This window comes from Lonchura striata, chromosome 9 (assembly GCF_046129695.1).
Source record: "Lonchura striata isolate bLonStr1 chromosome 9, bLonStr1.mat, whole genome shotgun sequence".
Taxonomy (NCBI): domain Eukaryota; kingdom Metazoa; phylum Chordata; class Aves; order Passeriformes; family Estrildidae; genus Lonchura; species Lonchura striata.
Window position 1 is genome coordinate 874,905 of NC_134611.1, and position 125,946 is coordinate 1,000,850.

A 125,946-nucleotide genomic window follows, 5' to 3' on the forward strand; every position below is an offset into this window, starting at 1 on the left:
TGCGAGGCTGGAGCTCCTCTTTGGAGCCCAGAGCTTAAGTCCATCTGCTCAAACAATATTTGCTTTCTTCCCACTGCAGTTTTCTGTGCCTCCAAGCCTTACTATTGAATGAGGAGGCAGCCATGAAAAGGAAGAGAAGAAAGGAAAAGAGGGAAAAGAACAAGAAATGTGGCACGTTTTTATTATTGAATTTCTAGGTTTTGTTATGCTTCCAGGTGCAGCTGTCTCACTGTGCTGGATAATTTTTCTGTAAGTTGGGCAAGGAATACAACCTTGGAAAAAAGAAAACCTGAGAGGTTTGAATAATCCCATCCTACCAATGACTAGTCCCTCAAACCTGATCATCAAATCAGTGTCACAGAATGGTTTGGGCAGGAAGTGACCTCAAAGATCATCTAATTCCTGACATAGTCAAGGACACCTTCTACCAGACCAGGTTGCTCCAAGCCTTGTCCATCCTGGCCCTGAACATTTCCAGGAATGGGGTAGCCACTGGGCAACTCATGCCAGTGTCCCACCACCCTTGGGGTGAAGAACTCCATCCCAAAATCCAGTATGAATCTGCCATCTTTTAGTTTCAACCGATTCCTACTTCTCCCATAACTAATGCCTCTCTAGTTTACAATATCAGGACCTGAAACATTTCCCCATCCCATCAGTGACAAATATTTCCTGTTTGCAGAGCAAACTTCCATCCCTGAGGTAAAGAAGCACATCTTAACACAAAGGCTGGGAAACATTTGTCAGCAATGTCTCTTTTAAATAGAGACCAGTACATTGCAGCAAATGCCACAGCCATCTTGCTGAAAAACAAAATAAAAAATGACACTAATATGTAATAATCAAACAATGCTCATAGAAATGAATTGTGAGCCGGTCTTTACTTGGGTTGGGTATTGCCCAGTTGGATCAATGGATGGATGTTCTTCAGAGATGCAGCAAGCTACAGGGAGGTCCTGGTCTTTGAACAAGGCTATGACACTTCTGTAACAACAAAACATCACAGAAATAATAAAATTTTAACAAGAGCTCCAGTTTTCTGGTCAGAACCAGTAAAAATCCAGAGCATCAATGGTCCAATTTCCACCACCACCTTGCATCAGCCTGCCTCTCTTCCCACTGTAAAATCAGTCACTGGTGTTAGGAAGAGACAGACAAAGCTTCTGAAAATTCCCTCCGTCAGACTTATTTCAGACTGCCGTAAAATGCTTCTTCAACTCTGGTATCAGTCGAAACATCCCTTCTTCAGAAATGGCTTTGTTCTCCAATCAAGCCATGCCTGCCAGCCACTGGAGACATGGGAGCAAAGTGGTCTTAGGTCATGCCTGCTAAAATTTTGGCTCAGAGCAGATCCCTTACTCCACCACGAGGCCCCATCAATGTCGGCTAACGCACCATGCCCGAGTTCCTGATCTCATTTGCTGGTGCTGGGGCCAGGATTTCACACACTGCATTTGAGCTACCACTGAGTTCAAAGGCCATTCCTCTCAGCGTCAGACCAAAGTCCTGCTAAAGAAGCCACCAGCGGCACTAAGGAAACTCAGAAATCTCAGCCTTTGCAAAACCAGTGGAGGAATCTTCCCTTAGTGACAACCCCTTCGCATCTTCTGTTTTGGAAAGTATGAAAATGTTTCCATATATTTTTTCCAAAACGCAGCCCTCAAGAGTCTCATGATGCTCTGATGCTGAGAAATCCCTCTGCTTGCCCCAGGAAAAGAAAAAAAAAAAATAAAAAAGGATGGCCCGTGGAGCGTCTGAAAGATGGCAACATCCTCAAGCATCTCTAAGCCTTGTTATCCCTGTTTTGATCCCAGGTTCCCAGGGCTTTGTGCCAGGTTGTTGGGGGTCTGGCATCTCTGGGGGTTTTGTCTGGATTCTAGGGCAACTCTCCCGAGTATCTGTGAGCTTCCTGTCCCACAGCAGGACTGAGAGCAGCCCAGGGGCCCCAAGGCCTGGAAAACACAGCAGGAGCCTGGGCTGGGCTCCCACAGGCTCTGCCTGGGCTCACCAAAACAGAACCGCTCTGGAGGGTGTCAGCAGTGACGGAGGATGACTCCCTGACAGCAAGGAAAGATTTCCATTACCCACATCCCAGACAGTCCCTGCCTGGAGTCAACTCTGTGTGCTGGCAGAGATGAAAAAGTCTTCTGGGCAGCCCAGCAGCTACGCCACAAGAACCTGAAGCTCAGGACCCTCCCTCAGGGCTTCTGCTGGGCAGACCAGGACCTTTCCAGGCATTCTGGCCAAGTCCTGGGGTCAGCTGTTGTTGTTGTGGCTCCCTCCCTACAACCCTGCAGGCATGCTGATCCTGGGAAGTGAGTCACACCTTACAGAGAGCCTGAGGAACCCTCCGGAGGTGCCGGGCTGCTTGCCCAGAAGGAAGGAGATGCTGCCAACACCAAATTTTTCCTGCGCAGGGGCTGTGCTGGGGCAGTGCTCATGCCATGCTGACCCCAGAGAGCAGAGGGTGCTCAGCCCACACTGGAGCAGCCTTTTCCCTCGCTGGTTTTTCGCCAGCTCCCCGCCAGCCCGTGCTCACACATGAAGAGCAGGGCCCAGGGCGGGTCCCCATCACCAGAAGGGCCAGACTCCCAGTTTGAGCTCATCACACGTGGGCCTCAGGCTCCCCCAACAACCAGGCATGCATGTGGGCAGCAGCCACCCTGTCGAGGAGGGAGTTTGCTTCCCCAAACCCATAGAGATCCAATAACCAAAAGTGATGGGCCAGGAACTCCTCCAGGCATCTCGGGTGGGTTTCTAATGCAACACTCAGGCAGAATTTTTGTTCCAGGTTTTGCTTTGAATTGCTTTCTTAGACACACAGACATCCAAGCCTGGGCCTCCAGCTTCCTGGTTTGTGCAAGAACTGTTTTCCTGTAAAGCCCCAAAGTCCATGTCGCAGCTCTTCTGCACTGTACGTGGGCTCTGTGCGATGCCTGGTAGAAAGAAATGGCACAGAAACTGTTGATGGGTCATCTGTGGAAGGCCTGTGCCCCAGCCAAGACAGATAAAAATAAAAGAAATTAAAATAGTTTTGTTTTTTTTTTTTTTGTGTGTGTGTGTGTGTGTGTGTGTGTGTGTATGTGTGTGTGTGTTTTAGGAAGGGAACATTTATATTTTTAAACTAGGAGTAATTGTATTCTGTATCTGAAATGGCATCTGAAAGTGATTTAGTGGAACAATGTGGTTTCTGATTGGTGCTTGAACTAGTTCCAAAACATTTTTTATAATAAGCATCATAAAGATCCCAATTATCTGATCTTTTTCCCTAACATGGTCAGAGAGGATGTTTCCAAAGAAATGGCTTTTGGGTTGTTTTTTTTTTTTTTTTTTAATTTGTGACACTGATCCTGCAAACATTTACACACAGTCTTAATCCTGTGGGTAGTCCCAGAGAAATGAACCAAGGCAGCTCTCAGCAGCAAAGCTAATCACAAAGTAAACTACTAATGTTCAGATTTGCTAATCAAGGCAATCCTTAGCCTTTCAGGGAAAGGTCTGCTTGTTATTCTGAGTGCTGTTCAGGATGCATTTACGATCCAATAAAGGAGGCCCCAGCATTACCAAAATAATTACTTACTCAAACAAGCCTGTAAAACTCAAGGACTGCCCCAAATAAAAGGAGGCTTCCCCCCCTTCAGTTTAATAACATAAATCTAGTGAAATGCATCTTGCTGCCATAAAATCAGTTCTACATGCCTTAGAAACCGTTGATTTATTAAGTGGGCAGGGAGGTCAGATCTTGCATGGGACTTGGAGAGCTGAACAGATGGAGAGAAGTTTTAAATCTTAAAGTTTTGTCCACCCACAGAAATGGAGAGCAGTTCATATCTTACCTTGTAACTTAACTTTCCAAAATAAGATGCATAAAAGCAATGCTGGAGGTTAAATGGAGCCATTTTGATGACTACCCAGTAAAGGGGATAAATAACGACCCAAAACCCCAGTCTGCCTTCTCAGAAACACCTCTTCCACTTTTCCCCTTGCAAAAAAAAAAGCTCTACTTTCCTCAACTCCCTGGTTTTGGCTAGGTCCTTCCTGCCACACACCACAGCAGGGGAGGCACAGGCCATCCTGGACATCAGGTTTCTGTTCTCCTTTCAAACATCACCTCAGGTTTCCTCTGTTTTGAGAAACTTGGATTTTAACGTGCTGCAGAGGACAGTTGGGTGCCACCCTAACACCACATGTGATAACTAAGCTGCAGAGGTTCTTGTGTCAAAAGAGGCTGGGTGTGATATCACCCTCAGGGTCGTCTTTCTCCACCCAGTTCTCATCTGGTAGAAGGAAATTCTCCTCTGTGTAACAAAAGAGAAAAATCCAAGCAGAAAGCAAGTGGAACTGCTAGGCAGTGGTCCTCATCCAGACTAGCTATAATTTGGGGAGGTGTGAGGGATTAAGCAGCCTGTTCAGCCTCACACAGCAGGGCAGCAGAGCTCCAGCGGCAGCGTTGCATTTGTAGTCAGGAGGAATAGGAAAACAGCTTTAAAAAATGCCTGCTGACTGCTTGTGGGTAAGAGCTGATAGAGACCATAAACCACTCCTCACAATGCTGTTCCATGCTCTTTGCAGGCTCTCACTGAAGCTGGCTGTGGTTTTGCAGTACTTCATCCCACACCCACCTCACCTATAAAGTGTTGTCAGGAGGTGCTCAACCTGTGCAGCCCCCAGCACTATGCAGGGTAATCAACCTGAGTGTTTGGGTGGACCTGGAAGTGTCACCCAACTGCGGCAGCCACCTCGCTGTCGGGTGCCCGTGGTCGCTTGGATCATGTTCTGATGATGTGTGAACACAGAGGTGGCCAAAAATAAATAACAGAAGACGCCTTACTCCTCTGAGCACTGAGGCTCTCGTGCCAAGAAATATTCTCCCTTCTTGCTGCCTCTTTTTGTGGTGGTTTTCCTGAGGCTGAAAACGCTCTTCCACTGCAGAAGATGCAAAAAAATTCCTGCTGACCTCAGCACTGAGTTTCATCTTTTTGAAGCTTTGTTGTGCCTCTAAGATAATTTATGAGGTGTCAGGATTTTCCGACCACAAATGTCTTGGACGAAAACCGTTTTTACACTACAGATGCCATGAAAAAGAAGCAATTTCAGTCTGTTTTTTCTACAGCACTGTCTGTGTCCACAATGAAACATTGGTTCAGATCTCCTGGAGATTATTTGTGTAAGAGTTGTCCGGGCCAGAGCTCCACTGAGACTCAGGCTGGGTCTGATTCCCCACCTTTGCCTCATTGCCCTGATCCTCTCTGTTGGGAGGGGAACTCCCATTTCCTGGTGCTGTGCCACGAAAACACAAGCTTGCCAAGCTATTCTCTGTATGTGTGTTTGTGTGTGTGTATGCATTTAGCAAGCCAGAAGCACCAGAAGTAAAAAAATCCATTAGCAAACCACATTTTTCAACATCCACCAGGATCCCCAGATTTCTCATCTGTGCACTTCTCTTTAGGTTTTTGAGGGGAAAGAGGAAACCAAGAAAAAAAACACACGAGCCCAGCTTAGCTGCCTCTAATCCAGTGTGCACCTCAGTCTCCATGAAAGTGTTCTTGGGACGACAGCAGTATTTCCCTTGGCTGGGATGCCCAGCCTCCTGGCTCCTCTCGAGCTGCAGAGCTGTAGACATTCCTCTGAGTAGTTTGCAACCCTGCCTGCCAGGAAAACCCAATGTCTCCATGGAGAAATCTCAGCGGAGGAGTTTGATACTCAGTCAGGGATGGAAAAGAAGGGAGTTTATGCCTCCCTGAGACTAATCCCTTCCCAAAAAAAAAAAAAAAAAAAAAAAAAAAAAATTAAAGCAAGGCGGGGGGAAAAGAGAAAAGGGATCATATTCCTACAGACATGGGCCCAGACATGCCAGTAGTGTTGGTGTGTGGTGTATTGCTTTGTGGCAGGATAGGCCCAAGTCTTGGGGACTCGGGCCAAGTATCTGTTTAGGTCAGTGGGAGTCTATCAGCTTTGGATCAGGCCTACATTTGGATCTGGAGCTGAACTTCCAAAAGTCTGGGCACGCTTGCATCTTCTGGTGAGGGGGAGCTTGGTTTGGCCTGGTTTTGAGATAGGAACCAGCTGCAAATGTGGGCCTCCAAACATGTTCTAGGAAAGAGGTTATAAAAGAGCTCCTTCTTGCTCAATGCATTTATTCCCCATGGGCCAGATTCTGACATCTTCATTTACACTGAGCAGAACCTCACTCCAAGAGCAGTTATAAGACTTAAATGGAGCTATTCAAGGAGTCAGCAAGTACCCATTGTCAGCAATGGCAGCACCATCTAAGGCTCACAGCTTTTTGCTCCATAGACATAAATGAGCCTTTTCTCCTGTTAGCACACTCTGCTACAGACAAAGCACGTCAGGTTCCCTTCCTCCTGGCACCTCTCCAGCAAAATGTTGATTGAAGATTCTTCCTTAGTGCTAGAGTGATAAGAAGCAAAAAGTATAGGAGCCCAGCTTATAGTTTCAACATCTACAAAAATCTCCTGTGATAAAAGGAAGCTGTGATGAGAAGGTCAGAGTTCCTTCCTGAGCATTGCTCTAAACACCTTTTGTCTGCTTTTCCTCCTAGCTTTGAATTGGGCACTTAAACTACTGAGCAGCTGAATGAATCCCACATTTAGACAATCAGGTGTACCTGATTCACACTGCTTGGGAGTTGTGCTCCTAACTTATATTCAGTCTTTTGAAAATCTCACTCACAGCACCCACTACCTGCACTTTTCATCTCCTCTCTTCCAGCACAGCGACCGGCTCAGAAATCCATGTTTTCCTTACTGAAAACGAGTGGAAGAAACTTCACCCTTACAATAGTCAGGTTTCCTCACCATTAGCAATAGTTAGCATGGTTTTTAACTCATTCTGTATAAAACTCCTTTTTCCCTGCCATTTTATCTTGGACTTATTCCACAGAGTGCTCTCAGATATTACAAGCAGGTATCCAAGAGTCTGCTGCTTTTCCAGCAGGCACTTCAGGACTTTATGTGGGTAGCAAATCCTCTGAATGTCTGCTCTCCCTCAGAAAACTGATCTGACATCATAACAAGAATAAGTGTTAGACTGTTGTTTGTCAAGAAAGATCTTCTGCGAGACTTTAAGAAGAGGACAACCACTGTTCTTTTGGGTTCTACTCCTAATGGGCTGATGAGCAGAGAGTTGCCAGTCCATGAAAACAGTTGCTGGTCTGTGAATTAGATGGTCTAAAAGGGAACAGTTGAGTTCTGGAAAACTGCTGTGCTGGCAGCAAAACTGGAATTATTGGTCATTTATAGGTTGGGAGGGAATGTAGTGGCAGGACAGGGAAGTTGGTGGAATAGTTTGCATACATTTCACATGCAAGAATGAATTTTATAGGAGCAAAAAATCTTCAGGGGATGGATCCTGCTTAACACATGAAACCTGTGCCCACTTTAGGGGATATAGAAGAATGGAATTCTGGTGTTAAGTCCTGTCCTGATGCTCCCAGAGCCCAAAGGCTTTACAATGCAAGTTCTGAGTGGGATGGAGACTGATGCAAGCACAAAGAGTACTGGAGCACTTTGTGGAGAGGGTGAGCAGGTTAAGCTGTGTTGTAAGATGCAGCTAATGAAAGACCATTGTTGCCCCAAGGAGAACGGAAGGGAATTGTATTATTTATGCATTACAATTGCAGCCACTAAGGCATAAACAAAGCAACTTGCACAAAACCAGACAAAGGAGGTTGCTGCAGAGTCAGCAGTTTCAACTCAGGTTTCCTGTGTCCCAAACTAGGACTTTAATCATCTTCCTTCTCTGTGAGAGAGAAATGAGTATCAGAGAATGCAGTGAGTCTTCGCATTTTTCTAGCCCAAGACAGCACTGTGTCCATTGTTGGGACTAGCCCCATAGGACGAATTATTTCTATTCAGTTTCTGTGTGTCACAGCCAGATAATGCACTGGGTGGTATTTCCCTCTCTTCCCCCAATCTTTCTCTTTTATGACCACATGACTTCACCCCCTCGTGTGAGTGACAGTACCCATTAGACTAGACTCTGATGCAAAACAGCTGTGTGCAGAGAAGAGGAGGAAGGGAGTGGGGAACAGCAATTTAGAAAACAATTAAGAACATCAATTCCAATTCATTTGCTTGGCCAGGATAAGTAATTTCTAAGAGGTAACTTGATCTGTAGCGGATAGAGATTAAAGGCCCACTCCATTATCTCTAGTTTACAGTCTGGAAGAATTTGTTTTAACTGGTTACCAAGGAGGCTGCATGGAAAAAAAAAAAGCCTAAAAATGTCTAAAAAACTCTCCTGATTTTCTTTTAAAGAGCTCGTGTGGATTTATTAACTCTGTGGAAATATGGCTGCTTTGAATGGCAAGAGGAATGGTTCAGCTTTTGGGGACAGAATCCCTACCTGCACGAGCTTGCAGGTATCAAAACCAATTATGCCAGTTTTAAACAGCAGTTAAGATTTTGGTGTTGAGATAGACCAGAAGCATGAGACATGGGGCACAGAAGCAGATGCACCATTCTGCAGAGGAAGCAGAGGATCTGGAGGATAACAGTGAGCTGATCATCAAGCAGCCTGGCTCTGACACTGCTGCACTGTGTGCTGTGAAAGGTGATTCCCTGCACTGCCTTACCACCAGAAAAAGAGGTAATCAGCTGTGAGCAAAAGGGGGGTGATATACTTGGACACCTCTCAGAGGTGCTGTGGGACTCCATGAGTAAATGTCCCTTTGAACACTGAGGTTGATCTTGCCAAAGCAAGGGCTTCTGACCCAAGAACACAAAGTGCTCTGTATTCATTCCTGTATATGGGATGGCACAAAAAAGGGAGTGTGTGATGGCAGAGCCACTGATTCTCTGCCATGGAAATCTGGACCTCTCCCTTTCCACCCTCCTCAGTCCTTAGCACTTTTTCCACAATCCTATGTCTGGTTTTGCCCCGTCTCCTGTGGACCTTGAGCCTTCATGCTTGTTGTGTAAAATGCAGTGTTGTAAAGAAGCCAAGATGCCCTGCAACTCCAGACCATCAAAATGCTGATCAAGACCATTGGAGTTACCTTTTGGGAAGCCTTGGTACTGGTGCTGGTATTTTTTTCCACAAACCCAGAAATTACAGCCCTTGTGCTTTCAGGAACATAGAGGCCACAACATGTCTCTGGATCTCGTGTGAGGAGCTCATGGGTGGGGTAAAAGCACACGTGGAAAATACCAACCATGAGCAGGCTCAAAGTTCAGAGCTGGCCTTGGATCTGCATTTCCCTGGCTGGAAGCAGACTTTTACCTCTCCGGTGCAACTTTGTCTTAGGGACAAATGGCCTTGCTGCCATCATGAGAGGGCCAGCCTGCACTTTATACAGCTGCATCCCTGTTAGCTACCTAAGGCTCTGGGGTGATGTAACCACCTCAGTGCAAATGAGAGCTGAAGAATGTGATGTGACACATTTTCCCAGACCACCAAATAAACTAAAAAGTAGGCTCCCAGCCCAGAAAGGTTACCCTCCCAAATAAACATGTCCCAGCCTCCCTTCCTCACACACACTTACCTCCTTCCACCCCAGGAAGCTGAGCTCCTCACAGACTCCATTACAGACCCAGAATGAGCAGGTTCTTCCAGCCAGTTTGCATCTCCCATACAGTAATTGCTTTGGTATGGGCATCTGAGAACAAGACACAACTGTATATACAAGAAATGTTCCCTCTGCATAAACTTCTCAGTAGACTTACTTTTGTCTTGTTGCCAGGAAATATATTTGGAGCCTCTTGCTAACCTCACATTTCTTTGATTAGAGGGGCATGGCCAGTTTGTTCCAATAGTTACAGGGGAAAAAAGGAATGAGAAACTAGAAAGCCCTCTTGAAGCACATCAGCTTTGCACCAGCACATGAGAGCACCCCATTAAACCACCCTTCTTGTGACAGCTGTGCTTCCAAGGGTTGGAAAGGAGTGGGGAAACCCAAACTTGCTTCTCTAGAACAGGGAATGCTGAAAGAGGAGCCATGCCACTCATGCCTCAGGTTTTAGCTTTTCTATTTTTCAGATTCTGTGCTGCTTTAGTCTGTGGGTCTGGGCTTTGTATTAGGGGATGCTGAACTCTCTGCACAGAGCAGGGAGACAAAGCAATTCCTTCTCTAGCTGGGGACCAAGAACAAATGAACCAAATTTCAGGCCCAAGAGCATAAACAATGTGGACTGAAGAGAGAAAAACAAAAGAAGTTGGGATTTCATGGGCTGGAGCTGTAATTGGACAATTAGCTCCAATATGCAAATGGAGCAGAACTGATCAAAGTGAGAGACCCCATGACCGGTTGTGCATTTTGTGACCATTTGGGTTCATCTTGGGTGCAGCCCTGGCTGGGCTCTGGTGCTGCCCAAGATGGATACATGGAGGCCTTTTAATGAATCCCTACTTTATTCTTTAGCTATGTCCAGCCTCTGTTCTAGGTCAGCCTTCACAAGGCATCACCATGACCAACAGGAACAAGTGATGGGGGAAATCAGCAAATGGTCAAAACTGTTTGGTTGGGTGGGGCAGGAATATCAGAAAGTAAAACTATACCCAGCCAAATTGAAGTGTGGCCAGGAAACATGAGTTAACACCTTCCATCTGCCAAACAAAGAACACTACTAGGTCTGTGTGACAGTGAATAGCCAGGGACACGGCCTTGGCCTCACAAACTGTGTAAAAACCCCACATGGTGGGACATGTACATTCTTGTGCCCAGTTCAGATCAGAATTATTTTGAAGCATGAGACAGGCACTTGGCTTCTCTCATCCCAGCTCTGCGTGCACAACTCGCCTCCCTCCCGAGGCTCAGCAACAGTTTGTGAAGTGCCTGGTTCTCTTAAGAGGCAAGGTGACCAAGACAGTGCAAAGTACTCTATTTTTGTCCTGGAGAAGCCATCCTCCTCAGAGTCACACTCATTAAGACAGCAGCCGCTGTAACCTGAACTCCTTTGATGGAACTGGGGAGATTGCCAAAGGGAGGATTAGCTGATGGATGTCTTGAGCTGCAAGGGTGTCTCATATGGATTTGTGCAGGATTTTCACCTCAGCTGTCCTGGCTGGAGCTCCTGTCCTACCTTACCAAGACAGTCTCCTTGCTTCTGTGCCTCTCACAGCAGCGAGGCTGTGGCCAAGGGCTGGTTGTGTGCCCTCATTTCTATTCCTTTGGAAAAGAAACCTGTGTCAAAGAAAACCCAGCCCGAGCCTGTGAAAAAACTACCTCCTTACGTAAGGAAGGAACAGCTTTGTCTGGAGACAGGATTGAGGAATTCCCAACTTGGCTGCTCAGTCATCTGATGCTCTGGGCCATCATTTTCCCTTCCACAAAAGGGATTCCTTTTGCTTCTCTCAGCACTGCACCTTTGAGACCTATGTAAGAAATCACTGCAAACTTTGTGCTTTAAGGCCCAGCCTTAAGTAAAGACATTTAGAAGGCACAGTTCCAAAACATATTCCTAGACTATGTGATAGGCAGGAGGTTTCTCACTATTCTTCAGGTAAAAGGAGCAGCACAGTCCTGTTTTTCACATCTGTGACACTGCCTCTCTATCTTATCTTGATCTTTGTTTTCTGCTGGCAGCTGCCCCAGAGCTGCTTTATTCCACAGGATTGCAAACTTGTCCATGGGTGGTTATCCACACTTTTGTCACCCAGTGGAGCAAGGTATAACTGCTTGTAATGTTATTATTAAAATAACATTTTAATTTATTGGGTTGTTTTTAGCAGAAATGCGAGTTGCTTGTTTTCCAGCAGAAGAAAAACAACACCAAACAAAAAGGTTTTTTTGAGAGCAGGGGCTCTGTTTGCCATGTTCATTTCAGGGAAAGTTATTTGGGAGGATGGAGGAAGTAGTTAAATCCTTGTTTACCATATTGGAACCCCAAATCCCTTTCATTTATACAAATAAGAGAGAAGATGGCTCAGTGGCATGAGCACATGGCTGTGACTAAGGAGAGCTGGGTTTGTTACCTGCCCTAACTCATACAGATCTCTTCTCTCTCTCCCTGTTTCTCTCTCTTCCCTCAAGATGACATTCAACCCATCTTGCATTTGATCCCAGCTGAAGACCAAACCACTGATCAGCAGTGAAAGACAGGACATTCCCAATGTCAGTTTTATCCAACAGCACTGAAAAGCCTTGCAGAGGAGCTGGCCTTGCTCCCCTGACTGAGGCAGCTGTAATAACCCATTGGACTAAACAGCTGAATTAACACAAGAAGAATGTACTCTGCTTTCTGGGCTTCCCATACATGCAATGAAGCTAATTAGTCTTTCCCTACCTGACAGTGGGATGGAAAAGGTCCTAATTATTATAACCTGCTCTAATGCTGAAATGCTAAAGGCCATAGAAGCCTGACTGTAAAGGGATCTGTCTACCTGAGAAGGCAATGGTGGAAAGTAAATCCACCATGGTTCCTAAATCCTTTCTGTCTGGTACATGCACCTGTTCTGGCTGTTGTAGGACTGATTTGGATCTCCTTGGTGCTCCATGCAGTCTTCTGTGAGCTGGTGTTTCTCTCCTTGCTGTCTGAGAGATTGCAGTCTGTTGGGGGAAGCAGGATGAAGCTGCCAGTGCTGAAAAGCCCAAAAGAAGAGGAATTAGCTCCTGATCTCTGCTGCCTTAGGGCCAAGGCCAGGCTTGCTCTGCCCGTGGAAATCAGAATTGCTTCATGTTACAAACATAAGGTGTTATCAGACCCTGAGGAGAACAGAGCAACAAGGACTGAACCCTACCTGGGCAGTGAAGTGGTGTAGGGTGAGAAAGCTCTCATTGCCCTGGCAGGCAGACATTTAGGGGTGAAACACAGGCAGGGAGCACGTCAGGAAGCAGAGGGACTCTACAGACACCATCCAACAGGAGTCTCCTTGCCCTTGGTGAGCAGTCAGGTCTGCCTCAAATCAAGGCAAATATGGTTCCTCTGGGAACTCTAATGTTTTACTGGATCACTTAGTTTCTCTTGATGAGTGCTGCTTCAGAGTCTCAGTTGCCTGGATCCCAGTGGGGATTTTGTTGATGGGGGTTTATTGACTTCTTGTTACCTTGAAGTTCCTGCAGTGGCAGGAGTAAGAGGTAACTCCTGGAGCCTGTTTATTTTACAGGTCGTATTTTTAAGAGTTTGCCAATGGTACCCCAATTTTAGGAGAAGTCACTTGTTTATTTAGCAGTGCACTCACACACTGATCCATAAATAAAACTAGAGTGTTATTTAATAAGTCTCAACAGAAGGTCAGCCCTGATTCATTGGTAAACTAATCAATCCAGAGTGCAAAAAGCACCTCTCAGGAAACTCATCATGTCTATCTGAGGGAGATACCAGCCAAATTTTACTGTGATTTGCACTTCACTGGCTTTTCAGGAGTTTCTGTGCCCCTACCTTCTGAAAGGAAAATGCCAAAAGGTCCAAGATGGAGCCATTTCCAGCAACCTTTACTTCAGACCTCTGGAGAGACTTTCAGAATTCTAAGATTTTTACAGCTGTGGCTGCAGATCCAAGTTTGCATCTGTGGGAGAAAGAACAGACTTGAATGCGGGGTCCATGAATTTCCATAGAGTGGGGCTGAAATTCACCCACCTCTTTCAGGCACCAAAGAATTACTTGACTGGATCTAAGACAGTTCCCATGGCTTCTTCTACAGTTGTGTGTATGGGATAACCTTGGGATAAATATTAGAGGAAGGAAACAGCTTTCTGGGAGGAGCTGAACTCTCCCCAGTGACAATTGTGGGAAGTCTTGACATTGCCTTTACCCCAGACGAGTTTCTCTCAGATGTCCAAATCAGGTAAGAAGCAGCTGGTGTGCCCTGTGGACATGTACAGCCATGGAGAAGGCAGCCATAAGGTGCCTAGGTCAGTTCAGCTGATGCTGTGTCCCACATTACAAAATTCTCACATGACTGAGAGGCTTAAAACACAAGCAGAATTAATTCAAAGAGGCTGGCACAGATCTGAGTGGGTTTTACAAGCCAGACATGTCAGATGTCACCCAGGGGATTTGCCATGGGACCCTGGGATGGGGCCAGGTTGAGCAGATGACATCCTGCTGATCCAGGAACAGTTCCCTTGGCAAACATGGAATTAATTGGGTGGCTGGGGATCCAGATCACACAGCAGGCCCTGTTCCACTGCAGCAGATGCCTCATGAAAAGCTGGCAAGCCACACATATTGCCAGGACCACAGGTCACCTTGGCCAGCACAAACTGTATTTATTCTACACAGAGGTGTGTGCAAAGGTGAAACTGTTAGCATGGGTGTGCTAACACAGAGGGGAATAACCCAGACAAAGATTCTGAACCTAGATCTGTGATTTTTGACTTGATGAGGGAGAGAGGAACACCAGGCACAATGTACCTACAATCAGTTCAAGTCACTGTGAATAGGCACGGTTGAATGGAGATACTTCTGAAAACCCCAGTCCCAGAAGCCTGAAGACACCACAACAGGTTGAAATGTTTGGAAAGTCAACATTTCTTTGAAGAGGGATACAGGGAAGAGAGACTTTTTACCACTTTTGTGGTTTTATTTTTGCTGCAGGCATACACTGGGTTCCTGTTTCAAGGCTTTGAAAGGAACAGAAGCTGTTGATATTCCTGAACATAATGTTCAGCCTGAGTCCTCTCTTTGGAGAACATTCCAGGTTGGGTTAAGCAGGCTAACCACAACTGGGCTGTTTCAATCTGTTCCAAGCACAGCCAAAATCAGTTTATGTCTGCCTGCTAAACATTCTGTAGTTCCTCTGGTGGCCTGGTTTGTAGAGGTGCTACTCACTCACAGCTACTGCTTAGGTGAAGCTGTAATGCTGCCCAGGTCACCCTTCTGGGCCTCAGTTTCCTTATCCCAAACACATTAAACCTTGTTCTTCATGGCCTAGGGGTGTATGGTGTCATGCAAATATTGTTATTTATGGTGATGGGAATGTGAGCTTTGTTTGGTACAGTGGTCTGGGGGTGCCTACTTGCCATTTGGAAAAGACAGGATTTAACCTGCATGCTTGAAATGCAGAGTGTTGTTATTGCTGTCAGACAAACAGAAATACCTCCTCTCAAAATCAAAGATAATCTGTTTTACTTCAGTGAGATGTGGTGATATCCACATAAAACAAATAATTTCTGGCAAGTGGAGGCAGGATTTTCTTTGGCAAGTTGGAAGAAGCATCAAAGGAAGAGAAGGATGGGATGCAGCACAACTGGTTTTAATCACATATGAGAGTGAAGCTCCCCTGGACAGGCCCACTCTCTGATATGCCATTGTAAACACCCTGGGGAGCCTGCAAAAAACAAGGGAATGGCACCAATGTCCTCAAGGCTCTTGGTGAACTAACTGGCAGAGCTTTTTCCAGCTGGCATTAGGCAGTGCTGAAGTGTCCCTTGAATGCAGTGTGCTGGTTCCATGACTGATTTTCAGAGGATGTTTGGTTATCCAAACCCTGCCTTCTTTTTGGCAGCCACAGCTCCTCAGAACACACCACACTCCTGTTTGACATCACAATGAAGATTCTGAGCTGGTTGTAACAAGGATGGACAGTCACTGCACAGCCACTGGAGAGAGGGGGAGGCTCTGATTTCAGCCCAGTGCTGCTCTGAGCTGGTCAAGGTGCTCTGCAGGTGTCAGCTGCCTCTTCTTGCCTCTCAAAGAGCCTCCAGTGGCTGCTTCTAGACCAGCCTGAGCTGAGCTGCCTGAGAGGATAGGATAGGTCTGGACAAAGAGAGCTTGGGGAAAGGCTTCCTGACAGGGATGTACCTCTTGAAACCAGTTTCCTCTGGAAATTGCTGACTTCTTTCACTAAGTTTAGGGACAGGGAATGTGCTGATTTTATTAGTGTGTTCTGTAGGAAACTGATGTTTCACTTCAACTATTTCAATACCATTTAATGTATTATACTGTCATCTCACCTGTCAGTTCAAACTAGCTTATATGAACATCCAAACAAGAAAGTCAAGCTAAAACCACCTGATATCATTTCAGTACTTCTGAAACAAAGCATTTCAGCACAACCATTCAGCTGCATGTTCCAAAACGATGGCTCTCTCTTCCAGTTAGGAAGGACAGGACACTTGCAATGTCTGAATTGTCTTTGGAACATGAACAGCTTGAGCTGTGATGGTTGCTGGATCTGCATGGCTAGGATTGATGCTCAGAATACTGCAAAAGTTGTTTTTCTACATTTTGTGGAGTTGCAGTGGTGTTTGGAGGCTACAACCAGGACTTGAGGCTCACATTCATACAACAAAGGTAATATTTGGCCTTCAGTCCCACAGAATAGAAGCTAGATCTCATATGGGGACACCAAATGACACCAGAACTTCGGTGGTGGCTTGGCAGAAATTGACTGTGCTTTGGCTACGCCTTTGCTTGGTGTGCTTGCCTGGGAAAAAGATCTGCTTGAAGGACAAGTTGGGTATTTCCCTATCCATTCACCTGTCAGTGGTAAATGAGGATTTGAGCTTGAAGGACCTTCAGTGTTCTGTGAGCCTTGTCTCAGACAGGATCCTGATCTTGCATTAAATCTCTGGTAACATCGAGATCGGGAACAAGTCTTAGATGAGTACAAAACAAATGGGATTCAAACCCCCAAGGAGCTAAAGACTTCTTTAAATGATTGGTTTAAGTAACATGGAAGTTGAGGCAGAGACATTCAATTGACTATCCAGTCCTTGAACACCAAAGAAGAACTAATACACAGATGATTTCTAAGTAAAATGTACTGTTTTAAATTTGTAATTATTTATTATTATTATATACTATTGGTAAAATGCAGACAGCCCTGAATTTCTAAGCCAAGAATGGCCCTTACCCAAATTAAGGGACATGTAAGGGTGGCCTGTATTAGATGACTGGGAGTTCTGGAATTAAAATATGCCTCAGAAAGGGAGGAAACCAAAATATTTTTCAGTCTGCAGCCTTCTCATGCATTTAAGCTCCTGAAGGACTTGTGTTTCTTTACTCTTGAGATTCATTATGTCACCAGAAAAGCTTTGCTATTTTACTCTGGAAGCAACATAGCCATGAAACATTAATTTTCAGGAATGTGGAAACCATGAAATACATGTTTTTCTACTAAATTAAGATTTTAGTTTTCTCTCTTCTCACATAGTTAAGGGAAACAATTTTCATTATATATTTATGTATATGCATTCTAGAAATTCTAATAGGAAAATACACAAAACACAGGAAGAACATTTTTACATTGAAAAATGTATTTCACTGGTAACCACACCACCCATTTATATTCCATTTTTCATCCTGAACCACTTTGTTTTCTCAATCCACCTTGGAACTACGTCTCTCATGACTGAACTGCACCAACTCTGGTGTGTGCATGACCAGCTGATGTATTGTGCCCTGTAAGATTTAGCAGCTTTTTAGGTTTGTTTAAAATTCTTTATTTCCCCGTTTCCACAATGCTATTCTCTCACCACTGCAGTGACAACACCTCTCAGACCTGCTTGGCACAGACACCAAGAATCTCCAGCAGCGCCCAAGTATTCTGCACCATGGCAGATGTCTCTGGCTGGAAGAAAAAAATGGTGAAGGGCAGATTAATTTGTAATCCATGTAAAGGAAAATATGTAAATATTTCCTTATTTTTGCTATAGGACTGATGCCTCTTTTGTGATAAAAACGTTACTTACTCAGTTTCCATCCAACACCAGATGATCAAAATGGAAGAATTAGTCAAAACATTCCAGAAGCCTCTGTGTTGTGGGAACCATAGGTTTCCAGGCTATAAGAAACACCAGAATATTCACCAAATCACCAGTGTGGTTTTCCTTAATGCTACAATTAGCCATGGAACATTAACAGAAGAGTTCCTGGATAAGAACTGATGGCAGAAAGCCTTCTGCCATAAACTGGTAATTCTCAACATGTGCAAACATATTGCCAGAGAAGATGAGTTATGCAATTAAAATCAAAATTGGAGATTTGTTATCAAAGGACAGCAATGTGTACTAAAATCCAGCTGAGAGGCTCCCTTATTTTGTTATCTCCAGGCTTCTTTTTAGTTAATCTAACACAGCTGACAAAATTTGATACAGATAATTGTGCCTTCTGTCATGTGAGGGATGTTTTATAGAACTCCTTTCCCCTAGCACAGAGAGATTTGTCATAGTACAACTCTTTACAGAGTCTGAAAAGCTTTGCCAGGATTGCATTTCAGGGGAGCAAGATGTGATAAAAATTCTGACAGCCAGAACATTTCTAATGCTATAATTAATTTCTAAAATTTTCAACAAGCCTTAGTAACATTTTAAGTGCAAATTATGTTAAAAGTTCCATTTAAAAGAAGCATTTAATTTTGTCTGGATAAAAAAAAAAATAATCAGTTTGGAAAACTGTGGTTGTATAGCTTTCCCTCATAACAAATTTCAAAATTCCCCCCTCCCATCTTTAGAATGAAGCAGAATTCCAAATTCCAAATTTGTTTGCAAAATCTTCTGTCATCCCACAGCACTTTCTGTGCCTCTGCAAAGAAGACAAGCAGCTTAATGTATGATTTCTGTGAGTCTTAAGGAGATGGGCTGCATGTCAGTATTTTCAAATCCAGGCTTACACAGCTGCTCTTTGAATATAAATCATAGCTTTGGGGTTACACTAACACTCTCTGCAGTTTAGCACAGTTGTTAATTAATACAATACTGTATTAGTTCTTCTTACAGCCTTACTATTAACGTTCCGTGAAATCCCATTAGCTCTGCATATGGTGCCAGGCTTGTTCTGAATGTGGGAAAGAAAGAAATGTACAGTGGTATGAATAATAAAGAGAGGCTTTTAAGTGGTTTCCACTGTGAACATTTGGGGAAAAGAAATAGCAGAATGCAATATGTGGGGCAAGCTTTTCACAAAATTTCAATGCAAACATGCAGCTATTTGTCAGCCAAGTTTTCCTCTGAGTGTGAAATCCCATAGGCACCACTATTGTTCTACAGCAAAAATGTCAGGAAGAGGAAGCAGCTCCTAAAAATGGAAAATTAACCAGGTTGTTTTATTGTCCAAATTGACAGAAATGCAAAAAAACAAACAAACAAACAAAAAAAAAAAAAAAAACAAACAGAACCTAAAAAACAACCCCCCCACAAAAACCCAAAACCCCCCCAAAACCCTAAATAACCCCCAACAGCAGCAACAACAAAAACCCCCAAAACCCCCAAAACTGCATAGCTGATGCCAACAAAAAGATCCCATTTCCCTTGTATTCTTGGTTTAAATATTTTAAAGTACAGGTAGAGAGGACGGACAAAATTTGGGTGAAGTTTTCCAGAAGTTACATGAATTTCCTGCTTCAGTGATCTGACAGATCCTCCTTAAATTCCAAGAAGACTTAAGTGACATAGTAAAAACCAGGCTTGTTAACACCTCATACAGAACACCCCAAAATTATTAACTACTACAGAAACTTCAGACCTAATAATTTTCTATTGGATGAGTTTTGTACAGTATTGACTCCTTAATGGAATAGAGATCTGACAAGGAGGTTTGGAAAGCTTTTAAATATGGCAAGAACAATTGAGCAGATAGGATTTAGGAGCAGACTATTCCTGAGAGAAGCTTTGTGGTTGTCTCCTGACCCCTTAGAAGCTGCTGCCCTGGAGCAGTGCATGGGTAGGAGGATGCCAGGAGGTGCTTTTCTCCTTCCCAGTCCCCTGGCTCATCCATAGCCCAGTCCCTGCAGTCTCACTGGGCAGTCAGGAGTGGCCAGGGTCCTTCTGCATGGCCAGCATCCACACAGGGACACACTGCTCAGGGAAGCCCTCCTGCCTCTCCTCCCTCAGGATGGTGAGTCCGCTCATCTCGATGAGGCTGTGCAGGATGTTCAGGTCTCGGATCACGCTGCTGTCCAGGCAGTCCAGGGTGCAGCCCTCCCTGGCCACATTGTCCTTCAGAATGATGACACCGTTATCCTTCAAGCCACCCTGGCAGCGGATGAGAAACTCCAGGAGATCTTTGTCTGTCAGATATCCTACAGGTGAAAATATGGTGTCTTAGGTTGGAAATGGGGGTGTGCATTCTATTCTTATCTGTCAGATGTGGGGGAGTCATCAGCTGTTAATTGGGCAGTTTTCTTTATCTCTTCCACAGCCCATCCTCCCTGCAGGAGATCTCTGCTGTTCATGGGCCAGTGAGTGTCCATGCATGGCTGAGAAAATTCCATCATCCCATGGGGAGATGCTCTGCCCAGGGAGGAGCCAAGCATTCCTACCTGGATCCAATCTGACCTGGGAACAGCACAGCAGCCTCTGCCCCCTGCATTCCCAGAGGAGCAGCTTTCTCCCCCCTGCATTCCCAGAGGAGCAGCTTTCTTCCCCCTGCATTCCCAGAGGAGCAGCTTTCTCCCCCCTGCATTCCCAGAGGAGCAGCTTTCTCCCCCCTGCATTCCCAGAGGAGCAGCTTTCTCCCCCCTGCATTCCCAGAGGAGCAGCTTCCTTCCCCCTGCATTCCCAGAGGAGCAGCTTTCTCCCCCCTGCATTCCCAGAGGAGCAGCTTCCTTCCCCCTGCATTCCCAGAGGAGCAGCTTTCTCCCCACTGCATTCCCTGAGGAGCAGCTTTCTTCCCCCTGCATTCCCAGAGGAGCCCAGGCCCATCTCCCCCAGCCCTGGAGCTTCAGAGGAAAACTCCCCCCTTTTGATCCTGCTCCAGCAGAAGCACAGCTGGCACTGGAGGAGGGCTGAGCCACCCTGGGATGGGACTGAGCCACCTCCCTGACACACAGGGGACAGGGCTTGTTCTGGCTCTGGCAGTGGGGTTTTGTATTACTGCATTGTTTATTTTATTATTATTTTATTATATTTTCTTCCCTGAAAAAGAACTGTTATTCCTGCTCCCAAGGGCCTGAGAGCCCCTTAATTTCAAAATTATAATAATTCAGAGGGAGGGGGTTTGCATTTTCCATTTCAGGGGAGGCTCCTGCCTTTCTTAACAGACACCTGTCTCTTCAAACCAAGACAGATGGAAAATAGATCAGTTAACCATTCAGACATGTTGGAAGGGTGCCTTGATCTGAGTCTCCATAGCCTGTTTATTGCAGAAAATTATTAATCAAGTCCTGCCAGATTTAACTAGGAAACCTTGGACAAATAAACGAGATCAAATACAAACTCCAATCAATATTTGGGATCCATAGTGGTAGCAGCAACAGATGTGGACAGAAGCCACTGAGGAGAGTGGAGAAAATAGCAGGTGCTGAAGGGTTCTTTAATCTGGTGGTTTAAGTTATAATAAGAATCAGTGGCAGGAGGCTGGAGCCAAGCAAATTCATATAGGGAATAAGTGACAACTGTTTAACAGTGTAAGCACTTACCCATTGGAAACTACCAACAGAAGTGGGGTTTACCACCTCTTGAAGTCCTCAAACCAAGTGTGGTTGAATCTTTCAAGATATGTTTTAATTGAACACCAACTACTGGCTTAGCACGGGGGTGAAGGAATGAAAAGAACAGCTTGGGATATAGAGTAGGTCAAACTAGATAATCCCAGTCCTCTCTGCCTTCTACTGCTAAAAATCTCTGTACTGTATCCTTCTATCAAAAGAGGTCTGGACCAAAGATCCAGCAAAGAATGCAATGCTAATTCCACAACCCCAATTAAACTCCTCATGTTACTCCACACCCGGTGGGATTTTTGCAGATATGTATATATTATAAAATAGTGCTTTTTTCCAATGTTATCGAGATTCTGTTTCTTATCCTTCCTTCTCAAAGATCAGGAGTTCTGTTGAGAACAATGGTGTAGAGCTCAGAGAAGACCAAAATGAGAATTCTCATGTGAAATATCTAACATGAATAAACAAGGACAGATGATCAGAAACAGAACGAAAAACTTGGAAAAAATAATCACCTGTATTTTCTAGTAAAACTATTTTTTTTCTTGATGGAAGACTTAAACTTTTATAAATGGAAGTTGTCATTTCAAAACCACATTTTGACACAGCATGTCAAGTTTCTTTAACCACTCCTAACAAAAAAACCTTCAGAAAAAAACACCAAAAATTAAAATAAAAAAGCCCCAAAACCTAAAGCTGAATACCTTTTAAGTTGAAGGAAAATGGTAATTTCTAGATGAAATATAAGCTTGCCCTTTTACTTTTTTTACAAAATGACTGCTGGGGTTCACATGTTTATGCATGCATAAAACAAAACTTAAGATTTCATTGGCAAGACTCATTGAAGCTTTTGAACATCTATTTTTGAACTTATTTTTCTCATTACTTGGCTTTTAGTGTAGTTTCCTAAGAAAATGAGATCTTCAAGGTACTGCTTTCTAGCAGACAGTCCTGCCCTTGCTCCATCAAATGAATTTGTTGGCATATGTCAGCCAAATTCAAGATAGGGGTAGTAGTTTGATTAATGATTAAGATGACTCCATATTTCCTTGACATTGATGGAGAAAGAAGATTCAACTGTGTGTCTATGCTAAGAATATGATATGCTCCCTTAGTTAGGAGCCACATATCTGACCAGCACAGCCTTAGATAGGTCTAAGCTCAATCCTCCTCATTTTGACTTGGATTTGCTCAAAAGGTGAGGCAGGAGCTACATTTACTGCAATGACTCATTATTAAAGAAAAGCAAAAATACAAAGGAAAATTATGCTGGTCTAAAGCAATTTGTTCAGACCTCCTCTTATGCCTTAATTAATAATTAATTAATTAATAATTCCTTTTGGTGTCTGAAACTGCACCCTGGACACTTTGGTTCACAGATTAAGAGAAAACCTTCATTCCACTGCACAGATTTTTTTTTTTTTTTTTTTTTTTGTAAGGTACATAGCCCTCATTATCTGTTTGTTTTAAATGCTACAGGGCATTTACTGGGGCGGCTGCAGGAGAAGAAGCAGATGTTTCTTATAGGAGGGGCTACTGTGGAACATAGCTAAGGGAACTTATGCCTGATAAACATCAGTGCTCGTAATAAGACCTGATCTGATTTTACAGATATTGGTGATTTCACTATATGGTGATTTTCACTATGGCTTTTTTCCTGATTGTTTCCTGAAATACCTCAAAGCCTGGATAATCAGGAGATTCAGAAACCACTGTTCACAAGTGTGGTCAGCCCTGTGCATCTCTCTCCACCTAAGAAAAAGCACTCCTGCTCCAGAAAATTCGTAAGTGGGGCCTCACCCTCAGCTGCACCTTTGCATGCAGGCTGCTCTCCAGGAACTGGCACATTTCTCCAACTGAAAAAAACAACTTGATTCATACCCACTGTGCATGTGGCCTGGGGGAACTCTCAGAAGTCTCTCATGATGTTTTAGGAAGTCGTCTCAAAGATCTGAGAACCTCCTTGGAGCACAGGCAGACTGTTCTGTGAGATGTCAGGCTAGAAAGATCATGCAGAACTAACCTGAAACCCACTGAATCCAGATGACATCGTATCTTCGTGGGGCTGGTGTGAATTCCTGAAGGCTTTTGCAGTAATACATCTCTACTCTGTCCTCCTTGCCCTGCAGGTAGTTTGGGACCTCAGCCAGGAAATTCTCCATCATATCCACCAGCTCCACACTCTTGAAAACAGGCAGCAGGACATGCTTGCTGATCCGACCTATCCCAGAGCCACAGTCCAGGGCACGGCTGGTGCCAGCCTTCCCCACCCCCTGTGGGATAAAAGAAAATTATTGGAAATCTGAAAAATACTACCTGAAAAAAATCACAGCAACCATGTGTCTTAGGTTCAGATAGGGTATTCTATTTGTCATCTGTCAGAGATGGAGCAGTTATTTTCTGTTCATTGGGCACTTTTCTTTATCTCTTCCATAACTCATCCTCCCTGCAGGAGATCTCTGCTGTTCATGGCCACTGAGTGTCCCTGCATGGCTTAGAAAATTCCATCATCCATGGGGAGATGCTCTGCCCAGGGAGGAGCCAAGCATTCCTACCTGGATCCAATCTGACCTGGGAACAGCACAGCAGCCTCTGCCCCCTGCATTCCCAGAGGAGCAGCTTTCTTCCCCTGCATTCCCAGAGGAGCAGCTTCCTTCCCCCTGCATTCCCAGAGGAGCAGCTTTCTTCCCCCTGCATTCCCAGAGGAGCCCAGGCCCATCTCCCCCAGCCCTGGAGCTCCAGAGGAAAACTCCCCCCTTGTGCAGATCCTGCTCCAGCAGAAGCACAGCTGGCACTGCAGGAGGGCTGAGCCACCCTGGGATGGGACTGCTGCCACCTCCCTGACCCACAGGGTGACAGGGCCTGTTCTGACCCTGGCAGTGGTTTGTTTTCTTTTTTTGTAATATTGCATTTGTATTTTTAGCTTCCCTAATAAAGAACTGTTATTCCTGCTCCCATATATTTGCCTGAGAGCCCCTTAATTTCAAAATTATAATTTAGCGGGAGGAAGTTTACATTTTCAATTTCAAGAGAGGCTTCTGCCTTCTTCAGCAGGCACCTGTCTCTTCAAACCAAGACACCGTGTTAACCACTATGTGTCCAGACAGCCTGGTGTCTTCTATCCTTATCTTTGCAGGGCTGTTGGGGGATTGATAAGAATTAGCAGAGATTTGGGTGCTGCTGTCTGAGCTGAGCTGGGCTCTCACATACCTGGGCTGCTGCTGCTGGGGCTTCTCACTGCATTTAGTGCTGTACAGTAAGTTTTTGCTTGGCGTAAGAGACAGAGTCTTTCACAAGCTCTTGGCTTTCTCAGAAGATCCACTACTCTTTGTAAAGTCCTTGCAACTTCAAATGTTCATACCTCACAGGCAACTACGTGGCTAGATAAGTCTCATTCTGTGCCCTGGAAAGGCTAATAAAAAAGGAAGCATACACCAAATTCTGTATGCAAGCAGTAACTTCTGCAGCACAGAACTCCTGACGTGCCCATGGGCATTTCTACAGATACACAGAATTCCTGGGATCAAAGTACAGTCCTCAAAACAAATTTTGTTTTAACTAAGACCTTGGAGTGGTAGGTAACTTACATCTCAAGAAGTTTGGGCTGGAGCATATACAGAATTTCTCTTTTAGGCATAGAGACACAAAGGATGATTGACTAGGTTTTGCTTAACTGTTCCTTTTTTCTTCATAAATGTCATCTTTGGACAGAGATCAGACATGAAAAAATGTGGCACAAAGGCTGTGACTATGATAAAATAATGAAGCGCTGTAAAAGAAGCTTTATAATGAAAGCTGTATTTTACCCCTAAAGCTTCCATTCTAGCTATAAAACAGCTCTTAAGAGCCTGCTGCTGTTCTGTAAAACAGAAATTCTGAGCCGACACATGCACTGACTGTGGGATAGGAGCTCCCCTGGCCAAAGTTATCTGTTAAACAAATATATTAAAAGCAAATGTAAACACCTTTTCCCTGTCCTCTGGAACTGAGTGTTGAAGTAAAAGCCGTGGGCCAAAGTCCCTGCTGCAACTTCACTGCACTCAAAGCAATAAGCTCAGGAAGAGTCTTGCTCTTCCTGCTTATTGGGAGACCCCCCCCTTTGTAATGAACCCAGCATAAATCATGTAACTCACACTTTTTTGGCCTGGCTTCAGTGGGTAATTCAGTAGATTATTAAGGTCAAAGGACAGCACTGTCAATGACATGACTATGAATAGCCCAGGCGAGCATCTGATTACATGGAGTAATTGTAGAAAGAGCACACAGCCCTCAAGGGCTCTCACCAGTCTCTAGGGCTGCTGCTCCCAATTTGTATACCCAGGAAGATTAATCTCCTGATGTGTGCATAAGTCCACAGACCTTCAACCCTACTGGGCTCTGGAGACTACCTGTTTGTAGTTAGCCAGAAAATGGGAGCCATTCTTCATCCACAGGCTGCACCAAGAACATATCCCACAGCTCTTTTATTCCAAACGAAATTTATGAGTGCCCGACTTAGATTTAGAGAACAATTTTGGGGCGTATATGTGTCCTAAAGGACAGTGATTCTGAGTAATGGGAAGCAAGTAGTCAGAGGAGCAGTCAGTCTCAAATTTTAAAGCCTGTTCTGGCTTACAGTTCCTGGTGCTACTTCAGGTCTTGGAAGGTCCTGCACTTGGGTTTTACTGAGGACCAGACTAAGAGGTAACAAGGAGTTCAGGAAAGGAGAAGGAACTGTGTCTTGAATCTTTACAAGGTGGATTTCCATATTGTTGGTTGGCAGATACATACAGGTCTACACTGATGGGATTAATTAAAAATCTTTGAGAAAGCTGCTGAGAAAACTGGGATGATTTACCAAAACCACCAACAGAATTCAACAAAAAGCCAGGTGATTCCTTCAATATTTATGTTTCACAAAGCATTTGTGTTTCACAGAATCTACAGTCATAGCAGGCACTCAAAATAGGGAATTCATCATTTAAAACAGGGAATTAATCTCCCATGACATGTCACAGCAAGGACTTCTGATGACACATCTCCATGTGCCGTGGAGAAGAAGGAAAGGGAACAGTCATGGGAGATGAAGTTCGATCCCACACTTTGCTGAAAAGGAGTGAGAGCTTCCAGCAGTCAGTTGAGAAGCCCTGTGAAACACCACGGCTCCATTTGTAATGAAAATGTTGACATAATTCCATGTTCAGCTAATATATTTTCAGTTTGGAAGTGCTTAGGGCTTTGACAGAGTATTAACATTTTCCTTGGAAGGCAAACATTTTCCCAAAAGTCTAATTGAGTTGAAAATCAGACTCCTTATTTTAAAAAATGGTATAAGTGAAAACTGTAAACCAGAACAGGCTTCAGAATTTGAGACTGACTGCTTCTCTGACGACTTGCTTCCCATTACTCAGAATCACTGTCCTTTAGGATACATATACACCCCAAAATTGTTCTCTAAAGCTAAATCAGGCACTCATAAATTTTGTTTGGAATAAAAGAGCTGTGGGATATGTTCCCAGTGCTACTTCAGGTCTTGGAAGAATAGAAAGGCAGTGGAGTTATGTACGACAAAAAAAGGAATCAGAATTCAAGAAATAGATAAAAAATCCCAGTGGTTTTCCTTCTAAATAAATAAATAAAGATCATGTTTTCAACAACATCTCTTCTATCACCCTGATCAAACTGGAGAAAAATCACTTTTCAAGAAGTTTTCACTCAGCAAGTAACCAATCCTGCAGGTGAGCTGGGGGCAAGAAAGGGAGAAAGCGTTGAGGGCAGAGAGGGAGCCATAAAGTCAATATAATCTCCATCAGTAATATTTTACACACCTACAGCTCACAACCGACGTTGAATTAATGCTTCCTTTGTTTTCTTTATTTTCTTTTTTATTCACTACCTCCGGATTAGGCACTTGGAAACACAGTGCCTGTGTGGACATGGAGGCATTAGCAGGCTGCCATAAATATGCAGGGCTGTAGCTGTGCTGATAACCCTGTACCTGAGACAGCCTGGAGCTTGTCTGCAGAGCCCTGCTGGCTCAAGCCGTGTTGCTCTTGGTTTGAGTTCTGCCCACACACACATAAAACCTCTTAGCTCCAGCACAGTGGCACTTTCAACCCCGCTCGACTCGCCCGCGAAGCTAAAATGTAAGTGAAGCCCTCAGTCTGTTCCTGTAATTCCTTCCATGTGCCCAGGCAAGATGAATTCTTTTCTCCAAAGAAATCTGTAGCTCAGTTTACAGTGGTGCTAAGGATCATGCTAAGAAATGCCATACCTGAAGGTATGCAACATCAGTCATGGAAGGGAAATGTCACTGTGTGGCATTTCCACGCCAGCCAAACTAACTCAAGAGGGGTAATTTGAGTGGAACCGGGCAAGTATTTGTTTAGGGAGCACTGGTTTTGCCAGAATGTAGAGTTTTAAATGAATGAAACTCTCTGTGAAACTGATATTTCAAATCTAGAGAATAGTTTTTAGCCAAAAAAACATGGGAAAGAATGTTGAAAATGTCAAAGTACTTTTTTTTCCCCCCATAACTTTCAAGGAATAAAGAAACCAAACTTGTCAACTTTCATTTCTAAAGAGCATTTTTAATTTTGCAATTGACTTGAGCTCTTGAAAAAAAAAAGTTTTTCAGAAAGTGAAATAATAAAAAAATTGTTCAGCTCATCTGAAACAAATTTTCTTATTTTCCAATTTTGTTAAACTTATCTTTTAAAAAAAGAAAGTATATTAGGGTGAAGCAGATTTTTTTTTCTATCATGATCACCTTATGGTTTTAAAAAAAATATTCATAGATCCATAAACTTGGTAAGAGAGTTCATTAGTTTTATTATCAAGTCACTGCTATAGAAATATCTGTATCTGGTTGAGCAGGATTCAAATTTCAGTAGTAAGAAAGAAAAATAAACCATAAGGAACATAATCAATTGGCTACATCTCAACAGACAACGGACTTTAACAAACAAATCAGAATAAGCAAAAGGTGCAGGCTCCTTTCTGTTTATTTTTAGTTTTTTTCTTGTTTGATCTTGGCCATTCAGAATATCCTTTCTATCCCTGGCTAATTATAGGAGTAGGAATTTTGCTCTGGAGTATTTTGTATCTGTCATCACAGCTGATGCATTGGGTATGATTCCCCTTTGGCATGTGAAACTCTGTCACAGACTGTACTTTCCTTTTCAGGTCTTGGAGAGGAGAAGGTGTAACAGTGTGATACAAACCTGCTGCAGGAAACTGCATCTCTGTGATGTCTAGGAAGGGTGAAATCTTCCCCTGAGCACACACTTCTGCACCCCCTGAATTCCACAAATGTCCTTAAAACAAGACTTACATAAAATGCAAGGGATGTACTTGGACTGCATTTCATTTTCCTTCTGAAAATGCCATTTCAGAAGCGTCATGCAGAAATGTTACCATCAGCTTCAGCTCCTCACTGAACCTCCTTTTTATTTTCTCATTTTGTGTTTATTGACAGCATGATACCATATAGGGAGGCTCTGGGAAGCCTTTTTTTGCCTTGGCATTAGTACAAATGATTGTTGATACAGAAATATGCAGCTATTCACTTGTGTTTTGCTTGCTCACAGCCCCAAAAATCTCCCTCTATCAGGTATAGCAAACTTTGCCACCACTTGCCCTTCACTGGTCCGCATGATTACTATCTGCTGTCAAGCCACACTCATTTTCCATCCCAATACATTTAAATTGTGCCCTTTTTTTTCCATCTACAACATCTAATTAACCTATTGAGCTTTCTTCCCACAGTGGATCATTAAGGCTAAAAAAAAGTCATCTGGCTATCCCAAATTTGTACATTTGAGCAGAAAATTAAAGACCCATGGTAGCATTATATAGAACTAGTCATTTTGTCAGCAGGAGAACTTAACAAATTTGTTTGTGGATTCTTTAACATCTAATACTGTTGTTGAGCTGATTTAATGGGCTCCTTCCCTAGGAAAAAGGAAGGGCAGCCAGAAAACCATAAGGCCACACTTCTAAAGGTTTTCAGATTTCTAAAGACAGTTTTAGAACTCAACAGGATTTTCAGAAACCTAACAACCAAAGTGATACTGCTCTTAATATCCCACTTGGCATCTCCTTGCAATTCAGGCCAAAGCAGACCTTTCAAGATGTTTACAGACCTTTAGCAATCTGCCTGAAAAGGTGCTCAGTGACACTGGAATGTTTAAGGAAAAATATTTTGCCTAATGTGTAGCCTCTTCCATATGCTTCTAGTGTGTGGGAGATGGTGGGTTTTGTTGCAGCCTTCTTAGAAATATCTATGAATAGGCAAACCTGAAACTGGACATTTAGTCTCAGCTATTTTCCCAACTGGACTACAAGAATTTGCCCAGACAAATCTGCCACAGAAGCCGACAAGGATTTTATCATGAAAGGTTCCCGTCCTACACTCAGAATTAATCCCTCACTCAAACCCAGCTAAAAGAACTCCTCATTGCAGCTTGGGAGCATTAGAAAAGGATGTAAAACAGGTAAATAATGAAGTAAGACCAGGCAAAATGTGAATTCATGCTGATGAATGACCTGGCAGAACACATGACTAGACCCAACGACAGTGCTGACTTGTGACTGCAAATCAAAAGTGATGCACAGTGCCACTTAAATCAGGTGTGCCTGGGCACCGTGCACATCATTTTTGACACATCACCACTGCTGCTTGAAGAAGATGAGATTAAATTACTCACCCCAACAAACTTCCTGAGAAACTCCCGGGAGGATTCAACGTCTGTGTTGGAGAGCTCGATGTAGTCTCCCATCATTCCCTCCTCTGTGGCGGGCACCTCCCGGTAGAAGTGCTTGGCCCTGGCATAGAACTGCATCTCCCCATTGATGACTTGGCTTGTCAGAGCGTAAAGTTTCACTGAAAGCAGATAAATCACCATTTTATTGTTAGTAACAGATATTTCTGCCTTAGCTAATTGCTTCATGTGGTAGTGAAGTAGCAGGCCAAAGGCCTACAAACTGAATCCTGACTCGAGCAGACAGAAGCCATGAGGAAGCTGATGGCTCTTCTTGAGAACACAGCTCTGCAGCAGTGAAAAGCAACTTGGTTTTTCTGAGAAGGAGCTCTAAAACTGTGGAAAACAATCTGCTTTCCCTGAGAAGGAACTCTAGGTCTGTGATAAACACTAGCCACCTGTATAAACTGATTTTTACACCATTGGATAGAAAAAATGAAAACTATCTCTGACAAACAACCTTTCCTGCACCTACACACCAGGAGTTTGAGTGACCAATCAACACAGGATAACAACTTATTACTGACCAATTGGGGATAGACATGGGATGTTCTTAAAAAACCCTATAAAAGTGTTTATTAAAATAAACCGGGTTGGATCCTTTCTTTTTGCACCATAAAACGTGTCCTTCAACCCTCTTTATCGTGTGCCACATTGACACTCCAGAGGCACGATCATGAATGTTGGACTATGCCCTTTTCTAACCCAGAGATGGGGCAACTGAGAGGTGTTTTAAACTTTTATTCCTTTTCAATCTCATGAAAAGGGTGAGACAATACAGATGTTATAATTCACACCATCACAAGCAGAAGCCAACTATTTCCAACTTACAATACACTATAAGAGTTTCTTGGCCTATCAGCTTTTTGCCACACCATGCTGTAAATGCCTTAAAGCCAAGCATCTAAAATTACCCCTCATGGGTCCTACTACAGTGCATCTTTCATAGTTCTAATTCCCTAAAGCATTTAGTCTTATTTGCAAAACCATCCTTTGAAACTTGTTTCTAGCTCCATTTCTCTCTCAACAATGTCTGTCCTGTTCCATGGCATTTCTAAGTCATCATTTCTTATCTCAATGTTTGCATACAGATGCATACTATGTGAGCCTTCTGCCAGGTTTTGAGAATTTTCTATAAATCCATTTTCCACAGATGAAGACTGTAAACTTAAGTTGGGCTTTCAAAACACCAAATCTATTTCTAAAGCAACGGTGGAAGGAAAGGTGTTGGATTGGATCCTACAAGACCTTGCAGGGATCCAGCCCTCCTCATGAAAACTCGGTACTTTCCAGGTTCAGAAGTAATTTCAATCATCACACTGTGTTTTCATGTCAGTGAAAAATCACCTCAGGCTTGAAGTGAACACACATGCCAAGGACATCAAGTGGTCTGATTTTTCCTGGAAAAGCTGTGGGCAGCATTTAGTACTCTGCAGGATCATCATTTCTGCTATCACTGACCTAACTGTTGTGCAGATTTCCAGATATGCTTTCCAGCTATTGACAGCTGCATGGAGAGCACACCAGGAAGAGTGTGGATGAATGAGGCACTTGCTCTGGTTTATTTTTAGTGATACTGTATGGTCTGTGGCAGTGCAAGTAAGCTGAACCACGGAGCAGATGGTAGTCTCAGGCCTAAATGAGTACACAGGGGGACACAATTTAGAAGAGACAGTCCTAAATTTTCATCTGGCAAAGGTCAAGGAGCAAGGTAGTCAGTGGGTGATATACTGAAAGGTTCCTGTGTGCCAGAGACTTGGATGCTTCTTTTCATGGCTTAGCTACATTGCTGGTAACATACAGCAATCAGTGTTTTGAAGCTGTTTCATTTAAACCTGTGAGTTTTGCTGGATAAAGGGCTATTTTGCCCTGTTCTTTAAGAACGGAGGTCTATCCTCCACAGCCTGGGTTTTTCTGTACTCGATGTGCATCAGCATATCAAAAGTATGGATTCAAAGCTCAAAAGCTTGGATTGAGGCAGGCTATAAATTTTGCTTGCAAATCATCACCTCTGACTGTCTTGTGTGTGCACACAACTGCCCAGGCATTCTCCTGTGTGTGTGACAGACCCTCCACCAAAAACACAATTCCAAACACTGAAAGCCAAGCAACAAGGAGGGACAGTCACATTGGGAAAAAGCCTTTGTAATCGCCACCTTGCCATGTGAGACCAGCTCTGCTGCAGCTTCCCAGCACACGCAGGGAACTGGAAATGCTTCAGCAGCAAACACCTTCTAAGCTCATGACAAGAGAGGGAGGGAGAGCCTCCTGCCAGCTGCACACAAGGACCAGGCAGTAGTTTTTGTCCCCACATCTTCAAACTTCCGTGGGAGCACTGCCAGCTGCTGCTGGGAAGGAGCTGAATAGGCTTGTGCAGGCCGGGGGACAGGAATTATGCCCTCCACACAGAGGAGGAGAGTAAGGCCAGAGGCCCTGAATATAAGCCTGGAATGTATTTAATTGAGGGCAAGCAAACTCAGCGGGGAATGATAAGTGTGTGCCTGCCCATCCTCAGCAGGAGAGTGACACTTTGGAGGCAAATGAGGGGGGGACAAAGGAAGTAGGATGGGGAATAATTACCACCAAGGACCCCTCGGAACAGAATAGTGCTATTGGGTTACATATTAGCAGCATGCCCAGCATATCCCTCATCCAACAAAAGCAGCATTACCAGCCCTTCTTGTCATCACCTGCTTAAGTCAACTGCTGAACGGATACTATTAAAGCTTTAATCCATTACACATTTATGTTATGCCTGAGAAATTTATACCACAAGAAGCACTGAGCCCAGCAAGGGTCAAACCTGGGAGTTTTACACACTCCACTGATTATATTCACATACTCAGAAGAAACCATTCAGCTGATAATTAATACGAAGGGGGCAGCAGCCAATCCCCATTACAACTTGGCCAGGGTGGCTCCCAGAGCCTGGGAAAAAGACTCCATCGGTGCCTGGGATTTTTCCAGTAAGGATCTCTGTCCTTATCCAGAAGTGGCACCATCTTGTCTTCTCTGTGTCTGCTTTTGCTCTGTTTCAGAGGTCAGCCTGTCTGCGGAACAGAACTGAATCCCTGTATGTTAGCTTTGCAAGATCTTCCATATAAGAATCCAGTGATGATTCCAGGGGTTGTTTCATGGACCTGTCAAAGGACAATGATTTATCCCATTTTGCTAGATTGAAAGGAAGGACATTTACAGGCTGTCTGCACATCAGGACAGCATGAATAACAAATATTCAGAGTCCATCTACTCAAAACATGAGCCTGACCTGAGGCAGCACATGGGGACGATATGGTGTTCAGGATATCAGATCTGGAGTGTCTGCTCTCACATTTCTCACTCAGAACCAATATCAGGCTTGCAAAATTCTTGCCAGGACTTGCATGCACACACCAGCTGACTGCAGCTCCTCCCGGGCCATCTGGGGCCCCAGAGCCCTGCCCTACGTGCAGGCATTCAAAATGAGCTCTGGGTGAGCATCCACAGGGGCTTCTCCATGCATTAAACAGTGCAAAGATGTTTTTATGCATGTCTCCCACCTTGGGGCATGCAAGGACATGGGCCAATGCAGAGAGGGATACTGCACCCAAAGTTTTCTCCTGTGGACCCACAGCCTCACTTGTACAGTGTGAGATCTGTAGAGGTGATTTCCACCTCTTGCTCCTTCAGTGCTGCTCCTCCCTCTCAGGAATTTGCAGCACTGCCAACTCTCCCAATGCACAACCCAGTTTTCCAGACACAGCCAATCAACCTCACCTCTGATCTGCCTCGCAGCTGTGCCTGGCATGCAGGCTCCAGCAGCAGCAGCACCACAGGGAGGAGGAGGTTTGCCAACCTGCAGGAATCTACCCCAAAAAAGAAGTGCCACAAGTCCTTGGTGGCTGTCAAGTGTTGCAGCCTCCCCCTCATCACAGGACCTGCCTAGCCAGAGGCATCTTCCTTTCCATGCCCCGTGTGGGACTGCCTCATGCATCAGGAAATTAAATACTTGTGAGGCCTGCTATGGGTACACAGCCTGCCTTCAATGAATTCCATAAAGTAGGGCATGAGCAGGATAGAATGAGGCAGGCTGCAAGTTCCTCAGACATCACAGGGCAGGCAGCTGGCTAACATATGAGGGTTTCAGTGTTAAAGCAGGTAACTTGTAAGATTTAAAGTCAGAAATGTGTTTCCAGTAAAGAATAAACTTTTTCATGGCACACTTGTCCCTCAGCTGAATCTGCTGGCAAGTCCCCAAGCAAAGATGGTTGAAGTAAGCCCACTGCTCAGGCAGGCTGAGGGCACGAAGTGGCTCCCTAAAGGTCACTCCAGTCATGAGACATCAATAATTTGCTGTCACTGCCAACACAGTCTGGATGCAGAGTGATGATCTACGGCTGAATGCTAAGCAATGTGGACTAGATAGGCACTATCCACCTGAGCCTGTTGCCCTGCAAAGTTCAAAACATTATCTCTCCTATTTTCTTATGAATCAGTTAAAAATGTTGTTTTCCAGTGCATTTGGTCTAAATCTCTAAAGAAAACCACTTAACACATAAAAACCAGTGCAATCCCAACCTGCAGTATGCTGACTTACAGTTCTTGACTTCAGGCTTTCCTCAACTAAATTTCCCTGGCAGAAGTAAATGTTGCAAGTAATTTTTTCTGAAATTTTTATTTGTGAACATTATTTTGTGGCTCCAATTGCTTTCTTCAAGATACTGAACTAATTCCAGTTTGGCTAAGTGCTCCCTTTTAAATACAACATCTGCTTTGTGCATCAGTTGAAAAAGAGTTATCTGTGTGCATGGTAGAATCTACCTCTCTGCTGTGGTCTGAGTACCATGTAAATTCTGGTTTATAGAGGATGAACATCATCCCACCCCCAAAGCAGATTTTACTTTTAGCCACGTGCCTCGCATACAGGAATATTTGTCCCCAGGGGTGGATCTTCTCAGTTTTCCACTGCAGATCTCAGCCCACTGGCACCGAGTCCCACAGCCCGTGTAAACATGTGCATAATTTCCAGCATCTGAGTAGCTCCAATAAAGTCCACTGGGCTTAAGGGCTCTCACACACATTTAAGTACATTGTTGGATCAGGGCCTGAAATTACTCATGTCTTTTATTTATAAATGTTAGCCTGGTCTGTAAAAGTGACATGTTTCTCTTAACAGGCTGTGATACCAGATATGCTCAGCTCCTAAGTAAACATGACTAGAAGAGCTCCACCACAGGATAGTCCAAATTGAAAGAGACCTAAGAAAGTCTCTGATCCAAACTGCTGCTCAAAGCAGGGCCAGACATGACGCCAGATGAGGTTCAGCAGGGTTTAGACAGTTAGGTTTAGAAAGCTTCCAGTGATGGAGAATTGTACAACTTCCCTGAGCAACCTGTTCCAATGCCTGACTGTCCTCATATAAAAAGATTTTTTTTCCTTATAGCCAGTCTGGACTACTTTTGATTCATGGCCACCAGCCCTTGTCTTCATGCTGAACCCAACTGTGCAGATCTTAGCTCCATCTTATTCATTACCTTCCTGTAGGCACTAGCAGAATGATATTTGGTCTCTCTTTTGGCTGAACATGCCCCATTCCCTTTGTCTGTCTTCACAGGGCATATGCTCCAGTTCCCTCACCACAATGAGGGTCTTCAACTCATTCCATGTCATTCCCTGCTCTGACAGCCTAAGGCCCTACACGTAGGGTCTAAAGACTGCTGGAGAAAAGGGGATCATCACTTCCTTCAATCAAATAGCCATGCTTTTGTTAATTCATCCTGGGATTCTGTTGGCTGCCTTTGCTTCCAGGACATTCAGCTGCTGCCTACCAAAACTCCAACAGGAGGGCACTCCATGGCCAGATGCTGAGCAGTCTGTGGTGTTGCTGCCCAGGGCTTTTCTCATCCAGGTATACAAAGTGGTGTTTGGGTTGGAATTTCAGTGGTTTGAATGGCACTAGGTTGCTACGGTCTCTGTTCTCCAGCCTGTTTAGGTGCCTCTGGATGGCAGTCCCAACTTAGAGCTTGGGGGCAGGTCCTGGCAGTTGGCTGCAATCTCTGGATGTGAGGATAAAACAGTTCTTCACCTCCTCCAAGTTACTGATGAAGATAGCAGGGGGGTGTCCCTTCCACCCCAAACCATTCCATGGTTCTAAACAGGACAGGTCCCAGGACAGACGCTTGTAGGATTCCACTGAGCTCAAGATTTGACTACAACTCTCTGAGCCAATCACCTGAACACTTTTTACCCTCTTGACTGTCCCCCTATCCAGACCCTGCCATCGTAGCAGGATGTGAATTTCCCTGGATATGTATTCACAGCACATGAACCATTCCACCTGTCCTCATGCCCACTTTTACTTCATGACAATAACCAGGGAGTAAGAGACATGCTGCATATTCACCTGAAGGCTAGGCTCACAGTGTGTCTTCCATGGAGTCAAAGTAATATGGATAGGCTGGCAATAGGCTTGTAAGATCATTAGCTAAGTTTTAATGAATCAGATCATGAAAAGCTTGGCAGAGGGGACCTTTGGTCTGATAGGAACATTTTACAAAGCCTGTTGGCCAGGAATGGAAATTCAATAAAATTCAGTCAAGAAATAAGTATAGTTTTATGAGTGAAGCAATTAGGCCTGGAAACAGCTGAGTGGTGCCTGATGGGTTCTCAGCCATTTGAAACATTTAAAACAAGGTATTTCTGTGTTCATAAATAAATTCTGTGTTCTGTGACCCAGACAAGTTACAAGCACAATGCTGGAATTTTTATACTCAATTCTAAGTTAGATACTCATAGTGGTACCTTCTAACCTTAAAATGATGCAGTGCTAATTACACTAACAGTTAACACTGTAGGAAATTCTACTCCGTTTCTAATAAGTTGTGTTTATTTTCAAAACAAATGAAAGAATAACATTTTCATTGACTTTATGAGATTCCATCGACCTGTAATTTATTTCCCTTCCTTTCCATTGTTCACAGCTACCTACCACTAGGGATAGGAGTATTTATTTTCCATGTTTCCTTTTAAATAGTTGCAGATATTGCTACATTAAAAATACTAATATAATAAATATATTATATACATATATATTTATTAATCAATAGAATATATTATATATAATAATAATACTAAATTGCACATTAAAAATACTAAGATAACATGGAAATGTTTTTTCTTATTACAGGATTAATGAATTCTACCCTCTTGAGCAGGGTTATCACTGGCATCTGTACAGTTCACACAAATAGGTAAGATAGTCTTTTTGCCTAAATGGATCATTCAATTAGAAAGGATCCCCCAAGAATTCACTTAAACAGATTGCACAGGCTCATCCATCCCATCTTAAAATTCCTACAGGTCTGACACTGAGTGTAGGCTGAACAATTCTGTTTAAAACAGAACATGCTAACATAATACTGACTCAAGTAAAATCTACTTTTTAGCTTTATTCTCACAGGGACATTTTGTTTCTTATTCAGGGTCAAATTTGCATTTGAAATGAACATTCATTTTCTACATCTTAAAAAAAAAAAAACAAACAAACAAACAAAAAAAACACCACCAAACTCTCTTAGCATTCTGTACCAGAGACTGTCATTGAAATTTGTCTATAAACAAGTTTTTGGAAGCATTTTCCTCCCAGAGAGGAAACAGTAGGTTAGACAATCTACTACAGGGATCTGCATAACAAAGACTCTTGAAAAAAAAATTTTAATCACCACCTTTGAAGCACTTGTCCAAATCAATATAAACACCAGAGCTAAGGACATCCAGAATGACAACAAAACAGGTATTAGGCAAAAGAAAGAACCACCTGCCAGCTCTGCTAGTTTTGCTTTTGTTCTTCCAAGCTCCAAACAGGTCAAAGCATGTTTTACTCAAATGATGGCAAAAATAGGAATGGTCAGCCAGAAACCAAACTTCTCGTTCACTCTTGCAAGTCTTTCCCTTGCCCTCCTCTAAAAATCTGTGGACTATTTAGGTGAAACAACAGGCTACTGCTTTAGAGGGAATTGGGAGACAGAGTTCCAAACTCTTTAGTGAGCACTGCAGTCTCTTGAGTTGGGTTTCTCAAAACTACCCCTCCTCCTCCTCACTGCCAGTAACCATCTCCACCATCTGACACGATCCATCTTTGCAGAGCACACACAGACACTCTTGCCCATGGCTACTCACCCAGGGGAAGCTTTTCCAGCAGATAAAGGTAGCACTTGAAGAAGTCATTCTGGATCGCCTTGTGCAAGACAAAGGACATGCTGTGCCGACAGAGCTCTTCATCCGTCTTGTGCCAGCGCGACTTAAAGGCCAAATGTGCTGCTTTATAGGCCATGATGAAGATTTTTCTGGGAGAATGGACAGCTGCTGTGGCTGGTGTTCTCTAGAGGACCTGTTCTTCCACGGGGGCAGAGGCAGAGTCATCTAAATTGTGGCAATGTGCTGTCATTCTATACCGGGGTGTGTGGCAGGGAATGGAGGCGGGTGAGAGGGGAGTGAGAAATGCTGGCTCTTGGCACTGGCTCACAGTTATCCCTGGAGTGTTGCCCTCTGAAACAAGCAGGTGCTGGAAAGTGGAGGAGAGAAAAAAAAAAAGTCCACCAGGAAATTGCTTAGCCAGGATTGAAGTGTATCAATTAAAGCCACTCAAAAAGGAGTGGCTTTAATTCAATTGTACTTTTCTTAATCTATTCAGCTTTCACTCCAAAAGAACTCGGATATTATCCAGAATCTCCCTCTTACATCTTGCACGGTGATTTTGTTTCTGTCTCTCCCTCACTATTGGTTCTTCAGTGCAGGGCACTCAAGAGGAAGGCCAGAGGACAGATCATGGATGTACCTCTACACAAACTGTGAGTCCTAATAGACTGTGATCCTAACAAGCAAAGGTTTCCTCTTTTCAAGGTGTCTGCAGTATCAATAGGCTGCACTACAGAAAGACACTCAGGAAATTGGATGTTTCCAATACAAATGGGCTGCATGCCCAGCAGCACTGCAACCTCCTGACAAATATCTGACCAAGTTTTTAAGAACAGCACAAAGGTGACCCAGCCTTCACCAAGGAAAATAAACTTTATTCAGAAAAATATACTTGATTTTCTTTTAAGTGGGATCAGTTCCCTAGTCCAGCTCACAGCTGACATGTGGGAATTTGTCACGTGCCACAGTCTGGGGGCTGGAACAGCCACCTGGGATGGCAGTGGCTGTATCCATAAATCTCCCTGCTTCATCCTGTCAGAGGGGTGTGATGCAGGGTGTTGGAACCCTGGCTGCTGAGAATTTCAGACTTTCTGTGCTGACAGGCACTGACCCCAAGAGAACACCACATTTCAACTGAGGCTGTGGAGAAGGCTTCCAAAATGGAATGATAGAACTGGGATTATCGATGGGTGTGGAGTTTGAATAGATGTGTGTGATATCACAGGGTGGAAAACGTAGAGTTGAAGGTTCTAGAATATAGTAATATATATAAAGCAAGATGGAGGTTTTAGGGCAGAGGGTGGTCCTTCTCTTCACCTTCTTCTCCATGGGTTTGTGTGGTTTTGTGTAATTGGATAAAAAAGTGCACATTGTGGGCATGGGTGGTCAGTTATTGGGTTAAAAGTGAAAATAATTAGTCTCATTTCTTAATTGGGCAGTTTATCCTTAAAAGGCCTTGTAGAGAGAGAGAGAGATGGGGCTCCATTTTTATTTTGTTAGAGTGAAGTGCTGTAGAACTCGGGGTTTGTGAGACTGTGACAGAGATAAGAACTGATAAACATCTGAGTCCCAACAAGAAATACCATCTCACACATTTAATCCCAACCCTGGCAAAAAGAAGCAAAGAATCCACACCAGGGGGTGCCACAACAGCCAATAATCATGGATTCACTCAGCAAAGTGAGATTTCCTCTTACCAGACAACATAAATCCCATAAGAATTGTTGAGCACAGTGGCACCCACACTTGTCTTTCCATGGTACAGTTCTCACCCAATACAAATGTGTCAGAAATAACAGTTCTGAGAAAAACAGGGTTAGTTTTTCACAGTGAATGTTGATTATAACTCTTATAGATAAACTCGTGGTGGGTTTGACTCACAGTAGTCCTGCCTACACAGAAAATCTCTAGAAGGCTGCATAAACAGTAGTATTATTTTACCTGCATGTGATCAAAGCCATGTTGCAGCTCTGTAATCTATGAGTTGCTGTGGACACAGCCTTGCTCCTCAGATCCTAGTGCAGCTAAGCAAGTGAATCTCAAGAGCCTTTTAAAGCACTTTCAAAGCACTTCCTACTGCTGTCAAAGCTTAGATCAAACAGATGTGTGCCCAGAACTGCGTGATAAAGAGCACATAAATAGCAGGCTTGGGTTTGTTGGTTTGGGTTGTTGTTTTTTTTGGGTTTTTTTGGGTTGGTTGGTGGGTGGGGTTTTTTGGTTTGGTTTGGTTTAGTTTGGTTTGGTTTATTTTAGTCTCATTTTGTTTTCCCCACAAAGTGCATGCTTCATTTTCTATTTGTAAACAACAGCATATTAATATTTTCTGCTAAGAACTCACAAGTGGTTCACGCTGTCTCCTAAACTGACATTCTGAACAGGAGTAGTATCAGTCTATGCAGAAGCTGTGAACAATTCAAGCACTACTGCAGATCCCACATCTGCATTAACAAGAAGTGTGGGGTTTGAGTATGGGCATGATGACACCTATACTACCTGTGGTGTGACTGCTGAAATGTGAGCAAAGCCACATCTCAACCGTAGTTTCCTTTTCTAGATGGCCACTTGACTCTTTCTGAAGTTGAAGCCAGCTACCCAGCCTTTTTCTTGGTGGCAGGGACTCCGGAGAATCCAGAGCTCTGGATAAAGTGAAGTAAACTAAACTAAACTAAACTAAACTAAACTAAACTAAACTAAACTAACAGTTACACCTCCACAATGCCTGCCAGTCATTGGCTTGAGCAGCTTTTGGTCTAAAATAGGAATGTGCTTGTATTTATGTGGGTAACCAAACAGTTCTTCTGTGTACCTTTCTCTTCCCATGAGATCAGGCAGTCCTGTGACAAGAGGTTTACCAGAAATTAAAATGAGGGATCAGCTAGAGAGGCTCCTTGTTAAAACACCCACAGCTCATCTCTACCTAAGTAACCCAATTAAAACCCGGTATCAGATGGTTTATGATGAGTTGCTGCAATATCCAAGGCAGATCTGCTTTTTGGAGCATCAGGATATTTAAGGAGGGGTTGGGCTTGCTTTTATATTAGTAGGTAACTATCTGTCCCTGCAGATTTGAGCCATACATGTACTTCTGAAATATATCAGCTGCACAGAAGACAGAAATAAAAACATGCACAAGCTCCACGCATCACATAGCTCACAAAGGGCCACTGTTACCTTTAAATGACTGTGTTCTGCTTACAAAACGCCTGGTATGCAATCTAATATCCACACAGACAAGCCATCAGGACTGCTGTAAGACTTCTCTTTATATTAGAAAGGCCTCTACAGTCATTCCTCTCCCTCACACTCATGCTTGGCATATGCTGTCAGGAATAGATGTGCTTAAAGCAAATTATTTTTGTTTTATGACAATAGGTTTTTAAAAGTTCCTGAGAACCACGGGATGATGTCAACACAAGAGACATGGGCAGAGAGCATATGTGCAGTTCTGAGGGCAGTGAAGAACAGCTGCAGGCTGGGTGGCAGCTGGTAACCTTTACCTGCTGCCTGGATTGTTCTGGGGTGGCTTGTTCAGAGCAGCAGTGAACGCCCCTGTCAGGCTGGAAAACAGCAATATGACAGTGGATGCACAAATTGTCTGACTCACTGAGGTCCAGAACTCTTACTCACAATCCTGAACGCCACTCATGAGTCCCATCAGACTTAGCAGTTTTCAAAATTGTTACAGTGGAAATATTTTAGTTTTGAGTTGACTGTGGAATTGACAAAAAGGAAAAAAAAAGTACTTTGGGTTGATGAGAAGCTAAAATACTGCCCTTTTCTCACACACACAAAAATTTCTGTGTTGGGCCAAACAAAATGTTTTTGTTTTTTTGCAGGGCTATTTCCCTTCTAATTTTTTATTTGTTTATTTGTAATCAGATCCAGGTAGATTTGGTTTCAGTCTATCATTTACAAGTGCAAATAAGAATAATGTCTCCAGCAGACTGGTCAGTCTTGCAAAATCACTCTGTGTCAAGGAATTGCAGAGCAAAGCTTGGGCAAAGACCCAGCCTTGGGAGGATAGAACTTCTGATGTCTCAGGAGAAACTCTTGCTTTGAACCACATTTCCAAAGCAGAGTTCACTGCTTGTAGGTCAGGATGACTCACGGCCTTCAGGGCATATCCTGCACAATTCCCATGTGCTTTCATGGGTACAGTCACAGCAGCAATCTGTTATCGTTTATACAATTGGAATTTAGCAATCTGGAATTTCATCTAAAGCAACAAAACAGGCATCTGAGCCCTATGGGTAAATATATTTTAAATTAATGTAACTGAAATTGGCCAGGGCTCTATTCCTATGGAGGGAACACACACTTCTTTCCCTCTAATCCTTCTAGCCCTGGTGCCAACACTAAATTACATTATAAAGGGAGAGAGTGAAGCCATTCTTGAGTAGGAGAGGCAGCTTGAAGATTGTGTCCCGAGCACATGAGAGTCCCAGCAGGACCCTGATTTGGAGATCCACAAACAGTATGCTAACAAAAACAGGAATATTTGGGGAGGACTTCTGAGCTTTGGCTGTGAGGATTTGATTTGGTTCTGGTTTGGGGCGCTCAGTAGTGCTGAGAATGAAGGGAAGGAAGGGCAGTGTTCCTGATGAAACTGCAGCAGGGGCTGCTCTGTTGTTCTTGATAAGAAGCATGACAGCTGTGCCCACAACATCTGGTTCTCATTGAACCCTAGTGAGAGTTCCTTGCTGAGTCTCTTCCACCTCAGATGTGGTGGTTTAATTGATGGAGCCTGAGAAGGTTTTAGGTCCTGCATGGAATGCTGCCTTTCACTGTGATATGTGACACCAGATACAGTAAGGGCTGGGCTGCTCAGAGCCATCTTTTAAAAGCATTTCTTCTCAATATTGAATTTTGAGTCTATTGCCCTCTGTTGGCTCAAGCACAGGGTAAAGCTCATTTTTGAGGTGAAAGCTAACAAAAATCTCCTTCTGGCTGAGTGGGGAGACTTGTGGGGAAAATGCAGGATCAAGTCTGCTGTAGCCTTGTGCATGTGAGTGTGCACAGTTCCTGTGCCCCCACAGCTCTGTTTAAGAATGCAGGCACAGCTCTAACAGAGGAGGAAGGGGCTCTGGAAACTGCCTGGCTCAGCCATTGAAGACTGCACACAAGAAGAAAGTTTTCAGGAATGATCAGAGGGGATCATGATTTGGTGGTGAGCAGGGATAAAGAGGATGTTGCACACTCATGAAACAGCACAAAAAGCAATGCAGAAACCCCTCAGGGAGAACTGGGCAAGTGGGAGGTAAGTTAGCCTCAATGTCTTTCAGCTCTGGCAGAAATGCTTTGGTGAAAAGTCTCTCAAGGATTTATTTTCAATTCCAAAGCAAAAGAAAGATGGCAACCCACACCATCAAAGCTCCTTCTGTACACAACACTGCCAGAAAAAACATGCCTTCCCACTTCCTCTCAGCTGGATCCTTCCTACCTAAGGCATGAGACGGACCCATCTGCTCAGACCACAGAGCTACTGCCCAGTTATCCTGTATCTGACAGCCACTGGCAGCAGATTTAGGGAACAGCCTAAATCCATTAGGTTGGAAATGTGCTTTAGCTAGCTCTTAGCACTTAGCACAGAGCCAGACCAGGTATTTTCCTGAACTCTTAGAAGGCCCAGGCATGAAGCCCCACCCAGTGTGGGAAAACCAGGGCACATGCTGGTGATGTGATGTGGAAGGGGTGATGTCAGGAGGGGACAGTCTTTGTGTGGAGTGTGACCATCCTGACAAAAAAGCAACTCCACCCTGAGAAAGAAGAGAGTGCAATGGCTAACAACAGAGTTGTAGAAAGAAGTGCTGTGTGCAAACTACTGATGAGAGAGTCCATTTAACCTTTTCAATCTGCATCTCTTTTTGCAGAGGCAGAGTTGTAAAGATCCAGACTTTCAGATCTGCAGCTCTGTGGATCCCTTCCTGCTGTTGGCTCGGATGGCAAACATCAAACTGGCTTTCCTGATACAGAGACACATTTCACAGCAGTGCTGGTGAACATAATTTCAGTCAGAAATGTTAGAACTAAACTGGAAAACAGACTGTTCTGTGAGCCAGAGAGCAACATGAGAGCTTCTTTTAAATGTGTGTCTTTCTGCTTCTATCTGAAATAAGCCCCATAGCTCCTCTCACTTGCCATCTGTTGGGAAAGACCCACCCTGGACTAGAAAGTGCCTGTGCTGCAGCCAGGCTGGAGCTGCTTTGGGACAGCTTGGCCAGCAGTTCCTCCGTGCTGTCTGTGTGTCTGGAGAGTGTGCACGGAAGGACTGACCTCTCACTGCTGCCAAAGAGCTGAACTCTGCTTAACTCTCCCTCAGCACAGTCCCCACCATAGCTCGCTCCCTCATCTGCACAGCAGCCAGAGCACACAAGCCTCTAGAACTTAATCTGAAACTTAATTAACTTGCAGATTCCATGCACAAGTTTCAGTGGTGATTGCACTTGGCCAACATGTCACAAGGGCATTAAGAGGGAGGGAGAAGAAACCTGATGAATGCACGCATAGGTAAAGCAAGATAAAACTAATTTCCGCAGGAAGTCAAAGAAAAACGAGCTGAAAGGAAAAAAAAGGAAAGATTATTGTAGAGAACAAATATGACAAGTGACCTTGAAAGACCTCTGGCACCTTTAGCTCCTGAGAAGGAACAGTCTGGCAGAAGCCTGTGAGTGTGTTTGTGTGTGCACAGCAGGGAGATGAGGGGGGTCAGGAGTTGTAAGCAGCATTTTTGTGGATCAGTTAAAAGTATCAGGAGTATAACATCCCTTGCATTTCAGATACATTTCGGTATCTGTGACATTGCTGGCTTGATTAGCCTTCATCCTTAACCAGGCTCTGAGTTGTGTGGAGTTTCTCAGTACCAGGAACTCACCAGTTAAATTCTGTGCATGCCTTGAAACATTAAATTTACCATTTCTGAAACACTAAGTGATAAATATCTAGAGGAAAGAAAACTAGATTAAACTCAACTCCTGGACAGCATAAACACACAGGAAGATGGAGCACAGAGACTAGAAACCCATCTCTGTGTGAAATACTGCTCTTACACAGAGGAGTGGCTCAAAATTTGCAAAAACCACCTCTGTTCAGCATCGACATAGAAACCTACATAATCAGGACTGAAAATTGTTTACTTTGCATTGATACTTTCTAGATAAACTCTCAGACTAGAAAAATTCAAAAGCCAAATGTATATGTGCTGTCCTTTGGAACCAAAAAATGATCAAGATGTGAAAGGTTTGCGATGGTTAAGTGTTTCCTCCAGAGGCTGGGGATTAACAGCCTGGGCAAGTAGCAGAGGAGGGAAATAAAAAGAAAAAGTAAAATAAAAGAAGAAACTCTTAGGTGACCTGACAAGGGAAACTTAAATCTTATTTTTAAGAGGTTAGGTTGTACTAAAGCTTGAAAAATTAAATCCACAGCTGTCTCCAGAGGACTATATCTCACTGAGAAAGCTTCAAGTAAGTTTATCATGTATCCAACACCTAGACATTGGACCTCAGGGACCACTAGGATAATATTTCCTCTGGATTAGCAAGAAAGCTAGCATGTGACATTTGTATGAGACTAACTTTTTGTTTAAGGAGTTTTCTTATAAAATGATAAATGAAGAATGAGCACACTGGGAAGGAAAGTTCTTGCAGTTTGTAAATCCAATACATCCCCACTATTTATTTAAAAATGTACTATTATCTCCTAAATTAGACATTGTGATTTGATGTTTTTATGTCTGTCATCCTCCCAGTGAGGATCAATGTGTTCTTTACGAGCAATATTTTTAATCTCATAATCCCCTTTATGAGAAATGCTTTAATTTCAGAGACCATGAGCACTGGCACTGAGACAATATGTATGAAAAAAATTCTAGAGCGAAACTATAGGAAACAGAAGATGGATCTGGCAAAATTACAGTGCTTTCCTTCTTCTGGGATTCTTCACTACTAGCCAGTAAAGCCCAGGATATGTTGGAATGCTGCTAATTAACCCACCTCACTATGCCTTGCCACAACAACCGATATGCCCCTCGGTTCCAGGGGAATCTCATGAAACATATGAGATACTCAGCTGGGTGAGCTAAGGACAGCTTTAATGTGCTGACTCTGAAATCTGAAATCCAGTAGCAAATCGAGGTTTGTACAAAACAAAACTCAGACATCTTCACAAATGTTGGCGTTCTGTAGCACAAAGCACTTTTTAAAAAATGTATTTCACTCTTTCTGTGTCTGTATAAAATACACTGGTGTGAGGAACAGGCTGTGGGTCCCCACAGCAAAATGCCAGCAGTCTGTGGATGAGTTACAGTAATGTAGCTTTATATGTATTTGTATTTATATGTATAATTGTAGTTCTGTCCACAAAGAACATCAGTGACAGTTGTGTTTTCCTGCTCTATGGAAAATCCTCACTTACACACCTATGTGCTTCTCTGTGCCTCCACAGATGCACATGTAGGAGGTGGAATGAAGAAAAAGCATAAAGAGCAAAATCAAATGGGGAAAGTGAAATAAGGGGAACAGCTTAAACAGCTTACAGATGGTAACTAAATTAGCTGAAAGCTGGAGGATTGTTTTTTTCAACACAGAGCTCAACAGCACTCTTAAACCTCCATTACTGTAACCCAGAAGCTCCTGAGAACCAGCAATTTCCAGAGCTGAACTCCTGGGCTCTCCTATTTTCTTACTCATGGGCCAGCCAGACCAGTCTCTGTTTCTTCCTTCCCCCAGTGCTTTCCAAGCTCCTGGAAAGCACAGCTGGGAGGCTGGAGGAATATTCTTTGCCCCATGTTCCCTTCCACCTCTTGGGTCTTCTGTTGTCACCCCACACCATCACCATCCTCCTCTGACAGCCTCTTCCAGCTGCCACAAATGCTCTCCTGCTTTTCCCTCACCAAACAGGGCAAAGGGGCAAGTGCACTAAATCAAACCCAAGTTCAGCCTCTGCTTGGTTCCTTCCATGATGGAAATAAAACAAATTAGCATTAAGACAGACCCTGGGAAAGGATTTACTCTACACTCACCCACATTCTCTTGCTTAAACTCCTGATATAAAGACTGGTAATAATGGGGAAGCATCAACTCATAAATCCTAAGGTAAGTCATTCCATGTGTTAAGTGCTATCCCAGTAAAGTTTTATGCTTTATTTTGGGTCTGAATTCATCTGGCTTGAATGCATCTCCTTGTATTTCCATTCTGCTACACTCCTGATGTGCTTTGGCTAAAATTTGGTGGAAACAAATACAAAAATACTGCTATTTGTAAAAGTAGAAATCTTCCCTGATATGAAGAACAATGCTGGTGTTGTCCACGATAGTTTAAAAACTCAAGAAAAAAGTTTTGGCTGTAAAGTGTCATGCAAAATCTTCACATTTTAAAGGAAATAGCCAGTGTCTGAGGTATTTCGACTTAATATTGAAAAATTGATATTTCCCTCTTGAATCCATTTGAAATGAGTTAAGTGTCATTGGAGCAACACCACTTCAGCTGAGGTATTCATTTCTTGCTCTCCCTTTGCCTTTTTTGGACAAAAACTAAAAAAGAGCAGTTATTGTTGTGCAAAGTAGAAACAATTTGATGATCACATGCAGAATCCTTTTCTTTTGAAGGGGAGGAATTCCTGATTTATGATGAAATATAGACTTGTTCAAGTGTAAAAGAGACCCCTCCTTGAAAACACTTTAGCTAGTGCTTAACTTTATTACTGTGGCAAAATTAACCATGTGCTTGAGTGGTTGCAGAGTCAGAACCATAAAATGTCACAGCCTTTATAGATACGAGTCTGCTTTCTGCCTGCTGCATCTAATAAACATTAAGAGGTGAAATTCTGTCCCCACTGGGGTGAGTGGTAAACTCCCATTGATTTCAGCAAAACCAGGATTTTGCACAAGAAATCCCCCTCATTGTCATTAGGGGTCACAAGACAACACGGACAGAGAGGGGCCATCTGTTCCTTCTTGTGTGGACACTTCTGTATTTAATCATTTCAGGCTGTTTGCCAGCAAATGAGAAGAAACGAGAATGCAAATCCTTGTGCAGCACAAACACTGAACACCCATATAGAGAACATACTGTCAGGTAGGTGTGGCACATAGGGATGTGCTTTAGTGGTGGATTTGGCAGTGTTAGGTTTATTCTTGGGCTCAGTCTTACAAGTCTGTCCAACTGCATGATTCTAAGATTCTGTGACAATGTACAACGTGCTGTTCTGCCTTCCTCACAGCAAAATTCTCTCTTAAAGGCCTGGACTCCAGTCAGGCACATGGAAGTCCATGTAGATGGTCACTTTACCACAACCCCAGCTCCAGAAGGAGCTACAAGGACATCAGAGATCAATCCCATGGAAGGCAGCAATTCTGATCTCAATAGGCCAAAGGAGAAAACAGCATGCTCTGCTCGACAGTGAGCTCTCTATGGAGAGATTGGCTTCTTCTCACATCTTTAGATGTTTCTTTTAACACCCAAAACAATAGAAACCTCCAGGTAATTTTCTTCTCTGGTTTGAATGAGTTGAAATTTGATACATTTACTTAGCTCAGTGTTATTATATTATATAAATATAATATATTTTAAATATATGTATAATATATTTAAGTATCTATAAATAAATGTTTAAATATTTAATATACTTAATATATTTAATATTATTAATATTAAAATAAATGAAAACAAATACTCAATAAAATAAATAAAATATTTAATATTATTAATATTAAAATAAATAAAACAAAAATATATATTTTACATATTTAATATATACTATATATTAATTTTATTATTTAAATATATTATAGCTATTTAAATGCATTTGTATATATAATATATATTTAATATATTTTAAATGTAATTTTAATACATTTAAAATATTTCGTATTTTAAATATATTATTAAATACAAACCAAGCTCTTCATGGAGGATCTCATTCTCTTGCTCTCATTTTTGTGAAGTCTCACATTCAAGAATAACAAAAGCACCCAGGATTTGCCAGCACAATCATGTGTCACACTGAAAATGACCTTCTTCTGTGCAGATGTCACTGTCACTGCTGATCAAAAAGGCATTCAAGAATCACCTTGATCTGTGCTCCAAGATTAATTCCATCCAGAGGAGTTAAGCCAGACTTTCCCTTTGCGTATCAGATTTTGCTTTGCCTTGTCTCACTTCCTCCTCCCAGTATAAACTTTTAAGCCCAGGGTTTATTACCTCCATTCCTCAGTCCCTTACTGTGTGCCAGCACATCAGAACAACATCATCTCCATCCCCCACGGAGCTCCACAGCCTGGTCACCTCACATGTTTCCCTGGAAGTCATCCTTTCAGAGTGCTCCACTTTATTTTAGCTAATAAAGAGTCTTAAGTAGTTTTATGTACAGTTCATTTTACAAAGTCTAGACAAATGTCCTGTATTCATGATTTTTCCCTACAAAAACACTGGATTATTTTTTTCCTGAGAGCAAGATGCAATCTTTGATGACTAGATTACAAATTTCAGGGTTGCTTTGGTTTCTCAACTCCACAAGGCACAAGACATCAGTCTCTTGTATTTCAACAATTCCATTTGCTACAGAAAAACAGTGTTGGCTATTTTCGTTGATTTTTTTTTTTACAGTGATGTAAAAGAAACCATTTGAAACATTTTCAACATGCAGTCTTATAATATACCAAAGGCTCATTGAAGAAAATGGAAACACTTTTTTTGACTTAAAATCACTGCTAGTATCAGTACTTTTCAGTACTAAGAGAAAAAACAAGAAGAAATAAAATCAAGTTTACCATGAGGCAATATGGTGGGTGTTGCTCCAATGCCACTGAGTGTATTCTGTCCATCTTGTTAATAACATGTCTGCAGCTCAACCAAAAAATGTAAATTTCGGTGTTTTTGCATTTGAGTGTTGTTAATTACTCCATCTGTTCTTATTCTACCGTAAATATATATACATATACCATATGGGAACACTCCACACCTCTGTCTTTCCTCGGTTTTTACCCAACTGCTTCACTCCTCTTGCCCAATTTCTCCTCATGCAACTTTCTCCACCATTCTCTTCCTGTTCTGATCTTCTCTGCAGCTCCCAAGCTCTTTTACACCCTCTTTTATATTCCCTCACTATGAAAAAATCTCTTCTTCAAGCTGACTCCAGAACCATATTTCTTACAAGTGTTCTACAAAAAAAAAAAGCCAAACTACCCCAAAACCACCCAAACAAAAGAACAAACACAAAACTCTTGTATACTCCAGCTTCTGCTTGCAATTTGATCACCCTTCTGCCTCAAATGCCACCCTTTCTTTCTTCCTCCTCATATATACTTCTAGCATGCAGGTGAGGGGATCTCCAGAGTCCCATCCCATAAACCTCATCACACTATAAAGACAGGGACGTAAGGAATTGTGCAAAACAACATCAGAAGCTCAGGGTAAGGCTGTAGAACAAAACCTCAGGCAGCACGTGCTCTACAATCTAATTTTAGAAGAATCCACCACGCAATAGGTGGGTTTTGGTGTTTATGCCATGAGGTTTTCTAAACCCAGCATCACCTGGTGGTCACTGCCCAACAGAATTGTCTGATCTTGGCAGTGCTGGTGGATCAATACCTACAAAGCTGAGATATTTCACCTGGACTCTCTCCAGGCTCTGCTGTCCCTTCAGGTCCTGACAAACAGCCAGTTTTAGCCCAAACATCGTGGCATACTTAACTGGAATAAACGTTCCTTTACTCGTATTTTTTCAGCTCTCACATTCTTCTGTATCATTCTCATCTTGTAATCTTTGGCTTATTTTCCATAGGTGTCTCAAAACTAAACTCCATTTACAGGCTTATATGAGCAGATAAATCAGATAAATTTGTAGCAAAATAAATGAAGACTGTCAGGTACAAAGTGCTCAGTAAATATCAGACTATTTATATGGCTTCAGAGTTTAATGTTTGGCTTATGCTTATCAGGAGAGCTGCTGAGATCACTGGAGAATTATCATTCTGATTAGGTAGTATGATTTTTTTTTTCCTTTATGACAATATTAGTGTGATAAAAATAGAATGAGGCTAGTAACAAGGGTGTTATGTTCTAGCAATCTTTTGTAAATTCATTGCACTAAGGCAGCACTTCATATTTCACAGGGTACTTTCTTTTTCCATTTTCTTTAAAACAAAGGTAGGCACTGTGTGGATTCCACAAAATATTTTATTCTACTCTGTTAAAGATTATGAAACTATAAAAATTCTTAGTCTTTAATGGGATCAGTAGACATTAAGTATTTATGCTTAATATTTTGCCACAATAAAAAACAAAGCTTTGTTGTCTATTATTTATTTCTGCATTATCCCTACAACTCTGGGTAGACAGAATTTTCAGTTCTATGCTACAGGGCAGTAAAGAGTACTCCAAAAAACTACAGCCCATTAAGGTCCTTTCTGAGACCTCTTGGATATGACTCTTTGCTTGTTCTTTAGAGTGGCTTGGAGACATGATAAAGGGGCAGAAAATTCAGGTGCTGGCTGAATATGTAACTTTTCTAACATGATTCCTAACCTGATTTTGGATTTGCAGCCACTTTGCCAGAGTCTGGAGCTACAGCAGTGTCATCCCCATGTTCTCTGTGTGTCAGTGACACAAAAGGAAGATTATGTTTCAAAACACCAAGGCTGCCTTTAGTCTGGGTTTAGCCAAGAGCTGGTGCTGAAGAGCAGTGACCATCTCAGGTGGTTATAATGGGGTAGGACACTACAGGAGCCCTTTTTCAATCCTCCTGTAAATCCTGCACATAGGGTCTGGAGCATCTCTGGATGAGGAGAGACTGCGGGAGCTGGGACAGCTTAGTCTGGAGAAGAAAGGGGAACTCATCAATCCATATAAATGTCTCGAGGGCAGGTGCCAAGATGATGGTGCCAGAGCATTTTCGATGCTGTCCAGTGACAGGATGGGGTGCAACAGCCGTGAATGGGAACACAAGAAATTCCACCTCAACACGAGGAAGTTCTTTGCACTGAGCGTGATGGAGGGGGCTGCCAGGGAAGGTTGCAGATTGTCCCTCTCGGGAGGCAGAACCCAAAGCCAGCTGGATGCATCCCCGCGCCAGCTGCTCTGGGTGACCCTGCCTTGGCAGAGGGCTTGGCCAGCATCTCCGGAGGTCCCGTCCAACCTCAGCCAAGCTGTGACTGAACATTCTGAGATTCTCCCTCACTCCTGCTGCTTGCAGCGTCCGCAAGTACCGCTCACCAAAAACAACTCGCTGATTAATTGCGAGACCATTTCATAATTTTGTAGGAGGTGGCAGTGATGCATATCAATTTCAAAATAATAACCATTAAACAACTACAGAAGACGAAGTAAAAGGGCACCAACCCACCTGCCTCTACTGTAGCGAGGCCAGGTCACTTTTCACTCTCAGCCAAGTCTCTACCAGCCTGAATCGCGGATGATCATAGCGACGCCCAGAAGCGCTTTCTCAAGTTTAGAAACTTAACTTTGGAGTACATATTTGGGAATAAAACAACAAACAAACAAACAAAACAAAACAAAAAAAAAACCACGGCTTCTTCGATCCATCTCCCGCTCGCAAGCGAACGGGAGCGGCCCGTCCCTTCCCGTGCGGGGCCGGCGGGGCAGCGCCTCCCCCGCGCCTGCAGGGGGCGCTGCCGGGGAGGAAAAGGCGGCGGAGGGCGCGGCGGTGAGGGCGGCGCGCGTGCGCGGCCGAGCGGCGGCGCGTGCTCAGAGGCGCGCGCGCGCGCGCGCGGCGGGGGCGCGGCGCGGGGCGGGGCTCGCGCGCTCCCTGGTAACGAGCGCCGCGCGCGCGGGGCCGCGCCCCCTCCCCTCACGCCCCTCGCCGCCGCCATGCAGGGCGAGGACGCCCGGTACCTCAAGAGGTAACCGGGGAGGCAGGATGGGCACGAGGGACGGCGGTTCGTGCTGGGTGGCCTGGGGCCGGCGGTGTGTGGGGGGGGAGGTCGTAGCCGTTGAGGCTCGGCAGCTTGTCCCGAGGGATGGAGTGTGTCAGGTTGTGGGGTGCGAGACACAGGTGTTTGCGGAGGGGTGGGGGAATACAGGGGAGCTGTGGGTGGGGAGGTGGAGTGTGAGGCTGGGGTGCAGTGAGGACTGGCTTGGGGATGGATGGGAGATTAGGGTTGGGGAGGTGACAATGGAGAGTGTTTTGGGAGGGGTGATGATGAGGTGGGTGGAGGTATTGCGAGTGAGGAGGGCTGGTTTGGAAGCTGCCTGGAGGCTGTGGTGTGCTGGGTAAGATGGGTGAGGGGTGTGGGAATGGCAGACAGATTTGTTTAGGTGGTCCTCCCTCAGCCTACCCCAGTCTGTTGGGCAGAAGATTTGGCTGAGGATGGGGAGGGTTAGGGATGAGTGAAGGTTACAGAGGCAGGGTAGGCAGAGAGGTGGGGTTTGGAGGGTGCTCTGGTCTGGGGAGGGCTATGGTGACATTTTATGGTGTGTTTGGGACCAGGCACTGAAGTGACAGCAGGTTGAGAGGAGAGTAGGTGCAATTAGGATATGAGTGGAGAGGATCATTGTGTATTAGGTGCTGGGACGGGGCAGGTGGCTGCTTTGGGGATCAGGGATGGGATAAGAGACAGTAAGGCCAGGTTCATGGAGCAGCTGGGAGACTGATTCGGAGATGTGAAGAGTATGGCATGGCAGACTGGGCAGGACAGGTGACATGAATGGCAGAGGTAACTGGTGTATAACGTGTATGGTCTGGGTTTGGTGTTGCAGGTGTGATGAATGAATGGTATCTTTTATCTGTCTGTTTGGCAGTGAGACCAGTCAGCATAAAGAATAGGGCCTGAGCTGCCAGCTCTTGATCTCTCTCTGCCAGTTGTTTCAGAGCAAAAAGGAATCAATCCCAAAAGATGCCAGGTCATCTAGGCCTCTGTTCAGGTGTCATGTGTGGACAGCGTCACTTTATCCTATTGTGCTGGTGATTTTTTTCCATTATGTCTTGAATCCTACGGAGTTCCTGCTGTTGTTTTTTACTTCCTTTCCATGTATTTGTATTTGCAGAATTTCCTGTTTAGGCTGTCTAGGTTTTGTTTTTTCTCCGCTTACATGCCACATATTAAGCTCCATAGTTGGAAGCAGTGCAGGGAAAAAAAAAACCTCTTTGAACATCCATTCTGTCATAGCAATGCCATGATGGGTAAAAATCACATGCCACCCTTAATTAAATCAACAGCTGTAACTTTACAGCAGTGCCTGTTTTTTTAGCCTTACCTGTTCAGTTTGTGCCATCTTACATAATATTGTAGGAATCTTTGTTTTGTAGTCATCCCTGAAACAGGTGTAGTTGTCTCTTTTTTTTTGGGAGCACAAACCCCAAACCCTGCTGTGCTGTTTAACGTGACCAGGCTGGTGTGCAAGCCTGGTACTCCTCTGCCCCCTGCTCCCTTTGTCACCCTCCATAGGCACTCCCTTCCCACCAAGTCTGACTTGCTGGGATTTGTTATTGGATTTTCAGCCTTACCCACGTGCACCGTTTGTGCCACTTTTCATTAGGATAGTTTGCTTTTGCTTTTTCCCTCTAAAGGAATTAGTTAATAAAGGATATTAACACTCCAGCTTTGGTTATGTGAGCTCAGCTTGCAGCTTTTGTCTGTAGCAAAGGCCTTCCTCTTTTAAACCTTGAACTGACTGGGTTCTTGTTGACAAAGCAAGCAGTGAAGTGAAAGGACAGGCTGATGTGCATGAGAGCTCCCCAGTGCATTGCTGCTTCTACTCATTATAGTATCAGCAGTTTCAAATGTTTTATGACGTGATTTGCAGACTCAGGATGTGTAGAAAATCAGTAAAAAATATGTTTGTAGCTTTGAGGGAGAGGAGGGGATTTTTTTCTGTAAATGAAGATTTACCTTGTGATGCTGACAATACAAACGCAGTGTTTTCCAAATGAAAAATAACTTCAGTGTCTGGGGGGTACATTTTAGTGTAGGTCCTCAAGCATTTCACAAGGTAGGATTTTCAGAGAGGGAGCTTGGCTGTCTATTGATTTGTGACTTCATTAGCTCAGAAATAGCTCAGGCAGAGAGGGTGTTTGTCAGTGTGAGAGGGCAGAAAATCTCTGTACCTCTAAGTTCTTCAGTTTACCCATCTATCCCTCTGGAAGAAAAAATTAAATATGGGAAGTCCTAAAACTGTTTAAGCAGTCTTAAGCTAAAGCTCTCCTGATTGCTAAGCTCATCAGTGGTTTACTGTTGCCAAAAGGAGGAGGTTTCAGTCCTTCTTTTCCCTGATGAGAAATGTTTTGTTCCTTTTCTATAGTGCACTTTAGTTCTGTTACACAGTGAAAAACTTCCTCTCCAAAACATGGAGAGTTTTCTGTTGGATTGCTGGAATTGACTGTGACAGAGACTGATGAGTCCTCATGCTGAACACCAAGGTGACTGCCAGGAGCAGGGATAACATGGGAAGATCTAATCCTCTGGGCAATGATGAGCTGTTAGTTCAGCTTTATTCTTGTAAAACTTTACCAAACTGTTCTCTACCCATCTTTTTCTTTATATCTGTAAATATTACTAAGCTGTCACTAACCAGAGCTTTGCCTGTCAGGAGCCCTGAGTGTTTGCACTTGGCATTTCCTGATGTTAATGTGGGATAAATATATTTGGAAGTGGGGAGTGACAGCTGGATTCTTTTGAAGTAGATTTGCCATAAGTTTTCTGTCCTGCAAGGCTGGACCTTGTGAGAACAGAGAACAAACTGTAATGAAACACCTGCTTCAAGGTGCTGTTAAAGGGGAACAACCCAAATCTTTTCAAAAAATCTCAAGTCATAAAACTGAGTTTTGCTCTACTTTCATGGAAAATGTTACTTTCCAGCACTAGGGAGATATTTTTGTTTGCCCTGAGTAGCTTTATGTCCTTGCAAGGTAGTTGAACTGGACTCTTTGTTTCCCACAGCAGAGTTTTGTGGTTTGTGGGGTTTTTTGGGCAGCTGTATCTCAAGACAAAGGTATGTTTTGCAGCTGTACTCTGCAGAAGGAAAAGTGGACACCAGAATAGCTGAGTAGATGGAGACACATTTCAAACATTTTCTGCTGCAAATGGTTATAGCACAGCCTGCATCTGGATTTGCTGACATTTCCAGCTTTATGAGGTTGAAGTCGTTTTCCCTGATCTAATTGACCCAATACCTTGGCTACCTGCTATCTCCTAGATGCTGATATGACTGCTGGTGAAGCCACTTGTAATTCTCTTTCTGGACACGATCTGTCTAAAAACCTGAACACCCCACAAAAAACCCACTCCATGCCCCAAAAGCCAAACCCACATTTTGGAGGTGGTTTTAATTTGCAGGGTTTTTGCAGCCGGGTTTATGGCAGGATTGTACAAATTCAATTACCTGTACTTAGTGGAAAAGGAACAAGTGTCATCTTTACCAATAAATAAAAACAGGTCACTGTATTCTTTGGATGTGGTTCTGCCACTGCTTGAAAACAAATGAGTTGTATCTTCACCCATCTGAGCCTTTCCTTGGGAGCCTTGGATCTGCATGGAAACAGAATTATTGGCACAAAGGAGGAGAGAGCAGGATAGGCCCTTTTGGCACTGACATACACCAGAGTGCTTCCCTGGAGAATACTTCTCCCAAGGATCTGTAGCTGTAGAAAAGCAGGTAGACATGATTTATATCTTTTGATGGCAGCTGTTGATTTTTGTAATCCCTCAAGCCTGGCAGCAGGCACAATGAGGTGAAGAACTGTAGCAAAGAGGTTTGTGTTTCAATAGAGAATCGTTAAATTGAAATACAAATTGTTTGTAATTCTGTCTCAAAGAATTGTAACTGCTAGGAGTTAGGCAAGGGAATGAAAGAAAAATTCCATTTGTAGAGGACTGCATTAAGTGAAGGCCATTAGACAAAGATTTGTCAGTACTGACAAGGTAATAGGGAATCAACTGGGAAATTCACCTGCTTGGTGAAATGCATCTTTTTACTCATTGTGGTGATGTGGAACAGGATATCGTTGATTTCTTTCCTGATTTCTGTGGGTAAGGCTTGACCAGGGCTTGGATATTTGTGTACTACAGGTAGTAGCCAAGAAGATGCCACTAGCACCAGGCTTTGGTACAGCAGTGTGGGTTGGAGTATGGTATGGAAGGAGAGCATTACTTGGATTTAGGGCCTGCATAGCACAGTAGGCGGGTAACTGATTTCTCCTCTGGTGTGTTTTCTGAGCTTTTAATTTAATCAGTTTTTTTTTTTTTTCCCTTTATGAACAGGAAGGTAAAAGGAGGTAACATAGATGTGCATCCATCTGAAAAAGCCCTCATTGTCCATTATGAAGTGGAAGCAACGATTCTGGGAGAGTTGGGAGACCCCATGCTGGGGGAACGCAAGGAATGTCAGAAAATGTAAGGTCACAGCAAGCTCTAATATTTTATTTCAATCTTCATAGTCACAGATTTAATAACTCAAGAGTACCACCTACATCTGAGAAATTGTAGCTTATCATCTTTATGCAACTCGGTGCTGGACTAGCAGAGGGTTTCAAAGCAGGAAATAACATGTGCCTAGGAAGGTTAACATCTGAAACACACGTTGTAAATTGCTTTCCAGCCATGTCCTTTAAGGTGTTTTGTAAAGAAAAGTGATGATTCCTGTTTTACATGATGGGTAGTTGAGGCAGAGAAAAGTGATTGTTTCCTGTGCAAATGATAGTTCATGTTGGAGCAAGAAGTACCATTGAACCTCCTGACAGCCTTATGCTCCAGCTGTTGGCTCTCCTGTTGTTTTGATCTGCCCCTGCCCAACCAGTGAATTCACTACTTTATCTGCATTTCACTTTTGCCTGATTGATTTCTTTCAAGGCCATTAAAATATTCCCCACTGGAAAAGCCCAGAGAACTATCATAACTGCATTTTTTAACCAGCAAGGCTGGACATATTTTAGGGGAGTTTTATCTCTGTACTGAAATTTGAACTGAAGTGGCTGCCTGTGTGAGTGCATATTAGAAGAATAATTGGGGGAAAAAGAAAAGAGAATCCTTAAATTGTCTCAAATTTTTGAAGCTATCAGAAGCATACTTCTGTTATCAGATGAATCAACATAACTTGCATCTGCAAGATGGTGGAATTCCTTTTTTTTTCCACCCTGTTGTTAATGCCCACAGAGATTTCTTCCTGCTCATTGCTTGTGGACCTGGCTGCAGACCTGCCAGAGCTGTGGGTGGACTCCTGGCACTGCAAAAGAACCTTCCTGTGCAGACAAACACTCAGAGCTGTCTCTCATTTGGGACTTTTTTTGTCTGCAATACTCCTTTGTGGTCTTGTGCACATTTTTTGGGGTATATAGCAAATCAGTTACTGTCCTTTGTATCTAAGATTGTTGTAAGGGATCTGTTCATACAGCTGCCTTTAATGTTGCTGCATGTCAGTTCATGAACAGTTACGCTCCACCAAATCTGTTTGACAGTTGCTTGCCCTTTGGAGTTCAGAGGCACCACTTTGACATGAAAGGCACAGGCACTGGGTGTATCAGGATCATTTCTGGTTTGAGAAATTCTTGACTGTATAAACATAATCAAAGGACTGAAGATAAAAAAATTTAAAAACTGAAAAGAGACTTGTCTGTGTTGCAGAATTCGGCTGAAGAGTCTTAATGCAAATACAGATGTTGGTTCCCTGGCTCGAAAGGTGGTTGAAGAATGCAAGCTCATTCACCCCTCCAAGCTTGCAGAAGTAGAGCAGCTGCTGTACTACCTGCAGAACCGCAGAGATTCCTCAGCAGGAAAAGGTAAAAAATACAGGAACAAAGTAGCTTGGGACAGGAGTGCCTCAGCCTTGAACAAATACTGAGGTGTTTCTAGCTGAGAGCCCAATGTGCCTGATGTACCAATTCTCGGGGATGGTGACAGCAGGGGACAAGTATCTTTTATAACCTTTGGAAACAATTATGATCTTGAAGTGAGATTGAAGGGAATTACCTTTTTAATAACCAAATTTATTTTATTAGATTGATTACATTTAATATTGATGCTTCTTAGTGGCTGCCTTGTGCTTTAGCAGGACTTGAGAGGTACAGATTTGGCTGTTGGGTGCAGCCTCATCATATTGAATATGCACTTACAGTGATATCAAAAGTCTTTAAGAGGATCTTCCTAGAAAGACCTCTGCCATCACCTCTTGCAAGGGTACAGAGTGTGCCTAGGCTGAATTTGGGCTATGTGTAAAGCTGGAGAGTTTCAGAGCCTGACAAGCTTTGGTCCAGTGTAGCAGACAGCCTAGGGTGTTTCTCTCATCTTGTCATCTAAAATTCCTGGTCTCTTTGTGCTCCTATTTATGTCTTAAGATCACCTTAAACTTTCTGCTCAGGGGTCAGTTGAATATTTAACATTAGATTCTACATTATCTTTAGGTTACCCAGGTTTCTTGCAACCATGAAATGGTAAGCTTTGTTCCCAAGCTGGATTCCTAGTGAGTCAAATTTAAAGGGAGGATTTATGTTATATATGGGCTTTGATTGTAAGAGCTTTGCATGTTTTACCCATTTGCACTCTGCATTTCTGTATCTTGGTGTGTCACAGGGCACAGGCAGAATCGGAGCTGCTGCTGTTTCTCAGTGTGGGAGTGAGTGTTGCCACTCTGAGCTTGCTCTAAGGTTTATTACCCTCTATCTCCCCAGCTGATAGGGCTATCACTGATCATTTAGACTGAGTTCTCAAAAGGCAGTTGGGGATTTGTTTTACTCCCTAGGGACTGTTCAGGTTCAGAAACCTGTGTTAGTCTGGCAGGTCAGCTGGATACAAAAGGACTTTGACCTTCATTTAACTTAGAGTGTTCATTGTGAGAGCACTGGATATGCGTTTGGCCTGTGTTTGTGTGTAACTTAACTGCACCCATGTCTTTTTCTTTGTAGAAAAGAAAGAGAAAACCAGCAAACCAAAAGATCCACCCCCATTTGAAGGAACAGAGGTAAATATTGGTGTTAAAAGAGAAATGCAAACCCTGTTTACTACTTCAGTAAGCAGTTACAAAAGTGAGGAGGGGACAGGAAATGCTTAATTCTTGTGGTTTTTTTGCTTCTTTTTTAAACAAAGAACTTGGTTTGGAAATACTGCACAATGGAAAAAAATTATCTCCATAAAGGGTAAAATATTTGACTTGCATACTTGCCCCTCCAAGTATAGCACACAGCAGGACAGCCAGTGAGATTTGGAACATCATACAGGACACAGAGTTGTGTCTGAGCATCCTTTGATTTTTAGGAATCAGATTTTCTGATCTTCATTGGCAGTGATTCTGCAGGTATTGGAGTTTTTTAACTTGTATTTTTTTTTTAACTAAGGTCTGTACTCAGAAGCTGAGTGCTCTTTGGTGTCACAACTGAATAACATTGTGATTGCTGATGTTGAATTGCCATGTCTCTCAATGAAACCCTTGCTTCTGACTGCTTTCAGATTGATGAAGTTGCCAATATCAATGACATGGATGAGTACATTGAGTTACTCTATGAGGACATTCCTGACAAAGTGCGTGGCTCTGCCCTCATCCTGCAGCTGGCCAGGAATCCTGACAATTTGGAAGAGCTGCTTATAAATGGTAACTTTAAAACCTAATGGTAATTTCTCTTGATGTGTTGTTCATTTGTGTCCAGGGAAAAGTAATTCACCTTTAATTTGGGATTTTCTTTAGCTTGCTAGGCTCTATTTCTCTGTATATAATAAGGTGGCCATCAAAGCTGGGTTGGATCTCTCTACAAAAGGATGCTGCTTAGACTGGTCTTTGGTGAGCCTGATACTGAAACCTTCCTGGCCTCTAGAGGCTTCATCCATTTTTTTCTGATCCTGGTTATTTTGATGTTAAATTAACTTCAGCATTACTGGTGGAGATGGGGATGTATTGGTGTATTGTAGATCAGGAAACTTGCCTTGGAAGAGGCAAGCTGACATGAGTTAATTTAGTGATTTTCTTTCTTTGCCCTTTTTGTCTCTCTTGCTGAGTCCTTATACCCTCATGTATTGATGACTTCAATACATGCCCATCTTGCAGTGTCACCATGGAAAATGGAATGGGAATGGTGAGCCATGAAATAATGGCTTGTCCCTAAGAGTTGTTGAAAATATTTGGTGCTCCATGTTCCCAGTTGCTGCTTTTTTGATCAAGGAACATGGTGTACTGAAGAGACATGAGCTAGGGGAACGTGACTGGGAAAGTGAAATTAAACGAGACAAGGAGAAACCAAATTATTAAATAACATGAAGTAGATTCAGGGGGGAAAATAAATGGAAAGATGGATGAGAAATACTGTCTGTCCAGGCAGAATCTAAAGGTGATTTGAAAGTGAAAGCGGTAGTGTTTTAGGCAGGGGACACAATGTAGTATGGAATACAGAGCTGGCAGGTGCCACAGGATCTGAAGGTTAGTGGTAGTTTTAAGATTAATTTGGTCTTTGGTGTGCTTCCCTTCCATCTTGTTGCCTCTTAGGGTTTGTGACAGGGTGACCACCTAGGATACTCTCTGGTACTGTCTCCAAACAGAACTCATGAGCAGTGTTGCCTGTTAAGGTGAGATACCTGTGAAAGTGTTTCACTAGAAAACTGATACATGTGTATAAGGTGTATTCAAATGCTGAGGCTCACAAACTAAAAAGGAGGAACACAAAATACTGATGTTGCTCTAAACCTTATTTCACTTCAGAAACTGCCCTGGGTGCATTGGCTAGAGTGCTGAGGGAAGACTGGAAGCAAAGCATTGAACTGGCTACCAATATAATTTACATTTTCTTCTGCTTTTCAAGGTAAGTGCAGAGTCCCTGGATTTAGGAACATAAAGAATTTAGTGGTTTAGTGCTTAGTGGCTTTTCATTTGTTTTCTGCTCTGTGCTTCACTGAAACAAGAAAAACAGACAAAAACATGCTTGTGCCTCAGTTTTATCACTTGTAACAAAAAGAGCTCTCATGTTGAGGCAGTTTGTAAGAGAGCCGGGAAGAAGCTAGTAAAGATTCTGACTCATAGTTTTGTGTTGGAAATGAAAGGTGGCTGAGCTTCCAGCTCTAATTTCCATCTGCACACCTACAGGGAAGAAACAATGTTCAAAACTGTAATGAGCACTTGCTCTTACTTAGCTATCCCAGTGTTTCTACATACCCTGCCTAGAAATAATTCAAGCAGAAATTGCATTTACCTTGATTTTAGGTCTCTGTTAAATTTCTGGTGAGGAGAGAGTGCTCTGAAGTGTTTGCAGTATGGAAAGCAGGGCTGGAGGGAAAACCTTTTCCTTTATGCATGAAAATTGGAATGTGTTTTTATTTTGATCTGGAACAACAGATTATTTCTTGTCTTTCTACAAGTTGAGAAAATATTCTTGTTTTCAGGTATTGTTCTTGTTTTGAAGTAATTTTCCAATAGAAAAGTGCTTTAATGTGGCACACTGCAAATACCTTTTTAAATATTTCATGTGGTGCAGTATTGCTACCATAGATGTCAAAGTAGATACGGAGTTGTTGGCATTTATTCCTCACAAGTATTGTTTCTTCAATGTAGTTTCTCTCAATTTCATGGGATAATCACGCATTACAAAATTGGAGCTCTGTGTATGAATATCATAGACCATGAACTGAAGAGACATGAGCTTTGGCAGGAAGAGCTTGCTAAAAAGAAGAAAGCTGATATCCTTTTGATGTTCTGGCATAGCCTAATGGCTTCTGACTTGTCTTGATGAGTGTTGTTGGGTTACACAAGATGAGTACACAGCACCTTCTGTAAAGCAGAAAGTGCAAAATATAATTGCAGATATGAGAAAGACCAAGAGTGAAGATTTTGGGATGTGGAAGAGGTTAAGCTGAAGCTACTAAAGTAGTACAAGAAAAAGAAAAGTTATATTTTATCGGCAGTGTGTCTTACAACATGTGCGCTGCTTATTGGGGTGTAAAATATCCCAGCCTAGAAGGAGAGAACAGTCATAACCTGGATTGCAGGTGTAGGAGGCTGGTGCTGAGGAAGCCTTGACACTGGCTATTCCATAGATCTCTTGCTTTTCACTGGTGATTGAGGAACACTTTTGAGGACAATTGTCATCTAGCATGTATCACTTTTCTCTGAACTCCTTAACTTCTCTAATTCACTTGATGAAGATCCTGAAAATCAAACCCTAAAAAAGGACTATGAGAAAACTTACAAGAAATACAAAGGGCTGGTTGTCAAGCAGGAACAGCTGCTTAGAGGTACCAAATCCAAATAGAAAATTATTTTGTTGTCAGTAAATGTGACTGAGGGATCCTGTTTGATTCTTGTTATAAACAGGATGTCTTAAATGTCCTGAATGTGTAGATGAGTATAGAAGAGTGTTGCCAAAGTATAGGGAGAAGACAAGTACTTAATCAGATTGTTTGACACTATTAATAATTTTAAAAGCCCGTTCTCAGAAGAAAAGTAATCCACTCTTCTTTGCTTATGATATTGGTTTGGGAGGAGTTGCGTATTTGGGTTTTTTTGAATTTGCCTAACTTAGTTTGTATCTGACTCTTTGAGTAGGTTTCATTCTATCTCAGTTTTTGTACTAAAATACACTTCGTGTTAGATTGAAATTATCTGAGTGGCAAACCTTTCCCGAGAGGGGCTTTTTACTGGTTCTTGTTGGAATTGAAATTAAAAAAAATACAAACCACACAACATAAAAAGCTTCTAGTTATCATTTTTTTTTTAGAGCTATGATTAGAATTAATCTTAATATTTTTTAAAGAGGCAAAAAAAAAAAAAAGCATTCACTGGCAATTTCCTTCAAAATGCATTGCAAAGGGATCATTATGCTTCTGAAAGTTTTGTCTTCAGCACTTAAAAGTGTAAATAGAGACCTGTTTAGTGGTTGGGTATGATCTGTTGGTGTGATTTGTGTTGATCTTTAGTTGCAATTTATCTGCTCCTAAACCTCGCTGAGGATACTCGCATTGAGCTGAAGATGAGGAACAAGAACATTGTCCACATGTTGGTGAAAGCACTGGACCGGGATAATTTTGAGCTGCTTATCCTTGTTGTAACCTTCCTGAAGAAACTCAGCATCTTCATGGAGAACAAAAATGATATGGTGAGGCTTGTAGCACTCTACTGCAATACTGGAAAGGTTGGGGTTCTGAAAATTTTGTGTTGTTGGAGGGAAGAAGGAAACATCTCTGTTTTCACACTGGGTATCTCTAGCACTGATTATCCTATTTTGTTACAAGTCAAATGAGTGGAAAAAAAGCATAACATCCAGTCATAACCTACTGCAAACAGTTTTGAGGGAATGTCATCCCAAATAAATAAAATTACGTAAAATATGATCCACAAACTTCCAGATTTTGAATTCAGCACCTCAAAGTCTTGTCATACCCCCAGTTGTGGTGATGCCCATGACTCTGGCCCCAGACTGTACTCTTGTGACAACACATTGTTTCTGCCATGTATTGACTTGGGAAGAGAGATATTTATTCTTCTGGAGTTTGCTGGACTAGTTTACTTATTTCCTCTGTCAGTCTGGTTCCTTCCTACTGCCAATAGCTCCTTAGAATTGGAGGCAGTTATTCAGCATTAGCTTTTTTTCTTTGTGAAGTCTTACACTTCTGAAATTGTAGCATAATTTGTTTTGTGACTTCACACTCTAGCCAAGTACCTCCTTTCCTGATACTTAAATAGATACTTGACTTCCCTTTGTGCCTCTATTATAATTTATTGGTTGAAAATTATGCATTTTCTCTGTTTAAGAGGTAATCTGAGATCAGTGGTGTACAGAGATTGTGAGATGAAAAGATCTGTGTAAAAGCAGTAGTGAATTAACTGGATCTTTGCATGCATGTGCACTGAACACTGCAGACAAGAAGTACCTGCCTTATTTATATACTGGACTTGTTAGCAAAAGAAGAATTAGCTCTCCAGCCCACTGATTTGCTGGCACACTTTTCCCATTCCATCTGATTTTGTGAAAGACAAGTGAAGCAAAGCTGTTGAAACTATTTTATCTCAGAGTGTTCTGATGGTTTTGAAAATGTTGGTGTGCTTCAGGTCAGCTGTCTGAGCATTCCTTACTGATAATAAAGATGATGTTATTAAGGAAAACTACCACTGAAGGAAATGTTGTTCTGATATTTGCATTGGGCAGTAATACAAAACTGTCAAAGGCAAAATGAACCAAGATTAGTTGTGCAGCACCTGATTCTAAGTACAACTGAAAAATCCATATGTATTTATGGCACATTCTTTCCTTGGCTATTCTAGGGCCATATGAAATTCAAAGCAGTGAGGTAGGAGTTCTTGCTATCTGATTGTTTCTGATCAAAGCTGTCTAGGAAGTAGTTTGATTATTGCACTGTGCTGTGTGGGGAGAGCTGTAGTTTCTTTTCTTAGTATTCATTCAGAGTCTATTTATAACCAGACTAGTAATGTACATGGAGAAAGAAGTCTGAAGAATGCCAAGTAATTTTATGTGCCTCCTTCTGGCCAAAGAAGGATCTGCGAAACAAAAAGATGAATGCATTTAAAAGATTGTGTCAAATAAAAGCACAGAAATGTTGCTTAAAACATGATAAAAACTTTCTGTAGTCTTGCCAGTTCAGATGTGTTTTCTGGCTGGTAAAGTGAACATGATCTCAGGAGCTGATACCACTTCAGTTTCTGGATTCCACTTTTTAATTTGAAAGTGATTCATGTTTCAAGATGACTTTCATGCTTTTATTGAATTGATATGTAGGATGGCATGCCTCTTCTGAGAGCACATGCACACTTCTGGCTAGGGGTTTGTTTAAAATTCATAATGAAAGGTCTCAAATTCTTTTTGGATGCCAATTTTCTGTCTTTCTTGGTTGGGTCTATCTTTGACTCTACTGGCAGTTGCTGCAGGATTGCCTGTGTTAAAATTTAAATGAGTTTGCTCACCCTACTCTAGTTTTGCAGGTGATGTCTCGACCACATTCCTGCAGTATTCCAACTGTGAGGAATGTTTCCATGACACATGAACTTGTTGGTTCAAAACCTTTTTTAATAAATGTTTCCCTGTAAGCCAATCTAGAAGACTTCAACCATAAAGGCATAAATGAAACTACTTCAGATGAAACTGCATTAACAGTCACTGTTATGGCTACAAATTAGATATTGAAGCCAGAGTAAGTTTGGATGGGTTATGGTTTTGGTTTTTTCCTTGAAATACAGGTTGAAATGGATATTGTTGAAAAACTTGTGAAAATGGTACCATGTGAACATGAAGACCTGCTGAATATCACTCTTCGACTCTTACTGAATCTCTCCTTTGACACAGGCCTGAGAAGTAAAATGGTCCATGTTGGTTTGCTTCCCAAACTCACTGCACTCCTGGGTATGTCTTCTTTTGGTCTAACAGACACTTCAGTGAAGTTGTTTGCATCATGGTATGATGTACCTGAAAGTTGCTGTGTCACTTTTGTCTTTGCTACTTCCTCACTACTCCCAGCTTCTCAGCATTCACATCATCTTGTCACACACAGGTTTCCAGTAGATTTACTTCTAGGATCTTTTAAACTGTAGAATAAATCTTCCAGTCTTTAAAATTTACTTCAGTGGGTACCTGAAAGCCATGTGAGCTGACACATGAATGATGTTTGTAATTCTGAGGGAGCACCTAGGAAAAACAGCCAGCAACTTCACAGAGCCTAGCTGATGTAGTTACAAACTAAATATATAAATATTTCTTTTTAGTGAAGCTTGGTATACCTGTTTGCTCTTGTAACTTGTCCAGACAGATCAGAAATCTCCCAATTTTGTTAGTTTTCAATCTAGGCAGTACTGATTTCTAGACTTTTTAGCTTGGTAGTCTTGTGTTAAAATCATATAAGTACATCAGTTACAAGTGAAATTTTTTGTTATCTCTAGGGCAAAGCCATAGAAACAATAAGGTCTTTGGGAAGAGCAGAGGATTGTTCTGTTTGATCGCTGCTGTATCCTGGAGTTCTGAGGAGGGACTTCTATTGCTTTTTGTGTGTTCTTTGCCTGATAGTACCTAGAGGCTGCTGTGGTAGATACACTAAAGGTTTAGCAGCCTTTGGCTCTAAAGATGGAGTTGGAATAGAGGATCTTATCTGTGTGAATCACTGGTGCAAGACATTGCTAAAGTCTTCTGAAATCTGTTGGCTTTGGGATGTGCTAAATGCAGTGCAGAGGGTGGATCCAGATCCTGCCAGGAGCAAGGGCAATGCAGTGGTGAATCTCAGCTTTCTCCTCTAGCTGTGAAGTCTCTTAGGGTTGTTTGTGTCCTCACAAATATACTTCAAGCTCAACACAGCTTTATTACTGTTTAGTGAACACCATGAAATCTTGGAGTGCTTTGGAAATTCTCCATTTAATATTAGAGTCAGACTAAACTCACCAGTTAAATATCTCCTTTCTAGTGTCTGTTTGTAACGTGGAGAGGAGAATTGCTTTTCAAATGCCATTCTCTTAGAGTTGTAACTAGGCCTGTGTGAAGGCTGTTTAGCTCAGAAGAACTGGTTGCTAAAATTGGAATTTGTTCTCAAGTGGCTGTTAGGATAATTACTGCAAGTCCTGCTGGTACTTCCAGAATATTCAGTGTGTTTCTTTTCTCATCTAGAATGTATTCAACCATTCTTTCTATTTTTTAAATTTTAATTTTTCATAGAGGCATGTGCTGTTTGTTCTTGCTTCTCCCTGTAGAATTGCTTGATACTTACTTCTGACTTGCTAAAAATCTAGGTAGAAATATTGTATATTACTTGCTTCTTTAAGCCGTCGCTGTGCTTTGTGAGACTTTTCTTGGTATGATGATTCAAATAATTCTCAAATATATCACTTGCCATATACTGTCTGAGAGAGGTCTGCAATCTGAATATTAAAACAGCCATGTGCCAGATGCCCCATTTATACAGGTTATTTGGGTGTTAAACACACATTGTTAAAGCCAGAACCCTTCCTTTTACATTTGCAGGTCATCTCCAAGTGCTAACACAGCACAACAGCTGTTGACAAGTCCTTGTACAACTCTTAATGCCAGAGGTCAAGTGTGCTGACTCAACCTCCTGAAATTTAGCATTTATGCATGCTGGGACTGTGAATCTTTAGCACTGGGTTTGAGATGGGCACAAATAAAGTGCAATAGGTGTTGAAGGGGAGAGCTGAGATTGCAAAGAATTAAAGGATTTGTTTGACAGTGGTTTAGGGCTGAGCATGGAGGTGAATGCAGTCTGCAGTTCTGGAAGATGTACTATTTTCCCAAGGGACACTTAATTGCTTGGGAGCAGGAAGGCTCTAAATGGACATAGAGGCTGAAGCAGTGAGGATGAAGTGGCTCCAACTGAGCTCTCAGGAAAGGAATAAGTATACCATGGATGTAATGGAGGACTGTCTTTCTTTCCATCACACTCCAGAGTCTTGAGGCTGCTGTTGAAAGCATGGACATGAGAAATTCTGCATAAGTCTTGGTTTCCATTTTAATTGGTCTTTTCTTTTTAATAGTGCCAATGCCTGCTTCCCCATGTAGCTGTGCCAGTCAGCACCACTTGCTTCTCTTCACAAATCTCAAGTATTGCATATGACCAAGCTCCTTTTGCTCCCTGTAGGCACCCGAATTAATCAACCACAGCTGATTTTCGTTATTCTGTGACTCTCAAAAAGCTTTATGCAGCTGAGGGAAGTTTGGTGTCAGACTTGAGATCTGAAGCTGGAGCAGAGGTGTGGAGGCCTGTAAGATACAGTCTGCTGTACTCAGCTTTTTCCATACATAGGGTGGTTGAGCTACGAAAAGAGATTTTGTTTCTTTGTGTGACTTCCATCCTTTAAGAAGACCTTTTAAATGTTGAATCAGCAGGGCCCTGCAGAGAATGTTTTTTATACTATGGCTTTGTTTTAATACTTTAAAATTATGTTTAGAGCAATCTTTCCTTTCTGTGCCAATATATGTGAAGTGTGACTTCAGTTGCCTAAGGTGATAATTCATGTGAATTCACCAAGTGGTTTAAACTAGATGTTTGCCTGAAATGTGGAAAACACAGGTTTAGTGTCTTCCAGTCATCCCCTTGGAAATAGAGACCAAAGCAGCTCTGTTGAGGTTTGCTTCATTCTTAGAGTGCTCTCATTGTGCTTTGCATGGCAGAATTAAGGGAAGTGGAGCACAGGAGTGACTTGCTCCAAATATGGTAGAGTTTGGAAAGAGGGAAACATAGACCTGAACTTAAAAACAGGATACAAATCTGTTTTCTTGGTTCCTGGAAATGCTCTTCCACTGTTGGACATAAGGGAAATGTTACCCTTTTTCATAATTCTTCCCCTGGATGTGTAATTGGCTTCTAAAGTAAATGCCCTGGCAGCAAACAGAAGAAAACATTCAAGGAAAAATAAAACCCCTTTTTTTTTTGTTTGGACCAAATCCATTCTGTTTTTCAGTTAAGAGGTCAAATTGAATACAAATTTTTTAGTACAGCTCTCTTAAATATAGGCACAGCTTATGATGCATAGTCTTTTAATAAGGATGCTATTTTATGTTGCCTCTGAGTTGTTTATTAGCCTTTGTGAAGTGAGACAAATAGTTCCCCATTTGCCATGAGAACAGCAGGCAGTTTGTACAGCAGAGCCAGCTGAATGTTGCTGTGGGGGTTAAGGCAGCCTGAAAAGCTCATGGTGGAGCCTGGTTCAGAAGCAGCTCCTGGCAACATCCCTGCATGTTGGGCAGTGCTGGCATTTCTGGTCCCTCCCATCAGTGAAGTGTCCCTCTCCAAGGATGCAAATCATAGGAAATGTTGCAAAAGCTGTTAGAGTGGGAAGGAACTGTGTTGCTGATTACAGTAAAAGGAGTAGGTCTGACTCTGTGTGGGGAACAAATAAGCTTTTTGATTAGGTATGCGTTCATCCCCTGGAGCTGCTGGACAGTTCTTAGATGTACTCAAAACATATTGTTTTGAAGTGCCATTTTCTTTTCATTCACTCCCCAGTGCAAGCCATGCTGAAAGAATAAAACCCCATTATGCTTAGAAGCCAGACTTAAGTATCTCTTCTGTTGCTTGCAGTTACTATCTGCTTTTAAAAATTGAAGATTGAACACAGATACTGGTGAGCTGAAAAGTGGGTGGGTTGCAAAACAGGATTGGTTGCAAATCAGGCCCAAAGGGAACATGGAGTGTAGAAGGGTTGTGCATACAGCTGTGAAAGTGCCAAGGTGGTCAGTCTCAGATTTTAGGCGGTGAGGAACATCCTGGGTTGTGTTTTCCAGCACAGGTTACAGTGGCTGAAAGGACTTTGGCTTTGTGGATTTGTGTTTCAGCCAAGCAGATGAGTGTGTGTTATACAGCACTCTGAAATACAGTGTGGTCAGCCCCAGGTAACAACAGTATGGTTTTGCCAGTCACAGATTGTGCCCAGCCTCTCTGCCTTATTAATGTGAGCATCCTGGCATGATATTCTGAATTTCTTGGTGTTCTAAGATTTCATATAAGCACAATGAGAAGCAGTAGCCACCTAATTTTAGATAAAAATTCACGGGCTGTGGAAACTCCAAAGTAAGTCAGGCTTCTCAGTCTTGTTCATTTAAGCTGGAGAACCCAGAGCAGAGAGCAGCACTGACAGTCATATTTAGTCCTCAGTGAAGAGTCTGTCTTCACTGGATTCATTGACGGACTCTTTCCTGGGAAGTTCTATGATTCTAGATTTCTGTGTGAAATTCCTCTGATATTTTTCCATTCTTTAGAGGTTGGGTTTAATGAGCAATCAGAGAATTGCCAAATAGTTGTATGTTTGGCTTCTTAACAATCAAGGCTTGATATGGTATGCAGCCAAGCTGGATTATAAGGTGACTGCTGTTTAAAAAGCCAAGTAGTATTTTGCTCTCTAATTAACAGAGTGCTGTGGGTTTTTAATGCTCTATTCCTTTTATGAAAGTTTCTTTTAAGAAGGCTTAAAGTAGATGTGCTCTCTTTATGAGTTCACTTGGCCTTTTTGTAATGAACTTATTATGGAGCTTCACACATCTGTTGAAAAACGGAGCTTCTTATAGGCTACTGCAATTTTTTTCTGACTTTAATAGGCCTCGTTTATCCTATAAAGAAGCATACATTTTCTTACCTGATCAAGTGAGCAAACAATAAGGGTCAGATGTGGCAAAGACCCTAACAAAAAGCACATGTCCATCCATCAGGGTGAGGTAAAGTCATATCGGGATTGCTTGAAGTTATTAATGGCAGTAAAATTTATGCTTCCTCCTGTTTTCCCAATTAAATTGAGAAACCTTTTTTTCCTAAGGTGGCTCTGCAGCAGCTGGTTCCAATACTACTTGTGTGAATATTGCCTGGGGTGTCTCCATTCCTTTATAGTACAGGCTGGCTGAAGCACATTAAGTAACAGTTCAACTACAGGGACCAGTCTGTTGGAAAACAGCAATTATTAGGGGATTTATTTTAATGGTAGTTTTTTTATCATTTATGGTGAGTATGGCCAAAGCTTAAAAAAACCCAACAATCCTCAACAACAACAAAAAAAAATGAGCCCTGACACATAAAACCCCACAAACCAAAATAATCTCTTAACATTAATTTTCCAAATCCTTCTTAGAATTGTAGATAGACCTAAGCATGTCTCAATGGTATTAAGGAGAGATGGGTGCACAATGTGTCTTAGAACTCAGAACCTAAATTTAGATACTTTGAATGTGGATATAGACAGCAAACTTTAAAGAAGAAATGACTTCTCATTTTGAGAAATACAGAACTGAATGTAGAGACTCATCACTATCAGGTGAGTGAAAGCTCCTTGCTGTGTTGTGCTAGTCACAAGTGCATGTGTGAATTACCTATGTTACTGGCTTTTTTAGTAAAGAGGATAACTTTATTGGAACATAAGAAACTAATTTCATGTGTGTTGACTGAAAATAAAAATGCTCATGGCAGCAGCAAGGACAGATGGCAGCAGTCTAAAGATGAGGGAGCTGAGTTGTTGGAAATGCATTGAACTCACAAATGGAAAGGATCCCCTGAACAAGTATTTCTATTGTGGAGCTTACAAGATGTGACTGATTAATTCAGTGCTTTTAATGGTTTCTTAGCTTATTGCAAGAGCAAATTAATATTTAACAGTAAAAAGTAAATCTAATCTTCTGCTGAACTGTTGACATCTAAAAGCTTTACAGAGCTTAACATGGATGCCTGAAGCATGACAGAACACAAGCAACTACTTCTGGTTTCTTTGAAAAATTTTCATAAAGAAGGGGTGGGGCACTTCTGCTAATCTTCCTGACCTGTGGTAGCATCATCATAAGTAGGGTCAGGGTGGAAGAGAGGAGTTCCTTTCCCAGAGCTGTTGTGAAGGCTGCAGGCAGAGGAGCGGCCTCGAGTCACCACGAGGAACAATTCTGCTGCTGGAGTAGTCCTAGAGGTGCTGAGAATTTTACAAGTTCAGATGTAAGGGAGAAGGTTACACTCTGCTTTCCTTCAAGACATGTGGAAGCATCTTAACTCACAAGTTTGTTCCTTACTTAAGAGTTTCTCAAATGATTGTTGCAGTTAAGGAGACGAACTGTAGGTTCCCCCTGTCTGCAGTTGCCGAGGTGAGAAATGCTTTGTCAGTTGATAATATCCTCCTCAAATCCTTTAAATGGGTGTTTGAAGAATGTGGAGTTCAATTCTTGCTCTCTGGAAAACCCAAAAGCTCGACCAGTATTCAAGTCCACTTTTTGGGCTTAGTAGAATTGAACCTCAGCTCTGTATTTCAGCATCTTCAAGATGGGTAAAACCAGTTTCCATTTCACAGTGGTGAATCATCCCTTTCTCAAGGCAAGAGAACCTATCCTGCATTGGGTTTGTTCCTCCTCCCAGGAGCATGTTGGAATCCAACTGCATCATCCATTCAGAGGAGCACAGAAAACCTCCACCTATTTCCCACTCAATGCCAAACTAGATTAGAAGAGTGAGTTTAGATCCAGAAAGTCTCAATATTTTCTAGTAATTTTAATTGAGCAGTTGATGTACTTTAATGGAATCATAGTGCAGATATGGCAAAGATTATGCATGTCCTGTACATTTCCATTTAATCTATGTAGTGTGGTGAAGAAGCTCTTTGCTTAGAATTTTTTCCACTTACTTTGGAAGTGTGTGTTTCCTTAGTTTGAATCTGACTAAAACCTGTTTGATTTCTAGTTTCTGGTAATAACAACATTTGTTAACTCTTTTTTCTATCTCTTGCTTTCTTTCTTGGTCATAGCCTAACCCAAAACATAATACTTCAGTGGAGAAAAGAGAAGCAGCTTTACCTTCTTCTTTCAGTGATAATCCTATTGCCTCTTGATTTCTCTCTAATCTGAATTTTTAGTTTATTTCTCTCTGCTTTGTGAGGTATAGGAAATATTGCAACTAATCAGCTTCCAGTTTCTGTGTGAAGTCAGAGGTTCAAGTAGTATGGGTGGTTAAAGCCCATCCTAAGGACAAAAACTGGGTATGTTTTGCCTCAAAAAAGGACACACGTAATTACAGCAGTATGTTAACTACCAGTCTTTCGGAGTGGCAATGCTAGACTGAGGTGGTTACTGAATGTTTCTCAGTCTGTCTTGCCTAGAGTTCCAGGCAAAGAAATGGGAGTCTGAGGTTCCAGACATGCAACTTTGTTTTTTCTTGTGCTGCAACATTAAATAACTCAAATTAGTCCGTTTTTAGTCCTTTGGGATTCATCACTAAAATTCTTTCTTTGTGTCCTAGGAAAAGAATTGTAACTAGGTTTCAGTTGTGGCATGTTCTGAGTTCTTTGGGTGTAGGGGAAAAAAACCCCAAAAAACTAAATGCCAAACCCAACTATGGCAACACTGAGATTTTAAATTAGGCTTATGGTATGAAGCCAGTTTTAAATAACATAAAGGGCACAAGAGGGGTTATTAGTATGTAATTACTATCATAATGTTTTATTTACAATGTCTAGTCTCCTTGAGTCTAAGCAGATTTGAAAATTCATTTAGTTTCTCTTGATAAAATAAACTGATATAGCCAATATGATTTATATTTACATATGTAAATCAAACCAATATGTGTCTAAAGCACACATGGACTAACTCAGTCCAGCTGTTTCAGAGATGGTTGTGAGGAATGATATGGGATAGAGGTAAGTGGAGATACCTTTCTATCAATTTTTTCCTGAAATCACTTAGAATTATAATACATTTGAATAAACTCTTGATTAATCTGTTTTCTGACATTATGGTGAGACAGCACATAGATCTGATACTCAGTTTGTGGCATTCCTAATAATCTAGATTCCTTACTTGCCCAGTTCTGCAGCAGATCACGTTAGAGTGTTAGAATTTGAAACTGAAATAAGGATTCACTTTGCTTTTTTAACAGGTATTTGTCTTCATTTGTGTTCTGGTTTTGATTTAGTGTTGTTAATGTTTTGCACATGGGTGGGGTAGAGCATAATTCATATCAAATGTGGAGACATTGATTATTTCATTAGAAGTGATGGCTGGTGGATTTACTGATAGTGTTATATTTGAGTAATTTAGTCCATAATTTATATTCTCCTTTTTACTTAAGCATTTGAAATCTGAATGCTGCTGCTGAGACTGGCAATTTACTTTTACAGCTTTAGGGTTTCTCTTTTTGTCATGTAGCTAAATGGAGTATTTTTTATTTTAAGCTCACAAAGTCAACCAAAATGCAGGACTTGATCTTGTGATCAAGAAATCATATTTGTTTTCTTTAGCTTCTGCTACTAATACTATTTAGACCTTTAACCATAGTAAGAACTAAACGTGCAATTCAGGCATTGGTCCCCAGAACTGGCACATGGCTTCTTATTAATGTTCAAAGGCTAAAAATCTGAAGCCATTTTGAACTCAGAAACCATCATGTATTTATTTCCCTCTCTAATTTGCAGAAAACTAGTTGTGAAAACAGCCCCAGGGACCTGATATTTTTCCATCCCATCTGCTCCAGCTGAACTACATCTGCAAAAAAAAATCTTAAGTATTGTTTCTATAAACTGTTGAGTGTATTTTATAACACAATAATTCCCACAAAATCAGTAACTGCAGTTAATGACTGGTTTGTTAAGGCATTAACTGCACTCAGCTGGGAATGACCAATTTCTCAGGAATGGCTGTATAAGAACTAAGACTAATTCAGTTACACTTTTAAATAATAATTTGGTTAATTAATGGTAGATTCTTGTGGAAATCCTATCAAAGTGTTTGTGACCCCCACATTTAATATCCAATGATTTCATTATGATTCATGTTTTATTATAAATACCAGAAGAATCCTAATGACTAGACCATTATTTTCCAGGGCTGCCCTTACTGCTTTAGGCCATTTGGCTATTCCACTTCAGTCATAAAAAGCTTGATGCTCAAAACTTACCAGCATTTGTAGGCCACAATTTTCTGGCACCCCACCAAAACTTTGGTGATTTTTTGAACACATTTGGCAGAGTTCTGTTTTGTGGTTTTTTTTTTTTTTTATCTCTTGTTTTTTTCTAGTTAGGGCAATAATTGATCCTTACTCTACCCAGTCATAAGGAAGTCTTCCTTGCAATGTCTGCTTTTTCACATGTGGCCTTCAGCAGTGGTCAAAAATAGCAGAAAAGGTATCACTTGGGTGCTTTGGAAAGCTGTTTTCCAGCCAGGTGCTGGGCAGGGTTTGAAATTTTTACAGCCAAGTCTTTACGTAATACTTGAGTCAGGGTTAATTAATTAGCATTCAGATGAGTAGAAAATAATTAGAAAAAGGAAGCTTGGTACTGAGATATTCAAGTAATAGTCAGCCAGTTGATGTTTTTGGAAGTGAAATACCAATGTGAAAGGATGAGCATTGGTAGGTTTTTTTAGGGTCTGTCACTTCTTTCCCTTTTGTGTAACCTTCAGCCTGTAGGTCATGCTTTGAGTTTAAAATGCTTTAGCTGCTGTCTGTCCTCTTCCTAATCTTTAACCAACTCCTACCTGGTCTCCAATCAGTTTCCCAGCAGGCTGTGTGCTTCCCAAGTGGGCATGAGATGAACAGTTGTGTTAGATCATGTGCTTAGGAACAGCCACCTACTCTTGATTTTCCTGTAGTGTTTTACTCTTTGGATGAGTTGTTGCTGTTGTGTGTGAGAGCCGACAAAATCACAAGATTCTGCTTTTCCTTCATCAAAGTGCATCCATAGGGAAAAAGAACAGTGAAACTTGCAGACAGCAGCCTGGAATCGCTTCCTTTCTTGGAAATGAAAATGAAATTAAACTTAAAACACATACATGGTTAAAAAAGATGGGTGAGTGGCAGACTGTTTACCTTCAGGTTTTGTTCTGTAGTTTACTTTTAACATCAAATTAGTAGAATTCACTGGTTTTACTCGCAGTTGAAAAGTACTTCCTTGCTGAGGCTGTGCAATGGTCTCTGTTCCCCCTATTGACAATAGGACAGGGCAGTTCAGGGAAAATTGGTCAGGTAACTGTACAGCAAGCAGGAATTTAAATTCAGTTCTCTTGGAAACTGTAGCTGTCTTTGCCTTTTGTGTGTCATGAAATCTACTTTATGGAATGCACTTTTGAATAATTATTTAAGTGCTAGTCAGTAGAAAGCAACTCATTAGGAGTCTTTTCAGATGAAATAAGTTTATTTGGATTTCACATATTCTTCATACTTCAGGTTGAGTATCTGGGTATTTTTGATTATTTTTGGTAGTTTTGAAATTGAGGTAGTGATGTCATTTAGCACTGACACCCAAGGAGGTGTTCAGGCATCAGAAAAGTTATTGTGACCTTTGAAAAAATAGGAGTTAGAGGAAACTCTTCAGGATTTTCTAAGAAAGAAAACAGAAGGCCTTTACTGTTATATCAGCCTATTATGATTGAAAATAAGCCACTAATATTGCCAAGTACCAGGAAGCTGCTGAGCTTACCAAATGTAAAATTGTGCCTTCACTGATGCTTTATATTAGCACAAATGAAACTTGCAAGAATAAGGAGGAAGAAAAAATCCACAAAGGACAGAGGTTAAACAGTATCATTTAGCATCATTCTTGTTAATGGTCTGGCAGTTCATATGAAGGTCTGGTCAAATTTCATTCCAGTTTTTCTTGTTGGTGTTTTGGGGAGTTTTTCTCTCTTTTATGCTGGCTTGCCTTCACACACAGTTTCCTGCATTATCCAGCTATGTGTAGTTGTAAATTCAGTCTTGTTTTAAGTCCTAAATACAGGCATGGAGTGTTAAGAGCAGTGTAAACAGATATTTTTTTTCCTTAGACCCATGAAATTTGGAGGAATAATTTCTTCTGTATACTTCTAAATTTGTGCAGAAGAAACCTTTACCTGTATTTGTGGGAATTTTCTTCTATGAAATAGTTTTCCCAATGTTTCTGTGGGTGAATAGGTAGATAAGGTGACCAGTCACAGGAGAAGCACTAGAGAGAACACACTTCATTTTGTTTGCTGGTACCTTCCTTGCTTTTATTTTCATAATTATCAGAGTAGCTTTCACTTTTGGGCATTATCCTTCCTCCCATATTAAATGTATGGAAGATTATGATACCAGTTATATTTTTTCAAGCAGCTAAGACTCTAGAAAGATTTGAAAGGTCGGCTCTGATTTTAGGTTTAGTGTGGCTAAGAATACTTCACTCACTTGCATGGCAGCTGCCAGAGGACTTTTATGGGTCTCTTTGGATAATTCATTCAGTTTTGAAAAGGGCTCATTCTCAGGATAAAGGCATCATATCCTTGCTGCTCAAAGGAAATTCCAGCTCCCAGTGATGTATGCAGAAAGAAAATTTTGCTGTGTTTGTTGCTGTTTGAGGTCTTTGTGCTTTGGCAGATTATTACATAGATATTTTCTGACTTACCTTAAATACAAGTGGGAGGTAGGATATTGCTGATGAGTTGTGGAAGAGCTGTGAATGAATCTGGAGTTGGTGACCTTATTACATCCTAGTTTAACTAATGTACACATTCAGATGCAGGGTTTATCCCATATATAGCAAATATCCTGCTTGTGCATGGCTAGAGAGTTTGAGAATGCTCAGTGGGTTTCAGCAGTGAGTCAGAAGCAAATTCATCTGTGTTCTTAAACATTTGTATGTGTGTATGTAAGATGATTTTATAGAACCTTTCAGTTAAATACTTCACACCCCACTCACATTAACTGCTCCAAATTTCATTGAGAGTCTTTCTCTTTGGTAAATATCTCTATGAAAATGTGATGTAGTTTTGATCTGTATGAAACACAAAAGGCACCAATGGGATAATATTGTTATTTAGAAGAGTAAAATAACCAGTATTCGCTTGAAAGGCAGTGGAATCCTTCTACAATACTTTTTAATGGCAGTTCTTATTTTTCTCTCTGGCACTGGTGTATTCTTTATTATTTCACTTTTAGACAAGATTGTTATTTAAATAATAATATTCACAGCTAAATCTTAATTTTCTAGCTGGAAATTGATTAAGCCTTTCTCTGGATGGCCAGTCATTATTAAGCATTCCTTTCACAAAATAAATATCTTGCACAGTGGGGTTAAGGAAGTGTTTTGAGGTGCTGGGAAGAGGAAGGAATATTTACCATTGCCCTGGTACCCTCTTTGCATTAATACGTGGTTCATTTGGTTAGGCCAGGCCAAGACCCTTTCATTAACGTGTCATTTCTGATTTAAATTTTCCCTCTATTAGCTAGGATTGTTCTGCTTTTCATTTTCCTCTTTTGAGTATTTAACAACAGCTAAAAGTTCTCCTAAAAATACATTTTTTTCTCCTTTTAGGGAACGAAAATAACAAAAAAGTAGCGATCTGCATTCTGTATCACATCAGCATGGACGATTGCTTTAAATCTATGTTTGCATATACAGACTGCATCCCTCAGGTACGTGACGAGCTGTTAAAATCACTTTCCCTCGTGCTCCGAGTCCCTCCCTCGCTCATGGCAGAGCTCGCACTGACACCCGCAGGTGACAAAGGGAACAGCCACTGTGCTGCTTGGCACTGAGGCACCTCCTCCTCCAGGCACTGCTCTTCGGGCTTTCACGGTCCCCAGCAAGAGCAGAGGTGACCGATCTCTGTCACTGCTGCTGACACTTGAGCTGCACCAGTGAACTGCTGAAATTACAGGTGACCCGGAGGATTCCTACAGAAGATCAGGAACGCTTGAGAGAGATTAAAGCTTGTGCAGAGCAGCTCTCTAGGGAACGTAGTGGAAAGTATTTCCTCTACAGTTTTAGAAGGCATTCTTGCTTGATCCCATTGGGTATCAAAATTTCAATGTCTCCAGTATTGCAGGATATGAGCTGGAAACCAGCCAAGCAGGGTTACATTCCTACATGACAATTCCTTTTCCAACTGCAGGCATGTACAGCAAGGAAGACTTGATGAGTGTGGAAGGATCTTCACTGATAGTTCAGCCTGCATTTTCTTACTTAACCCATTGACTCAAGCAGACATAGTATCATGGGGTTTGGGGTTTTGTGGGTATTTTTGGTTTTTTGTGTGCATGTGTTTTGTTGTTTCTTGTTAGTCTGGGTTTTTTTGTTTTTCTGAAGTACCAAGTCCTCTCATATTGACCATTTTCCTCAGCCTTGGTGAGGCTGGAGTTAAGAAAGTCTGTGTTGCCTAAGTGTAAAGGCTCTTTGGTAGCTTTTTCAGAACTGCACCATGGTATCTTCTTTCCTGCCAAATGGGTTTTTAACATCAAATACTCCCAGAATGGAAAGTTGTCATGGAAGTGATCAGAATGTTTCTGGTTGTTATGGCAAAATTAGTGAAGTTTTTCCAGTACAAGACTATTCTGGATAATAGAGAGGAGAGAACTGATGGGAATAAATAATATATATTACAAAATGATCTTGTAAACATCCTGCTGTCTTTTCTACCACAAGAAGCAATTACCTTTTAAGGCATTCGTGTGATACAAAGGACCTGCTTTGTTCTAGCAGTTACCAGCCAAACTCAAATTCCTGCACCAGTGTCTTAGGACTTGCTTTGTGATGTGCGTTCAGGTAATCTTGGTATGACTCCTGGACCCTCAGTGCTTAACAGAGCTGTGTCCAAAGACTGGTGGAGCAGCAAACAATTCTACTGCCTTCACTGGGCTTTAGTGAAGTAAACAACCAAGTTGGAAAGTATAACTACGGGTGTAGGTGCTTCACAGGTCACATCTGCACAGTGTTCAAAAAGAAACTGAGCAACCAGAGCTTAAATTTTACTATTGAATGTTCAAAATTAGGATGGTTATCAAGGAAGACAGGTAGCAGAAAGCATTAGGAAGTGGATAAGGCATCAGGAAAAGAAAATTACTGTTTTAAATGGACTCACTGCTATCTAAATCTACCCAAGAAACCCAAAATCTCTCTTCAGTAGTGGTATACGCCCTTGCATGGGTTTGTGTCTTTTTGAGGAAAGGTGTTCATCAACAAATACTAATTAATGTTCAGTGGTAGTAGGAAGAGCTTGGAGAAAGCAGCCCCTGTGGCGATTCTGGCTGCGTGAAGTGCTTGCCCAGGGCTCGCGCGTGCTGTCCCGGCTAAACATCCTTGTGCATTGCAGGAGTTAGTGGGTGCTACTCTAGTAACAGTTAAAAGTGAGTATTAACAGTTCATTCTTGTTTAGACCTCAGCAATGCGTGTTTTGTTTAAATAGGTGCAAATGCCATCCAGATGCTTATAAAAGCCTTTATTGGTAATAACCTGGCCAATCAAAGGGCATGGTTAGGCAGTGATGTCATGGTGATATTTAATATTTTACCGCAGCGCGGTGTGCAAGGTTCTCCAAAGCTGCCCACATGTTTTCCACCACGGTTGTCCTGTTTGGGCCCTCTTTGATCTCTAAGCTTCTTTTCAGCTTAATGCTGGTAAACGTCCTCTCTTGACAGCCCCCTTTGCTCCTGTCCGCCATTATCTGCTGAAGTTCAGAAACCAGAGCATCACTTCAAACAGCAGAGTTGGGAGTAGCCGCTCAGGAGAGATTCCTGAGGCATGCAGTTCTGGCATAATCATTCAAAGATGTTGGAGCTGGGCTTGGGGAGGGGGTTGGACAGAGGTGTATGTGAACACAGAGCTGTGGGGGTTGGCCTCTGGTCACTGGTAAATAAGTGAAGGCAGGTGCCAGAGAGTCTAGACACAGTGATTTCAGTGCTGGTCTGTGGTATCTGATACTCAATATGGGACTTGTCTGATTGAACACTACTGCCTCTTCATTGCACATGCTGCAGTCTTTTTACTGCCTTCCTGTTAAATCAGTAAAAGATGACAATGGACATAGTAAAAGCAGAACAAATTTAATTTTAATATTTCCTATTTGGCAGCAATTACTCTTCCTTTTGAAGTGGCACAAGAAGCAATCAAATTAAATGAAGACATAATGGGAAACATGGAACTCGCATGAAACTATTATTTTAAAATTTGAACGGCTTTAATTGAAACTGTATATATTTTTTCTTTTATAGAGAAGTAGTTCAGTAATTAACAGTGTAATCCCATCTCGTTAAACATTTAATTTCCACAGATTTTGTATTGTGTAAGTAATGAGAATGTTTGTTTCCCTTCAAATTATTTGAAGGGTTTTAAAAATCTATTTTTAAAGGTTTTGTAACTGAAGAGTTGCAGGAGGTGATTTTTGAATGCTCATGTTCTACTTGTTAAATGGCAATTTTCTTCTCTGTTAATTCCCTCTTTTGTGACTGTCAGGCTTAAGGATTTAATAAACCAGGGGTTTTATAAGTTCTTAAAACAACCTAGAGAAATCTGATTCTACCTTTTTAAGAAAAGGAGGAAGAAATCAATGATAGCTTTTAAATGAGCACATGAAAGTCTCAGGAAAGACATAAATAGCTATGTTGTAATACAGTTTTTATTTGGGGGCTTTTTGGTTCTGTGTGGAATGAGAACCTGATATAAGATAATAGGTAAACTTACAGAATGTCTGGAGTAAAATAATTTTGAGAGAATTCTTGCAATCCTATTGTTTTTCTTTTCTCCTCCTTAAATGGATTCTACTTTCTCTAGCTTTTAATGAATTACAAACTTGTCTTTCCACCAGGGGGCAAGCACACAAGTATTTAATGATTAATAATTAAATTTAATGAAAATTTGTTGCTTTCTTGTCCTCCCGCTCCTTTTTGAGCTGCATTTTTTTGTACCTTATATCCTGCTTATCTTTAGGCTTAGTTGTTTCTTCTTCCAGTAATCTCAGTCTTGTCATCACACTGGTTTGCATTATAATCTAACTATGTCTTGTGAACTGAGTGGGTTTTAGAAGCAAACAGGGTGGTGTCCCCCAGCCCTGAAGTTGTGCAGGGCTTGTCTGCCAGGATTGGAACCAGAGGGAAAAGAAATGGGTTCATTTCAGTCATGTTCATATATTCCAAATGCCATTTCAAAACCTGTTCCTGTTGAATCAAATGAGCCAGGATAGCCAGCCTGTGATGTAATGAACAATACAGGGCCAGGTGTATAAAATGATGGCAATCCATAGGTTAGGAGCCTTGGGAATCACCTGGGAATTCACTGACGTTTGCTGAACCGTTTGAACGGGATTATAGGTGATTGTATACTTACATTAATGTTACCAGAATAATGGGGTTACTGCTGAGGAGTCTGTGGGATGTGGCAGTGTTCAGATCAAGCTGGAAGCTGCAAAGAGAAAGAACAGTGCTTCAGAGACAGCTAAAATTACCTATCAATAGAGTGACTCACAGCAAAATAGTAGTAGAATTATTTTGCAGTTAAGTACCTGTTTACAGTCATAATTTTGTTAAGCTAAACAGGTATTAATCTGACTTTCTGTGGAATTAAGTTGTGGGTTTTTTTTTCCCTATATTAAATTCACCTAAGCTGTCAAAACAAATTTATCCATTCACAAATACTAAAAACCAGTTAAACAAAAATTTCAGTGGTAGCAATAAAATGTAACTAAGCCAAGATAATTTAAGGTGATGAGTGATTGCCATTTTTGCCACTTTAAAGGATTGTTATCCCTAAATAATGGAACTATACATATCATGCCCTTGACCTTTATAACTTTCACTGTTCTTGTAGAAATGCTGAATACTGATTTTGAAAAAAGGTACTGTAGTTGATATCATAACACTGCTTTTCTAATGCTTTGGAAAGATCAATGACCCAAGTGTGCTTGTATTTCTTGGCAGTTAATGAAGATGCTTTTTGAATGTCCTGATGAGAGAGTTGACCTGGAACTTATTTCTTTCTGTATTAACCTTGCTGCCAACAAAAGAAATGTGCAGCTTATCTGTGAAGGTAATTGGACTGAGGTTTTTGGTGGGGGGTTTGGAGATGACAACACTTTATATATTTCTCTTATTATACTTACATATGTAAATTATATTTGAGTTATTTATAAATGTATTTATGTGTTTTTAAAAAAATAAAATTCATGTGTTTGGTAATGCTGGCAACCAAATGGCCACATGCTCCTCAGAATTTGCTCTTGGTGGCAGGAGTGGCACTTAAGGGAGGTGCCCACACTTCTTGTACATGCACACAGTTCTGAAATACAGGCTGATGACATTGCTGTGAGAAACTATGGCTGTATGGAGACATCAGGGTTTTATTCTGCCTGATGCTTAAAATCCAGTTTTGGCTGACTGGTGTTTCACCTGCCAGTATCACATGAATAGCAGTGATGTCTTTCAGTTGCATCTTTCCATTAATTTTTTTATTATAATTTATCTTCTTTTGGGTTCTAATATTTTGAATCGTGGTCTACATAGTTCTGATTTTGCAGTAACTGGATTTTTTTAAATTTCCATTATGTTCATACTAGCTAGCAGTTTTGAATAAAACAATATTACTCAGTAGCCCCAACTTCCACTTCTGCTCAGCATATTCCCTAGGAACTCCTGCATTCAGTTACTGGCCTTCGAAGTTGCAATCAAGAGATTCTGTGGACTGAAATTCCATTTTAAAATTCTGTGCATAGCTCTGTAGAAGGGGGAGCAGGGAGATCCAATTTTATATTAAAGGTGAAAGTCAAGCTAGCAGCGCTTTTTAGGTAGGCAAGGGTGATCTTTTGGAAGCATAATGGTAACAGTGGGATTTGTTCTATGTGGTCAAGTACTTCAGATCTTTTCCTATGCACTGATCTTTGGTAAATAAACTTTTAATACCCTAACAACATATTTAGTCTGTGCAATGGGGAGGGAAGACTCTGTGCCTGGACTAACTGCTGTGCACTTTTTCATTCTAAACTTTTAAAGCTTAAAGCATTTGTTTGTGTGCATGTTGATGTTTGATCTGCCAGTACTTGCTTCTTTTTTGTCCTGTTTGTTTCTTTTCAGGAAATGGTTTGAAAATGCTCATGAAGCGGGCTTTGAAGTTTAAGGATCCATTGTTAATGAAGATGATCAGAAATATTTCACAACATGATGGGCCAACTAAAAGCCAGTTTATTGTAAGCATTAGGTCTTACCTAATGTGATCTTGTTATTTATCCTTCTGGAAAAGTCTGGTTCTGGAGAGCTGCCATGGTTTGTTTTGTAGGGTGTCCAGTTTAAGTTTCCTTGTCTGTCCTGGGGTGATTTATGTTTTGTTTTATATTGCTATCTCATCTGGTAGATCAGAGTTTGGATCCCCCACTAAAGGGAAAACAGGTCTTAAGCCTTATCCAATAGGTTTCAAAACAAACAAACAAACCCAAGCAAACAAACAAAAATGCCCCAGCTGCTGGAGTGAACATCATAAAAATTAAATTATCCTAAATTTCTGCTTTTGGACCTAGAGAGAAAAATCTGGTGTGTTTTTTTTTTTTTTTCCTTCAGTGTGCCAAGTGTGATTTTATTTGTAGGTATTTTAAATACTTAATATTTAAATACTGATCCTGTAAAGCCACCCTTTTGAAAGAAAAGGAGGAAAAGCCATTTTTCCCCTGTTAATGTCCTCAGAAAAATCTTCTAGTTATTTATTAAAATCTTTAGGTAAAGAGCTCCATTACTGCCTCTAATGCAGGATGGTTTTCTCTTTCTTCTTTTCCTTTTTTTCTAAGAGCTTTTTTAAACTCTGTGTAGTAGTAACTACTTTTGGAACGTTGGAAACAAATGATCCACAACTCTTGAAAATGAAAGATGGAGGAGAAGAGTTCCTGAAATGTTTTCTTGGATTATTCATCAACTGGAATTGAAACTGCCTTATTAGTCCTTATTTCAGGAGCAAAGTCTCTTTAGTTTTCTTTTGAGAACTAGCTTTAGTTTGGCTGAGATGTGAGCTCTTCAGAAATCCAGTTTATTCATTTGTAATGCTTGTTGCTCTATTTTCTTCAGGAATATGTTGGTGATCTAGCAGCTCAAATATCAAATTTTGAAGAAGAAGAGTTTGTGATTGAATGCCTGGGAACACTTGCAAATTTGACCTTACCAGAGTTGGACTGGGAACTTGTGCTGAAGGAATACAAACTGGTTCCATATCTCAAGGATAAGTTAAAACCAGGTCTGTACAAAGTTGGATTGGGCTTCCAAAGCAGGGTCTCTCCAAGAATATTTTGAGTGCTCAGAGTAGAGTCTATTTACCTTTATAATTTGTGGTTGTTTAGGAAAACAGAACACTGAAGAATAGAATCATGTCTGCAGATAAATACACAACTGCCGGTTGATTAAGAATTCCTGAGAGAGGTAATACTTCCTACTTGCTGCCTTGTGCCTTAGCAGGTTCTGCTGAAGATGACCTTGTTTTGGAAGTGGTGATCATGATTGGGACTGTGTCCATGGATGACTCCTGTGCTGCTCTGCTGGCTAAATCTGGGATCATCCCTGCACTCATCGAGCTGCTGAACGGTAAATTTGCCATGTGTGACCTGTGCACAGCAGGAGCTGTGATTGGCTTTACTCTGTCCTTGCAATGCGGGGGTTGGTGTTTGTATGAGGAAGGAGGAGCAGTTCTCTGTTAGTGATGGATTCTGAGTAGTGGTTTCAGAGATTTGGGTTTTCCCACACCTTCATAACTCTTTAACCATCAAAAACTTCTATTTGTGAGATTTGAAATCGTGGTGGATTTTTTTTTCCTCCTTGCAGCTCAACAGGAAGATGATGAGTTTGTCTGCCAGATCATCTATGTATTTTATCAGATGGTGTTCCACCAAGCCACCAGAGATGTCATCATCAAGGAAACACGTATCTTTTTACAGATTAAACATCTGGAGTTGCAGCACTTAATTTGCCATTGCTGGTTTGACTTCTGTTTCTCTTGCAGTAACCTCATGATCTCAGAGGTTTCTTTGTAAATGTTTATTTCAGCTGAAATAAAAATCCAAGCAGCCTAAGCATGTAAAGGGACTGTAAGGTTAATAGTAAAGATTAAAACTTAGTTTGCTTTGAAGCAGGGAGGGGAGTAGAAGGGGGATCACTGGACCAGCTGACTCACTAGTTGCTATCCAATCTGATTTACTGTCTGAATTTGTTTTGCACATCATAATTAAATTCATAGTTCATAGAAGAACATATGTAGAGCACAAGCAAACTTTTTGTATTGCAGCATTGTACAAATATGTTGCATGGTCTGAAATTTTGTGGGCCTTAACTGAATGTTGAATTATATTGAAGCATTCAGAATGGGCTGAATGAGCCCTGTGAGTGATAGCAAATTAGTGATTCCATTGCTAACAATACAAAGAATACTTCTTCATGTTCTTTTCGCCTTTAATCTCTGTGGAATATCTGAGAAGCCATTTGGGTGGTTCTTGGTGTCCTGTTTGGACTCCTAGGTTGCTTGCTTTAAAAAATTAAATATAAGAAGTTGCATCTCTTGCTAATTCTGGAATGATCAAGCACCAACATTTGAAAAATGCTTTCTTGCTACATGAGATGAAAATTTCCTGCCTCTGCTTCTTAGTGAAATTTGAAGTTTGAAGAACCCAGGGTTGTGAGGGGGAGAAAACAAATGTTTTTCTCCTTAACAGCTGCTTTGCAGAAGCTCCAGCGTACCTCATAGACCTGATGCATGATAAAAACGCTGAGATCCGCAAGGTCTGTGACAACACTCTGGATATCATAGCGGTAGGTCTGGCTTTCTTCATCCTTCCAGAGCCTCTTTACACAAGAGAATGCTGAAATAACTAAATATATTGCAAATCAAAAGTATTTTTCTTGTGCCACTTTCTAACCATATGGATAAAAGATGAATTTTCAGGGCACAATGACAATCATTAGGCTGTGCATCAAACTTCCAAAAAAGTGTGTGTGTGTATTTTGAAAATTCATACAAGTTACCTTTACACTTCTTAAAAGTGCTTCTAGACTTTTATAAATTAGTCACATTACATAAGTGTGCCAAGTTTTCATTATTTCTTAGTTCTCCAAACAAATGGCTCTTGTTACCCAGCAGCTTTATTCAGCTTCTCTACATTGCCTGATGCCAATATTTGTTTCAAAAAGAAAATGTGGCAGCGATCCTGATACTGGCTGTTCCCTGCTGAGGGAACAGTCACTGTAATATTGTCTTCACCTTTTGGATAGGTTTCTTTAGCTACATAACTTAATTTGTCCAACAACCCATGGATCACAGTCAACTTTTGGGACAGTTGTATTACACTGGTAAATTGGAAAAAAGAAAGAATACTGAATTATCAAGTGATGTTGAGGATTGTAGTGACTACATTCTTTTGGGTATAGAGTAGCTGTCATGAAATTAAATTTTATAGTCAAAAACAATTTAAGTCAAGAGCAGCAGTACCTATGGCTTTTTCAGTCATCTACATTGTTCCTTTTTCAGTTTAATTGCATGTATTCCAATTTGTTCTCTGAAAAGTTCAATATAGTTTAAGGCTGAACTTACACTGCAAAATCCTATATATAGTCTATATATAATTAATAATGTCTTCTAATTTAATAGTGAAATAACATAATATTTTCTGAACTGGATTTCTTTTTATCTGGCTCTGCCTTTTCTTCATGGAGGTATGGAATGACAATCTGCTCCAGTGGTAGAGTTGCTGTAGATATTCATTAAGGACTAGATTTAAATTCAGATGAATTTACACTTAGTACTTATTTATGATGTGCATCATGTTCAGCTTAATATAATCAGCTATTTCTAGGGACATCTCCAATAGTAACAGTGGAAAGACTTTTTTATCTTCGGGGTGAAGCTGGACAATCTTAAGTGCATCAAGCACTTGTTTTACCTTGAGGCCAGTGCAATTTTGAAGTGACTCACATGTTGATTTGTTCGAATGGGGAAGCTTTACAGTGAGGTGTGTTGTAATATTATTAAGCGAAATTTATAGAATCTATAAGAATAAACATACAAAAATACAGCTTCACAGTCAATATTACCATCTGAATAAAATATACTTGGCTTTTTTTTACCTTCCTAAGAACACAAAATCTTTATGCTCACCATGAGTCAGTGAGGAGTGCCAAGATAATGGATGGGAAAGGCTTCTCAACTTGCAAAAAGCCCTGGACAGGACTTTCAGGGCCTTGAGGAAGAATAAAGGGAAGAAATGTTGTGCTGTGGTTACTGGGAGTGGAGAAGGAGACACCAAACACATACTGAGAGCAGCTTGCATGGTGGTAAATTATATTTTTCTTTGCTGTGGAGCAATGCCACACTTAGAATGGTGTTAGCTGGTGAGTTAGGAGAGTTCCTTTTCCAAGAGCCTCTTTCTGGCTTTATTATCTGGGTGTTGGGGTTATAAGTTGCATGAACACCATGACCCTGAGGGGAACAGGAAGCATAATGTGCTCTCTTTTCTGGAAGACAAAGAGAACCACTAATTAATTGATTGCTTTCTCAGTCATGTTGGAATCTGGTTGCACTTGTGTCTCTCGGTACAAAAAAATCACAAAGCAAAAAAGGCAATGTATTCTAAATAGTGATGATAGGAATTATAAGAGAGTTATCAGAAGCTCAGATCTTGCTAGGTGTTAAAGGAATGATACAGCAGGCTATAAACACAGAGGTGTTTGGTTGTGGGGCAGTTTTACACCAGCAGTGCCTGCTGAGGTGTCTGAACAGTCTCCAAGAGTGATGGAACTTCTTATCTGTGCTAAATCCACAACAAGCAAACCTTCACTTTTTGGTCTTGTTGCACACATGCTGACAAGAGCAAGTCTTCTGATGGAAGTCAGAAAATAAATGTTGGGGAGTAGATTTGAAAATAATTTCTACTCAAGGAGACAAATGCTTCTTTCACTCATCAATGAGCTGTATATACTGTGATTGAAATAGCACTGGAGAAAATCACATGGCTTATAAGCCTTAGGGGAGAAATGCTTTCTGTAGTAAAGTAATTGTCACAGAAATTATGGAAATGTTACACTAGTGATGATTTGTTTAATATAGCTTGGCTGGACTCTGCCACTGATGAACTGAAACAGATGTGCTGCTTTAGCACAATATATACTGGGCAGTCTCAGTTTTGCACTGGGAGAAGCAAGATATCCCTTTTGTCAAAAAAAGTCTGAGTTGATGATTTCAGAATGCTTTAGTTTCAGTCATGTGCTGAGCTTTGGCAGCAAGCAGTCAGTTCAGTGTTCTTGTGCTCCTAAAGAGTGGGGCAGCTCTCAGGGCTTAGCTGAAGGCCTGGAATCAGCAGCTGGTACAGGAGTCTCAAGCAAATTAATATCCCTTTTCCCCTGGTTCAGAAGCCTGGAGAACTGCAGCTCCAAGTTTGTGGAAAGATATGTCAGCTTACCTGAGATGGTTTTATTCTGTTCACTTTAGGCAACATTATCAAGAGCCAAGAGAACTACTAATCTCTCAGGTTCCTTATTATTTTTCTGCTCCTACTCAGTTTAATTGCAAACTAATTTCCTCATTTATACAAAGGATATTTAATTAACCATCATCAGATCCTAGGACTCTGTAGTCTGACCCTTTCGCCTGATTTTCCTCTTCAGTGCCTTTGCAGCTTTGAATCCAGATCTGCTCTATGTACCATCATGTTTCTCTTATGATCAAGAGTGGATCACAATACTTCCTACAGCAGTAAAACATCTTTTAGTTACAGCATTGTCCATGGGATTTAGGAAGAGCCTCATGTCTAAGCTGTTTTACCAGCTCTCTTTCTTTGCCCTGAGTATTTGTAATGAATGGCAAATAATGTTTGCCTTTTATGGATTTCATTGTTAATGAACAGTTTGCATCTTTCTGTGTTAGCTAAGCTCCCTGATAGAAATCCTTCATGTTGGGAATGCTGGAATTTCACCTTAGAAGCAGGAATGTGCTGTGAACCCTCTGTGCTCTGGGGTTTGGGGCCAGCTGTATGAGATATTGGCCAGCTCTCTTAGAGTCAGGGAAGAACAGACCACAGGGATTTGGTGTGGGCTTTATTTGAATGGCCAGCATGCTCTGAAAATAGATAACCTTTGACTCCAGCTTGGTGTCCTCTTTCCATGAAGAGTGCTGCAGTCACTCCAGGAAAAAAGGTGCTCCCTTCACTTGACAGGACCCCCTTTCTGTGGTGCATCTTGTTGCCCTGTTATCCTGTAGCAAACATGAAAACAGAGGGGCGGGCAGAAGGGCAGCGAGGGGCTGGGGCTGCAGCTGAACTTTCCTGTGTTCATTGTTCAATTTGCCAGCAGTCTGCTTTGGTCCTGGTTGCTTCTTGTGGCTCTGCCTGCAGCAGAGTAACCACAGGCAGCATTAGATAGGGCAAGAGCATCCTGGTTGTTTTTGTCTTCACATAAAACCTGCCTTGGACAGATTCTCTTTCAGCACTGGTGCCTGCTCTCTGGCTTTGTAGGACTGCGAAGGTCAAGCAAACCACTGATCTGTTACATAACAGGTTGCCATAACATTCCTCCAAAAGGGACATAAAAAAAGTTTCTCTAGCTATTGCCAGAGTAGGAACTTTGAGAGTGCCCTACATTTTATGGAGCCACATAAATTTAGAGGGCATCAATGATTACTCTTTTTTCCTTGCCTTGCCATTAGTTTCAGCTCTCAGATTAGTGTGAGCTTCCTGTCAGAATTTTTTATAGTATTGAAGCTGATTGTGAAGCAGTGACTCCAGGATGCACAGGTGTAAGTGGTGGGAGGATTTTTTCCTGCCCTGTGAAGGAATTACCCTGCAGTGGTACTTACCCTGAGGTAGGTGTGGTAGACACCTGCAGAAGGTGATCCCTAACATCTGTTTCTCTCCTTGGTTTATAGAGGCACAGAGTTAAAATCACATGCCTAACTTTTGAATAGCTAGATGAGATAAATCTTTTCTTTCTTAATAAATGGTTAATTTAATATTTCATGTAAACAGTAGGTTTTTAATGAAGAATGTAACAAATCACTGAGCAGAGCCTTGAGCATAATGAGCCTTCTACTTATTGTACAGCAGTTTTGGTTCAGGATGAGGAATCACATCAAATGAACCCTACTACAGACCCAATTAAAGGGCAACCACATTAAAGTGAAAAGGAAAATCTGTTTTTCATCAGCTGTGAGGGAACACAAAGCAGATCTGTGTAGCTCTGTGTTATCCTATAGTGTGTTAATCAGATACAAGGTGTGACGGAAGCCAGTGACAAAGGGGACCCTGATAGGGAACAGACACGCTCTGATAATGGGCCAGTTAACGCTTCATAATATTTCAATGGTTCAGTAGTAAACAAAGCTGGAAGGAGAACTTCAAAAAGGATGGCACATTCCTCCCAGAGTCAAGCTATACATCTTCTATGACACTTCTGGATTTATGGAAACCGAATGTTAAAACTAGTGATGTCAGGGAGCTCCAAAGAGAATAAAATCAGCTTTGAGAATTCCTCCTTTTAAGTTTCTGACCATGACTGCTGCGTTTGAGGGGGGTGGTGCTGGAAAATAGGCACATTCTGTTCACCTTCTCATTCTCCTTTGCTTTTCCAGTAGCCTAACATTTAAAAGGGCTGGAGCTCAAAGCTATAGGTGTATCTCCATAATTTTTAGCTTTCTGGTTTCATTTGCAGAAATTCCCTTTTAAAAAAATGAGGGCTTCTCCTTCTTTCTGTTTAAAAAGATTTTGTGTTTAAAAATCAAAACAACCCCCCCCCCCCACACACACACAATAGTAATAAAAAAGATTTTAATAGCTCCAAATATAATTACTGGAAGAGTTGCAGTCTTTTAGGGAATTGTTTTGCTCTAAATGTCTTTAATTTTGTTTCTTTGTGCCTTTTGGCTGTAGTCCTGCATTTACAGCTTTTCTTCCATTCTGATGTTATTCCATTAATCATTTACCCAGTGGTGGTTCTGCATATTTCCATGGAAAATCTACATATTCCTGATGTAACACTACTTAAATGAACTTCTTTTGTGCTGAGGTTATGTAAATCATTCTAGGCTACTACAAATCTTCCTTTTCTGTGATTGCTGCCAGAATGACACTCCTGACAAAACTGATCATTGATCTAGTTCTGGTGCAGTCACTTCTTTGTAACATTTGTACCTTGCTGTTTTCACTGGGAATGAACAACAAGAATAAAGTTGTCAAAAGTACTTGAATGGATAAATTGTGGTTTTTAAGTAATGTGCTGTTCAATTGCTAATACCATTTTCCAAAATTTAGATTAATTATTGAGGAAAAATATCTGGAAGTCTTAAGCCTCTTAATATAGCATGGGAAATGTAGAATATATTCTGCCTGCTGTCATCAGCTGAAAGAGTTAGAATCTGAGAAATGTTAAATGATTTTTGCAAGAGGATGTAAGAAGTTGATATCTATTTCTGACAGATAATCAGCATGTTCAGACAGTGGTGTGAGTGGAACTCTGATGTCAGGAACTGGGATACATTTAGGGTTGTAACTTTGGGAATATTCTAGTGTTTTCAAAGTGCATTGATGGTAAATATGAATGAGGTGATTTAGCTGATGGCCTTTTGGCTTTTGGGAACTTTGAAAAGTAAACAGAATAATGTAAAAGGGATTCAGCTTTCACAGAGCTTAATCTAATTTGCTGTTTGTTAAATTTGTTTATTTTCCTCTCCTTCTTTGCAATCATGACTTCTGGGAATAGTGTTCTTGAGAGTGCAGTATGATTTCTGGCAGGTACAAGATGTTTCTCTAAAGCCTGTAAGTAATTCACAACTGCTGGAGGGTGACATAACAGCCAGCCCAGGGTTTAGCTCTGGCAGATGCAGCAGAGGAGCGGTTTCCAAGGTGATGGTCAGATGTCATCACTGAAAGTCATGCCTTGTCTTTTTTTTATGGGTCATTTTATAAATTTCAGTGATGAGCTTGCTTTTTCCAAGTTTTTATTGTTACTTCTAGTTTTTCTTTTTAATCAAGAGTGGAAATGGGAGGAAAAAATCAAGAAATAGCCCGAGGGGTTCTTTGCCAAACAGTATGAGGTGTTTGTGTTTGTTGGATTTTGGTTTTGTCTCTTCTCCCTCCCTAAGACTGCAGTAATTCTGACAGATGAAGTGGAATTTTGCTTCTCTAGTCACTGAGAGTATCTACAGATCCCTCAGGTGATACTTGCTCTGGGTGTGGAAGCTGAGCAGGACACCAGGTTTTGGACAGGATCACTGAACAGGAGTGCCAAGATGGTGAGGAGTAGAATTAGCAAGGTCTAGGAACCAGTGTTGATCAGAGCTGGAATTGGAGAAATTGAGAATAATGAAATCTTGGATGTTCTGCATACTTGGTGGCAATATTGAAGAAGCCTTTGCCAGACTGGCAAGGCCAGCTGGCTTTTGTGTTATCCACCAGCCCAAAGGTGGAAAAGACACAGGGTAGAGAGTGTTACCTGTGGAACACATATGGCATCAATGAAGACAAGGCTGGTTGAATATTAAGTCAGTTTAAAACCTCTAGTTCAGACTATAGAGTTTTCAGGAGTTGAACCTGAGCTCCTAAGCCAGCTGAGTCTGCCTTCTCTGCCATTTTATGGCCTCTGGTTGTAGGCAGATCTACTTTGGCATGTCTGGCAGGAGCAGAAATTTCCACTTCCACAACCAAGGCATTGTTACTAATTGTGTATCATCTTCAGAGCTAAGTAAAACAGATTTTTAAAGCCTTAAACTACTCCAGCTTGGATCTCTGAGGAAAGTCTAGATCATGTGTTCATCACCATGAGAGTTAAGAAATTATTTTCAACTTTTCTCTCCTTTGTAGTTAGGTTAGAAGACAGTGGAGTGGGATGTGTTTCACAAGGATATTTCTTTCCACAAGAAGAAACATTCTGGTTAGGGATATTATTCTTGCTCACAATACTTTGGTTTAAAAAAGCACAAATTGTGGTGCATTATTTGTAACTATTCCCAAATTGATACCATGTGCAGATTTTCATATGTTGATGAGCTTCCTAGAGATAGCTGGGCCCTATCTTCCCAGCAGGATTGAGGAACTGAGTGTTACCCATGGACTGGTGTTCCCTCTGTGGAAGTCAACAGCCCCCAAAATCTGCTCTGTTGAGAAGATCCTTCTCTGCACAGCTGATTCCAGTGACCATAGGTTATCTCCCTTCATGTTGGTGTCCCTTTACATGAATATCACATCACTTGAGTACAATTAGGCTGTAATCCAGATTGAAATGTCATGCCTACATGTTTTTCTGTAGTGACTGGAACCTATATCCTATTTTACTCAGCTTTCTGGAGAAGTTCCTCTCAGAGTTTACTTGCCTACCATTTTTGTGGTTGTTTGACATTATTCATAAAATTTCACAAGAAGTTGAAATTAAATTCATGCTGGAGCTTATGAAATTAAAGTAAATTTATTTGTTTTATCACAGCCTTTTTTCTTAATAATTTTTTTAGTAACTAGTTGTCCTAGAAAATGCTCATCTAATCAAGGTGTGCACGGTTTTTCGTCAGTGCTAATAATTAATTACAAAAAATCCCCTGAAGATTGGCAGTAATTGGGTCTTCTCAATTAAACCAAATGAGGAGACTGCTGATGGAACTGTTCTGTTCAAAGTAGGAGTTTTTACTGGATGGTGTGAAGTTCCAAACCATGAAGGGAAGATTGTACTGCTGTAGCACAAACCCAAATAATGCCCAATGCTTGCAAAATCCCTTTTGCTCAAAAAACATGAAGCTGAGTAGAGCGTTTAAGTCACTGGACCCTGAACTGGCATCTTTTGCTGATGATGGATTCCCCTGCCATTTCCTGTTACACCAGCTTTCTCTACAGCTGATCCTAAACCACTGTGTGGTGATTTTTACCAGGAATATGATGAGGAATGGGCTAAAAAAATCCAGACGGAGAAGTTTCGATGGCACAACTCGCAGTGGCTGGAGATGGTGGAGAGCCGGCAGATGGACGAGAGCGAGCAGTACCTGTACGGGGATGATCCCATCGAGCCCTACATCCATGAGGGGGACATTCTGGAGAGACCTGACCTCTACTATAGTGCAGGTAAAGCAGCACCTGTCACTATTTGACACTGGGATTGCCACCTCCGCATTTCCAGTGGGAGCATGAGCAGGGCCTGACTCAAACCAGTATTACAGTTCCTGTTTTGTGGTACTGGGAGCAGCACTGATGCCAGCCAAGGACGGGCTTGTCCTTTTTGGGGTTGATGCCATGGAGTGGCTTCCTAGGACAAGATTAAGAGAGTAAAAGTGGGCATTTATTAAAGGCCTTCAATAGGTATACCTTGGGCAGCCAGAAGCCTTCTAGAGGCTATACCCAGGATTTTCAGACAATTATAAGTTTGGTTCATTTGCATATCAAGGGTTAATCCTCCAATTACAGCTTCAGGTAATGAAGTCATATTCCCCCAGTTTGCTGCTCCCCATTTCACTTTTTGTTGATACTTTTCAGGGCCTGAGGCTGTAGGGTGCCTTGAGTTTCAGGCCCAGAGGGATTGTTTTGTGTGACCAAAATGTGAGGACAGTAGCTAACACTCTGTATGGAGTTTAGAGTTATACACTAAAGCAGTACAGGATTTGAAAAATACAAAACCGAAAATCCTAAGACATCAGGGTATTAGTAATGGATTAAGTACTGCATATCCATGATTTTAGGAAATTTTACAGGTCTGCAGGAATAATGAGTAGACCTGTCTCAGAGAGCTGATGGACCATGACAATGGAGTCAAGTAAAAGTGGTCCATGCTTGTTCTTCCCACCTATTTCTTGTGTCCATAGTTTGCTTGCTCTCTAAACAAAATCTTCTCATCCCTGTTAAATTCACAGCTATAGGATTTATGCTGAGTTTTGTTCTGCCTATTGTTTTAGTTGTGCAATGGGATTTTTATTGCAGATAATGATGAAAGACTTCAGTTGAGTCTCAGCAAACTTGTAGATTCTGTAGCAGAGGCCATAATTTCATGACTTTAATCCACCTGTATGATTTTTGCTGTTGTATATCTAGGATTTAGGGAAGTGTGTGAATCTCTTATGTAAATGCTGATTTATCTAATCCAGTGTTGCCAGCTGTTCAGGAGGAAGGTTCAATAAAACTTTGCAGGAGACAATAATGAAATAATTTGCCCAGTGGATAAATGTCTTCATAACTTTTTGTAACTAGGAGTTGGCTTACCCTCTCAAACTTGTGGGTTTAGATCCTTTTCAAACTCCTGGATAACTGAATGCATGATTTTTTGCTTTTTTTTAATTGCTGGGTTTGAGTCTGTGTTTTTCATTTTCCACATAAGTGTCCAGTCCTCTGCCATGAAGTATGAGTCACAAAATTCTGTGACTCTGGATCAATTTGCAGGAAGAGTAATTAGAAAAACAAAACCACTAAACCCCATAGTCTTCACTCATAGTTGCTGCAAGAAAATAATTGTGCAAGATCTCAGTAGCATTTCAAATACTGTTCTCAAAGGATATCAGAACATAAGGCTTCTTTTTCTTCTGCCATAGCAACTTGCCTCTTAGTGTCATAGTTTTTCCCTTTTGGATTTTTTCTGTTGGAATTGATACTTGACTGGGAAGGAAAGGTAGAATTCTGGTGATATGTTGTGCAGATGTTTGAAATGTGCTTTTGTTTTTAAAGGTAGCCCTTTTTAAAGAGTGATTATATTCAAAAGGTAGATTCACTTCTCAGGTTCATTGCAACAAGTGTCAGTAACTGTGTGCTTCTGCAATTTCCTAGACTTCAGCTTTGAAATGTGGCATCTCAAAAGTGACATGATATTCCTTTGAAAAGGCTATAGGTTGAGGTATCAATTGGAGTAGGGATTTGGATTTCTGAAGGACAGATCATTACTTAGTGAAAAAACTCCCAAACTCACCAAAAGAACAAATCTTTATACAGTCAGAAATGAAATACTTGTATTTCAGTTTTATAATTTTAGAAGTGATCTACACTGATGGCTGTCAGTACAAGTCCCACATTGACCATAATCGTTCTTGAGCTCACTGATGGCAAGATGAGTTCCTTATTTCCTGACAGGCCAATCTCTCTCTTGCACAGTAATTTAAATCTACATGAAAAATGTGGTAGAATCTCTGAAGTTACCTTCCTGAGCTCAGTGCCTCTTGCTCTGAAAGTACATGACCTAATTTATGTTGAAATGTACATAACAACAGATGTCCTTTAACTGTGTAATCACATTTTCTGCAGCTGATGCTCTCCATGTGCTTTCATTTTCCTATAAATTCATGTGAGCCATAACTCTGAGTGTTATGGTTTGACTGTTAACACTCTTGATTGAAGACACTTTAAGTAGTGGTAGCAGTAGCCTCAGAGTTAAAATGTAGTGCTTGCTTTATTAATACAGAGGCATATGTTATTTTTATGTTTCTCTGCTCTCAAAGAAGAGAAGTTTTAACCTAGCCTGGCTATTTAAAAGACATAGTCACTTAAAAGGATTGCTTTTAATCTGAAGTGCTGCAGGTATAAAAGTGATATAAGTGATAAAAGGTCCTCCTCATTTCAGTTCAGTGGAGCATACAGACTAGGGGGTGAGCTAGAAAAAATTGGCACAAGTCTTAATAAAGGCCATTTCAACTTTCCTTTCACTTCTTTGGACATTTTCTATTTGTGTGATGTCACGGGGTACCCGTGTCCCACTGAATATGCTGAGAGACAGCAATATTGATCCCTGCCAGAACACTTGCTTGTCAAGTCATACTCCTTCACATACTGTACACACATGTCTGCAATTAGAACATGGCCCTGTACAGCAATCTGATGCTGCTAAAATGTGGTCTGATCATGGCTGGCATTTTTCATTTGCAATCTGCTGCCTTGCATTCAGTCACTTTCCCATGAGGTAGTATCTTCTAAATGAATCTCTGTAGCACCTCATCAAATGTCTCTTAGAAATCTAGATGTGTCAATTCTATTCCTTTTATCACTTGTCACTATATTATCTTCAAAAAACATCAGGTAAATTCATAAAGCACAGGGAGATTTGTTTGAATGCCAGAGTCATCATCTCTAAGCCCTTGTGTCTGTAAGTAACTTTCCACTGCTTCCTGTGCAGGCAGTTTTAGTAGTTTGGAAACCACAGAGGTTAAGCTAAGTGGCCTGTGACTCCCTGGATCTTATCTCTCTTTCTTTAAAGTGGAATGGCATTTGTAACTTCCTAGTCATTAGGAATCTCTGTCTTCCCTCTCTTAAACTCTTAATGTATCAGTCTGGATGTACCTGTTTCTGCCCTGGTTTTATGGGGATGCTTTCTGCACTTCCAAGTCTGGAATTGTTTTCATACAGTGATGGAGACAAACTGATGTAGGGGCCATTTAAATTAAGGAGCTTGTTTTATCTGATTAGAGCCTAATACTAATTACCAAGTAAGAACTGTACCCTTAATATTAAAAAGAAATGTGTTTTGTGAATGGGAGCAGCAAAGAGTTAAGCTGAGCTCTCATTCAGCTGGGGTCAGTTCAGTGACTTTACTTCAAAGACACTCTCTGGGTTTACATTGATGTAACAGAAGGAAGATGTTAGCTCCTGATTTTCTTTTCCTCATAAAGCAAGCAGAGACTGTGAAGCCTTTAAGGAATACTTCTGGCTTTACAAATGTCTGCATCTTCATATGCCAGTGTTGTAATGTAAAGGAAGCACAAAAAATCTGTAGCCTATGTTCTTGAGAGGATATCAATTGTAAAGCCTGTCCTTTTTGGAAAGAGCTCTGAGATATTAAAAGATGGGCAGGATAAAATAAATACATTTGAAGTCACTTTCTTGTTTTTCTCAACAAGTTTGAAGAGATACCATGGTGCAGCAGAGTCTGAACAATTAAGACCTTTGCTTCTTTTTTATTTTTATGCTGCAGATTAATGTTTTACCTTTTTCATTACTTGTTCTCTGGGCTTACTTTGATGGGTCTTTAAATAACTTTTATAAGGCTTAAGGAAGAAGGGCTAAGAGAATATTTCTTAGGTACAGCATTTTTCAGGGCAGTGAGCTGATGTTCCTTGGAGTCCCATTAAAGACTTTTTTGTACTTGAAGTTGCTGAGTTTCAGTATTATATATTATTGATTTTTGTTCCTCACAGAAATGCTGTAAGTTAAATTTCTAATGAATTGCTAAAAGAAACCAGGACGGGTGGTTTTGCCACTTGCCCTCAATCCTGCTCCTTGACAAGTGGCTGTATTTTGTTTCCCTAGATGGGCTGATAGCCCCTGATGGAGCGGTGAGTCCAGATATCTTCGGGGATTACCAGCTTCAGAATGGAGACCTGGTTGGGCAGCACCCCTTTTCCAGCAAGTAAGTTGCTCCTACTAAGGAATTCTTATCATTCAATGGCTCTTCAAGTTTCTTTTAGGGCTTCATTTGTAGTGGTCAGTAATCTTTGCGCCTATAGGAATAGGAATTATTTACACTCACTGCACAAGCAGTTCTAGTCTGTAGTCTGAATTACATGTCTATTTTAACATCCTAACCTGCTGTAATAGTTCACAGCTTTCCAAAAGCTGTGGATTAGAACAGTAACACAGAATACACCCCCTGTTATGACAACTACTCAAATACTCTTCAGACCCTGGGAAACATCTAAAGAGAGGCTTGAGATGCTGATTGTTTCCAGTATTCTTAAAATTAAAAGAAGTCTTTCTTAAATTTAAAATAAGCTGCTGTGGGTTTGGTGTTTTTTTGGTGTTTTTCATATACCTAAGCCTTTCCAAGGTATTCCTGGTTAGATTCCTGAGGGCACTTTGAAAATGGGCTATAGGAACAAAAGAGATCAGCTTATGCTGATATTCTGGGAGATCTTTCTCTGAATTTCCTCTCTGGTCTAAGATCTCTATGTTGGCAAGCTGTTCCAGTTTGAATTTCTGAGTAAACTTCTCCCCTGAGTTCAAAATAGAAAAGACTCATTTTCAAGAATGGAATCTTCATAAATCTTGATGCTGTAGTGTTCAGGAAGTGCCTTTTATAAAGCATGAATTCTGTGCACTCATGAGCAGGAAATAGTTCAAACATTTGATAGTCAAGGTACAGTATTCACTTCAATAGGATCCAGCTACCTGGATATGCCCAGCCCTGAGGCTGAAGCTGTTTCTTTGCAAAGGAAGAATGTTCTTTTCACCACTAAACACTTTAGTCACCATTTGTAAAATGTAAGTCACTCACAGTACTTACAGTATGAAGCAAAAAAGATTTTCCTCCCTTACTTTGGCTTCTTGTAATTTATCAAGGATGGTTGACAGGTTAATTTTGTTGGTTTATTCTACCTGTGATGCACCAGAAAGCTGAACAATGAGTAAGTGTTGGAGTGGTGGTAACATTTTTAGGGACAAATTAAAATAACTAACATGCTCAGGGAAAAAGAAAAAAGCAGGATTTGAGATGAATCTTCTAGAAAAAAGTAAATAAGTAAGCATAAAGTTCAGAGTAGTGTGAGTCTGTGTGTTTGGGAAGGGGATGCTGGTGCCTGTGCTGATCATTTCCAAATGTTCAACCTTTGTTGCAGAACTTGCATGTGGGAGAGAAACTGAGGTAAGTGTGAGCTCTGTGCTGCTCTTGGGGTCTCAGTGGGTGACTCACCATTTTTAGCTTCACAACAGACACACAACCCACAAGGTGATGGATTTCTCTGTTCACCAGGACATTGGAGGGTTCTCCCAACAGTTTCAAGCCCACCTGGAGGTGTGGGGAAAAGTGTGTAGGGTAGATCTTGCAGACTCCTTTGTTTCCAGTAAACCTAGAGAAATTTACTTAGTTAACTTAGAGAAAGCCCCAGTCAAGAGATTCATAAACCAGAGAGTTTTCAGCTGGGAAACAAAACAATCTTCAGTGTCCTTGGTTAAAAGTGAAGGCACATCAGTCATCTTCAATTTGCAGTCCCTCATCAGGGAGCTCCAGTAGTAACCTGTTTTTTAATCTGATTGTATTCCAGCTAACATGAGTAGCAAAATATATCTGGTGTATACCTAGTTAAGTATTTGTAGAATTTTCTTGCATGTTTTAAGGCGTTCTGAAGGCTCACCTCAAGAATGAAAACAGAAGAAATTCAGGTTGGCCCATTGATGATGGGCTCTGGAAATACTGGGATTTCTGGGTAGAATTCTGTTTTCTAGGAAGATTTCTTTCAGTATGATTGCTCCACGGACTTATCTGCAGTCCAGACACACAGTCTAATTGGAAACAGTGTGGAGTGCTGCAAATGTTCTGTCTTATTTGTAGCAGAGCAGGAGTGAATTGTTTGATAGAATAGATACTGGCAGCTGAGTGGCGAATCCAGCTTCTCACATGTGGGTCATTATGGGTTGGAACTGCTTGGCGCCAGCAGCCAGGATTTCCTGATGCTCAGACCTAATGTAAAATGCATTAGTGCTCCAAGGCATGAGCCATGGAATTGCCAGTCCCATGAGTCTGGAGCTCCCTTCTCCCAATTTGAACTGGTGTTGGAAGGTAAAACCATACGTGCTACAGAGCCTAATTAAAAATAATAGCAGCAAGTCAAGGCGCTTTTTATGTGTTATATAGTGTACATTTCAGCCATACCAAAACATAATTCTGGGGTATTTTTATGCTTACAGTTTAAAGCTAACAAGAACCTTATGTCAAGGATTTATTTTTAACCAGTTCCAGCTTTTAATAAATCAAGATTTTTGTTATAAAAATGGTTCATTTTTCTATTAATAATATTTGAATATGTTTTAGAAACTTTTTTAGCAAGAAAGCTGAGTTGTGGTTTTCATAGACAATTAGCAAGTCAGTTAATAGTAACATGTTTTGGAAGTTCAGAGAGAGATTGCTAATTATGAGTAGATGCTTAGTTTTGGTCTTTTCGTTTGTTATACTTTTTTATTTATTACATATTTATTTGTTATGCCCATGTCTTCTGGTCTTTGCCTTTTATATTAGGCTTTTCAATTCTGTAATAGAAGCAGTTTTTGCTAGGCAATGGGGTGAGTTCTGAAGTCTCTTTGTCATTTAAGAGAGGGTCTCTTTGCCATTTAAGACCACCCTGTGAATTCTGAGGTAGGTAACAACTGTGAGCAGACTTCTTGCTCCTCAGCCTTGAATAATTTAATCCTTTCTTCTCCTTTCTGCATTCCTATGAGAAAGAATGAGGATGTGTTACTTCTTTAATTTCTCTGAGGCTATTTCCCGTCCTTGCAATGTGCTCAGAGTGGATCAGGACTTTGTCTTGCCTCCAGGAGTGCTGAAAAGGCAGCCAGAAAGTCCCATGTTTTTCGTGGCTGCACATCACTGAGAAACTGAGTTTGTGTTGAATTGGTGTTGGTGCCCTCCATTACCAAGGCTTAAGTGTGTTCTGATCACCATCCTAATTTTTGGAGCCAAAGAACTGTGTCTGTGAAGAGTGGCTGTCAAAGGACCACAGTGAAACTCAAACTGTCTTTCAGATTTTCCCTGTAAGTTATGTTTGATAACAGCCCCCGCCACCTGCCATGTGTGGTATTGTTACTCCAGTTACATTGTGAACTTCCTTGGCTGGGGGACGCTGTTCTAGCAGAGATCCAGGGCATCCTCTGCCATTGCAATTCCACTCTTTCATTTGGGAAAATTCAGGGCAATTGGAGCAGCAAATGTATTTGAAGCTGCAGTTGCTGAAGTGGTTGACTGTCCTGTAATGCAGTCGGGATACCATCAGCATCTCTTATGGAGTCCCTGTCCCAGGAGGAGACACTGGACCTAGACATCTAGAGCTGCTGCAGTCTTAAGGAAGGTAGGGAGATGCTTTTTTGAAGTTAAGCAGAACAGGAATTAAAAATAGTTTAATTATGTATAGGCATCTGCACTCACTGGGTTACCACATTGGGGCTGTTCTCCCCTGTCATTTTCAAGAAGGAAACATGAAGTGACAGCATTGGCAGTAAAAACATCTGTTGATCTGGGGAGCTGTGTGGAGTGTCTTGGAGGCTTTTTTCCAAAAGACATGGCTTTCCCTTCATGAGGTGTCTTGGACTTTTCCTTTGAAACCTGGAGTAGTGTTACTCTCATAAGTTGAGAATGCCACCTCACATGATCATGAATTGTGAAGTAAAGAACAACTTTGAAGGGAATTGTAAAAGTATCTAGCTCTGAATTTAGTTTGTAGATTTGCTTGCATGCTTGCTGTTCTGGACATGTCCACATCCTGGTAATTGTTATTTCTGCTACTTGTCATCATGAAGTAGAAGCAGCACAAAAGTGAAGAGCTGGGTAGCTGCCATTTTTCTGATAGTGCCACCTTGGGAAATGCTTTGTTTCTGGGGATCTAGCTTGTGTGTTTTGCAGCTTCTGTTTACAGCTCTTATCCCTGAACTATGTTCTTAGTGCAGTTGTACTGTTACCTATGAGGCCTATAAATAGAATTATTTCAGAATGTTACATCCACAGGAGCAGTGATAAAGTCCATAAACAGCATCTCTTGTTTTCCTCAAAGGTTTGGAGCATAATGCAGACAGATTGTAAGGTATGTTTCCCATTCAGCAGAAAAGATGTGGCTGAGGAGGTTGTTTTGACAGCTTCTATCCAGGTTTTTTTTCTCGGCTAGGAAAAGACTTTTGTGATTAGATTACCAGCTTTGAATCATCTTACTGTCTTTCAGAAGCAGATGGACATTAGGCATAGATTTGAAATTTTCATCTGTTATTAAAATCTGAATTCAAGGTTTCTGGTTCTGATAAGGCTTAATATTGAGTGAAAGTTTTATGATTGTGGCAAACAAAAATCCCTCACCTTTGGCTGATGTGATGACAGCTTAGTGTCTGAGCTGCAGGGGATAAAGACCAGCTGAAAGACATCTTCCAGAACCGACAGTCATTCATCAAATTTTAATCACCTTCTGGAGACTAATTACTTTCTTAAGACACAAACATAATAGTGATGGCTAAATACCTTATAATAGAGATAGCCACAGAATTTTTCCTGCCCCTTGGGGAAGAGGCCACTTCTTAACCTTTCCCAGCTACAACTAGGTAATAGTACAAACTCAGTGCAAAAGCCAATTTTTGGTTAATATCCTCAACAGAGTTCTCAAATCTTCTCAGTCTGTAGCTTTGAAAAGATTAATAGTTAGGAATGCTAGAGCTGGCCAGAACTCTTTTTTTCCCTGAGGAAATTTTTCTCCAGTGCAGGATCCTTTAACCTTGTTATAAAATGCAGCAGAGCTGCCATTGCTCAATCCTCATTTTCTCTGAGACAAGGCCTTTCTCTGTGTGCTGTTCCCAGCATGTGCACTCCCAGCTCTTCCCAACAGAGATCTGACTGAGGCTTCTTCCCAGGAAGCAGTGAGGTTTGGCATGTCAAGCACAACCAGTTTTATGGGGTGACTGCATGTCTCTGTCCTTGGTGGAACATCTTTCCTCTTGCCTGGATTTACAGCCTAAAGCTGTGCCTGCATGTCTTGTTTTTGCCATGGCAAGTCATTGGGATGTTCTGTGAGCTCAGTGCCTGGAGCCAGGCCCTTGCAGGCTGCTCTGTACTGGCCCTAGGGAAGCTGTGGCTGCTCTTGGCAGATTCCAGGGTGCACAGCCAGGCTCTTGTGTCTGGGCTCGATGGAAACAGGACCTGGCCACAGGTCCTGGTGCTCCAGCACTCCCAGTGGGACTTGGCTTATCTGTGGCTGAGCTAAGCACATGTGGCGTCTGCATGTGCTGCAAGTCCACGCTGAATGGCAAGAATGCTCCTATCTATGGCTGTTGGGGAGGACAAATAAATATAATTGCCTGGCGAAAGATTTACAGCCAGGATGAAAACAATCCCCCCTACTGGCTGGACAATGCCCGTACCTACAGATAGTTCCAAAAGTCAAATGGACTGTTCGATCTCACCCCAATGTATGGTTCATCCCACACCTGTAACCCTCCCCTGAAACATCAGGTGTCTGTGACCCCATTGGCCTAAGTCTTGTTCCAGGCCACCCTGAAGCTCCCTGATAAGGGGTCTCTGAGGGGCCAGACGCTCTCTTGGAACTTCCACCCTTTCCTGGAGCATCCTCTCTACCCCTTGTCTCTACCCCCACCATCCCCTCAGGCCTTGCCATGTTCTGTGTCTGGCAGCTCCAAGCAAGACCTTTCACCATCCCTAATAAACCTGATATCCTAAGAGCAGCATTCAGAGATCTTTCGTCTCCATTCATCCAAACCATGGTGGAGCCCAGCTTTTCCTGCATATGGCCTTTTTGCACTTGGAAACTCTGATGAGAATCAGGGAGGACTTTTCATGGTGGAACAACCCAGAGCTGTAGCCTTTCACTGTCTTTGATGGCTGCACTGTGGTAAGAATTCCCAGTCATGAGTCCCAGCTGAACATCTCCCATCTGGGTCATCTGCAGGACCTGCAGCAGGTGCTGGCAAATGTGCACTTTGTGAATGATTATCAAATGCTTTTAAATGGTTGTACCTGTAACTTACAGTCTACTTTGACATTTCGAGCTATATTTCATTCCTCATCTTCAGTTAGATTTGCTAGGCAAAGGACTGAAGGGATTTGTGATCTTGGTGACCCTACCAGAGAGTGTGTCTCAGCCATCCTTTATTTTCAGTAAAGTCCAGCACAGTTTATTTAGAAGTTGGAATGTTCCCTTCCCAGCCTTTCAGGAGGTGAGAACCATCTCAGCCTGCAGGCTGTCTCTGAGGGTGAAAAACCAGCAGGGATCAGTGGCAGAACAAACTGTTTCATGCTCCTTTAGACAAAAAATGTTCTCGTGCAGGGTCTGTGCTGAGAGTGCCCATATCCCTTTCCTCCTCATTTGAACATAAGCAGCAATACTTCCCTGTCATAGAGGTGGACATATAGTGAGTATAAAATCTTTTTATTAGTCGAAAGAAAACCTGAAAGACTTTAAATTACTATTATAAGATTATCCTACTTTGAACCATTTTACCATAATGATATTTCTTAAAGATCTGTGCAGTACTTCTTTTTTTCCATAATTAAACCTTATTTTAAAAACAAAACCCAACTTATTTGCCATTGCAATATGTTCAGCAGAGTTGTACTCAGCTTCTGCCATTTGGACACTATTTAATTTGCATTTCCCAGGAGAATTAAATTAGTTTTTATTAGTAAATTGGGACTATAACCTTGCAGGCAGGTTTTATTAGTTTATCACACATCAGTATTAGCAAATTGTAAATCCCACTGAAACGAATTTGAAAAGGCCTTAAAGAAAAGCCCAGAACCAATGAAGTTCCTGGACACAAAGAAGGGAGTTTATTTTGGTTAGTTTATGTTTTGGTTTTTTTTTTAATCCCACAAAAATCTTGTTAGTGGCAGCAGAGTCACCTTTTTTATCATATTCTGTTGTCCTAACTGTGCCTACATATTTAGTTTTATAGAAGTTAAAGGCACTGACTGTTCCTGGGGAACTGGCAGAGAGGTTTTGTTCCTCAGTGCCTGCACAGATGCTGCATTCCCCTGGAATTGAGATTTTGCATCTAAAAGAATGTGAGAAGGAAGTGGGAACTGCTGCCTTCTGGAGGGTTTTGGTCACAGTCTGGGACAAGCTTAGTAAAAGACTTCACTTGACTGCTTCAGGTGCTGCCTGGATCATGGCCTGAAATGACCCAAAATTCACTGTGTCATTATCCTCCTTCAGTACTGAAGTGTGGCAGGGGTGCTTCCTGAACAGGAAGACTTCATGGCTAAGAGCTTTTGAATGAGAGCTCAAATTTCTTTGTCTTACAGTAGTTTGTTTCTGCATCAGTACTAAACTAGAGCTATCTCTCTGGTTTTTTGTTTATTTGTTTGTTTTTTGTGGTTTTGGGGGTTTTTTTGCTTGATTTTTTGCTTGGTTTTTTTTGTGTGTTTTGTTTTGTTTGGGTTTTTGGGTTTTTTTTAGGTGGTGATCATATTCCTGTTATTCCTGTCACTTCATTTTTTCATACTGTCTGCTCAAAGCCTTGTTTATAGTGGTGCTACAGCCTGATCATATAATCCAGTTTAGGTGTCACTGATGAGTGTCTGACCAAATTCTCCTGTTACGCTGTGGACAGTTACTGGAGCCTTTTTGAAGACAGGGGTCTGATTATTCCAGAGGATGAAAATTTTGCCTTGTGGCCCATATTCATCAATGAGATTTTCTCCAAAGTTTGGAGAACTTTTGCACTACTGAAAGATTAATTCTGTAATTGAGGAATAGCCATAAAAAGACAATATTATTCACACTCAATATTTGATGAACAACAACTTTTGAATATACTTGGGTGTTTATTTGTTTTCCCTGTGTTCTTAGCATGAGAAGATGCTCCCAAGCAGCTCTCCATGTATCCCTCACACACAGCCAATGCCCATAGTCCTTGAGAGCTGATAGCCAAGGTGGGCAGAAAAGCATAGGTGGGGGAGAAGGGCAGTTCCTCCTGCAGTCAGGTGCTGGAGCTGGAGCAGGGCAGTTCCTCCTGCAGTCAGGTGCCAGAGCTGGAGCAGGGCAGTTCCTCCTGCAGTCAGGTGCTGGAGTTGGAGTTGGAGCAGGGCAGTTCCTCCTGCAGTCAGGTGCTGGAGTTGGAGTTGGAGCAGGGCAGTTCCTCCTGCAATCAGGTGCTGGAGTTGGAGCAGGGCAGTTCCTCCTGCAGTCAGGTGCTGGAGTTGGAGCAGGGCAGTTCCTCCTGCAGTCAGGTGCCAGAGCTGGAGCTGGAGCAGAAGGGCAGTTCCTCCTGCAGTCAGGTGCCAGAGCTGGAGCTGGAGCAGAAGGGCAGTTCCTCCTGCAGTCAGGTGCCAGAGTTGGAGCAGGGCAGTTCCTCCTGCAGTCAGGTGCCAGAGCTGGAGCAGAAGGGCAGTTCCTCCTGCAGTCAGGTGCTGGAGCTGGAGCAGAAGGGCAGTTCTTCTTGCAGTCAGGTGCCAGAGCTGGAGCAGAAGGGCAGTTCCTCCTGCAGTCAGGTGCCAGAGCTGGAGCAGGGCAGTTCCTCCTGCAGTCAGGTGCCAGAGCTGGAGCAGGGCAGTTCCTCCTGCAGTCAGGTGCCAGAGCTGGAGCAGGGCAGTTCCTCCTGCAGTCAGGTGCTGGAGTTGGAGCAGAAGGGCAGTTCCTCCTGCAGTCAGGTGCCAGAGCTGGAGCAGGGCAGTTCCTCCTGCAGTCAGGTGCTGGAGTTGGAGCAGAAGGGCAGTTCCTCCTGCAGTCAGGTGCCAGAGCTGGAGCAGGGCAGTTCCTCCTGCAGTCAGGTGCCAGAGCTGGAGCAGGGCAGTTCCTCCTGCAGTCAGGTGCCAGAGCTGGAGCAGGGCAGTTCCTCCTGCAGTCAGGTGCTGGAGTTGGAGCAGGGCAGTTCCTCCTGCAGTCAGGTGCTGGAGTTGGAGCAGGGCAGTTCCTCCTGCAGTCAGGTGCTGGAGTTGGAGCAGGGCAGTTCCTCCTGCAGTCAGGTGCCAGAGCTGGAGCAGAAGGGCAGTTCCTCCTGCAGTCAGGTGCCAGAGCTGGAGCAGGGCAGTTCCTCCTGCAGTCAGGTGCTGGAGCTGGAGTTGGAGCAGGGCAGTTCCTCCTGCAGTCAGGTGCTGGAGTTGGAGCAGGGCAGTTCTTCCTGCAGTCAGGTGCCAGAGCTGGAGCAGGGCAGTTCCTCCTGCAGTCAGGTGCTGGAGCTGGAGCAGGGCAGTTCCTCCTGCAGTCAGGTGCTGGAGCTGGAGCAGGGCAGTTCCTCCTGCTTGCTCCCACAGTGACCAGACCACACCACCTCGCCAAGGTGTGTGGTCTGGAGCTGGGAAGGATCGGGTTGCCCTTGTTTCATTTACTGTAAGAGAGGTTTAATTGCTCCCAACGATTGCAGCAGTATGGGAGAGATGAAATAGCTTGCTGGGGAATATTTTAACAGTTAAAATAGCATATTTTTTTCAGCAAGTTGCAGATGCTGTTTGGGAAGAGAATAAGTATTGAGGTTTTAATGCACTTCAGCTCTTTTGGAATACAGGATGCTTGGGCCTCTTTTACTTGCAGTCACTTTTTTTTTTACGTTTTTAGTTGCTTTTTATTTTATTATATTCCACCTGCAGTTGGCCTCATTTAACCATCATGGTTTAGGTGGCTATTAAGAATTTTAAAAGAATACCCAAATGCTGTAGCAGTGAGCTCAAGTCCTTTGGAATGCCTTACCAAAAAATCCCCCAAGCCTGGGCCTGTCTCTTCTGTAATGTAACATTAATTAATTCCCACGTTCTGTCTGCTGCTCAGTCCCTCCAGATGTGCTACTAGGAATAGACTGGCTCCCTGGTTACAAGCCATCTGGGCTCTGTAAACTGATTTGCACTTATATTAAACAATAAGTGAACAGAATGCGGAAGAGTTATTAAAGCAAATGTACATTGCTTATAAATCTCAAAGTAAAATATTAAAATGTAGTAAATGGGAATGGAATGTGCAAATGAAGACCTGCTTGTTTTTAATGAGTTTAGCTGTGACCTTCTCGATTTCAACCAAAAGAAAAGATTTTATTTTTCTCTTTAAAAATTAAAAAAAAAAATAAAAAGAAACTATAAAACTGCTTACAGAAGTATCTGAGACAAAAACAAGGAAATATAATGTTCTAAACTTGACTGGTCCAAACCACTCAAGCTGCTGTGACAGCTCATAAAACTCAGAGTAGTTTTTAACTGGACTCTGTTTTACATTGCCAGAGTGAATTTTCCTTGCAGGAAGTAGCCAGAAGGTTTATTTCGTTTCCAGACTGCTGCTTTGATCTTTCCATTCTGTCACTTCTCAGGTTACATAGCCCTTTTTCACTGCAGTAAATCTGCAACAGTTAATGAGAATAAAATTTCCTCCTTCTCACTGATCACATGCTGTTAAATGCCAAACCACAGCCAGCAGCATATTTGCAGAATTCGGCTGCACTGTACAAAAACAGCACAATCAGTTTAATCTTGTTGGTTTTGTAATTTATTTTATTGAGCTTTCCTTTTTCAAGTGACCTATTTTATCAAGACAAGTGGTTGCAAGGCCAGATCTGGAAGAAAGATTTAAAACTGTAATAAAGTGAGGGGTGTTTTGTGTGCTGGGTTTAAGCATGCTCACAGGATTCAAAATTAAATTTAAAATGAGGAGTTTTAAAAAGGCCCATATATCAGTGGGATATTTATTGTGGTTATTATCTGAACTGAACATGTGCTCTGAGCAAGTTTCTAGCATAAAAATTAATATATCAAATTAATTTCTTTGCCAAATACTTAAAATTGTTTTGATTCTAAAATTTTATTCTGATTCTGTGTTTATCCGCCTCAACCGTCCAACTCCAAAGATTGACCCATTCTTTTCTCCTGGTTTTTTAACTGATATTTTAAAAAAATTAATTGGCTTACAGAGTTTATTTGCGTTTGGGATTTTGAGCTTTTTAAATTTTATTTTTTCCAGTACTTCCTCATCAATCTGGAAACATTTGATTTTTCATTTGAGTTTTTTCTATAATAATGCTATTCCAAGATACAGATCTCCAAGAACACATTCCTTGTCTGTGTTTGTATCTACCTTGTTTCCAGTGTTATTCCTAAGGAAAAGAAAATGGTAAGAGACATTGAGATTTATTTTTTTCTTGATTCTCACTAAAATCATTGCTGATTTGGGATAGATCTTGACAAGATTTCACTAGGGCCCTGTGATGATACATAAAAGTGTTTGAAATCAGGACAATCATCTGTGGTGGTAAAAGAATATTTCAAGTTTCTTCATCAGTAGTAACACTGCAACTGCATTTGCTGTGTGTGCTCGAGTGAGTGCTGCAAATCCCCCAGCAATGTTAACTTTCAGAAAAGGCTTTGAAAGCTTTTATTAGCTGCAGCTGGAAGTCAGAGCAGAACAGATTTTTTGACTCTCCCTCCCTCCTTCCATCCAGCATCTGGATTCTCATCCCCACCGGGCTGCCCTGCAGACAGCACGGTGTCACCAGTGCCCTGTGGCCTTGGCTTCTCCAGGCTTTCATGCACAACAGGGAACTTTTGTCCTCTTTTGTGTTGAAGGACAGAAGTGAGTGCCTGTGCTTGGGCTTGAGGAGTTTGTATAAACATTTAAAGGGAAAATTCTCCACCAAAAAGCTACATTTTTGCTTCAGCCCCTTGTCTCTAAGTACATTTGCAGTGACCTGCTCTAGCACAGGAAGCAAGGAACAGTTCCTGTGTGGAATGGGAAGGCTCATGGAAGCTGGAGCAGATCCTGATCTGGTCAGTGACACCAGTCACTGTGAAACTTCAGCATCTTATTTTGCTTTCTGTACCCAGCCTAACACTGAGCTTGCTGGGGACAATTGAAAGAGGTGTGAAAGCTTCCCAAGCCAGGCCTATCCCTAGTTCAGATTAAGGCAGTGTACTCTTCAGTTTATGGCGTTGACACATAGACTTTGGACTGCACAAGCAGAGAGGGGGAGGAAAGGACATCTTGCTTTTTAGTGCCTGTTCCTCAGGGCTTTTTTATTTGTTTTAGTTCTTAATTAATTCTTAAGAAATGGATGTATCTAATCAATGGCTTTGGATAGTTGTTGAGCCAAGAGCACAGGAGATGTTTCTGTCAGGCTTAGAATGGAAAGCCAGAGCTCTTGATTTCCATTCCAGCTCTGTCTGTGCACTTGACCTTCTAAGAAATTCTGTTAAGAATGGCTGATAAACTCCTTGTCTGTGTGGCAGAGCTATGAGCCTGACTGCAGGAATGCTGCAGGAGCACTCCTGATGCCCTTCACAGGAACAATATGGCTGCATGACACAACTGCAGCCTTTGAGCTGCTCTTTTGCCCCCTGGCTCTGTTGGGGATTGGTTGCCTTTGTAGCAGAGCAGAAATAATCTTTTTTTTTTTTTCCTAAAGGGTTTTACAGAATAAGCAAAAGTCTTTTCTGTCTGTGTCAGTCTAATTTGAGTCTTCTCATTACTGTAGTTTGTCATTTGGCTGTCTTTAATGTCTGGGGTGTTTTCTCTTCCAATACTCCAGTGGGAAACTGAGGTCATGGAGAAAAGGAGCAACTTGTCCAGGATCACACAGCAGGTAACTGACAGAGCAAGAAACTGAGGCCAAATCCCAGGCTGTGTTTGCAGAGCAGGGATGGCAGGAGCTGCAGCTTTCAAGCAAGGCTTATACTTGAATTTGGCGAAGCAAGATCATTTGTTTTTGGTTCAGTGCTTTCTTACTATTCAGTTGGGAAATACTTTTTTTAATGATGCCTTCCCCCAGTGAATTTTGGCGTGGTTTATTGCTTGGTGCATAGCTGGAGCCTGACACAGAAGACACAGTGCTCATTTCTCCCCCATTGTCAGCTTTCCATTTGTTTGTAATTAAATGGGAGAAACAGCAGTATTGTGCTGAGATACAACTTGGGCAACAAGTCCAGAAGCAATTGGAAACTTTAAGTCATTAAGTACACTGAAGAAAGCTGGATCACATGGAAGGAGAGACATGATCATATCCATTAAAGCTGTGTTATGGTGCACAAGGGAGCTAAAGTATTATTGCACAGGTTCATTTGGATATTTTCTGTCTTGTGAGCAGGTACAGTATTACTATTTGAGGGGCATTAATGTTTAATGCTAATGTTGTGGTGGACTTGGGTGATTGATGCAGTGGGCACAGTCACAGACACTGCCCCAAAACTTCCCTCCAACTTGAACTTGAGGAATAAAAAGCATGAAAAAAGAGATTCACAGATAGGAGAGAAAAACTTGGGGTCATGAGAGGCAGAATTTAGGAGACCTGTGGTTTATAGTTAATGTCATTACCAGTAGTGGGAGAATTTACAGTTACAAGACATTATATAAAGAAACATTGGTTTTTCCTAAGGCTTCTCAGTTGTATGGAGTTTCTCCATACAACTGAGGTATCTGGTTTGTAGGAAGAAATGGGATCATCATCTCAATCCCTGGATTTAAAGCAAGGACAGAAGCAACAGGCCTCTGTCCCTTTGTGATGCCCTTTACCCTGCCCTGGCTGGTGTTGGGAGAATGGGGTCCCATCCAGTACTCAGCTGCCAGGGAATATCAGCAGAAAGGCCACAGAGTCCATGGCTTCAGAGGCTCTGAGTCTTGGTTCATATGTGAAAGTTCCTTGGTACCTGCAAAGGATTAGCTAAATGTCTCATACCTGCAGACAGCTTTAGAAGCTGGAGATCTGTGTGTGTTCTGTGGGATTCAAAACCATTTCCCACCTGCTGTGCCTGGATGCACAGGGTGCCTTAATCCCTGACTGTGCAATGGGTCAGGGCCTGGATGCCCCAGCTCCTTCTACCTTTCCATGCCTGGTTTCTGTGCAGAGGAAACCTCATGAGAGAGGAAGGGAGAGAGGGAGCTGCAGCATTCACCAGCCAGTCTGCTAATTGGGCTGGCAGGGCTGAGCATCCCCTTTGTGACTATACTGCCCTGCACTGCAGTCCTTGTCTCAGACCAGCTCTCATCAACACTTCAGGAACAAACAAAAACACTGAGATGAGGGAAAAAATATGGCCTTTGCTGCTGGCAAACTTCTGTGTGTCATGTTGGCAAGTGTTGTAATCAGTGAGCTGCATCTCATCTGTACAGGTTATAATGGTGTGCTTGTCTTGAGATCAGAGACTGCTATGCCACTCCCATGGCTCTGGCACCTCCTGAGGGGAAAGTACAGCCTTCAGTATTCATCTGAACATGTTTGTTTAGTCTGTTACGTGTAGGAGCTCAGTCCAGCATTGTGGAATACAGGTGTTCATGGCATGAGAATTTATAAGGGAATACAGGATGGGAACTGTACTGTCACATGTGGGTTCATGGAACAGAAAATGTAGGACTTCAGTGATGTGCAGCTGCAATTCTGCACACCTGCTTGGGCTGAGGTGGGGATGGCTTGGGAATGAAGACTGATTTTTAGAAACAATAATAGCTGCTGTATAGAGGGGGAAGGTACAGAGGAAACAGTGGGACTGCTTTGAACTGTACTGATACCAGGCTTCTGAAAGATGCTCAGAGTCCCTCTGGTTCCCCTTTCTCTGATCCTCAAGAAGAGTTATGGAAGGCTGCAGGTGTGATCAGAGGTGTCACGTGTGTCAACAGAGACTGCCTGTTTGCACCTGCATGTAGACCCTCCTAGCAGCTCAGTGGAGCATGTGGAGAGCTTCAGGTGTTAGTCCTTCACTGGGACTTGGTAGGGTTGCTGATGAGTTAGGAGTTGCAAGTAGTGTTTGGCCAGTCTTACTAAGGTCAGAGGATTGATCTACATAATGAAAAATCTATAGATTTTTTTTTAAAAAGAAAATGTATTTTTAATAAGCTTATGAATTTTGTATCCCCACTGAATAGCTGAGAGCCTCTGAGACGTGAGGGTTTGTTGATGGAGAGTAAGGAGGGAGGATTGACAGGATTTTAGAAAAAGTTTAGAATGAAAAGAATTAGAGATGAAATCTTGGCTCTGGTGGAAGCACTCTTATGTATTTAGCTTGTTCATTTTCAGGGGGCAGTGATTCCAGGGTGTCTTAATTTTGGGCAGAAACAAATGAAATTTTGGCCCTAAAGTGTGAGGTCCTAAACTGGTATTTCACCCTCAAAGGCTTTTCCAGGGCCACTGTCACTTGCACAGGCAGTGACAGTCTGGTACAATGTGTGCTATATTCTTCAGACCTGTTTTCCAGGTAGTGCTTCCCGCTGGGATCACTCTAAGATCTGTGGATCCTACTGGGGGGCTTTCAGTTGGATTTCAAGCATTTACTTTTGACCAGCAATCTCCCCAGTGATGCTGGACTTGCCTTTCTGAGGCCCTGCTTATGCTGGAGGAATTAGTGCCTGGGCATGGCTGTGGTGTGAGAGCCCCTGTCAGCAGCAGCACTGGTCCCAGTGTGAGCACTGGTGTGGACAGGGTGGGCGTGTGCAGTGCCAGGGTCACTCTGCACCCAGGTGTTAATTACCCAGGTGTTAATTACCCAGCCCAGGCTCCCCAGCCTCTCCTGATACCTTGCCCTGGGGAGCAGCACAGACACCTGGAGGGAAACCCCAGCAGAGGGTTCCCCATGGAGTGGTCCCTGTGGGAGCTGCTGAGCTTTCCACATATCCCACAAAGCCTATCTAGTCCAAAGCCTATCTACTTCAGAAGGGTTTTGTGGATGCAGCAGGATGCTGGCTGCCATTTCCTGTTGGGAGACAGGACACTACTGCTCTTTACATCTTGAAGTTTGTCAGAGCACCTAAGATCCTACATGGGTACATTAATTTGGATGCTCTGAATCAGAGCAACCATCAATAAGCAGGGCTGTTCAGAAATCTCTCCTCACTCATGCACATCAGGAACACTTTCCTCTTCGGCATGTGTTCCTCAGTTCCTTAGCAGTACAAGCAAATTGGAAAGTTCAGCTGTCATTTGGGGAAGGTCATAGATCACACTAGCAGCCTGAGTAATCCAAGAGGTTTTAAGTATCACAGCATTTAGTTTAAAGTGAAATTTGCTCTGACAGGGGCTGGCAGACCAATAGGAAAAAGAAATATTTGTGCTAGGAGAAGTGCATGTGTAGAGACCTCAAGTATAACTGATGGCTGGAAGTGATTTCAGTCTAAAAAAAACAAATCATTAAGAGAGTGCATAGGGGTAAAATACACAGTTCATATTTTAAAGGGTCTCAAAATGAACCAGCAACTGAGGTTAGCAGTACATAGTAATTAGCTGGGCTGTTCACTGTTTAACTCCATCAGCCCCAGGCGTGGGGCTGGGCTTTGCACAAGAGCACAGTTGTGCTGTGCCAAGCTCTGCGCACGCGTTCTCTGTGAGACAGAGCTGCCTGCAGTGACTTTGCAGCCTGAGCCTTCTGTCTGAGGGTGCTGTGCTGCTCTGTCATCCACAGCCACTGCAGCTGCAGGGGTGCATGCACTTCTGGCTGCCCACATTCACAGCAGTGAGCGCTGGGAGAAAAAATACCAACTCGGGCATGAGTATGGTTGCCCCAGTGGATAATTCTGTGTCCCTAATTTATGGGAAGACAGGATTGGTGCTTGCTCTGCTGAGCACTGGGTTTCCTGGTAGATGCTGTAGAATCAAGCCAACAACACGTTTTTCCTAGGAGCAAGCCTTGAGGTTGATTGCTGGTATAAATCTGAGCACACATGGCACAGATCACAATCTCAGACCAGTCGTTATCCAACAAGTGTTTACAGCCGCAGAACTGCCATCTCTGCTGGCTCTCCCCTTCTGCTGTTCTTGGCAGAAGGGGCAAGGATTCATCAGGAGTTGTTTTTAAATCCATCCTCACCTCGGTGGGTTGTGCCCTCGGCCTGGCAGCCCCGGGAGCGAGCCAGGCTCTGCTCTCCAGGCACGTGTTGGCTCTGTGGTTGTCCCACCCCTCTGTCACCTCCTGGGCTCAGGACCCTTCCCTTCAGCTCCGACAGGCTCCGTGCTGCAGGCTGCCAGTGCAAACAATCCAACAGGCAAAGCTGCTACGCTTCAAGAGCACTAACGTGCAAAAGTGAAGCCAGTTTTTTTCAAGCATGGTCAAGACTTCATTTACTTCAGGGAAATATATGGAAATATTTAGATAGGAGAGAGTAGTGATTTGATCAAGGTGTTTTAATGTGATTTTCTCTGGTTTTTGTTTTTTGGTTTGTTTTTTTTTTTTTACTGTCCAAAGCAGTTATCAGCTGATCCATCTCTTCCAGTTTTCTTCAGGACACTAACATATATCTGAACCATTTGGAAATAACTGATACTCCTCAAAGTTTAAACTCTAGAGATCTTTACCTAATTACTTACACATTTATAAAAAAAATATTAAAAAACTGATTTGTTGAGAATGTGATTGAAACCATATTTTCCCTGCTCTTGTTATCAGTTTAAATACATTTAGAAGTTCTTTGAATGAAGATTACCGAGCTGGAAGTGGCTGGAAGAGCTCAGCCTGCAGGGATAGAGGCCCATTGCCACCGCGTGGCTCAGGGTGTTATTACACCTCACCCCAAAAGCCGTGGTGGTTCAGCTTGGGGTGGACAAAGGAGTTCAGGACAGGCTCCTGTTTTTGTTGTGTCCCTCTTTGCCACAGGAAACCTGAGGGTGGCACTGCTGTGAGCCTGGGCACGGTTGCTGCAAGTTTGACTTGCAGTCAGCAGCCCTGGGCACCCACAGCCTCCTCACTCAGCTGAACATCATTCCAGAATGAACTTTGCAGTGGTTTGCAGAAATGCAAAAAGGCCCTGTTCTACCACACTTGTATAAAAACAACTTATCCACTGCTAACATTGTTAGAGTCACAGAAAGCATCATGGAAAGATAAACCCAGAAAAGCATTTTCTGTTAAAATTGCTCTTCATTATAAATCAGCTGTAGATGTTTTAAGGATCTTTGGAGGAAAGAAATGAAATTCCTGTGTTTAAAGGTAGCCTTAAAGGGTCCTGCTTCTCTGCAGTGTAACATATCTGGTGTCACTGGGAATTTGTAGAAGCACAACAGAACCAAACCCTGCACTCCCAATTCCCACTATGCCTTCTTTTAGTACATTGTTAACTTGTGGCACTGACAGTGCTGAAAGAAGCCTGAAGGAATTGGCATTGGTTTACAGAAGTTTGTTAAATGGTTTGCTTTCTGAACTGCCAAACAAACTGGCCAGCTTCATGCTTGTGCTTGCTGGCTTGTACACAAGAGCTTTGGGCCTGATATGGGGACACTGCAACCAAGGGCAGCCTGGTGAGGTCTGTCTGTCAGTGCCTTTGCACACTGCAGATCACTGACAGAGGAGAGGCAGGGACTGGCTAAGGTGACTGCTGGGTTTGGGGTTTCTGGAGATGAGAGATAAACACAAACAGGATTTCTCTTAATCCCTTCTTTCAGGAATCTGTCAAAGCTTCAGGCCTGCTAATGAGAAAGCTGTTGTTTGCCAGGTACAAAGGAGGCATCTGGGGAAGGTGCCTCAGAGGTTACCAGCTCATTTCTAATGGGTTAGGAAAAGGCTAAGAGGACTTTGGAGTGGATACAGGAAGGAATGGGTGGCCAGAGGAATGCATTCACAGAGCTTTGCACCACTGCAGGATACAGCAGGGCCACTCTGCTGCTCCCTGCTGCACTGAAGGGCTGATCAGCCTGCAGGGTCGGGCTGATGGCTCTGTGCAGGAGTCAGGAGATGGGTGCTGCCAATTCAGAGACACATGGGCAGATGTGGAAATGCAAAGCACTTCCAGCTCACAGCATTTCTCAAGAGTAAAACAGTGATTTTTTTTTTTTTCCTCTACAGCTTGGCTATTGATTGTCTCTTCCATCCCAGAGGACAAATCTCAGCCTCAGACCTTCCACCTTCACCTGACTATCAGGATATCCCATGAGTGAACTTGTTTTCTGAGAAACCAGGCACTAGGGATCCCTTTCTAGGGCCTCACTGAGACACAGTCCAAGGAAAGTGTCTTTGTGAGGACAGAGATGGACGTGGTCCCCCACCATGCAGCTGAGCCCTTTCAGCCCAACCAATTCAGCAGTGCCAGCTTCTTGCAGAGCCTGGGGCCCACCCATTGTACAAGTTCTGCAGGGGTCGTTCTTTCCCAGCCTTGACTGTTGCATAACCCATGTTCCATATGGATAATTGGCAGTAATGAGGTTCAGCTTTTCCCCACTCCAAAAGCACTTTGGTTCTTTGTGTTTTGACAGTCTTCAGAGGGGAAGTTTGGCTCCTTTCAATGCATCTTTAGTCAGACAATAAATCAGGATCCTTTTCCATTTGTCCCCCTACCGAAGTGGAAGCTAAGAAGTGACATAGCTATGAACAGGCAGTAATCCAGTGTCTTAGGCAATGCTCATTTTTCCTCTACCTCCTACATGAGTTATTGTTGAGCATGAAATATGTGCCACTTTTCCCTATGCAGTTCTTCTCTTTTAGTATCTAAATCATTCTTGTGGGACATTTTAGGTGTAAAAGATGCTGTTTTACATGAAAAAATAATTGTCCTGGCTCATTAATACATAGCTTATCAGTATGTGATTAATTCCTTCTGCCATTTGGCTGCCAGTCTTGTATCCCACCAGAAGCACTATTTTTTACCAGATAATTCTCCCTTTTAGATGGTGTTCTCCATGCACCTCAGAAATGGGCTAAAGGCAGGGAAAGAGACTCTTCAGATGTGCTGTGCAGGGCAGGGTTACAACAGGCTTTGCCAGAGGGACATGATAACTGTAATGTACAGAGGGAGACACTGAGTCATGGAAGTAAAGTGCTTGGCCAGTAAATCTGTGAAAGGAGAGAAAGAAGACTTTAGTCTCTCCTGGGATTCCTCTTGGACCTGAAAGCCTTTCCCTGGTTGGAGTTGCACTCGTGTCTTCACAGCATTTCTTTTCCCACCAGGGAAGTGGTGTCCAGAAGGGGAACACAGCTGCCAAAGTTTGCTCACAAAACCAGCTCTGTGGTAGTGATGCCTTAGGATTTTAGGTTGTATATTTTTCATCTGTTTGTAATCCTGCAGTTCTTTAGTGTATAGCTCTAAACTCCATATACAGTGCTAGCTACTGGCTTCCCATTTTGGGCAGACACAACAATTCCTCTCCAGGCCTGGCAATCAAGGACACCTCACTGCCTCAGGCCAGAGAGATGGGAACAAAAGTGACTTGGGAGGAGCAAACTTGGGGTAAAGACTTCATTACCTGAAACTGTAACTGGAAGATTTAGCCCCAGTATGGAAATGGACCGAACTTATAAAAGTGTGAAAACCCTTGAGCCATGGTCCATCTTGGGTGTAGCCCCTGGGTGGGGAGATTTGTCTGCCCTAAATGTACCTGAAGGCCTCTCAATAAATAATAACAGCTTTTTATTCCCTTAATTTAGTCTGCCCTCTGTTTTTAGGTAAGCCCAAAGAGGCATCAGCAGGAGGAGCTGGAGCCACCAGCACTGGTGTTCCTCCCGTGCCATGCAAAGCCCTGCAGTTTCTCTCTCCTTTTGTCTGCAGCATTGGAGTGGATGGCTTCGGCCAGAGCTCGGGCGTTCCCGGGCGCCCGGCGACCGCCTACGGCTACCGGCCGGACGAGCCCTTCTACTACGGCTACGGAGCGCGGTGAGCCCGGCCAGCAGCACCCTGCTGCTCCTGCATGGCTGCAGCACATGGCTGCAGCACTCTGTATCCTTTGGCATGTGTAGCTCACATACATTTAGCCTTTCTGGGTCCGGTGTGTTAGTGACAGTGTTTACTCTTTGGTTGCTCTTTGTTATTATTTTTGTACAGTAACTGTGACTAGAAAGCAAGAATTGGAAACTACTGGACTGGAAAGTGTCACATTATGTATATTAAGCTACTAATTTAATTTCTATTAAATATAAAAACCTGTGTGGTCAGCAGTGGTGAATGTGTTTCTAACCAATGTTTTGTGTTTTACAAGGCACTTAAGAAGAGTGCTCCATGTTCAGTGTGTTTAACGTGGACTGTTTCCCTCACACTTCAGTCACAGAACACCACTGAGTCCCAGCATCTCCTGGCACTGCCCTGACACATAGTTTGGACCAAAGTCCAGTCCTGGGTCACCACTTTAATAATGGAAAGATGGCACAGATTCAATCTCCTGGACCTTCACACATTTACAGTCCATTTTAAATGCTTGAAAACACTTAAAAATAGAAACTACACAACAGAATACCTTTACCCTAGTGTTTAAACAGAGTTCTGTAGGCTGAGAGGAGACAGCCACATCCATTCTAAGGGCCAGCAAGAGCAAGAAACACTGTTCAGAATCCAGAGGCTTTACCCCAGCTTCCCTATGTGGAAATACAAATCCATCCTGTCCTGCTAGTTTCTGGGGTCTAAGGTGGATCTAAGCAGGGATCAGTGAGCAGCAGAGTCAGGCCAGGACCCCTTCACACTGGACTTGCAGTGTGGTGATTATTTTGTGTCATGTTTTGAAACAACCTGCAAATGGAATTCAGGCTAAAGCCGTTCTTCAGCTGGGCATGCCCACTGTAACAGACAGAAGAAAAGGATGATAATGCCCTCTCTACCACAGCTACCAAGGCAGCAGTTCAAATTTTCACTTTTTAAAAGTAAAGTTACCTCTGCCTCATCCTTTTTCTTTTGTTAATGCCTGTTGATTTGCAGATTTGTTTTTCTTCTTCTTCATCCCTCCTTTATGGCTTAAACAGAAAGCTGACTTGCATCAGGGGCTGTTCCTATAAAACCAGTCACTAGTAATTCCATAAGACTGGGGTCTGTGCTGGGAAGGTGATCTTCAAAGGCATGGGATTGTTTGGGGAATCTGACAAACTCTTAGTCTTATACTTCAAAAATACCTTTGAAATAAAAATTGTTTTGAAACCCTGTGTTATTTTAACAAAGTGTGCAAGTACTTTTATAAGCACCGTTACTCCCTGTGTTCCCAGGTGCATGACTGGAAACAAGTCTAAAATTAGCCATGATATTTCATGCCAGTTTTCAGCCTTCTCTCTGTGCTGGCTGCTTGTTCAGGGCTTCACTCACTGGAGGTAGGTGGAAGAACAACATTGCCAAGATGAAGCAGTATTTTTAAAATTTTTTTCTCTACCATTTTTAATTAATTCTTACGCAGTTTTTTAGAGCAGGTAAGATCTCAGTAAAAAACATGGCAGAAAACTTGAACTACACTAACGGGTTTCCAGTGTTGTACTTTTCTATGTTGTTTCCTTTGTTCTGAGTCCACCCTGGATTTGCCCAGAGATTGTGCTATGTTCAGTCAAAAGCTTTGAGATATTTTTATAGTTGTAGCTATGAGAGAAATCCCCCAAATTGCACACTCAGGCTTCTGAGACTGGCACTTGCTCGTTAGGCTTTTCCAGAAATTAGTGTGAAGTTATTTAAAGCAGTTGCCCTTCTCATGGAATGTCTTTTGGGGGAAAACCAAAATGAAGTTGGTCCTTGGAGTATATGCAAACTATCAATGAAACTGAAGGAGCCTTTAATTGGAAGCTTCAGGTTAACGAGGAGCTGCAGTGGAGCTCCAGTGAAGGGTGGGTGTCTGTAATTGTAATACAGTTGTGACCGTGCTGAGAATAAATGGCAGTGGAAAAAATCTCTGGCTGCATTTTTAGTATTCAATGTTAGGAGTTTATGGGAAAAGAATAAAAGATCAAGTATTTGTAGCTTTGCCTGGCAGCAGCTAAAAAAAGAACATCATTTATCTGCAAACAGAGCTTGGTAAAAATTACTCAGCACTTAGTAGCCTGAGGACAGAGCCTGCTCACCAAGATGAAAACCAGCTGTGCCACTGCACTTTCACGGCAGGGAAAGGCTGATTTTCCCTTTAATTACAGTTCCTGAGCCAGAAAGGGGGGAAAAAGATAGCAGCACATAGACTTTTCACATTTCCTATATCCCTTTTCCTGTGGGTGTCAGAGGAAGAGGGGAGAGTCTGACCTCTTTAATTATCTGTATTTTATGGATTCAGTCCCTGGGTACTGTATGCTGCACAAAACAGGGTGAGGAGGGATCTGCTTTCTTTTAGCAACTTCTGCAACTTTTGTCCTCTTTTTTCCTCGTTTCTCTTCCAGGCTTTGTAGAGTTCCTCTTTTCTTTCCCTACAGCACCAATCCTGAATCATCTTAGGAGTATCCTCTTTCCCAGCCTGCTGCTAATTAATTAATGAGTTTGGTTAGGCAAGTGTTTTAGATATAATGAGGCTGTAAAGTTAATAACACAGTGAAATAAGCAATGGCTGAGAAGCTCCTACGTCTGGTAGCTATTAGAGAGGCTTTGTGCAGATGGACGGGCTCATTTCTAGGAGCAATCTGCTCCACGCAGCTGCCTAAGATCTCATGTTAAATTATTATTTGTACTACACCACTTCTTAGGAGCTTTCCAGGGCAACAGGGTGGGGGAAAGCAAAAGAAAAGAACTATTCTCCTCCCTGAGAGCTCATGGAGGACCTGATTCAAGGTCTCCTAATATCCAGGGTGTTGTGGAGCTGTTTGCAGTTCAACATGTGCATTTCATTCTGAAATCGGACTACTCTGATTCTGTTTAATTGTATCCACTCTGGATTAAATTAAACAGGAACAAGATGTATCTTCCTCTGGAATAAGCAGGACAAGCTCTGTTTAGATGCAAGAGATTCTGGGCCCCTCTGGCAGGTTCTTTTATGGAATTCCTGTAGTGCAGCACTGGTAAACTCAGCTGTCCACTCACCATGGCCAGAGGCTGAGAGGGGCGACAGCCTCCATTCCTTCCGTGAGCATCCTCAAAGCCCATGACATACACTGAGCTGACTTCCTGGTGCAGTTCATGTCACCCTTGAAGCTCTTGTGATCTGCTCATTTTTTCCTTCAGCTTAAGTTTGTGAGGTTTTCTTCTGAAAGAGTTCTGAGGTGCCAAGAGAAATGTTGGAGCTGCACAGACAGAGGAGGGCTGCAATCCCCTGCATGGGTTTAGTAGTCACAGGGTGGTATTTGCAGCCACTTGGTCTGGACATCCACTTGAATAAAAACATGGACTTTTCCAGAGTTGGAAAAAATATGCTGGGGTCCCTGCCCCCTAAAAAAAAGAAACCCACTTCTGTTTATTAAGAAATTGAGAAATATGATTCGAAGCAAAAAGCTGCTGTGCTGTAGTTGTAATTCACGTGGCCATGCAGCAGTGGGACATCCCTGGAGAAGGCATCAGTGGGAGCACCACTGCAGCCTTTGTTCCCTGTGCCTTTCCCAAAGCCCCTGGCCTGGCAGAGGCTGAGCTGGGGAATGTCTGCACTACTGGGAGCAGACTGGAGCTGTGGCTGCCCCATCCCTGGGGTGTTCAAGGCCAGGCTGGATGGGGCTTGGAGCAGCCTGGTCTAGAGGAAGGTGATCCTGCCCAGGGTTGAAATGAGATGAGCTTTAAGGTCCCTTCCAACCTAAACCATTCTGGGATTCTAAGGCAGTGCTCCTTTAGACTTTACATGCATTGAATCCATGGAAGTGATTTTTGCCCAATCCCCCTCTGCAGTCGCCAGCTGTCTCTCTCTCCACTATGCCAATCTTTTCTTGCCCAACTGATTTAAAAGAACCAGTTCCAATCCTAATGAGGCATTTGCTAGGAGCTCTGTAATCCTGCTGGTTCCTTCTCTTCCCTCTGCCCTTGAGGGGTTCACACTTTGCTAATCCTAATCCCTGGGTCATTCTCTGGAGGAGCCCAGTTGGCTGTGCTTAGGAAAGGCAAAAGGTGAAGTTTTGGGGCAGAAGCCCAGCTGGGGTTTTTGTGCAGCACCTTGACAGGGCCCTGAGCAGGGCACACCCCTCAGTGCCACTTCAGCCTGTGTGGAACAGTGGAATCACTCGGGAAAAGCAGGGAAAGGGAAAGAATGCTGCTCCACAGACAGCCCAGCAAAGGAAGCACCAGAAATTATGAAGAACAGCCAAAGTTTGCTTTTTCTTCCTGACAGCCACATGAATCACACCAGAGCCTGAAGCTGTAGCCGAGGGTGAGTAGGCTGTGAGTAGAAATCAGTTGTTGCTTATGAAGAGTTTTTATCTTTACTTCCAGTTATTTAGGTCTTTTGACCTTCTGCCTTTTCCCTGCCACAAACACACACAGGACATACAAACCCATGCTTGGCCCCTTGGATTAACTGGTGACTAATGTTCACAGTTCCCCTTAGTTTGCACTTCGGGGCCAGGATCTTTTTAGGTATCTGTCCCATTTGGGCCAAAGACTCTGGATCTTTCCTGCCTCTGACAGACAGAGGTGGTGTACTTGAACTTTATTGAGTTTGTGTTCCTGTGTGCATTATATTACCCTGCAATGTGTGACATACATGTCATACTGTGACTCCTTTTACTTTCCTGCACCCTGGTCCTTCCACCATATTACTTATTTTTTAAAAAAAGCCCCAGATCATCCATGCACCAGCACATCCTGCCAGAGGAGCAAGCTCCTCCTAGCACTGTGTCACCATATTATCCCTGACATGTCATCTTACAGCCCTTCCCCTGCACAGTCACAGAGAAATTCTCCCTCCCGGCTCACCTGAACAGTCAGTGAGGCTCAGCTGAGTAGAGCTGGGCTGTGGATCTGAGGGAATCCCTTTTGCTATCCAGGGAGCACAGCTGTAGCTGTGAAGGGATTCTTGCGTGGCTGAGCCACTGTCCAGCAGACCTGTGTGTCTGGGATCATCCGTGCTGTCCATTTCCCTAGAAATGGAGGGAGAAAAGTGTATTGCTAATGAACATCCTCTACACAGTTCGTGCTGGATTTGGCAGCACAAGACTCAGTGCAGGTTAAACTCGTGGAGTTGAGTTCCTACAGAGAGCCAAGGCGCTCGCACAGCTCAGACCACCTGTGTTAGACGCTCTGCCCTGGCCATTAAACCGCGTCTAGACGAGGCCACGGGGCTGGGCTGCGCCGCTGAGCAAAGCTGAGCAGACCACATCCTCCCTCCTGGCGCTGCAGGAGCTGGAGGAACAGCGGCGGAGTGGGAACAGCGTGCGAACAGCTCGGACCTCCCACCGCTCTGGAGCCGCTCCTTTCAACCTGCGCTCCGCCGGCAGAACACTCGGGTGAAATCTCTCCCCGGGGTCCCCTCGGGCCGCAGCGCGGAGAGCAATTGCCTGTAATGCATTAAATGGATCCCCGCAGGTGTCAGACCTCCTGCCTCGCCCGACCCGAGCGGGGCACGGGGAGGACAAGGTTTTAAAATTTCCTTTAAGGACACTAAGGGGCAGCAGCGTGTCCAAAGAAGGGCAGCAGGGCTGGCGAAGGAGCTCGGAGATGCTGAGGGGCGGCTGCGGGAGCCGGGCTCGGGAGCTCGGGGGGCTCGTCGCAGCCAGCTTGGGCTCAGCCTCCTCTGCCGGGCCTGCGGGAGAACGGGGAC

The 125,946-nt window shown here is 42.3% G+C and overlaps 2 protein-coding genes and 1 long non-coding RNA gene across 8 annotated transcripts; 1 reads left to right on the forward strand and 2 right to left on the reverse strand.

The window, feature by feature from the left end:
* Positions 1 to 13,420: 13,420 nt before the first annotated feature.
* Positions 13,421 to 17,728, reverse strand: LOC144246729 (uncharacterized). The gene is made up of 3 exons (XR_013340397.1): positions 17,597 to 17,728; positions 17,407 to 17,475; positions 13,421 to 13,467 (listed from the first exon to the last, which is right to left on the reverse strand). It is a non-coding gene; the product is annotated as an uncharacterized LOC144246729 (long non-coding RNA).
* Positions 17,729 to 18,927: 1,199 nt separating this feature from the next.
* NTMT2 (N-terminal Xaa-Pro-Lys N-methyltransferase 2) lies at positions 18,928 to 52,569 on the reverse strand. The gene is made up of 5 exons (XM_021545853.3): positions 52,537 to 52,569; positions 38,181 to 38,565; positions 29,970 to 30,145; positions 23,306 to 23,555; positions 18,928 to 19,923 (listed from the first exon to the last, which is right to left on the reverse strand). Exons 2-5 carry the CDS (start codon positions 38,332 to 38,334, stop codon positions 19,649 to 19,651), a joined length of 855 nt encoding a protein of 284 aa, XP_021401528.1. The 5' UTR covers positions 38,335 to 38,565; positions 52,537 to 52,569; the 3' UTR covers positions 18,928 to 19,648.
* A 361-nt stretch (positions 52,570 to 52,930) lies between these two features.
* On the forward strand, positions 52,931 to 121,453 carry KIFAP3 (kinesin associated protein 3). 6 transcript variants are annotated; one of them, XM_021546012.2, is made up of 21 exons: positions 52,931 to 53,053; positions 57,410 to 57,541; positions 58,769 to 58,923; positions 60,046 to 60,101; positions 60,587 to 60,728; positions 61,827 to 61,926; positions 62,673 to 62,797; positions 63,254 to 63,352; positions 64,034 to 64,212; positions 66,309 to 66,471; positions 78,840 to 78,940; positions 83,216 to 83,324; positions 84,365 to 84,477; positions 85,343 to 85,508; positions 85,724 to 85,852; positions 86,090 to 86,188; positions 86,985 to 87,070; positions 95,157 to 95,346; positions 99,499 to 99,598; positions 112,171 to 112,224; positions 120,096 to 121,453. In XM_021546012.2, exons 1-21 carry the CDS (start codon positions 53,022 to 53,024, stop codon positions 120,202 to 120,204), a joined length of 2,439 nt encoding a protein of 812 aa, XP_021401687.1. In that variant the 5' UTR covers positions 52,931 to 53,021; the 3' UTR covers positions 120,205 to 121,453. The 6 variants fall into 6 exon arrangements, with proteins under 6 accessions (XP_021401687.1, XP_021401688.1, XP_021401689.1 ...); XM_021546013.2 differs by having other exon boundaries at positions 85,727 to 85,852; XM_077785257.1 differs by having other exon boundaries at positions 52,983 to 53,089.
* Positions 121,454 to 125,946: the final 4,493 nt, after the last annotated feature.

Excerpts from the sequence above, each read along its gene's own strand:
- NTMT2 (XM_021545853.3), bottom strand. The coding sequence starts at position 38,334 with ATGGCCTATAAAGCAGCACATTTGGCCTTTAAGTCGCGCTGGCACAAG. Across the intron at positions 30,146-38,180 it reads GCTGGAAAAGCTTCCCCTGG|TGAAACTTTACGCTCTGACA; the intron begins GTGAGTAGCCAT and ends ATCTGCTTTCAG. Across the intron at positions 23,556-29,969 it reads TTCTCAGGAAGTTTGTTGGG|GGGGTGGGGAAGGCTGGCAC; the intron begins GTGAGTAATTTA and ends TTTATCCCACAG.
- KIFAP3 (XM_021546012.2), top strand. The coding sequence starts at position 53,022 with ATGCAGGGCGAGGACGCCCGGTACCTCAAGAG. Across the intron at positions 58,924-60,045 it reads AGATTCCTCAGCAGGAAAAG|AAAAGAAAGAGAAAACCAGC; the intron begins GTAAAAAATACA and ends TTTTCTTTGTAG. Across the intron at positions 86,189-86,984 it reads TGTCATCATCAAGGAAACAC|AAGCTCCAGCGTACCTCATA; the intron begins GTATCTTTTTAC and ends GCTGCTTTGCAG.